Source organism: Bufo bufo, chromosome 6 (assembly GCF_905171765.1).
Source record: "Bufo bufo chromosome 6, aBufBuf1.1, whole genome shotgun sequence".
NCBI lineage: Eukaryota > Metazoa > Chordata > Amphibia > Anura > Bufonidae > Bufo > Bufo bufo.
The window spans coordinates 421,309,852-421,454,030 of record NC_053394.1 but is presented as its reverse complement, the minus strand read 5'-3'; the positions used below and the strand labels follow the sequence as shown (position 1 = coordinate 421,454,030).

Below are 144,179 nucleotides of genomic sequence, written 5' to 3'. Positions count from 1 at the left end.
AGAAAGTGCTATGTATGCAGTCACTTGAAAAAAAAAATTAAAAAATCACCAGCGCCTGAGCTGAGCTTGGAGATAAGATAATTTTGTAAACATTTTCACTTTTTGCTAAATATATTTCATATGCCAAGCATGTGTGCGAGTCTGTGTGTGTTCTGGGACTAATTCTTAAAGCTAGAAATAATATTTTCTTTCAGTTTACTACCAGACAGCTCTCTGACAGAGCCTAGTTTATGGCGGATGTCTTCTCCCAAGTACAATGAGGTCATGTTGGATCACATGGCTAGCTTGTAGAGTCAACTACCAGTTCATCATCATAATTCCGGCACGCCTGACTCAATACCTCAGTGTCCTCTCTAGAGATTGGCTTGCACAGTCCGCAAAGACGTGCCTGCACTCTTGCTGAACATCGCATGGTGCTTTATGTCCTGTGGTGGCTGAGAAAGACCTCAATATACTGAAATATGAGTCATAGATAACTATAGTAGGAAAGAGTCTGTGCCAAACTTCTGGGAAGTATCTGGTTTCTTGGCCCACAATTCGTTTTGACAATGGAGAAAAAAAAAAAAAAAGAAAAGATATCCTGGATGGAAGAGTCAGTGTTAAACAGTTTAGCAAATTTCACAACATTGGGTTTGAGTCATTGATTTAGATTTTTATGTTTCATCTACCAAATATCATCCTAAATATATCTACCGGATGAATACCGTTCTGGTTAGCTTTCGGAGAGTTTCTCTATGTTCTTAGATGCACCAAGCAAACGTGAATAAAGTTTTAGAAGGGGGGGCCTAACAGAGATGATTAATTTGATGCTAAACAAATCAAATTTTTACGTTACAAAATTCTTGAACTTTTGGTTTCTTGTGTCTAATGTCTCTAAGGTCAAATGGATAGCCTGTCTTCAGCAGGACCGCATGCAGATAAGAATAGACATAGTTATGTCAAGGTACAAAAGGAATTAATATACAGTAGTCCTGTTGGAACACCAGATGGACATACCACAGAAGAGTCAATGATAATCCAGTTGGCAAGGTCAGAAGAATTAGGAGCACTTAGGAGTAGTGTTGAGCGAACAGTTCGAGCATAGTTCGGGTCCGTACCGAATTTTGGGGTGTTCGTGACACGGACCCGAACCCGAACTTTTTCGTAAAAGTTCGGGTTCGGGTTCGTCGTTCGGCATGTATTTTGGCGCATTTTGAAAGGCTGCAAAGCAGCCAATCAACATGCATCATACTACTTGCCCTAAGATGCCATCGCAGCCATGCCTACTATTGGCAAGGCTGTGATTGGCCAAGTGCAGCATGTGACTCAGCCTCTTTATAAGCTTGTGCGCACGTCGGGACGTGCTCACTCCCGATGTGAATAGAACAGGGATAGACGCAGCTGATGCTAGGGCGAGAATAGGCAGGGATAATTGAATAACTGGAAGCAAATTTCTCTCCTCCACCTGTGATTCATCTGAACAACTGCAGCTGAGCTGCTTTTTTGATAGGGATTGGCTATTTTTAGAGTGGCCAGAGTGATTTTTCCATCCACATGTACCCGGGCTGACCGCCGGCCGCCATTTTGCGACTTGTAGTGCTGCAGCAGAAGCTGCCACAGTGTGCATTCCAAAGCTCCAAACAAGTCAGACATCTACACCTGGGATTCAGACCAATAGCGATTTAGCAGCACAGTCCAAGGCTATTTTTTTTAAAGGTTGTGCAGACCATTTTGTGGCACATGTTACTGGGCTGATAGGCGGCGGCCATCTTGGGACTAGTGCTGCAGCACAATCTCTCCCAACGTCCATTAATCACTTGTAATAGTGGTCTGTGCCATAGAAATCCTACATCAGGGACTTGGGTGTGCTTGTGTCACCCCTACTAATACCAGTCCACCTGTAATCCATACAGTGAAAAGCCATAAAGTATTCCAGTGAGGGAATTTTTTTTTTATTTAAAAAAGGCCAAGTTAGTTTATCTGGCGTTCAATATACTAGATACAGTTAGGCCTGCGTTTCATACATCTGGAATTAGCAAACTAATGTGCTGGGGTTGGGAAAACATATATGTACCCATACTAGAATCTGTCAAAGAAAGCGGTACTCACATATAACAGTCATTCCATCTGTAATCCATACAGTCAAAAGACTGAAAGTATTCCAGTGAGGGGATTTTTTTTATTTAAAAAAGGCCAAGTTAGTTTATCTGGCGTTCAATATACTAGATACAGTTAGGCCTGCGTTTCATACATCTGGAATTAGCAAACTAATGTGCTGGGGTTGGGAAAACATATATGTACCCATACTAGAATCTGTCAAAGAAAGCGGTACTCACATATAACAGTCATTCCATCTGTAATCCATACAGTCAAAAGACTGAAAGTATTCCAGTGAGGGAATTTTTTTTATTTAAAAAAGGCCAAGTTAGTTTATCTGGCGTTCAATATACTAGATACAGTTAGGCCTGCGTTTCATACATCTGGAATTAGCAAACTAATGTGCTGGGGTTGGGAAAACATATATGTACCCATACTAGAATCTGTCAAAGAAAGCGGTACTCACATATAACAGTCATTCCATCTGTAATCCATACAGTCAAAAGACTGAAAGTATTCCAGTGAGGGAATTTTTTTTTTATTTAAAAAAGGCCAAGTTAGTTTATCTGGCGTTCAATATACTAGATACAGTTAGGCCTGCGTTTCATACATCTGGAATTAGCAAACTAATGTGCTGGGGTTGGGAAAACATATATGTACCCATACTAGAATCTGTCAAAGAAAGCGGTACTCACATATAACAGTCATTCCATCTGTAATCCATACAGTCAAAAGTCAAAGTATTCCAGTGAGGGGATTTTGCTTATAAAAAATAATATATTTCATTGTGGTGCGAGTTGAATCGCAACAATGAAGAAAAATACTATTAAGGGACGAGGACGCGGTCGTGGTGGTGTCCGTGGAGCCTCTGTTGCTGGTAGAGGACGTGGCCGTTCGGCCCCAGGCGCACACAGTAGGGAACGAACTCCCTCAACTAGCCGGCAGAATGTACCGCAATATCTCGTGGGGCACAATGCCGCTCTTAGGATGGTAAGGCCTGAGCAGGTACAGGCATTAATCGATTGGGTGGCCGACAGTGCTTCCAGCACGTTCACCACATGGTCTTCCACCCAGTCTTCTGCGGAAAGCGCACAGGTGGCACCTGAAAACCAAGCCCATCAGTCTGTCACATCACCCCCAAGCATATCAGGGAAACGGTCTGAGCCACAAGTTATGCAGCAGTCTCTTCTTCTGTTTGAAGACTCTGCTTCCAGGGTTTCCCAGGGGCGTCCACCTAGCCCTTCCCCAGTGGAGGAAGACATACCATGCACTGACGCACAACCACTTATGTCTCCAGATGAAGAGGACATGGGAATACCACCACAGCAGAGTCACCGACTCTCTGATGATGACGAAACACAGGTGCCCACTGCCGCGTCTTTTTGCAGTGTGCAGACTGAACAGGAGGAGGTCAGGGAGGGAGACTGGGTGGAAGACGATGCAGAGGACGATGAGGTCTTAGACCCCACATGGACTGAAGGTCGTGGCGATGACTTTCACAGTTCAGAGGAAGAGGTAGTGGTGAGACCGAGACAACAGCGAAGCCAAAGAGGGAGCAGGGGGCCAAAGCAGACGAGCCGCCGCCCCCAGAGTTCGCCTGCTACTGGACATCGCCAACAGGGACCCAGCCCCACAAAGGCAGCTTCAAAGAGTTCCCTGGCATGGCACTTCTTTAAACAATGTCCTACCGACAAGACCCGAGTGACTTGCACGCTCTGCCATCAGAGCCTGAGGCGAGGCATTAACGTTCTGAACCTCAGCACAACCTGCATGACCAGGCATCTACATGCAAAGCATGAATTGCAGTGGGGTACACACCTTAAAAACCAGGCACTCGCTGAGGCTCCCCCTGCTCCCTCTACCGCTGCTGCCTCGGCTTCCGCCTCGAGAGGAATGTTGCCACCTGCCGAGCAGCAAACAGAGGATGTGCCACCGACACCACCACCACCGCCACCGTCAACTAGCGTCTCCACTATATCACACAGCAGCGTTCAGCTCTCAATATCTCAAACCTTAGAGAGGAAGCGCAAATTCCCCCCGAGTCACCCTCGAGCCCTTGGCCTGAACGCCAGCATTTCTAAACTGCTGGCCTTTGAAATGCTGTCATTCCGGCTGGTGGACACAGACAGCTTCAAAAAGCTGATGGCCATGGCTGTCCCGCAGTATGTGGTTCCCAGCCGCCACTACTTCTCCAAGACAGCCGTGCCTTCCCTGCACATGCAAGTGTCCGATAAAATCAAGTGTGCACTGCGCAACGCCATTTGTGGCAAGGTCCACCTAACCACAGATACGTGGACCAGTAAGCACGGCCAGGGACGCTATATCTCACTATCTGCACACTGGATGAATGTAGTGGCGGCTGGGCCCCCGGCGGACAGTTCCTTGGCGCACGTCCTTCCGCCCCCTAGGATCGCAGGGCATCATTCTCTGCCTCCTGTAGCCTCCTCCTCCTACTCGGCTTCCTCCTCCACTGCTTCCACCAGCTCATCCGGTCAGCCACACACCTTCACCACCAACTTCAGCACAGCCCGGGGTAAACGTCAGCAGGCCATTCTGAAACTCATATGTTTGGGGGACAGGCCCCACACCGCACAGGAGTTGTGGCGGGGTATTGAACAACAGACCGACGAGTGGTTTCTGCCGGTGGGCCTCAAGCCAGGCCTGGTGGTATGCGATAATGGGCGAAATCTCGTGGCAGCTCTGGGACTAGCCGGTTTGACGCACATCCCTTGCCTGGCGCATGTGCTGAACTTGGTGGTGCAGAGGTTCATTCACCACTACCCCAACATGTCAGAGCTGCTGCATAAAGTGCGGGCCGTCTGTGCGCGCTTCCGCCGTTCACATCCTGCCGCTGCTCGCCTGTCTGCGCTACAGCGGAACTTCGGCCTTCCCGCTCACCGCCTCATATGCGACGTGCCCACCCGGTGGAACTCCACCTTGCACATGCTGGAGAGACTGTGCGAGCAGCAGCAGGCCATAGTGGAGTTTCAGCTGCAGCACGCTCGCGTCAGTCGTACTGCCGAACAGCACCACTTCACCACCAATGATTGGGCCTCCATGCGAGACCTGTGTGCCCTGCTGCGCTGTTTCGAGTACTCCACCAACATGGCCAGTGGCGATGACACTGTTATCAGCGTTACAATACCACTTCTATGTCTCCTTGAGAAAACACTTAGGGCAATGATGTTAGAGGAGGTGGCCCAGGTGGAGGAGGAGGAGGAGGATGAGGGCTCGTTTCTAACACTTTCGGGCCAGTCTGTTCGAAGTGGCTCAGAGGGAGGTTTGTTTAAGCAGCAGAGGACAGGTTCACAAGTCGCCAGCCAAGGCACTGTACTGGAGGACGAGGAGGATGAGGAGGAGGAGGTGGAGGGGGACGAGGATGACGCAAGTTCACAGCGGGGTGGCAGCCCAGGCCCATCACTGGTGCGTGGCTGGGGGGATACGGTGGACGATGACGATACGCCTCCCACAGAGGACAGCTTGTCCTTACCCATGGGTAGCCTGGCCCACATGAGCGAATATATGCTCCAATGCCTGCGCAACGACAGCAGAGTTGCCCACGTTTTAACGTGTGCAGACTACTGGGTGGCCACCCTGCTGGATCCCCGGTATAAAGACAATGTGCCCACTTTAATTCCTGAACTGGAGCGCGACCGTAAGATGCGCGAGTACAAGCGCACGCTGATAGAGGCGCTCTTGAGAGCATTCCCACATGTCACAGGGGAACAGATGGAAGGTGAAGGCAGAGGAGTGGCAAGAGGTCGCCAACGCAGCTGTGTCACGGCCAGCTCATCTGAGGGCAGGGTTAGCATGGCAGAAATGTGGAAAAGTTTTGTCTCCACGCCACAGCTATCTGCACCGACACCTGATACGGAACGTGTTAGCAGGAGGCAGCATTTCACTAACATGGTTGAACAGTATGTCTGCACACCCCTCCACATCCTGACGGATGGTTCGGCCCCATTCAACTACTGGGTTTCGAAATTGTCCACGTGGCCAGAGTTAGCATGTTATGCCTTGGAGGTGCTTTCCTGCCCGGCGGCCAGCGTTTTATCTGAACGCGTATTCAGCACGGCAGGGGGCGTCATTACTGACAAGCGCAGCCGCCTGTCCACAGCCAACGTGGACAAGCTGACCTTCATAAAGATGAACCAGGCATGGATCCCACAGGACCTGTCCCTCCCTTGTGCAGAGTAGTCCTTATTAACTGCCTAAAACATGTCTTGTTGTGCTACGGGCCACTTCTTTATTTGATACAAATTTTATGAAACCCACAGTTGAATGAAACTCTTCTCTGTCTGGGCGCCGGGGCCTAACCAGATGAAAGTGGCCGGTTAAACTAACGGGTGACATGAAGCCATAACCTCTGCCATGCTACCTCTGTCTTCTGTCTGGGTGCTGAGGCCTAAGTCAAATAAAGCGGTCTTCTGCTGTGCTGGGGGATATGAAGCTAATCTCTGACCTCTCTCCTCTGTCTGGGTCCAAAGGCCTAAATCACTGAAATAGGCCTTCTCCTGTGGTGTGTGATATGATGCCAGAATATGTGCTGTGGGGCCTCTCTCCTCTTCCTGGGTGCAGGGGTCAAATAAACTAAATTGTGGCCTACTCCTGTGGTGGCTGATATGATGCCAGAATATGTGCTGTGGTGCCTCTCTCCTCTTCCTGGGTGCAGGGGTCAAAGTAACTAAATGGTGGCTTCTCCTGTGGTGGCTGATATGATGCCAGAATATGTGCTGTGGGGCCTCTCTCCTCTTCCTGGGTGCAGGGGTCAAAGTAACTCAATGGTGGCTTCTCCTGTGGTGGCTGATATGATGCCAGAATATGTGCTGTGGTGCCTCTCTCCTCTGTCTGGGTCCAAAGGCCTAAATCACTGAAAGAGGCCTTCTCCTGTGGTGTGTGATATGATGCCTGAATATGTGCTGTGGTGCCTCTCTCCTCTTCCTGGGTGCGGGGGTCAAAGTAACTCAATGGTGGCTTCTCCTGTGGTGGCTGATATGATGCCAGAATATGTGCTGTGGGGCCTCTCTCCTCTTCCTGGGTGCAGGGGTCAAAGTAACTCAATGGTGGCTTCTCCTGTGGTGGCTGATATGATGCCAGAATATGTGCTGTGGTGCCTCTCTCCTCTTCCTGGGTGCAGGGGTCAAAGTAACTAAATGGTGGCTTCTCCTGTGGTGGCTGATATGATGCCAGAATATGTGCTGTGGGGCCTCTCTCCTCTTCCTGGGTGCAGGGGTCAAAGTAACTCAATGGTGGCTTCTCCTGTGGTGGTTAGTATGATGCCAGAATATGTGCTGTGGGGCCTCTCTCCTCTTCCTGGGTGCAGGGGTCAAAGTAACTCAATCGTGGCTTCTCCTGTGGTGGCTGATATGATGCCAGAATATGTGCTGTGGTGCCTCTCTCCTCTTCCTGGGTGCAGGGGTCAAAGTAACTAAATGGTGGCTTCTCCTGTGGTGGCTGATATGATGCCAGAATATGTGCTGTGGTGCCTCTCTCCTCTTCCTGGGTGCAGGGGTCAAAGTAACTAAATGGTGGCTTCTCCTGTGGTGGCTGATATGATGCCAGAATATGTGCTGTGGTGCCTCTCTCCTCTTCCTGGGTGCGGGGGTCAAAGTAACTCAATGGTGGCTTCTCCTGTGGTGGCTGATATGATGCCAGAATATGTGCTGTGGGGCCTCTCTCCTCTTCCTGGGTGCAGGGGTCAAAGTAACTCAATGGTGGCTTCTCCTGTGCTGATTGATATAAAGCTGATGGTTGTGCCATCTGACATGGTTGCCAGGGTCTGATTCAATGGGGGCCTACTCCTGTGGTGGGTGATCTAAATGCCTGATTCTCTGCTGTGAAACCTCTCTCCTCCGTCTGGGTGTAGGGGTCAAAGTCTTTCAAAGTCGCCTTCTCCTGTGCTGATTGATATGAAGCTGATGGTTGTGCCATCTGACATGGTTGCCGGGGTCCCATTAAATTGTGGCCTACTCCTGTGGTGGTTGATATGATGCCTGATTCTCTGATGTGGAACCTCTCTCCTCTGTTTGGGTGAAGGGGTCAAAGTAACTAAATGGTGGCTTCTCCTGTGGTGGCTGATATGATGCCAGAATATGTGCTGTGGGGCCTCTCTCCTCTTCCTGGGTGCAGGGGTCAAAGTAACTCAATGGTGGCTTCTCCTGTGGTGGCTGATATGATGCCAGAATATGTGCTGTGGTGCCTCTCTCCTCTTCCTGGGTGCAGGGGTCAAAGTAACTAAATGGTGGCTTCTCCTGTGGTGGTTGATATGATGCCTGATTCTCTGCTGTGAAACCTCTCTCCTCCATCTGGGTGTAGGGGTCAAAGTCTTTCAAAGTCGCCTTCTCCTGTGCTGATTGATATAAAGCTGATGGTTGTGCCATCTGACATGGTTGCCAGGGTCTGATTCAATGGGGGCCTACTCCTGTGGTGGGTGATCTAAATGCCTGATTCTCTGCTGTGAAACCTCTCTCCTCCGTCTGGGTGTAGGGGTCAAAGTCTTTCAAAGTCGCCTTCTCCTGTGCTGATTGATATGAAGCTGATGGTTGTGCCATCTGACATGGTTGCCGGGGTCCCATTAAATTGGGGCCTACTCCTGTGGTGGGTGATCTAAATGCCTGATTCTCTGCTTTGAAACCTCTCTCCTCCGTCCGGGTGTAGGGGTCAAAGTCTGTCAAAGTCGCCTTCTCCTGTGCTGATTGATATAAAGCTTATGCTTGTGCCATCTGACATGGTTGCCGGGGTCTGATTCAATGGTGGCCTACTCCTGTGGTGGGTGATCTAAATGCCTGATTCTCTGCTGTGTAACCTCTCTCCTCCGTCTGGGTGTAGGGGTCAAAGTAACTAAATGGTGGCCTACTCCTGTGGTGGGTGATATGATGCCTGGTTCTCTGCTGTGGGACCTCTCTCCTTTGTCTGGGTGCTGTGGTCAAAATAATAGTAAGTGACCTTCTCCATTGGTGGGTGACTTGAAGCCTGATTCTGTGCTATGGGACCTCACTCCAATTAATATTGTTTAATTTTTATTTATTTTATGTTAACTCATCATTTCCCTATCTACATTTGTTTGCAGGGGATTTAACTACATTTTGCTGCCTTTTGCAGCCCTCTAGCCCTTTCCGGGTGTGTTTTACAGCCTTTTTAGTGCCCAAAAGTTCGGGTCCCCATTGACTTCTATGGGGTTCGGGTTCGGGATGAAGTTCGGGTCGAGTTCGGATCCCGAACCCGAACATTTTTCGAAAGTTCGGCCGAACTCGTCGAACCCGAACATCCAGGTGTTCGCTCAACTCTACTTAGGAGACAATTTTATTATAATTTATAGCATACCATCCAGTTCTATACACCTTTACATAGCACATTGTAACAGTTTGCAGACATTTTGATACAAATTATACATTCGATAGGCGGATACAAGGATGTCTAGGTACATCATGTGGGGCCAGTTTTGGAAAATTGATTGATGGGGCTTTGCTTTCGGTGAGCCTATGATGGCTTGGATGTTTGGAGAATGTTGGATGGAGTGAGGGAGAAAGATCTCGAAGAGAGGGGAGTTGTGAAGGAAGCCTTCATTGGTGTGTTGTCATTGGTAGTATGGAGGTTACGCGTGGAATTAGAGAGGAAATGTAGCATGGGGCAAAATTTCATAGGGCTGTGTAGCTTAAAAGGGTTATCCTATTTTTGAAATTGATGGCATATCACTAGGATCCCACCTTCTATTTTCAGAATGGACCCCCACCCAGAAGTGAAGGAGAGCGCACCGCACAAGTATAGCCACCCTTCATTGACCGCTATGGGGATTTAGAAAAAAGCCGAGCTGGCATACACAATACCTGAATGTCACCATTTGTCTCTCCTGCTTTTAACCCTGCTTGTAGACTACTCTTTACAGCCTTGATCCATATGGTAAATATGCTTCTAGCAAGCTTTAGCATTTTTCTGCTACCTTACTCCGCACATATAACCTGTGTCCCTAGCAGCCAAGAACATTCAGCCTTATGGCAGGCTCTGGTGAAAAACCTAGGGGTAGCCTTGGCTTCCTACTAACTTGACTGGTACAATGAGACTGGTAGCAGTGACTGAGTTTGCTTTAAAATTACTTTCTTACAGTTAACTTATATAAGTAAAATGAATCGAAAATATAGTTCTCTAGCAGATTTTTCGATGCATGTGGAAGTTATTGAACATCTAAGCATTGACAGTCCCTACAGATATTTAAAGGACTGCAAGGAACATGTTGTACTTTTCAGACCGGTTTAGTATGGGATGTTCTTTTTCCTCAAGAACTCTTTAATCATCTGACACAGTGACGGTAAACAAGAATGACAACTTCTTTCGCCAAGACATCGACAAGTGCACTGTGAACCAATGTTACCTGGAGTACAGAGTAAGTAGGTAATGGTTACAAATAGTATAGCATCCAAAAAGTTGATCATTTCTGAACAACTGTGCTCCACCTGCTAATAAGAGGTGAATGCCATAAGTTTTTGTTAGGGGAGTTGTCCTGAAAGAGTGCCACTCTTTCCTGTTAGGATGTCTGTGGTATTACAGCTTTTTTTTTACATTCATACTGAAATATGGGACCAACCCATGGACAAGAGTGGTGCTCTTTCTGAAAAAATAAGACTTTTTTTTCTAATCCTGCAAATGTACACTGAACAAAAATATAAACGCAACACTTTCGGTTTTGCTCCCATTTTGCATGAGCTGAACTCAAAGATCTGAAACATTTTCTACATACACAAAAGACCCATTACTCTCAAATCTGTCAAGGTGCTGATTAGACAGCATGAATATTGCACAGGTGTGCCTTAGACTGCCCACAATAAAAGGCCACTCTGAAATGTGCACAGTTTTGCCTTACTGGGGGGGGGTTCAGAAAACCAGTCAGTATCTGGTGTGGCCACAATTTGCCTCACGCAGTGCAACACATCTCCGTCGCATAGAGTTGATCAAGTTGTTAATTGTGGCCTGTGGAATGTTGTCCACTCCTCTTTAATAGCTGTGTGAAGTTGCAGAATATTGGCAGAAACTGGAACATACTGTCATATACGCAGGCCCAGAGCATCCCAAACATGCTCAATGGGTGACATGTCCGGTGAGTATGCTGGCCATGCTAGAACTGGGATGTTTTCAGCTTCCAGGAATTGGGCCGTGCATTATCATGCTGCAACATGAGGTGATGGTTGTGGATGAATGGCACAACAATGGGCCTCAGGATCGCGTCACGGTATCTCTGTGCATTCAAAATGGCATCAATAAAATGCACCTGTGTTCGTTGTCCATAACATATGCCTGCCCATACCATAACCCCACCACCATCATAGGCCCCTCGATCCACAACGTTGATGTCAGCAAACCGCTCACCCACATGACGCCACACACGCTGTCTGCCATCTGCCCTGAACAGTGAAAACCGGGACTCATCCGTGAACAGAACGCCTCTCCAACGTGCCAGATGCCATCGAATGTAAGCATTTGCCCACTCAAGAGAGGCCGGACTAGGATGAAAGGTAAGGGGAGGCCGGCATGAAAGGTTTTGGTAGGAAGGGCCAGGGCAGGAGTGAGTTAATAGTGGTGGGGAGGAGGTGTTTAGGGAGATAAGGGGGGCGAGATTTAGGTTTCAAAAGGAGGTGGCTGGGGGAGAACCGGCGCCATTTTGTGGAGGAAAAGAACTGGAGAACTTACCAGCACGATGTCCCAAGCGGTGGAGGAGATGCTGCGGCAGCTGAGGGCGGCAGCGGACGCCATGGGACCGGACTGGCTTCAGGAGCAGGTAGCCAGCCTGTTGCAGGGGGGGGCGGAGGGCACAGCAAGCCCGCTGCCAAGCGCAACCCGGCCGCGGCGGGTACGCCCGCCGGCGTGCCTGAGCCCGGATGAAACCCCCAGGGTCCGGCGCCGTGTCAGGAGCCCCTCTGGGGACCCTCCGCGCCAGGGGGTCAGTGTGTAGACTCCCTCCAGGTCCTCCCGGCGCGGGAGGAATCCAATGGTTCGGCGGGGCCCAGTGAGGGGCGGGGTGTCCAGTGCCCCGTCCTCTGCGGCAGGCGGTTTGGTGGCAGGAGCAGGTACTGCAGGCTCCCCCCTCTCGGTCGGGGGAGAGGGCTGCTCGGCGTGGGAGAGGCAGCAGCAGGGGACACGAGGCTGTGCACCAGGAGAGGGGGAGGGTGCACCGGCCTCAGCAGAGTGACGGACAGCATCCAGCTGGTCCTGCCCACGGGGAAGAAAATTACGAATCGGGTTCGGCGCGCAGCGCGTCCAGCGTGGAGGATGCTGGGATGCTTGGGTCAAGCGGGAGGATGACGTCTGTTCCGATGACATCTGGGTCGCAGCGTCAGGATTCCGGAATTTTAGCTGCGGGGTTCATAGCACCCCGGCAGCCAGTTGAGGCGGCATTGGGGGCGTTTCTTGCGCTGGCTCAAGGTGCGGGGATGAGTGGTTTTGGAGGGGGGCAGAAGGAAATTATTGGGGGGTTGGGGCGGTTACTGTGTGGTTTAGCTGGGGTGGAGTCTGGGGGTGGTGTGTCGGGTGCAGCACCCCTGCAAGCATGGGGGTTTGGGCCTGGAGGTAGTGGGGGGACGGGTAGCTCGGGCGTCGGGGCGGGGGGCTCGGTGTCGGTGCAGACGCAGGCGGGCGGCGATGACGACAGGCCACGGTTGGATGATGCGGCGAGGGGGAGGTGTACGTGTGTTTTGAGGGCCCCCTGGGTGCGCATTTGAAGCAGGAGGTCAGGGATAGGATATGGCAGGGAGAATATGTAGATATTTTTTCGCTTCTCCCTTTGGAGCGTTTTAATCTCGACTTAGGTAAACGGTATGGAACGAAGAGGGAGGAAGAGGAAAAGTGGCGTTATAGGCTGATACCGTGCATGTTTGCGAACTGGCTGCAGGCGTTAGCCATATTAGCAAGTGTGATTGGGGAGAAGGAGCTGGACAGCTGTTCGGTGCTTTTCTGTTATTTGGACGCTATAGGGGAGGCGTATAGGGTCTATGGGGGTTCTGGGTGGTTGAGATATGACGAGCAGTTTTGTCAGAGGAAAGAGGTCCGCCATAGCATGCGGTGGGATCATAAAGACATAGGGCTGTGGATGAAAGTGACGGTGCCTGTACGGTACGGGCAGCCCTTCCGGGGGAGCACGGGGGGACTGGTCAATCAGGGTTTGCAACGGCAGCGGCCAAGGGCTTGTGCTTTCTCTTTAAAGGGATTCTGTCACCAGGTTTCACCCCTGTCAGCTAAACATATGCTGATGTTCAGGGCCTCATCAGGATTCCTAATGTAGGCTTCTAAATGTGATCCGTAGCCTTATTTTGCTAAAAAACAGGTTTTACTAACCTGTCACTCAAAGAAATAAGGTGCCCAAGGGGATGTCAAGGGATGCAAGGTGCCGGCCGCACCCACAGCCGTTCGTGCCCAGCGCCGCCTTTCCAGACTTCTGCACCGCCTCCTAATCCTCTGTGCCGCCTCTCGCTCTCCCTCCCTCCTCCTGCTGTAAGATCTCGCGCGTGCACACAGGGCTCTGCCTGATGCGCCCGTGCGGACTTCTCCATTTGGCTTCTTAAAGCGAAGTGCGCATGCGCCGACACTTCGCTCAACCCAGGTATGACCTGCACTCTGGCGCCAGCCTCTCAGAGCCTTAGGAGGCGGTGCAGAAGTCTGGAAAGGCGGCGCTGGGCACGAACGGCTGTGGGTGCGGCCGGCACCTTGCATCCCTTGACATCCCCTTGGGCACCTTATTTCTTTGAGTGACAGGTTAGTAAAACCTGTTTTTTAGCAAAATAAGGCTACGGATCACATTTAGAAGCCCACATTATGAATCCTGATGAGGCCCTGAACATCAGCATATGTTTAGCTGACAGGGGTGAAGCCTGGTGACAGAATCCCTTTAATGAGGGGAGTTGCAAGTTTGGGCCAAAGTGTAAATTCAAGCACGAGTGTTCTTCCTGCGGGGGAGGTCATGGGGCTAGCCGTTGTTTCAGGGGAGCGAAGCAGAGGGGGGGGGAGGCTGGTGCGAAAGGGTCAGACGCGGGTGCGGGTGGGCGTGATAGCGCGGTACCTAGATAGATACCCAGACAGGGGAGCGGCAGAGTTTTTGAGGAAAGGTTTTACAGACGGTTTCAGTATTCCGTCTTGCCCGGGGGAGCAGGTGTTGGGGGTTAGGAAGATTCTGCGTTCGGCTTTAGAGCATATGGAGGTGGTATCAGAGAAACTGGCTAAGGAGGTGGCGTTGGGTAGAATGGATGGGCCTTTTGCTGAGTTACCGTTGGTGAATTTGCAGGTTTCCCCTTTGGGGGTGGTGCCCAAGAAAGAGCCGAACAAGTTTCGGCTCATTCATCACTTATCCTTTCCAAAGGGGGCGTCGGTCAATGAAGGTATTGATCCTGAGCTCTGTTCGGTGGTCTATACCTCCTTTGATGCGGCGGTAGGTTGGGTACGTAAATTGGGGCTGGGGGCCTTATTGGCAAAAATGGACATTGAGGCGGCGTTCCGGTTGTTGCCCGTTAACCCAGATAGTTTACACTTGTTAGGTTGTTTCTGGGATGGCGGGTATTTTGTGGATAGGTGTCTGCCAATGGGGTGCTCGGTGTCCTGTGCATACTTTGAAACATTCAGTTCTTTCCTGGAATGGGTAGTGAAGGATGTCTCGGGGTGTGTGTCGCTTATCCATTACCTTGACGATTTTTTATGCTTAGTTCCGGCAGATTCGCGGGTTTGTTCGTTGTTGTTGTCCACGTTACAGTCTGTTTTTGAGTCATTTGGGGTGCCGTTGGCGGCGGGGAAGACGGTGGGGCCCACGACGGAGTTGAGTTTTCTGGGCATCGTTATTGACACGGTTAGAATGGAGTGTCGGTTGCTGGAGGAAAAGGTACAGGATTTGAGGATGGTGGTGGGGAATGCAGTGAGGGCTCCCAAGATTCGCTTGCGGGACTTGCAATCATTGTTGGGAAAGTTAAATTTCGCCTGTCGGATTATTCCGATGGGGCGCATTTTATGTTGGAGGTTGGCGTCCGCTACAGGGGGGGTGGTTGCCCCGCATCATTTTATTCGCTTGGGTCGCGAGTTGAAGGGGGACTTGGCGGTTTGGGAGAGGTTTTTGAGGGATTTTAATGGTAGGGCATTGGTGTTGGGAGATGCGGTGGATAGTTTCGATTTTGATTTATATTCGGAAGCTGCGGGGGGTGTGGGCTTTGGAGTGTTCTGTAATGGCCAGTGGTGTGCGGGACGGTGGCCCGAGTCTTGGGTGTTGAGGGGTTGGGTTCGGAACGTGGCGTTGCTGGAGTTGTTTCCGATTGTGCTGGCGGTGGTGCTCTGGGGGGATAGGTTCAGCAATAGGAAGGTTCGTTTTCACTGCGACAACCTGGGGGTGGTGCAGGCGATCAATGGGCTGACGGCGTCGTCTCCCCCTGTGGTTAAGTTATTGCAGCATTTAGTGTTACGTTGTTTAGAGATTAGCACTTGGATTGTGGCTGTACATGTGCCGGGTGTTGATAATGGGGTAGCTGACTCTCTTTCTCGTTTACAGTGGGAGCGTTTTCGTCAGCTGGCCCCGGAAGCAGAGGCAGTCGGGCTGGTGTCTCCCGAGTTTCTTTGGGGGCTCTTGGAGGTACAGTAGCAGGGTTGTTGAGGGAGTCTTTGAGCGCTGGAACTTGGATGGCCTACGGTAAGGCATGGAGAGATTGGGAGCGGTGGTGCGCTGAGTTGGGTATGGGCATTGATGAGGGTGAGATTCCGTTGGTATTGTTCTTGGGGAACATGGCAGAGAATGGATGGTCGGTAGCGCAGGTGATTCGGGTTATGGCGGGTTTGGCGTTCGGGTTTAAATTAAGGGGCCTCCAGGATGTTACGGAGACCTTCTTGGTACGACAGGTATTGAAAGGATGTAGAAGGGGTAAGCGAGTGGCTGATCGTAGGTGGCCAGTTTAGTTCGCTTTATTGTTGCGGATTGGTGCGCAGGTGGGTTTGATTTGTAGATCAGTGGGTGAGGTGCGGTTGTTTAGGTTGGCTTTTTCGTTAGCGTTTTTCGTTTGGGTGAACTAGTGTGTCCCAGTGTTCGTAAGGCAGGTAGTTTGTGTGGGGGTGATGTGGACTTGTATGGTGATAGGGTGGTGGTGCGGATCCGCTTATCTAAAACGGATAGGGAGGGTAGAGGCTGTAGCGTGACACTGTTTGAGGTGCCGGGGTGTGTGTTGTGTTCGGTACGCTGCTTAAGAGAATACAGGGAGGGGGTGAGTTTTGAGGAGACGGGACCCCTGCTACGGCACGAGGAAGGGTCATTTCTGTCAGGTTTTCAGTTTGTGGCAGTGTTTAAAAAATGTTTGGGGGCATTAGAAATGGACTTTAGGGATTTTACGGGTCATTCCTTCAGGATTGGGGCGGCAACGGAGGCGGCCAGGTTGGGTTTGAGTGAAGAGGTGATTAAGAAGATAGGGAGGTGGGAATCTTCGCGTTTTAAATCTTATGTTCGTTTGGGTGGTTGGTGATTGGTGGAGCTGTTATTAATCCCCTTTTTGTTGTGTTGCAGGTGCGGTTTTGGTGTGGATTCTTGGGCATTCTTTTGTTTTCTGGGGGGCGCTTCGGGCGGACGTGCGACCACAAGGACGGCAGCTTGGTTTCAGTAGGGATGAAGCGGTGTTACGGTGGCTGGGGTGTAGGGGTATGTTATGGGGGAGCGTGTTAAGGGAAGTGCACCGTTTTGCGAGGTTGGATCGAGCCCCCGATATATTAGTGTTGCATGTAATGGGGTAATGATTTGGGAGTCAAGCCTTGCAGGGAATTGATTAAGGATATAAAGTTCGACCTTCTGAGATTGTGGTCCATGTTTCCGGGTCTGGTAACGGTTTGGTCTGACATAGTAGCCCGTAAGACCTGGAGGGAGGCACGTTCGGTGGAGTGCATTAACAAGGCCAGAGTGAAGGTTAATAGGGCAATTGTGAGGCTTATGGCGCGTAATGGGGCAGTGGCGGTCAGGCACTGATTTGGAGTCGGGGAGTGGAGGATTTTGGAGAGCGGATGGGGTTCATTAGAATGCTGTGGGCATTGATTTGTGGGCCCTGGGTTTGCAGGTTGGAATCGAACGGGCTTTACGTTTGTGGAGGAACGCGCAGGCTTGAAGGAAGTTTTTAGGGTTCAAGCTGCGCGTCGTTGGCGGTGGGAGATCCTAGAAGCTGGTGGTATATGACGGTATTGGAAATGGGAGAGCCTCAATGGTGGGGCTGGACTCTCATAGTTTCAGGCACTTGGTTGGTTCGGAGAGGCGTCCATCAGTTTGTGTCTCCAAGCTGGTGTTTTACGGCTGGAGGCAAGATGGAATTGCCAGGTTGGCTTCTTATGGATGGTAAAATTTTGGGGCTTCTACGATCTTCTCGTCAGGGGTTAATGTTAAGGTTAATGTTATTGTTATTTATGGACGTATTTATTTTAATAATAAAATGGCTGCTGTGGCCGATTTAATCCAAGCAGAGTGTGTGGTGTCTTATTGGGAAGGTATTGGGGGAGGTGAGAGTGTGAGGTTTAAGGGGAGGCCCTGAGTAATTAACCAATAACCTATTCAAGTCGGTTACGACGACGAACTGCAGTAAGGTCCAGATCCCGATGAGGACGACGAGCATGCAGATGAGCTTCCCTGAGACGGTTTCTGACAGTTTGTGCAGAAATTCTTTGGTTATGCAAACCGATTGTTGCTGCAGCTGGCCGGGCGGCTGGTCTCAGACGATCATGGAGGTGAACATGCTGGATGTTGAGGTCCTGGGCTGATGTGGTTACACGTGGTCTGCGGTTGTGAGGCCAGTTGGATGTACTGCCAAATTCTCTGAAACGCCTTTGGAGACGGCTTATGGTAGAGAAATGAACATTCATAGCAAGGGCAACAGCTCTGGTAGACATTCCTGCAGTCAGCATGGCAATTGCACGCTCCCTCAAACATTGCGACCTCTGTGGCATTCTGCTGTGTGAGAAAACTGCACAATTCAGAGTGGCCTTTTATTGTGGGCAGTCTAAGGCACACCTGTGCAATATTCATGCTGTCTAATCAGCACCTTGATATGCCACACCTGTGAGGTGGGATGGATTATCTCGGCAAAGGAGAAATGCTCACTAACACAGATTTAGACAGATTTGTGAACAATATTTGAGAGTGATGGGTCTTTTGTGTATGTAGAAAATTTTTCCGATCTTTGAGTTCAGCTCATGCAAAATGGGAGCAAAACCGAAAGTGTTGCATTTATATTTTTGTTCAGTGTAAATCTACACTATATAGAGAACAGTATTGGGACACGTGTCTTGATCACTGAATTCAGATTTTTTATTGTGCCATTACCACAGGTTTTCTAAATCTAGCCCTGCAGTCTGCCAATACCACAGGTGTATAAAATCCAGCCCCGCTCCATGCAGTTGCCTTTACACACATTTGTGAAAGAATTGGTCATTCTAAAGAGCTCACTGAATTTCAGCATGGTCCTGTAATAGGATGCCACTACTGCCACAAGTCACTACCAGAAATTTCTTCCCTCTGAGATATTCCACCAATATCCGTTATATGTATTATTGCAAAATGTAAGGAAAAACAGCAACTCAGCTATGAAGTGGAGACCAGGTAAAGTTACAGAGCAGGTCACCTAGTGCTAAGGGCCCATTCAGACGGCTGTAGTGCTTTGCGGATCCGCAAAACACGGACACCGGCCATGTGCGTTCCGCAATTTGTGGACCGCACATGGCCGCAACCATAATAGAAAATGCCTATTCTTGTCCGTGATTGCGGATAAGAATAGGACATGTTCTATCTTTTCTGCGGAGCCGCGTTACGGAATAACCGATGCGGACGGCACCCTCTTTTGAGGGCCCATAGAAATGAATGGATCCGCAGACCTTCCGCAAAATTGCGGAACGGATGAGGATCCGTTCATACGGCCGTGTGAATGAGCCCTAAGGAGCATAGTGCATAGTGCATAACAGTCACCAACCCTCTGCTGACTCCATATCTGCAAAGAGCAAACTTCAGACATTAACATCAGCACAAAAACTGTGCTGCATCGGAAACTTCATGGCATGGGTTTCCATGGATGAGCAGCTGCATGTAAGCTTTACATCACCAAGCACAATGCCAAGTGTGAGATGGAGTGGGGTAAAGCATGCCACCACTGGAGCAGTGGAAACGTCTTCTGTGGAGTGACCAATCGTGCTTCTCCATCTCTAGGTCTGATGGACGAGCCTGAGTTTGGTGACTGCCAGGAGAACGTTACGTGCCTGACGGCACTATACCAGCTGTAGAGTTTGGTGGAGGAGAGATAATGTTATGGAGGTGTTTTTTAGGGGTTGGCCTCAACCCCTTAGTTCCAGTGAAGTGAAATCTTAATGCTTCTGGAGACCAATACATTTTGGACAATTGTACATTTTCAGCTTTGTGGGAACAATTTGGGGAAGGCCCTTCTCTGTTCCAACATAACTGTGCCCCAGTGCACAAAGCAAGGTCCATAAATGCATGGTTAGGGGAGTTTGCTGTGGAAGAAGTTAACCAGCCACACAGAGCCCTGACCTCAACCCCATGAAACACCTTTGGGATAAACTAGAATGGAGATTGTGAGCCAGGCCCTCTCATCCAGCACCAGCATCAGTGTCTGACCTCACAAATGATCTTCTGGATGAATGGGCAAAAATTTCCACGGACACACTCCAATCTTATAGAAAGCCTTCCCAGAGGAGCAAAAGGAGGACAACCCCGTACCACTGCCTATAGATTTAGAATGGGAGGTCATAAAAGGTCCTGATGGTGGAATATATAGGTGCCTCAATACTTTTTTCCATATAGTTTTTAAAGCTGGCCATAGACATTAGGTAACAGAATGATTGTTTGGTTGACAGCTAACTCTCATATATATCCATGCTTGGCTCAGCTGAGCATTCATATATAGTGAATGCAGAGAGGGAAGAAAGACATTTTCAGACTCCTATAGCAGAGTCAGGGGGTCATCATACACATCAGATGGTCAAAAAGTCACAGGGTCCATCGGGGATCTTGCTCTATCATTGAGCATGGTCTGCAAACCAGCTCAAACTTCAAATTGTAGGAAACACGTGCAAAACATCTTCATTATTGAGGACAGCATGACAACCTTGTAACCGAGCCTGTACATTGCCGAGCACTTGATGTACCTACCTTCATAAAGAACGATTCTCTAGATAGTTATCACATACCTACCACTCAAGTTTTATTTAGTTCAGCACTGATCTGCTGCCTTGATATAACCTTCTCTCACACGTGATAATGTGCATACATTTCTAGTTTTTCTAGGAAACCGGTTCGCTCTGCTCTATGTACTGAAAGAAAAGCAGGTGGCAATACAACCAACACTTTATCTGTCAATGACTCAGCGCACAATTTTAAGAAATTATCTTAAGTTCAGCTGTTGACACTAATCCAGCACTTTCATGATAAAGTAATGAAATAGAACATAATACATATTATTCATGTGTTTATCTGTTCAGATCTGGAAAGATGGTTCCTCAGTTTAATTTTCTTTTAGTAAGTAGAGCTGAAAAAAGTCCATCGAGTGGACTTTGGGTTCCTAAAGCTGAAGTAGAATCCCTTCCAGGTGATAGAGCCTGGCCAGGGGGAGGACATCACTCTGCTACAATTTTCTCTTCCATTCCTATTGACATTGCAATATGATGTCCTTAATGACCACTCCAAGAGTTAGAAATTTCAGAGCAGCATTTTGGAGATGCTACCACATAGCACTGGCCAGCACCCTTCAATTAAAGAGGAGCTGTCACCTCTCCTGACATGTCTGTTTTAGTAACTACTTGCATAACCCCTGTGATAACAATTCCGGTGCATCTATTCTTATGACTGTATGCAGTGCCATTGCTCTATTATTCCTATTAGCAGTTTATGCATGAATTCTAGTCACTAGTGTAAAGTGAAATATAAATAGACTGTGTGGTGCAAGAAAGTTTTGCATGGGACTAATACTGCAACTGATAAAGGAATGGATCTGTAGAGAGGGGTTGAGCATTCTCAGACCACTTCCAGTTACTAAAGCAAACTGCTGTGGTTGGTGTGCTGTTCCAGTCTAAAAGCATGAGTAGACACCGAGACAGTGGCAAGACAATGGAGGCCCTGCATGAACTTATACTGTCAGTTGCTCTGTGAGCTTATCAGAGACTGTACCATCAACTTCTGTGCCCATGACAGATTTCAACCACCAAGCTGTGCACCATTACTTGTAACCACCAAGCAGAGTGTCCATTAGAGACTGTACTGCCAAACTGTGTCCACCTAAGCCTGCAACTTCCAAGCCATGTGACAATCAGAGAGTGCAACTACCAAGCTGTACGCCCATCATGGACTGCAACTGTCTAGCTGTGTAACCATCAGAGAATGCAGCTACCAAGTTGTGTGCCCAACAGAGAATGCAGCTACCATACGTTGTGCCCATCAGACACTACAACCACTAAGATGTGTTTCATCAGAGACTGCAACTACTAAGCTGTGTGGCTATCGGAGAGTGCAACTAACAAGCTGTGTGGCCATCAGAGACCACAACTACTAAGCTGTGTGTACAACAGAGACTGTAACTACTAGGCTGTGTGCCCATCAGTGAATGCAAGCTGTGGGCCCATCAGAAATAGCAACTTCCAAGCTGTGCGCCAATCAGAGACTGAGACTACCAAACTGTGGGAGATTCAGAGACTGCCACTACCAAGCTCTACACCCAAATGAGACTGTAACCACTAAGCTGTGCAACAATACTTTTCACCACCAATCTGCATGCCCAATTGTGACTATAACCACCCAACCAAGTGCCACTGTTTGTAACCATTGTGTTTGTTACCACAAGAGGAGTAAAGTTCTGTTCCTTTGAAATCTCCTGTCTTCCTCCATTACTCCATCATCCTCAAGTGAGCTACTGTGTCAGGGTCAATAGCCATACATCATAAGCAGAGCCTCTTACAAGCAAGTAGGGTTCTGAGTGACCTACAGACCAGATCAACCCCTCTGTTTGGAGAATTCTTAGGGTTCTTACATAAAGACTCCACCAATGTTATCTTTTAAAATGTCTTTGTGGATAATTTAATGTGGAATTTCCTCGTAATGATTATATCAGATAACATGTTGATAGACATCCATAGTTTCGTGAAGAGTTCCAGGCCAGAAAGAAAATGTCACATCCCACGTATGTCCATCAACGTGTATTTACTTGGCTTAGATACAACATACACATTCTATACTAACCTCATAGACCACCCGGGTGATTTTTCTAGAACCTGTAACAAAAACCTACTATAATCAAAGACATGTACAAATAGCTAACAATTAACTTTTTCCTTTAAATAACATTTTGACACGAGCGATGGCGAGGACCTACCCACCGAGACATGATATTACGTCAAAGGTACGCTCTGTCTCTTTCTCATTTCCTATTGTTTTCTCCCTACCATTAGGCCTTCCTATACGTTCCTATGAGTTATCACAAAGAAAATATTATCACGTGTACTGAGTATAAACACCCAGACCGGCTTAAGAGCAATTTGTGAATAATTGCCAGAAAGCCATGCAACCCTAGGGACATGTAGATGTTTTTCTTACAAAAAATGGATTCCAACCAATCAGACATCCTAGCCAGAGGTGAGGTACATCTACTTGCTCGCTTCATGTAGGCCATCTAGGTATATTGGATTTGTTTGGAATTGTTTCGATAGATTTGAGATTCTCTGTGCCCATAGACATTAGACCAGTGCTTGTAAAACTGGTGAGGCGCCCCACAGTTCTTAATAAGATAGGACATGTCACCAAAAGGCCGTAGATTCAGTAAGAAATTTCCACTGTCCCATGACATGACATTTCTGCCCAGGTAGAAGTATTCTATTACAGCTGGCTTCATCAGGATTCCCCTTAAGGGGCATTAACCTAGGCTTTGTGGTTGGCACTCTCATGAGGTTATTAATGCGAGATCTAAGAACTAATGATATGTACACAACCCTCTTCTGTCATGGATGATGACTGCTGTTGAAGCCCAGGCATGACTACTTTTGACTAGTGAAGCCCAAAAAGAAAAACTTTGATGTTGGTGGAACCTATAGTTTTCACCTGGATGTAATGTAGAGCTAATATGTGATGTGGCGTCAAAATCCTGTATTGTCCTGTATTGTCTTTCAAGAAAAGTACCACCAATGGTGACTGGTAGCCACTCAAACTCAGATCTCAGTGGAAATGGACATGTCCATTCAGCAGTACCAATGGTCAAATGGGTTTCAAGGTTTTCGATTACAGTCGTTAGCTATCTGCCAAACGTCTGCTGGTATCTTACGAGTATTTCATATGATCAATCCTGCTTAAAGGGTTTGTCTTACCATGGGAACATTATCACTTTTATGTTCGTTCAATAGATAGGCCATAAATCTATGACTTTCTAAGGGTCCAGCCACTAGGATCTTAACCATAGTGAAAATAAAAGGTTACTGGTGACCACTAGAGATGAGCGAATCGAAGTTGACGAAGTAGAATTCCATGCGAATTCAGGAAAAATTTTATTTGCACTGAATCCGAATTTCCTCACGCTTCATGGTAACGAATCGCATTTTTTCCTAAAATGGCTACTGCACGTGTGAGGACATGGAGCATAGAACTCTGGGAAGGCGGGATCACCCATAATGCCATGCATGCAGCCAATAAGCAGCCAGCCGACCCTGTGATGTCACAGCCCTATAAATAGCCTTAGCCATCTTGGATTCTGCCATTTTCCAATGTACTTAGTGTAGGGAGAGACATCAGCAGTAGTGTTGAGCGCGAATATTCGAATCGTAAATTTTCATCGTGAATATTGCCACTTTGAGAATTTGCAAATATTTAGAATATAGTGCTATATATTTGTATTTGCGAATAGTGTTGATTGCAAATATTCTAATCGTGAATTTATATCGCGAATATATAACATTGCCGATTTTCTCAATCAAGTAAATAATGACGAGATCACGAATTCTAAAATTTGCGAATTTATGGTGAATATTCGTCCAAAAATTGGCGAAATATCGCAAATTCGAATATTGCCTATGCCGCTCATCAATACAGCAGGCGCTAGGGAAAGTGCGAGGAAAGACTACATTGTGCTAAAAAAAAACATTTACAAGTTCAGGGTAAGATTATTCAAGGTGTAGGGAAAGGATAGGGAGGAATCATTCCACAGCATTTATGTAGAACAGGGTTCAGTAGTGTGGGTTACAGCCTGGGTAATAGGAACATTCCTATTACACCTTACTGCACTGACTGCGGATCCAAATATCCATTATACAGATCTGTAATTCCAGCAAACCGTTCTTGTTATTGGGGTGCAAGTGCTGTTTGATACAGCCATTAACAGGGTTTATTACAAGGAAATATTTCTACGTCTTATTTGCCCTTGTGCGGTGCAGTTATATGTTCTAAAGCATTTTCTGGCTTGTATTAGTGGGAAAAAAGGGCTTATTAGCTGTTGTGTGGTGAAGTGCAAAAATTACAGCCCTTTTTGGCGTGTATTAGTGGCACAATTTTTTTTCTTATTTGCTGTTCAGCGGTGCAGTTGTATGTTCTAAAACCCTTTTTGTTGTGTATTAGTGCAAAAGAAAAATATATTTGCCGTTCAGCGGTGCAGTTATATGTTCTAAAGCCTTTTGTGTCGTGTATAAGTGGAAAAAGATAAGGGCCTATTTGCCATTCAGCGGTGCAGTTATATGTTCTAAAGCCCTTTTTTGCTTGTATTAGTGGCACAAAAGAAGTATTTGCCGTTTGTGTGGTGAATGAGAACATTACAGTCCTTTTTGGCGTGTATTAGTGGAATAAAAGGGCTTATTAGCCGTTGTGTGGTGAAGTGAGAAAATTACAGACTTTTTGGGGTGTTTTAATTTCCTTTTTATTTATGTTTTTGAGCTAACAGTATGTCAGACAGAAAAGTGCCAGGCTCTGCACAGGGGAGTGGCAGAGGCCTAAATGTTTCTGGCGCAGGCACAGGTCGCTGCAGAGTAAGAGGGCGTGGCAGCAGGAGTCGCAGCGAGAGGCCTGAGCTCCCGGTGTCCTCTAGCGGTTGTGTCTTGACCAGCAACCCAGCAGTTCTTGAATGGTTGACTCGGTCATCCCCTTCGTCCCAAGTGACATCAGACACCCCCAGCCAAGAGTCGGTGGGTTTGTCAGACACATCCCTTAGTTGGCATGGCCCGGGAGCAGGCCCTGTGCCCTCACCTGTCCTCAATCTGCCTCTGTCCTTTTCTGTTCCCTCAGCCAGAGAAGTATTATATGCTGTGGGCTCAGCCCCACTATACAGCGAGGACGAGCTACTAGAGGACAGTCAGCAGCTACTGGCCAGCCAAGATGTGGAGAAGACATCCGCCGGTTCCTCCAGTAGGCGGGCAAGTAGTAATAAAGAGCGTGGCATGGGAGCTGGTGACGTGAGCGGTGAGGCTCCAGACTCAGAGACGGTTGAGGAGGACATCAGTGACGTGCAGACAGTACTCGATGATGATGATGTAGCTGATTGCACTTGGGAGCCGGGTGAATTAGGGGCTTCATCATCAGGAGAAGAGGGTGGCAGCTTTCCCATGAGGCAGCGGCGGAGCCAGCGAGTCGCTAGTGTGGCCGGGAGTCAGCAGGGTGGCAGCAGTGGGAGGTCGGTACCCAAACGTGCTCGGGGTAGACCACCTGTTTCGCAGGAGCCTACCTGCCCGGAAAGTAGTGGTGCACGGGGTCACGGAAGCAGCTACGGTAGCAGTCAGTCAGTGCTTAGTGTTGGCGGTAAAATCACCTACTCGGCGGTGTGGCAGTTTTTTGTTAAGCCGCCGGAGGAGGTGAACATGGCCATATGCAGAATCTGTGGGCAGAAGGTGAAGCGTGGCCAGAGTGCACATGTTGGCACGACGGCCCTGCATCAACATATGCAGCGTCACCATAAAGTGGCCTGGGAGAACTGTGGCTCCGATGCAGTGGTCCAGCCTGCTGCAGCAACCGCTGCATCACCCAGTGGCACGCACTCAGTTTAAGGCAGTCAAGGCTCCACCACCTCAGCCGAAGGGAGCTGTCTGTCCTTCCGTTCATCTGCCGGTCCTGATGCTCCTGCTCCTCCTCCTACTCCTCCTCGGCAGTCATTCCATCAGCAATCGATCACCGAAGCAATTGCCAAGAGACAACAGTATGCGTGCACTCATCCAACAGCGCAGAAGCTGAATGTGCTCCTGTCCAAGTTGCTGGTGCTGCAGTCCCTCCCTTTCCAAGTGGTGGACTCTGCACTTTTCAGAGAACTGATGGCTTGTGCTGAGCCGAGGTGGAGAGTCCCAAGCCGTCATTTCTTTGCCAAAAAGGCAGTACCAGCCCTGCACACACATGTAGAAAGGAAAGGTGGGCCAGTCCTTGAGCCTGTCGGTGTCTGCCAAAGTCCATGGCAGCGCTGTGTGGAGCTATAACTACGGTCAGGGATGATACATGTCCTGCACAGCCACACCAGCAACTTGGCCAGGTGACGCCGCTTCCGCCTCCACGGTGTCACGCCGTTGGTCCTGCGACAATGTCCGCCTCTGCCTCCTAATCATCCACCGTGCCCCTTCACAGTGCCCCTCCAGCATACCACATGTGAAGGGCACTGCGGTGTCACGCTGTTCTGCACCTAGTTTGCCTGGGTGAACGGAATCACACAGGGGAGGAACTGCTCCATGTCCTTCATCAAGAAATCAAATCCTGGCTTTCTCCGCGACAACTCAAAATCAGAACCACGGTGACCGACAACGGGAAGAACATGGTGTCGGCGCTGCGTCAAGGCGGGCTGAGCCATGTGCCCTGCATGGCACACGTGTTCAATCTGGTTGTCAAGCGGTTCCTGAAGTCTTCCACCCATCTGCGAGACATCCTAAAAATGGCGACGCCTGTCATCTGCATGTCATACTGACTGACAGTATTGTTTCACTACCACAGCAGACTCCCTATTTGTGTTACTGCAAGGCACAGTGTTCTACACATCTAGAAAGGGTCTCTGCAGCCAGGAAATAGCCGTTTTTAACGTGATTCGTCGCAAATAAATTCGTATCGAACCAAATTTTTTCAAAAAATTCTGCCAACCGGCGGAATGGAATTTTTTTAAGTTTCGCTCATCTCTAGTGACTAAGGTGGACACATGCGCAGCCACTCTTTCTTTTGGATTAAAAAAAAGATGGTTTTCCATGAAAATCTGATATTCCAACCACCTACAGAAGAAAGCTGCTTCAGTTTGTGACTGTTTTGTTGAAATCTTGAGCATAGACGTTTACCTTCCTTACGTAAGAGTAATCATTAATCTGTAGTGATGAATTAACAAGGAGCTTTTATTTAAACATGCTAAGTCAGTAAAGCTTGTGACCTCTCCCTCTTTCTGTTGGCTTAAGGAATACAGTAATTTATAGAAGCCATTAGTACTCAACAGAGTGATTATATTTTGTCACACAGTCACTCAGGCTTCTTGGAAGTGGACAGTCCCGGCTTTCTTGTTTCTTCACTCTGCTTTCGCTATAATGACTCCCGTTTTTCTCTGGGATGACTCCAGTTTTTCTCCTTTCACATATGTGATTTTCTTTCCAGCAGAGGATCTCAAAACTGGAGGAAAACGCCTCCGTTTTGTTCCCATTCATTGTCAACGGGAACAAAACTGAACAAACCGGAATGGAGTGCACCAGAATGCATTCCGTTCTGTTTTTTTGCCTTCTGTGACCGGACACAAAACCGCTGCAAACTACGGTTTTGTGTCCAGTTTGAAAAACATTGGATCCAGCACTAAAAACAATGTAAGGGCTCATGCACACGAACGTATTTTCTTTCCGTGTCCGTTCCGGACCGTATGCAGAACCATTCATTTCAATGGGTCCGCAAAAAAATGGAAGGTACTCCGTGTGCATTCCGTTTCCGTATGTCCGTATTTCCGATCTGCAAAGAAATACGCATTACGGACAAGGATAGTTCTGTTCTATTAGGGGCCAGCTGTTCTGGTCTGCAAAATACGGAATGCACTCGGATGTCATCCATATTTTTTGCGGATCCGTTTTTTGCAGACCGCAAAATACATACGGTCGTGTGCATAGGGCCCAAGTCAGTGGTGCCGGATCCAGGTTTTTTTCGGACAGGACTTACAAAAGTGTTAGTGCCGGATCCGGTTTGTTCATTTTAGATTTAATACAACTGATGCAGCCGGTTGTAATAAATCAAACTGAAGTGTTTTCCTCTGGGTTTTGAGATCCTCTGCTGGATCTCAAAACCAGAAAGAAAAGCGCATATGTAAAAGTAGCTTAAGTTGACCACGGTACCTGTCCCCAGGATGCCTGTAAATATGGCCCCATTCATTGGTAGGTGTAATTTAAAGCTGATGTATTTCGTTTTCTATAAGCAAAGGTGAGTATCTAGCAATTCTTCTACTACTAGTCAAAAATATCTGGTCCCAACAATTGTGCCAACACTACAATAACGTCATGTCATATCCACCAGCCAAGAGCATTTTCAAGTCACAATAAATAGTTGACTACCAAACTGGGATTACTGGGTTAATGAGAAGCGGCAGGAGGATAACGCACAGCAAAATGGATACCGGGGTAAACATTTCCAGGACTATATATATTGTACAAATTTCAGTTTTCAGAACAAAATGGTCATAACAGAAAATCTGGACCACCAAGGATAAAAAAAAGTCAATCTGGATCAACGCTGGAAATGCCATGAATTCCCCACTAGGCCACTAGGGCTATAAAACCCCCTTTCCCACTAGGGCTTGTAGAATACACTGGAGTAACTCTTTACCTTCTGGACAATATTGTTTTTAGATTCAATTTTCACTTTTTCTCTTAGATCCTTGGCCGAGTAAAAGAGGACATAGTGGTCACACTAGACCACAAGGATGTAAAAAAAAAAAAAACGTCATCAAAGACTAAAAATCCCACAAATTCCCCACTGTGCCACTAAGGAGAAACTTTTCCACAGGTAACGGGCTATAAACATCCCCTTTCCCACTAGACCACTAGGGGTCGTAAAAAATATTGCAGTTACTTTATCTTATTCTCAACAGATACACGATTTATCTTTTTTATTCTCTTTACCTTCTGGATATTATTATTATTATTATTATTATTATTATTATTATTATATTATTATTGTTTCTCATATTAGGCAGATTTGTTACTTTCTGGAAAAAACTGACTCAGTCCTATCACAAATTGGATTAATAAGTGAATGAAATGTGGGCAGTAAGATTGCTCAAACCAAAGCCAGCGTGCACACTTCCAGCTATTTTGTGCTCAATGGGTCATTTAGCTAATTGTGAGGTGATGGGACAATAGTTTGATAACAAGACCATTTTCTATATTATTTTTTTATTCCCCCATGTAAAGCCCTGCTAGAGGGCATTACCACTCTTTTTACCCCTCCACTATCCTTAATGGTGTACCCTGTAACATCACGTGTATTCATACCAGGTCCTGCACAATGTGTAAATGTATTTATGATTTGGTAACGGTTTGACATGTAATGTGCCTGGTTCACCAGCAGATGGCAGCACTTCTAGCAGAGCTGTGTTAGATAGAATGAAACCTTTCTTCCATTCTATTCCGCTCTATAGAGAGGGAGGAGTTAGTCAATTAGAGGAGGAGTTCAGAGTATCCCCTGTAAGGGGAAGGAGCAGGCCCTTGTCCCTCTTGGACGAGCCTGCAGGATTTAGTTGAGACCAGCCCCTGTAAAGCGATGGCTGTGTTCTAGCCAGCAGAGCACTGTCTGCTCTGCTGGGCCCAGAGGCCCAAGCTATAAGCCTCAGAAGCCAGGAGGAAAGGTTCCCTGGACAAGATACAGCACATGAGAAAGATAGAGTCATACAAAGAGAGAAGTTACAGCTGAAAGCAGCAAAGGAAAAGTTTCTCTTGAAGCCAGCCAAAATATCAGAGCTGAAAGAGTTCAGACATAGCAGAGCTAAGAGTGTTTGCCTGCCAGAACCTTATGCCAAAGCTTGCTGGCAACTAATATAAAGTTGGAAGATTGTTCCCTGGTGGAAGTTTAGGCCAAGTAAAGCGGTTAACTACTTCAATACTAGTCTGGACTATCACCTATTCATTTCAATTGCACCGCTGCGGACGACTACGCCTGGTTCCAGGATATCCAGGTAGGAGCACCGTGACAAGTGCTAAAGCCACACCTAGAGGGACACAATAGTCAACCCTCACACCACTCTGGCATTCCTACACTGGGTTCCACCTACATAGGATGACCTAGTCCCTCGTTGCTGAAGTGCAACTGGCATCACAAAAAACTTTTAACCCTTATAACACCTCTTAAAGGTAAATTTCACTTATTCCCACTGTTCTGCTAGGAATTAGAAATTCTCCCACTGTTACCAGGGACTAGTAACATCCCCAGTCCCACTGGATCACTAGGGCTCTTAGAACACACTGAAGTAACTTTAATACTTCACTTTTTATTCATTTTACCTTTTAGATTATATTATGTTTTTTATCATCATGTGTAGATTTGTTATTTTCTGTCAAAAAGTAACTCAGAGGCTACAGAGTTTACACTAGACCACTAGTAATAAGAAAATAAAGGTCAAATAGGTCATCAAAGATTAAAAATCCCACTAATTCCCTACTGTGCCACTAGGGATTAGAAACATTACCACTGGTACCAGAGGCTATAAAGCATCCCCATTCCCACTAGACCACTAGGGGTCATAGAAGACATTAGAGTAACTTTGTAACTTCTACTTATTCTCAGCAGATACTCATTTTCTCTTTATTATTCTCTTTACCTTCTAAGATTATTATGATTTTGTTTCTCATCTTATGCAGAGTTGTTCTTTTCTGGTAAAAACTGACTCAGTCTTATCAAAATTAGGATTAGCGGGTGATTGAAATGCGGGCAGAAAGATTACTCAAAGCAAAGCCAGCCAGAGTCAGCACTTCATTTGTTCCCACCAGTTCCATAAATTTAATGCTCAGTTTAGATAATCGTGAGGTGTTGGGGCAAGGGTTTAATAACAAGAAGAAACTTTTTTTACAGTCAGGTTCCTCATACAGTATTAGACTTGTTGCACTTGAGTGGCCACTACTGTTCTGCTCCCCTGCCCCAGTGTTCTGAATCCCAGCGGAGCAGACCCACCTCCCGTTGTCCCCTTCTTCCTAGGGAGCCTGTCTACCAGGGTTCCTTTGTCCCTCCCCACAGCACGCGGCTGGCTTGTCCGCAAGGCCCCTCCGTCTGTACCTGTGCACATGCTCCCTCTGGCTTTTAAAGTTTTGTCACGTGCCAAAATGGCTGACCTTGGGGTACTGTAGGCACCTTCCCCTATAGTTGCCTGAGCAATAGGTTTATAGTTCTCAAGTGTCCTGCTAAGGTGTGATGATATATGCTTGTTTGCCTGTATATCAACTTCTACCTATTTCCTAGATCAGACTCTTTGCTGCCTGACCTGACTACTGCCTGACCTCCACACTGACACTGAGTTGCGCGCCCTGACCTCGGACTGGTATGGGATTACATGTACTCTGACTGTCCAGACCAGTGCCTGACCCTGAATAAGGATTTGCCGGTTCCTTTGGTGCTCCAGATTTGCCTGTTTCTTTGGTGCTCCCCCATGGGTCAGCACTCAACCAAACAGAGAACATACCAGAAGGTAGAGGCCTGATGGTTCCCCTGCAATGAAATTCAGTTACAGGTGTTAAAGGTGAACACCAGGGGACTGCCAGGATAATTCCCTTAAGAGTTGCCCAAAGTCATATCTGTTCGGTTGACAGAGTGGTTCCTTTTCCATTGCGTAACATCCTCTTTGATTACTGGCATAGTAAAAGAGGTCACAGGGTTCACCCTGGACCACCAGGGACAAAAAACAAAAGTCCTACTGGGTCATCAATTATTGTAAATCGAATTTATACTCCACTAGGGATTATCAACATCACCACTGGGCTGCCAGGCACTATAAACATCCCATTACCCACTAGACAACTAGGGGTCGTAGAACACACTAGAGTAGCTTTAACACAAACTTTAAATTTGCAACTGACTTCTCACGAGGTGCACATTTTCTCTTTTTTTTTATTATTTTGGATAATATTATGCAATTTATCATTCTATGCAGTTTTGTTATTTTCAGGTAAAAATTGATGTCTGCAGTAGTCAATCTCAGCTCATTCAAAGCTATACCACACAATTGTTGCGGGAACAGCAAGTAATCAAACTCCATTGTGTCTAATACTACTAAACCATGATTCATCCCACACTACATTATTATTGATTTGTATGGAATGCTTCGTCTGACAGACATTCCTAAGTTCTTTTCATAGTTATATCTGACAGCAAGCTTGGCATGACTGGCACATACTTTAACTCAGTCTAATAAACCTCACTGACTCAGTTATGTTCTGTTATATAACCATCTTCATTTTATGCCTGGATTTTCTGATAAAAAAATACTTGGTAAATTAGAAGCCAAACTAATGACCAAAAGATACTGAATTTATTACCCTAAAAATAGCCCTCACAAAGATATATCGAAGCAAATACCAAAACGTCAGCCAATGACAACCCATATAAGGTTCTCTCTTCTCTTCTGTTTCCTCATGGGTGGGATGAAATTGTGAAGATCCCTCCCCCAAGCTTCAAAAATAACTAACTATAGCCCAGTAATACAGTTGTGTTTTCTATTACAAAGGATGAGCTTGGTCTTCCAGTACTGGGTGGAATGAATACATAGTGTCTTCCACCGGCACAGGAGGATGGGATCTATTTGAACATTTCTTTGAGGATCTCTTTACTACATGTACTCCCCTGAATAGTATTCTTGAAATTCATAACAGTGGCTTCTTCACAACCTGCAATCCTTGACTAAAATAAAACTGAAGATCAAGTATGTAAAACATAAGGAATGCAGCTTGTAAACCGTGTCCATGTCAATGGTTCCAATGTTCCTAGGTGGTGCAAGGACATAGGGGGGGAAGCAAAGTGATAAAATGTCTACAGCTAAGGGCATAACTATAAGGAGTGGCAACCAAAGCCTATGTTACCAGGGTCATTGAGGTAAATAATTTAGTCTTTGGGGACCAGTTTGATTATTTATCACACAATTAGAGCCTTCTGATCCAGATAGAAATATCTCCCTAGGATTAACTATTACATTGTAACAGTTCTGACACCCATTGAAAATGTATAGAGTCTTTGGGACGAGGATTGGGACAATTCTTGTTAACGAACGTTCGTATAAAAGCTCCCATGCAGAGGTTGACAGATCACAAATGTCGGGTGGTGGGATCTTTTATGTGGCACATAGAATCATGTCAGCAGTACATCACTCTATGTAAACAGGGCCATGTGGGCAAGAAGCAATGAATCTGTATGGGGACGAACGATCGTAGTAGGGATTATTCATCCCCATATAGAAAATGAGTGGCAATGATCACGAATGAGTGGTTTGTTCCCATTCACGTGTGCATCAGCCCATGTAAATGGATCCGTACAATCAGGGCCGGAGTGGCCCACCAAAGCACCAGAGGGTGGGTCCTCAGAATCATTACCTCTGGTTGGCCAGAGAGACTTCAGTTTGACGCTATGTACAATGTTCTATGGGAAAAATATGCAAATTAGTCCTACTCCAGAAAAAACACTGTCTCTCTAGTGCCACCTATAGTAATGTAAGTCAATGTCCATCAAAAGAGACTAGGCATATTAGCCAAACTACCCAAAGCATGCTACAAAACATAGAGGGAAAGGTGTACTTAGTGTGGAGATTCATACTATTCTTAGGTGTGTCAAGTTTAAGACGTGCACAGCACCAGCAACAACAGGCTGGCACAGATTTATGCTATAAATTATGGTGTAAACGTTAGTAGACTTATCACATTGACCGCAGCCCCACCTCCTTTCATGAAGCTCCACCCACTTGTTTCAAAAATTGCAAGAAGAAGCAAATTGCACAAAATGTAGCTTTTGCAAGAGTTTGCAAATATTCAACTTTGTACACTAATATTATATACATATATATATATATATATATATATAAATGTGGAGAGAGGCTGTGAGAGCAGCAGCAGTCAGCGTAGAGCACGTTTCCACAGTTAAGTAAACAGAAGGCAGGGAGCATTGCTAAGACACACAATTGGCCACTTTAGAGCTATTTTTCTAATAAAAATGTACAATTTTTACCAATTTAAATATATTACAAAAATGGTCTGATTCACTGCCCCTACACATTACAAAAAAAATATATGACAGCTACACTTTAACCCCTTCACTACCTGCACCATACATGTACGGCGCTGGAGCGATGGGCAAACATGGCGTGTCATGGCCAGCAGGTCTCCACTGTTTCAAACAGCAGAGACCCGAGGCTAATTACCGTAGACGGCAATAATGCAGATCGCTGTAATTTAAGCCTTTAGATGCCATGATCAAGTGAGATTCGTACCAGCATCCTCTGCGGCCAATGAGGATGCTGGTGATTGAATTCAATATGCTGGGTCTCGCAGGTGGCATTCCAACATAAGAAATTAGCAATTCTGAGCAATAAATAGATGTAAAAAATCCATGATTGTTCAGAATTAAAAAATAAAAATTGGATTTTGTAGGCTCAAATACGAGCTTCAAAAGCATAACAAAAAAGTAGAAAAAAATATATAAAAAATATAAAAATTTAAATCACCACCCGTAGAATAAAAAAAATACATAAATAACAAAAAATATAAACATCATGGGTATCACCGCAACCGAAAAACACCCATACTATTAAAATATAAAAATACTTTTCCAAGACGGCGAATGGTGTAAAGGAAAAAAAAAGGGTCAAATTGGCCAATTTACAGCTCAGTAAATATAACTATAAAAAAGTAATGGGGGTCAGAATATGGCGATGTAAAAAAAAAATTTTTTCTCAAAGTTTACATTTATTTTTACACTATTTAGACATAAAATCCTATACATATGTGGTATTGTTGTAATTGTACTGACCCAGACAATGAAGGGTACAGGTCAGTTTTGACGAAAACAGAAAGTCGTGGGAACAAAACTCGTAAAATGGTGCAGGAATTGCATTTTTTTTCCACTTTTTTTTCCCACTACATTGAATGCCATATTAAATGGTGGCATTGGAAAGAAAAAACTAGCAAAAAAAAAAAAAGCCCTCATACAGCTGAGTGAATGGAAAAATAAAAAAGTTATGGCTCAAGGAAGATAGGAAAGAAAAATGAAAATGCAAAAACAAAATCTCTGGTATCCTAAGGGTCAAGTACCAAATGAGAGTTGTAGTACATTCAACAACAATAAAGCATAGTTTTGTTTGTATCCTTTCCTTAGATAGCTAGGTATGGAGGCTGGCAAAGCTGGGAGTTATGGCACTCTTTATACACTATTCTGCTAAAGTTTCTCTCAGTAGAATCTATTGCTGGCAACAGTACTTAGGCAATAATGGCTGTAGTGTCCATTGCGGGATACAGGATTTTGAAGTCACGTCTGGCCAGAACGTGTCCAAATGTGAAAGGTGTCCTAATGGTGTCCCTCACAGCAGAAAAGTTGGAATGGCTGTAGTAGCAGGTTACCTTTCTGACTCCAATGCTTCGTCTTGCAGATTCTAAGTATTCTAGATCTTTCATTGGTCTTACTCCTTTTCTCCTTCTGTAGATTATGCAGAGATCTGTTAGTCTCTGTAGATTTTTTGGTCCTAGGAGGAGTGATCATAGGTCACAGCTTCCTCTCCCCCTGAACTCCAGTCTAGACTCTCCTAAAAGGGCTGGGACCCACCCACACCTAGCCACCTACAAAGGCTGCCCCCCCCCCCCCACACCTAACCTACAAGGGCTAAGCCAGGATTGTTAACCCTGGCTGTGCCTTCCATATCATGCTATGTTAGGTACAATATATGACATACCATTACATAACATCAAACAAGATACCATTTGCAGATACCACCTGCTCTGGGGTACTGCACATTGGACTCCATAGGCTCATGCTTTATGGTAACCCATAGAGAGCTGAAAAATCATTATGCAGAATTATAGCATCTTCCAAGTTATTCAAGAGGGCGAAGTCTGAGTATTCTGATGGCGCATACCTGCTGGAGACATGTGTAATAATTACATACGCCTGGCTCCATGGAACGTGCCTAGGGTTACAAAGAGACACTGTAATGTTACTACTGGATTCCTTGGTGCCAGAAAACGTCTGAGAATTTCCGGTATAGTGTAAGGCCCCTTTCACGCGGGCGAGAATTCTGTGCGGGTACAATGCATGAGGTGAACGCATTGCACCCGCACTGGATCCGGGCCCATTCACTTCAATGTGGCTGTTCACATGAGCGGTGATTTTCACGCATCACTTGTGCGTTGCGTGAAAATCGCAGCATGTTCTATATTCCGCATTTTTCACGCAACGCAGGCCCCATAGAAATGAATGGGGTTGCGTGAAAATCGCAAGCATCCGCAAGCAAGTGCGGATGCAATGCAATTTTTTTTACGCATGGTTGCTAATGAGACAAGGGATGAGTTACCCGGGACCCCATTTACCTTATTATTTTCCATTATAACATGGTTATAATGGAAAATAATAGCATTCTTTAATTCAGAAGTAAAAGGTCCATTGTGGGGTTAAAAAAATAAAATAAAAATGTAACTCACCTCATCCACTTGATAGCGCAGCCAGGCTCTTCTTCTTGCAGGACCTGGCTGGAAAAGGACCTTCGGTGACGTCATTGCGCTCACCACGTGGTGAGCGCGGTGACATCAGCACAGGTCCTGCTGAATGAAGATAGAAGAAGAGCCCGGCTGTGCGATCAAGTGGATGAGGTGAGTTACATTTTTTTTATTTTTAACCCCACAATGGACATTTTACTTAACATTCTGAATTAAAGAATGATATTATTTTCCATTATAACCATGTTATAATGGAAAATAATAAAATATACAGAACACCGATCCCAAACCCGAACTTCAGTGAAGAAGTCTGGGTTCGTCTCTGGGTACCACAGTCAGTTTTTTAACAAGCGCGTGCAAAACGCATTGCACCCGCGCAATAAAAACTGAACATTGGAACGCAATCGCAGTCAAAACAGAACAACCTTCACGACCTTGTGACGGGAACAACAACGTGTCATTGCTGGTATGCTCTAGTTTCGCCTCTTTGTAATGGTTGCTGTAATTACCTGCAGTGATTTTTAACCTGTTCAGGGCACTCGTTACCCACATACTGAGAAAGCCATATGCCCTGAGGGCATGGAAACCACACGGATAGTGACACAGACCAAGGCCTCTTGCACACCAACGTATTCTCTTTCCGTGTCCGTTCCGTTTTTTTTGTGGACTGTATACGGAACCATTAATTTCAATCTGTCCGCAAAAAAAAAACCTAAGGTACTCCATTTGCATTCCATTTCCGCATTTCCGTTCCGCAAAAAAAATAGAACATGCCCTATTATTGTCCGTATTATGGATAAGGATAGGACTGTTCTATTAGGGGCCAGCTGTTCCGTTCCGCAAAATACGGAATGCACGCGGATGTCTTCCGTATTTTTTGCGGTCGTGTGCAAGAGGCCCAAGCCTGAGGACATCGGTAGTGCCAGAGCCTGCATGGTGCATGGTCTTAATAGGAAAAAAATCTGGAACATTTTCTGTGCCACCTGTCTCCATGTTGCAAATCCAATGTGAAAGCAAGTAATTCATACCGACAACGTGTCACACTAGTTCAGCTCAGCTAAATTGGCTGTCTGGTGTCTGCTGCACTTCTCATCCTGCTATACGACACCAGCCCTTAAGTACTGCTGTTCCAGTCATATGGCTGAGTTACAACTGTGTATTTAGCTCCTCTACATCTATGATTACTTCCCTGCTCTGCTACATGAGCGCTACTTACCCAGGCTACTACAAAACCAGCTCTACTGGATAAATGACTTAGAATACCCACACCACCATGTGAGAACATAAGACAAGCTGCTCAAAAACAATCCTCCTCAGCAATAAGCGGCAATCTGTAAATAAAACCTGCCAGTAAGTGTTCCCCAGCAGCACCACCACAAGGGGAAATGAAGCATTACACAATGTCCATTCAAATCAATGAGTTGTCTTTGTAATGCAGGACAGGACAACGTCTCCCCAGCGAGAGATGCTCATTATAACTGCTCTTCACCCTGACCAAGAGATGAGGATCCCAAAAAGATGACCCCCCTCAAATAACCCAGACTGTCCCAGGGTATGTTTTAAACTGCACAATCCCTAAGGCCTCTTTCAGACGGGCGTTGCGGGAAAATGTGCGGGTGCGTTACGGGAACACCCGTGATTTTTCCGCGCGAGTGCAAAACATTGTAATGCGTTTTGCACTCACGTGAGAAAAATCACGCATGTTTGGTACCCAAACCCGAACTTCTTCACAGAAGTTCGGGCTTGGGATCGGTGTTCTGTAGATTGTATTATTTTCCCTTATAACATGGTTATAAGGGAAAATAATAGCATTCTGAATACAGAATGCATAGTAAAATAGCGCTGAAGGGGTTAAAAAAAATAATAATAATTTAACTCACCTTAATCCACTTGATCGCGGAGGCCGGCATCTCCTTCTGTCTCCTTTGCTGAACAGGACCTGTGGTGAGCATTCATTACAGGAAAATGACCTGTGGTGACGTCACTCCGGTCATCACATGATCCATCACCATGGTAAAAGATCATGTGATGGATCATGTGATGACCGGAGTGACGTCACCACAGGTCCTTGACCTGTAATGAATGCTCACCACAGGTCCTGTTCAGCAAAGGAGACAGAAGAAAATGCCGGCCTCCGCGATCAAGTGGATTAAGGTGAGTTACATTTATTTATTTATTTTTTAACCCCTCCAGCGCTATTTTACTATGCATTCTGTATTCAGAATGCTATTATTTTCCCTTATAACCATGTTATAAGGGAAAATAATAATGATCGAGTCTCCATCCCGATCGTCTCCTAGCAACCGTGCGTGAAAATCGCACCGCATCCGCACTTGCTTGCGGATGCTTGCGATTTTCACGCAACCCCATTCACTTCTATGGGGCCTGCGTTACGTGAAAAACGCAGAATATAAAGCATGCTGCGATTTTCACGCAACGCACAAGTGATGCGTGAAAATCACAGCTCATGTGAACAGCCCCATAGAAATGAATGGGTCGGTATTCAGTGCGGGTGCAATGCGTTCAACTCACGCATGGCGTCCGCGCTGAATACTCGCCCGTGTGAAAGGGGCCTTAAGGAAAAAAGGGTCTGATCTTTCCAGAAACAACCAATCTACCATGGGCTGACTACTGCAATACCAGACACAATCCACGGACAAAGGTGGTGCGTTTTTTTTTTTTTTAAATATCATACAATCCTTTCTAAGGAAAATATGTCCACTGTGCTATAAAAAATACAATATAATGATGCCTGATGAAAAGGAGCGGACCCTTTGTAATTTTTATAATGCGCTCGGTCTGACAAAGCTCCTACTCGACTCTACTGACGGCTATCGCAGAGAATCAATAACACTTCCGCAACGTGCCCTCAAATACGGTACAAGTGTGTCAATCCATCACACCAAATACGCCGTCTTCTCGCTGTATCAAGTCGTTCTAGTAATGAGGGTGTTATGTAAAAGATGGAAGAATATGAAAGTGGGTTAAGGGGGCAGATTTAACCGCCCCCACCCCGCGTCTGATGTTATTTATTGTCCATTTGCATAAGGAGATATTGATCTCTTCAACCATCTTGAAAGACGCTGAGGTTCGATCCCATTAATCGTTATTATCTGTTGTTCTAATTAAATACAAAATGTATCAAGTAGTGAAAGTAACAAAAAGTACTGATATCTGGTTAAAGAACACCGCCACTGGTATACAGCGCATCCTCACTACATATGGTTATATAGTATGATAGAAAATACTTCCATCAAGTTCAGCAAAGGGATGTGGATGAAAGAGGACCCGTCCCCTCTCCTGACATGTCTGTTTTAGTAACTATTTGCATCCCCCACGTAATAACAATTCTGGAGCATCTCTTCTTCTGACCTTATGTAGCTTTATTCCTCTATTATTCCTAATAGTAGTTCAGAAATGATTTGCCTGCAGTCTACCTTGAAGGTCCAGTTGGGAGTTTGTCCCTGCACAGTTTGACACAATCCAATCAAAGTTGCCTGTGGTAGACTGTGCAGGGACACCCCCTTACTTTGGAGGCCACAAGTATCTGGACATGGTCCGTCAGGCAAATTTCAATCCAAATACAAACTATACTAGAAGTCAATGGGAGCTGTAGAAGCGAGTTCCCGCCACTATAATAATGCTGACTTCCATCAACAGAGCTACACAGACAGCTGATGGGCCGGGGTGCGGGGTGTCAGACCCCACCGATAAGCTAATGATGCCCTATCCTGAGCATAGGCCATCACTTAAAAAACCATGGACAACTCTTTCACGACCCTGACGTAACAGTACAACAGGGCGCGAGATGTGTATGGATCGGGGTCATCAGCCAATCCGGCCCCATATACAGTGGATGCTAACTGTGTAAGGGTGCATTCACATCAACGTTTAGCTTTCCGTTATTCTGATCCGTCAGAAGAAGAGAGAGAGAGAAAAAAAAACAGGATCCAGTAAAAAAAAAACGGATCCTGTTGCATCAGTTGTCATCCGTTTGAGCCATTCCGTCTAAAATCAGTTTTTTACACGGGAAAAAACTCATGCAGTACTAAAAAAAAAACGGATCTCAGACGGAAATGGCTCAAATGGATGACAACTGATGCAACAGGATCCGTTTTGTTTTACAGGATCCTGTTTTTTTCTCTGTCTCTTTTCTTCTGACAGATCAGAAGAACGAAAAGCTAAACGGTGATGTGAATGCACCCTAATACACCGATCCTGGTTAATGGCATCTGAGAGGTTAGAAAGAAATAGGGGCTCCTTCTACCCTCCGATTGGAGACCCCGCGTTAAAAAAACGGGGCTCCAATCAGCTGCTATGGGAGCCTGGGGCTTTGTGAAGGCTGCCAAGTCTGCCATAGTGAACTGCCTGCAAAGCTGTGCCTGTGGCACATCCTGAAAACAGCCTGTAAAAATGCGATAGACTGCAAAAGTATTTATTGCAGTCTGTCATAAAAGCGATCAAAAGATCACTTGTACAAGTCCCCTAAGGAGACTAAAAATTACAATAAATGTTTTGTTTTTTTAAATATAAAAAAAACACAAAAATATTAAAAATTCTAATCACCTCCTTGCCAATTTTGCATAGAAAAAGAAACTATATAAAAAAAAAAATTGGTATCTATAAATGTACAAACCATTAAAATACAAAAAAATGTATCATGTATGGCAAACACCGCAACAGTAAGGGTCCATTCAAACTACCGTAGTGCTTTGCGGATCCTCATTTGCGGACCGCACATGGCCGTAACCATAGTAGAAAATGCCTATTCTTGTCTGTGAAGCAGCGGAACGGAACCACAGATACGGACAGCACGATGTGCTGTCCGCATCTTTTGCGGCCCTATTGAAATGAATGGGTCCGCACCCATTCCGCGAAATTGCGGAACGGATGCGGACTCATTCATACGGCCGTCTGAATGAGCCCTAATGAAGACAAACATAGCGGATTTGCTATTTTTTTTTTGTCATGTTGCCCCCCCCCCCCTCCTTCAAATATAAGAATAAAAAGGATCAAAAAGTCATATGGTACCAATAAGAACTACAGCTCTACCCAGAAAAAATGTGCACTTACAAGGCTCTGTAGATATAAATAAATAAATAAAAACTTTATGGGTGTCAGAATACGGCATTGCAAAGAAAAAGATTTGAAAAGTTTTACATTTCTGAAAAAGTGGTAAAATAATAATGATAATATAATAACAGAAATTATATCAATTTGGTGTTGCCATAATTTTACTGACCCGCAGAATAAGCTCCTCGTGTTAAGTGTACAATGAATGCTGTAAACACAAACCCAAAAAATCTCACCCGACAAAGAATTTTTTTCCCCATTTTACAATATGAGCTATGGTAAATTAAAGGACACCATTAAAAACATTTAAGTCATCCTGAAAAAATAAGCCCTAGGATTTTCTCTTATTGTCTATTTGAGCATGTGATCATCTGATCGCTTGTCCCACAAACTGCAATAGAATACTACTGAAGTCTATAGGATTTTTACAGGTTGACTATCAGGCCATTCCTCAGGCACAGCTTTGCAGGTAGTAGGCTATGACAGACCGCGGAGCCTTCACATGACCCCCGGCTGTCACAGCAACTAATTGAAGCCAAATGATTTTGCCCACAGATGCTGCGATCGCAATTAGCAGCAGCATCTAAGGGATTAAATGGGTTGTCTCATCTGAGACACTGGTGGCCTATCTCTTGGATATGTCAGAAAGGTACGGGTCTTACCTCTGGGACCTGCAACCATCTCCAGAACAGGCCCCTGAAAGTGAAGGAGAGTTCGAAATATAGCCCAGTGAGCATGGAAGTGTCATGAATGGATAGAGCACTAAGCAAGCAAGGCCACCCCTTCATTCACTTCGACAGGACTGCCAGAGATAGCCGAAATTAATGGAAGGCGGGCGCACATGTGTGGCTGCTTTACGCTCACTTTGGGTGTCCCATTCTGTCGATAGGTGTTGGTCCCACACCTATCTGACATTGCTAGCATATCCTTCCGATATGCCACCAATGTCTCAGATGAGACAATCCCTTTGAATGACTGGGGCTGGAGTCATCACCGATCACAGTCACTGCTGGCGGGTGTCTGCTGTATTACATCCACCATGTATAGCACAAGCTCAGTGTGTGAGCCCGCTCCATACATTCCCTGAATACTAATGCCGTACATGTAGAGAATTACGATATGTGTTAAGGGGTTCAGCTGGGTGACAACCTCTACAAGATTGGTAAGGTCTGTCATCAGATGGTTCCACCTTTGAAAATCTAAGAATCAATGTTTTTGGACAATTTTTTGACTACTGGTTTATAGTTGATTTATTATTAAAATAAAATACTAAGATGTCAAATCTGGTCAATGCCAGTCTGCTCCCGCCTTTCTATGCTTCATTTAAAGCTTTTCGAGAAGGAGTGTCAAGAGAAGGTCAGTGGGCACCAGGGTTGGAAATTTCCTCATCTCTCCTTTCGAGCTGCCTTAATTCAGTAAACTCCTTGGTACTGGCACAAGGTTATCGTCTTTCATTTCGCCTCTAACAGGAAGACTTGGTCTACCACAATAAAATCAAGCCTCTTATTCGCACAATTCCCTCGTCGCATTCCAGCTTTTAAAAAGCAGACAGGTTCACCAACCCAAGGAGGAAAACTTGAACACGAGTTCACCGGGATAGACAAAACAAGGAGATGCTGAGACCAACTGGAGGTCTGACAATTACCTGATAGGAGAGGAGAAGGGGCTCAAATGAATGGAAAACTTCTCATGCTGGCCTTCATAATGCTAATTTCATTTATAAGGGCTCACTTTCCTAAGGTAGGAAAATTAATAGCTGCCAAAAGTAATAAAGCTGGTAGGGATTTTTTTTTCTTCCTTTTCTTCTCTGTCTTTAGAGACAAAATGTATGGAAACCTTAAACCCATGCACAGTTTTTCAGAAGGATATCAGGTTTGTTGAAGAACATGTTCTTAACCCTTTGATAGTCAGGAAGGTCCATGATTTGACGCCCAGTTGATACCCAAATAAGCATTTTTAATTGCTCCCATGGTTAGGTTTACAGATGAGAGAATCGAATCCAACAAAGTGGAATTCGATCTGAATTTCAGGATAAATTCGATTTGCCACGAATTTCCTCATGCTTCGTGGTAGCGAATCAATTTAACCTAAAATAGTGTAAAAAACTATTCAAAAATCCTACTTGCCTCCTCCATTTGCTTGCGACGTGCCAGCCGCCACCATCTTGATTGAAGATCTCGGCCGGAATCCCATGCGTGGTGACGTATGACGTCACTCCGCCGGTCTGCGCGAGATTTCTCGCCAGAACTTCAAGCAAGATGGCGGGGGCCGGACTGTCGCGAGCAAATGGAGGAGGTAAGTAGGATTTAATCTTTTTTTCTGTAAATGCTACACTGCATTTTTATTCTCAGATGCAGCAATCATGTATGAACGCGCCATCTGAGGGGTACAATGGTGGGGAGCAGTGCTATCGCAGCTCCCCGTCATTTCACCCGCTACTTTAAAAAAAATGCGCTTCGCGATGAAGTAATTCCTCACGAAGCAAATTTTTTTGTAAAATTCGACGAAGCAGCCGGATCGAATTTTTGGAAACTTTGCTCATCTCTTGTTGGGTTGAGGGTCCCAGTGACCCATTTACCTGCTCAAAGTTGGGACATTTGACCATGCTGCTCTTCTCTCTTTTACTAGGAAGATGAGAGGCAGAACAAGCACCAGGTCCTCCTGTCTCGGAAAGATGATCTGATGTGGCCGCTGCATGTCCATAATAGTAGTTCCATGATCCATGAACCAGGAAGCTCAGGATAAACAGAGCTATATGTTAAACCAAAATGGAAATCGTCTTTTGCATGATATGTCTGCTTTAAAGGGAGCCTCTCAGATTAAACAGGATGTTTGAGCTGCAGGCAGCATGTTAAAGAGCAGGAGTAGGCAATCAGATTGCTATATCATTTTGTGGGAAAAGATTCAGTAAAACTTGTACTTTATACATTTATATTCCTGCTTATTCTGGGCTGTGAAGTCCAGGAGGCGGTCCTATCAGTGATTGACAGGCTTCTCTCTATGACTGTGCATACACAGATAGCTGTCAATCACTGATAGGACCGCCTCCTGGACTTCACAGCCGAGAATGAGCAGGAATTTAAATGAATAAATTACAAGTTTTACTGAATCTTTTCCCATAAAAATATACATCAATCTGCTCTGCTCCTCCTGTTCTATAACACGCTGCCTGTGGCTAAGGCTACTTTCACACTTGCGGCAGAGTTCTCCGGCAAGCAGTTCCGACGCCGGAACTGCCTGCCGGATCAGGCAATCTGCATGCAAACGGACAGCATTTGTAGACGGATCCGGATGCGGATCCGTCTCAAATATGCATTGCAAGAACGGATCCGTCTCTCTGTTTGTCATACAGACAAACGGATTTGTTTCTATTTTTTTCTTCACATTTTTACCGGTCTGCGCATGCGCAGACTGGAAGGACGGATACGGCATTCCGGTATTTTTAATACCACGAATACATTTAAATGTAAATTAATGCCGGATCCAGCATTCCGGCAACTGATCCGGAATTTTGGACAAAGAGAATACCGCAGTGACTGAACTGAAGACGTCCTGATGCATCCTGAACAGATTTCTCTCCATTCAGAATGCATGGGGATAAAACTGATCAGTTCTTTTCCGGTATAGAGCCCCTAGGACGGAACTCAATGCCGGAAAAGAAAAACGCTAGTGTGAAAGTACCCTAATATTGCAATTTCATGGTGACAGGTTCCCTTTAAATGGTTCCATCACATTGTAAGAAAGTGAAAAAAGTTACTGCAAGCTCATGAAGCAGATGGAAAAAATCTGATTGTGGTTCTATGTTTCTACTACATATGATTTGTGACAGGCGACAACCATCTGTTGCATCGAGAAGGTTTATAAATGTTGTCTAGTATAAGTATGTCTTATATCCAGTCACAATATCTTTCCACATATTACTTCAGGCTCAGTACCCAACATGTAACCATTTTTTTATGTAAAAAACATATAACTACTATAATACTGCCTCCTATGTACAAGAATATAACTACTATAAGGCCTCATGCACATGACCGTTGTGTGCATCCGTGGCCGTTGTGCCGTTTTCCGTATTTTTTTCACGGACCCATTGACTTTCAATGGGTCCGTGGAAAAAAATCGGAAAATGCACCGTTTTGCAGCCGAGACCGTGATCCGTGTATCCTGTCCGTCAAAAAAAACGGTCACGGATCACGGAAAAATTGAACCTGTTTTTGCGGACCGCAAAAAAATACGGTCGTGTGCATGAGGCCTAATACTGCTTCCTATGTACAAGAATATACCTACTATAGTACTGCCTCCTATGTACAAGAATATTACTACTATAATATTTCTCCTATGTACAAGAATATTACTACTATAATACTGCTCCTATGTACAAGAATATAACTACTATAATAATGCTCCTATGTACAAGAATATAACTACTATAATACTGCCTCCTATGTACAAGAATATAACTACTATAATACCGCTCCTATGTACAAGAATATAACTACTATAATACCGCTCCTATGTACAAGAATATAACTACTATAATACTGCTCCTATGTACAAGAATATAACTACTATAATACTGTCTCCTATGTACAAGAATATAACTACTATAATACTGCCTCCTATGTACAAGAATATAACTACTATAATACTGCTCCTATGTACAAGAATATAAGTACTATAATACCGCTACTATGTACAAGAATATAACTACTATAATACTGCTCCTATGTACAAGAATATAACTACTATAATACTGCTCCTATGTACAAGAATATAACTACTATAATACTGCCTTCTATGTACAAGAATATAACTACTATAATACTGCTCCTATGTACAAGAATATGACTACTATAATACTGCTCCTATGTACAAGAATATAACTACTATAATACTGCTCCTATGTACAAGAATATAACTACTATAATACTGCTCCTATGTACAAGAATATAACTACTATAATACTGCTCCTATGTACAAGAATATAACTACTATAATACTGCTCCTATGTACAAGAATATAAGTACTATAATACTGCCTCCTATGTACAATAATATAACTACTATAATACTGCTCCTATGTACAAGAATATAACTACTATAATACTGCCTCCTATGTACAAAAATATAACTACTATAATACTGCTCCTATGTACAAGAGTATAACTACTATAATACTGCCTCCTATGTACAAGAATATAACTACTATAATACTGCTCCTATGTACAAGACTATAACTCCATGTGTCAGCATGTGTATAATGTAGTTGCAGCAACATCCTCCTGATCTTCCTCCATGTTTTCTGTGAACATCTCCTCAGTAATCTTGTTGTGTTCTGCGTGCGGACAGTCCCGGAACGCGTGGCCCTGTCCTAAGCACAGGTTACAGATGACCGGGCCTGTGCACTCGTCCTTTACATGCCCCAACTGTCCACATAATGAGCACTTGGTGCGAGAGCAGCTGTGGGCGAAGTGTCTGCCCCCACATCTATGGCACAGGCGCGGCTGCCCAGGGTAATAACATATCCCTCTCTCAGAGCCCAGGTAGGAGTGCGGCAGATGGCTGGTCACCCCGTTGTGTTGGACGATGACAGTGTAGCCCCCATTCCATATACCCTCCCCATCATAGATTTCTGTTGGTCGGCTTTCTACTATACACTGTCTGTTCAGCCAGAGCTCCAGATCGGCCAGTGCGACCACCTCTGACTGGAAGAGGACAGTGGCCGTGACCACCTGGGGCCTAGACAGCTGGATCACTCTGAGGTGCTCCCAAATCTTGTTCTCTTTAGTATCATTATAAATGCTCCAGAATAAATCCAGACTGTACTGAAGCTTAAAGCTGACATCATAATTCGTGGTGGAGGGAATATGGATCAGAGCGTCCACCTCAGAAGCCTTAAACTTCATGAACTCTTTCAGAAGAACTTTCCCAATGTACAGTCTGGAGGGGATGTTCTCCTCTGGTCCTGTGAACCTGATTCTGACTGCGTTCCTCCTCTGAGGTGGGGGGTTCGCCGGTCTGGAGACATTAGAGAACAGTCTCCTGTACTGAGGTTCTTCAGCAGATGGATCAGCACTCGGCCGCTCCTCAGCTGCAGATAGTCCTGCCTGCACTGTGGAGAGCTGAGGGTCCTGTACAATGTCTGTAACCTCTGCTGCACGCTGTGCAGTTGGTTCAATATGGGGTACATTGTCAAAGTACTGAGCGTGGTCTCACTGACCATATCAGCACATAAAGAGTTTTCTTGCTGCAGCACAAGACTGACACTCGAATTCAATTCATCAGTGCTACAAACAAAGTCCACTGCACTTAACCCCGTGCAGCATTTGCAGAGGTTGATGGCTCAGACCCCAAACATGGTTCACACAAGAGCTGTGATCCTCCAGTCTCTGCACCCCCATATATTATAGGGCTCCTCTGCTTCACAACATTGCAACCAGTCTCATATTCAGTTTCTGTTTTTCTAAGAATTTCTCTCCTTTTCACAACTTCAGCTTTAAATTCTTTTTGTCACTTGCCCAGTTTTGTATTTTAGATATTATACTTGTATCTTCCTCCAGACTCCCCTTCAGTACAGCCAGCTCACGTGTGCAATCATCCAGACACTCACACGTCATCAGCTTTGTTCTAGGATCAGACTCTTTGCTAATTTCATCTCTTAATCTGTGGATCTTCATTTCAAGTTTAAATACATTTTTTCTGGTCATATTTATTTTCAAGTCAGAAACATTGCTGCATTAAGAAGACTCACCAGCCACCATTTCCAAACTCTCCTCTCCATGCTGCAGGCCACACTCCAGGCTCTGGGCTTTCCGTGGATCATCAGCCCAGCTCCCCTCTCCTCCACCTGGGTCAGAAGCCATGCCCCCTCCCTGCAGGGAGCTCAACAGCACACGTCTATCCTCTCCTATGGACAAGAATATAACTACTATAATACTGCCTCCTATGTACAAGAATATAACTACTATAATACTGCTCCTATGTACAAGAATATAACTGCTATAATACTGCCTCCTATGTACAAGAACATAACTACTATAATACTGCTCCTATGTACAAGAATATATCTACTATAATACTGCCTCCTATGTACAAGAATATAACTACTATAATACTGCTCCTATGTACAAGAATATAACTACTATAATACTGCTCCTATGTACAAGAATATAACTGCTATAATACTGCCTCCTATGTACAAGAATATAACTACTATAATACTGCTCCTATGTACAAGAATATAACTACTATAATACTGCCCCTATGTACAAGAATATAACTACTATAATACTGCTCCTATGTACAAGAATATATCTACTATAATACTGCCTCCTATGTACAAGAATATTACTACTATAATACTGCCTCCTATGTACAAGAATATAACTACTATAATACTGTCTCCTATGTACAAGGATATAACTACTATAATACTGCTCCTATGTACAAGAATATAACTACTATAATACTGCTCCTATGTACAAGAATATAACTACTATAATACTGCTCCTATGTACAAGAATAGAACTACTATAATACTGCTCCTATGGACAAGAATATAACTACTATAATACTGCCTCCTATGTACAAGAATATAACTACTATAATACTGCTCCTATGTACAAGAATATAACTACTATAATACTGCTCCTATGTACAAGAATATAACTACTATAATACTGCCTAGTATGTACAAGAATATAACTACTATAATACTGCCTCCTATGTACAAGAATATAACTACTATAATATTGCTCCTATGAACAAGAATAGAACTACTATAATACTGCCTCCTATATACAAGAATATAACTACTATAATACTGCTCCTACGTACAAGAATATAACTACTATAATACTGCTCCTATGTACAAGAATATAACTACTATAATACTGCATCCTATGTACAAGAATATAACTACTATAATACTGCCCCTATGTACAAGAATATAACTACTATAATACTGCTCCTATGTACAAGAATATAACTACTATAATACTGCTCCTATGTACAAGAATATAACTACTATAATACTGCCTCCTATGTACAAGAATATAACTACTATACTACTGCCTCCTATGTACAAGAATATAACTACTATAATACTGCTTCTATGTACAATAATATAACTACTATAATACTGCTCCTATGTACAAGAATATAACTACTATAATACTGCTCCTATGTACACGAATATAACTACTATAATACTGCTCCTATGTACACGAATATAACTACTATAATACTGCTCCTATGTATTAGAATATAACTACTATAATACTGCCTCCTATGTACAAGAATATAACTACTATAATACTGCCTCCTATGTACAAGAATATAACTACTATAATACTGCTCCTATGTACAAGAATATAACTACTATAATACTGCTCCTATGTACAAGAATATAACTACTATAATACTGCATCCTATGTACAAGAATATAACTACTATAATACTGCCCCTATGTACAAGAATATAACTACTATAATACTGCTCCTATGTACAAGAATATAACTACTATAATACTGCTCCTATGTACAAGAATATAACTACTATAATACTGCCTCCTATGTACAAGAATATAACTACTATACTACTGCCTCCTATGTACAAGAATATAACTACTATAATACTGCTCCTATGTACAAGAATATAACTACTATAATACTGCTCCTATGTACAAGAATATAACTACTATAATACTGCTCCTATGTACAAGAATATAAATACTATAATACTGCTTCTATGGACAAGAATATAACTACTATAATACTGCCTCCTATGGACAAGAATATAACTACTATAATACTGCTCCTATGTACAAGAATATAACTACTATAATACTGCTCCTATGTACAAGAATATAACTACTATAATACTGCCTCCTATGTACAAGAATATAACTACTATAATACTGCTACTATGTACAAGAATATAACTACTATAATACTGCTCCTATGTACAAGAATATAACTACTATAATACTGCTCCTATGTACAAGGATATAACTACTATAATACTGCTCCTATGTACAAGAAAATAACTACTATAATACTGCTCCTATGTATAAGAATATAACTACTATAATACTGCCTCCTATGTACTAGAATATAACTACTATAATACTGCTCCTATGGACAAGAATAGAACTACTATAATACTGCTTCCTATGTACAAGAATATAACTACTATAATACTGCTCCTATGTACAAGAATATAACTACTATAATACTGCTCCTGTGTACAAGAATATAACTACTATAATACTGCTCCTATGTACAAGAATATAACTACTATAATACTGCCTCCTATGTACAAGAATATAACTACTATAATACTGCTCCTATGTACAAGAATATAACTACTATAATACTGCTCCTATGTACAAGAATATAACTACTATAATACTGCTCCTTTGTACAAGAATATAACTACTATAATACTGCTCCTATGTACAAGAATATAACTACTATAATACTGCCTCCTATGTACAAGAATATAACTGCTATAATACTGCCTCCTATGTACAAGAATATAACTACTATAATACTGCCTCCTATGTATAAGAATATAACTACTATAATACTGCTTCTATGTACAAGAATATACCTACTATAATACTGCTCCTATGTACAAGAATATAACTACTATAATACTGCCTCCTATGTACAAGAATATAACTACTATAATACTGCTCCTATGTACAAGAATATAACTACTATAATACTGCTCCTATGTACAAGAATATAACTACTATAATACTGCTCTTATGTACAAGAATAGAACTACTATAATACTGTCCTATGTACAAGAATATAACTACTATAATACTGCCTCCTATATACAAGAATATAACTATTATAATACTGCCTCCTATGTTCAAGAATATAACTACTATAATACTGCTCCTATGTACAAGAATATAACTACTATAATACTGCTCCTATGTACAAGAATATAACTACTATAATACTGCTCCTATGTACAAGAATATAACTACTATAATACTGCTCTTATGTACAAGAATATAACTACTATAATACTGCTCCTGTGTACAAGAATATAACTACTATAATACTGCTCCTATGTACAAGAATATAACTACTATAATACTGCTCCTATGTACAAGAATATAACTACTATAATACTGCTCCTATGTACAAGAATATAAGTACTATAATACTGCTCCTATGTACAAGAATATAACTACTATAATACTGCCCCCTATGTACAAGAATATAACTACTATAATACTGCTCCTGTGTAGAAGAATATAACTACTATAATACTGCCTCCTATGTACAAGGATATAACGATTATAATACTGCTCCTATGTGCAAGAATATAACTACTATAATACTGCCTCCTATGTACAAGAATATAACTACTATAATACTGCTCCTATGTACAAGAATATAACTACTATAATACTGCCTCCTATGTACAAGGATATAACTACTATAATACTGCCTCCTATGTACAAGAATATAACTACTATAATACTGCTCCTATGTACAAGAATATAACTACTATAATACTGCTCCTATGTACAAGAATATAACTACTATAATACTGCCTCCTATGTACAAGGATATAACTACTATAATACTGCTCCTATGTACAAGAATATAACTACTATAATACTGCCTCCTATGTACAAGGATATAACTACTATAATACTGCCTCCTATGTACAATAATATTACTACTATAATACTGCTCCTATGTACAAGAATATAACTACTATAATACTGCTCCTATGTACAAGAATATAACTACTATAATACTGCCTCCTATGTACAATAATATAACTACTATAATACTGCCTCCTATGTACAAGAATATAACTACTATAATACTGCTCCTGTGTAGAAGAATATAACTACTATAATACTGCTCCTATGTACAAGAATATAACTACTATAATACTGCCTCCTATGTACAAGAATATAACTACTATAATACTGCTCCTATGTACAAGAATATAACTACTATAATACTGCCTCCTATGTACAAGAATATAAATACTATAATACTGCTCCTATGTACAAGAATATTACTACTATAATACTGCTCCTATGTACAAGAATATAACTACTATAATACTGCTCCTATGTACAAGAATATAACTACTATAATACTGCCTCCTATGTACAATAATATAACTACTATAATACTGCCTCCTATGTACAAGAATATAACTACTATAATACTGCTCCTGTGTAGAAGAATATAACTACTATAATACTGCTCCTATGTACAAGAATATAACTACTATAATACTGCCTCCTATGTACAAGAATATAACTACTATAATACTGCTCCTATGTACAAGAATATAACTACTATAATACTGCCTCCTATGTACAAGAATATAAATACTATAATACTGCTCCTATGTACAAGAATATAACTACTATAATACTGCTCCTATGTACAAGAATATAACTACTATAATACTGCTCCTATGTTTTGCTCATACTATACACCATCCCTCCCCCCAGTAGAACTCTATAGGCGCAAGGATTACTTTGCTACAATCTGTGACTTTTCCCCGCTCACGCAGGGTCCAAAAATAAGGGCGTAGCGTGAGTGGCGAAGAGGGTGGTCCAGCAGGAACATCTCATTTATCATTTTTTGCTAATGTTTTAAGTGTAGAAAATGGTCTAAATCGAAGCCAACAAGGGACGCTGGTCTTAATAAATGACCCCCTATACTTCTCATGCAGCACGCTCACTTTGTGCTTTGCTCAGCACATCTCCTCTTCTGCTGATAGGATGAGATGCCAGAAGCCGGTTTCCTTGGTGAACACTCGAAATGTTCGCATCATTAAAATACGAGAGTTGTGAGTGCGTCATTAACCCATTGTGAACACAAAAGAGGTCTGAATGGTGACGCGGAGCATATACGTAATCTGCATTATCTAAACACATAGCTCTCCAGTAACTGCCCGTCTTTCACTTGTCCTCTGCTAGACGTGATACATTCTGTTCACCTACTTACCGATCCTATCTGTACCTGAAAAAGCTGGGTGCCAACCAATATGATCAGCACTGGATTTCACTGGGGTACTGGTGGCTGCATACTTACCTCCACCAGCAGTTTACATGGAAAGGGCTCTGAGTATTTGCAGCCCCCCGTTGACCTTATTCTTTTCTCCCGCATCCTCAGCTCTTGCGTCCGTCTTCAGCCGATGCTTTGTTCTAATATTACATTTGAGTCATTTCTTATATAAAGAGTCACCGGTGTGGGCAGCTCTAGTGCTTACACAATAAGTGCCCTATTTTTTTAAGTTATTTTTATTAACTTTGAGTGTTCTGCCGCTGCATTTTTTAATAATTTATCCCAGACGGCACCATACACTGTGTAACGCTCATCCTGAGCTTCCTGGTTCATGAATACAATCTTAACGGTACAGTATAAACTGACACACAACCAGAACGGTGACAAAAAAGGGAGCGGCGGAGGAATATACTGTGTATTTATCTGCATGGCCATGTGGATTTTAGTACAATGGCTGCCTCCAATTGACAGAGTATACGAACAATCACATAGTTTCATGTAGAACAGCATCAGGGAAGCCGTTTTAGTGACTAATGTACGATGCAGGATTCCTGCTTTATGACAATAATGCAACACGTGCAGTGTAGACTGACACAAATAGCAGAAGAACATGACAGCTTACTAGTGATGTGCATTAGGGAATTGCATAAATAGACATTCCTTCTATTATTAGAGTTTCTTCTCAGAAAAGTGGCAGGGGCTGCGAATGTAGAGAAGGAAACAGAATGGGAAGAAACGATCGTAGTAACAACTGATCGTCGCCCTTTCACACTGAATCTAGCCATCTAAAAGGTCCTTTAAACAATCACCGATCAACTTGTTACATCGTCAATCAGTGCTTGTTCTTTGCTGTGTGAAAGGACCCTAAGCAGCAACAGACAGAGGTTGTCCTAAACCACCTGTGTCCACCAGTGGCTTCAGGGTTTCCATCGAGGATCGAATTTCCTTGCTGCCGGCAAGATCAGTCGTTAAACACACTGCCACATACAACCGTCGTATATAAAGTCTTCATAAAAGAGTTACTTTGTGTTTATACAACATTGATTAACTTGTACTGATGCTGAGTTAAAGCGAACCTTTCACCAGGATTTCACCTAATAAACTATTACTAGTACCTTATAGATTATGCTCATTCTGTTTAAATGCATTCTTGTCCCGCCTTCCTGGGATGTATATTGATGAAAAAAACGACTTATAAAGTCCTCGTCTCCAGCTCCTGCAGTCACGGTGGAAGTCAAGGGGGTAGCCCTTCCCTCACTCCGGGCTGTACCTCCCCTGCCCTAACCCCTCCTCTAACTAGTGTAACTGACACCCGGCTCAGTCGCCGGGACCGCGCTTGTACTGGCGGCGCATGCGCCGTTGGTCTCAGTAGCAGCGCGATCCCGTCTATCGCGCGACTGAAGCGCGATCCTGTAAGTGAATTGCGCATGCGCCGTCCGTCCCCGATGCCTCCCTGTCTTCTGTTCTTCAGGCGCGCGCCTGAATAGAAGACAGGGAGGCATCGGGGACGGACGGCGCATGCACAATTCACTCACAGGATCGCGCTTCAGTCGCGCGATAGACGGGATCGCGCTGCTACTGAGACCAACGGCGCATGCGCCGCCAGTACAAGCGCGGTCCCGGCGACTGAGCCGGGTGTCAGTTACACTAGTTAGAGGAGGGGTTAGGGCAGGGGAGGTACAGCCCGGAGTGAGGGAAGGGCTACCCCCTTGACTTCCACCGTGACTGCAGGAGCTGGAGACGAGGACTTTATAAGTCGTTTTTTTCATCAATATACATCCCAGGAAAGCGGGACAAGAATGCATTTAAACAGAATGAGCATAATCTATAAGGTACTAGTAATAGTTTATTAGGTGAAATCCTGGTGAAAGGTTCGCTTTAAAGTTTATAATAAACTTCAGAGCTAGATTCATAATTCAGCTGGTTGTTCTTAGAAACAGTCAGCAAGCTTGTTGTCAGACATACTCCTAAAAGCTTAGCTGAGCTCCTCTAACTCAGGGGAAGAGTAAAGAGCTACTTTTTCCACATATAGATTATTGTGTAGCAACTGGTGTACAAGCAAGATACTAAACAAACAGGTAATGGTAGAAGATAGCTGCTCTGAAGTCTGCAGGACTGTGAGTGCAGCTCTGGAGTGTAATAGAGGATATAACTAAATGATTTTCCTATTTCATGACGTAAAGTCATAGTTTTATTAAAGACACGGAGGCGAGTATTGCTATCTCCTTCTTTACTTCCACCAATAGCAGCAAAGGAGAAATTAACATAAACATAACAATAAAGGACCCTCCCCTGACAGATCCTATAATAAGCAGTGTCCTCTTGCATATCTTCCTCTTTCTTTAAATCCACGACACCAAACGCCAAACCATCACCGAACCCGTAACCGAAACTGGAACTGGATCCGAAAACGACGACCATCCTGGTCCGTCCAACTGTAGAACTCAAGCCAACATGGCTAACATCTCAGGAAATCTGGAACAACACGGAATTCCATCTGCCAAGGGGCTTTCAACCTGAAACAGAATAAATAATATAACCAGTGTAAAAATTGGGTAACACTGAGCAATCTCGACCCGATAATGGTCGTACATCAAAGGTCGCTGAAAGACAGAACCATAAATAAACCTTAATGGCAATACATGTCATAAATAACAATAAAAGACAATGTAACAGTCAAAAATATCATCATAACGTCACAAAAACAGGGCGGGCAGTAGAAAACCCAGGGCGGGCAATACTCGCCTCCGTGTCTTTAATAAAACTATGACTTTACGTCATGAAATAGGAAAATCATTTAGTTTTACAGCAAGACACGGAGGCTTCGTATTGCAAGTTCAAAGCTGCTCAATAATAGATGAAAACACATGAGGGGGCGGACGGAAATAAAATTCTGTGAACGTCGTGGCCCTAGACCAGTCAGCCAGACGCAGAATGTCCTCCAAATGAGCCCCCGAAACAGCCAGGGCAGTGGCAGCCGCGCCCCTGGCCGAGTGAGCGGTAAAGACCGCCGTATCAATCCCAGAAAGGGACATGACCCACTTCATCCAACGCGCCAAAGTGGGACTGGTCACCGGGCCAAAGGGATGGCGAATAGAGAGGAAAAGTTGTGGGTTGTCCGCAGAGCGGTGAGTCCGAGTGCGCAACTCATATTCCCGTAAGCAAGCTACAGGACAGAGCGCCGGAGCAGACGGAAAACAGGGATAGGACACAGACCGAATATTGGTCTTGGTGCGCCGCGTGATGTTAAAAGTAACACCCTCGGGGGTAAAGGATCTCGCATCATGATCCAGAGCCCTGACATCAGATACCCTCTTACAGGAAATCAGGCAAAAGAGGGTAAGCAATTTGGCCGATAATTGACGGAGGGAAAGAGCCGCGTTGTCAGGCCAAGCAGAGAGGAAAGAAAGGACCAGGGAAACATCCCACGTAGTGGTGAAACGTGGCCGAGGAGGCCGAGCCAAGCGTGAGCCACGCAATAGGCGTGACACCGAAGGGTGTTGACCAGCAGGAACACCCTCAAATCCCTGATGAGTCGAAGAAATCGCTGAACGGAACAAATTGATGGTCCGGTAAGCTTTTCCTGCTTCAAAGAGAGATGTAAGGAATTGCAACAAATGGGTCACAGATGCCGAAATGGGATCCAGGTCCCGTTCCACGCACCAGCTAACCCAAGATCCCCAAGCTGCCCGGTAAGATTTTCGGGTGCCGGAAGCCCAAGCGTTGTCCAGGAGGCGTCTAGTTGCCTCCGAAATTCCCTCGACCTCTCCTGGAGTCCTGAGATTCGGCACGCTAGAAGTTGAAGGGAGCCTTCGACCAGCAGGGGGTGTGGGGCACCTAGAGGGTCCAGGAGAAGATCCGTCCGAGCCGGCAGGAGGAGAGGTACATCCACTAGGAGTTCCAGGAGGATCGGGTACCAGGCTTGAGACCCCAGAAGGGGATCACCACCACCAATTCCGCCGCCTGACGACGAGTCTGTAGCAGCATCCTCGGAATCATGGCAAACGGTGGAAACGCGTAATGTAGGGCTGAAGACCAATCCTGGAGAAACGCATCCACTGCCTCTGCTTCCGGATCCGGGCGCCAGCTGAAGAACCTGGGCAGGTGAGTATTGAGCCGGGACGCAAAAAGGTCTATGGAGCAAGGACCCCAGATGTCCGAGATTGTGGAGAACATCTCTGGATTCAGCCTCCAGTCGCTGCCGTCCGTGAAGCATCGGGAACTCCGATCCGCTCGGTAGTTGTGAAGACCCGGAAGGTACTCCGCCTGAATCATGATGTCCCTGGACAGACAGTAGGACCAGAACTCCTTCGCCAGCCGGGCTAAGGTGGCCGATTGGGTGCCGCCTAGGTGATTGACATACCTGACCGCCGACACATTGTCCATGCGTAGACGGATGCTTGCGTGAGCTATGCCCTTGGTGAGACTCCTGATGGCAAACGACCCCGCTAGAAGTTCCAGAGCGTTGATGTGAAGATGGGTCTCGGTCTCCGACCATCGACCCCCAGTGGAAATACCCTCGCAGTGGGCACCCCAGCCCTGGAGACTCGCGTCCGACTCCACCGTAAATTCTGGTTGGAATCCGAAGATTGCTCTGCCGTTCCAAGCTTCCAAGTTGCTTACCCACCAACGAAGTTCCTCCCGAGCTTCCTGATCCAGAACCACCACATCTGCAAACGACGCCCCGGCACGAAGGTGGGCGATCTTCAGGCGCTGTAAAGCCCGATAATGGAGCGGAGCGGGGAAGACTGCCTGGATAGAGGAGGCTAGTAGCCCAATGATGCGAGCCAGGTGGCGTAGAGATAGGGAGGAAGTGGAGAGAGCATGTCTCAACTCCTTGCGTATCGTCCGCAACTTCTCTGAAGGAAGACTGAGAGATTCCGCAACAGAGTCCACCGTAATGCCCAGGAACTCCATCCGTCGAGTCGGTGTGAGGCAGGATTTCTCGGGGTTGAGTAGAAAGCCCAGACCCGTCAGAAGATCCGATGTCCACTGGAGATGCTGTAGCAGAGACGACTGACATTGATGCATAATGAGGATGTCGTCCAGATAGATGACTAGACGCACCCCACGACTCCGCAGCCAGGCCATGACTGGGCGCAGAAGCTTGGTGAAGCACCAAGGCGCTGAAGAAAGGCCAAACGGCAGGCAAGTGAAGCGCCACACTTCGCCCCTCCAAAGGAAGCGCAGGAGATCCCTGGATGAGGAGGCAATCGGGACCGTAAGATAGGCATCTTTGAGGTCCAGTTTCACCATCCAGTCCCCCGGAATCAGCAAGTCCCGAAGGAGGTGAATCCCCTCCATCTTGAAGTGGCGATAGCGCACCACAGCATTCAGGGCCCGGAGATTTATCACTGGACGCATTTGTCCACCTTTTTTCTGCACTAGAAAAATGTGGCTGAGAACGCCCCCCGGGGTAGGAGGGGCCCTTTCTATTGCGTCCTTGCGAAAAAGGGAAAACAATTCTACATCCACTAGTTCCCTGTCTGGTATTGCCAGGGGTGGGGGAGAAAGGACGAGATCTGGCGAACCCGTAAGTTCTATGCGGAAACCCTGTATCGTGCTCAGTACCCATGGGTCTGATGTAATGCTGGACCAAACGTGGGAACATAGACGGAGTCTGCCCCCGACACAAGGAGGTAAAGAAGTCCCCACTGGGGAAAGACTTACCGAAAGATTTCCGGAAGTTCGGATTCCCTCTAACGGACCTGGACCGCCATTGGCCGCCTCTGGCCGGGAAGAACGAAGGAGGGTTCCGTTGGTCCTGGAAGGGAGGTCTCTGGTTGAAGGAGCCTCTGCCCGAGCTGCGGGCTTGGTAACTGGAGCGGCCGGACAGACGGCCCCTACTACTGCCGGCCCTGGTGGAGACCCGTCCCTGAAAGACCCTTTTCATGGAGGACTGGGCCTTGTCCAGGGCAGTAAATGCTCCTACATACCTGCTGAGGTCCTTGATGAAGGAATCCCCGAACAGTTGACCCTGAGCATCCTTCCCTGTCTCAGTGAGCGCCAAGTTGGCCAATTTAGGGTCAATTTTAAACAGAATGGCTTTACGCCTTTCAATGGCCAGGGAGGAGTTGGTGCTGCCCGCAATGCAAATGGCTCTCTGAATCCAGCCAGTAAGCTCCTCCGGATCTATCGGAGAGCCGTCCACTCTGGCCGATTCGGCCATCTCAAAGATTTTGGCGAGGGGGCCAAAAATGTCGAGGAGCTTGTCCTGACAACTCTTTATTGCGGAATCTAGTCCCTTACGGGGATTCCAGCCGGTTTTAGCCAAGAACTGTGTCATTTTTTGATCCACAGATGGCGTTTCACAGACCTTGTTGGGGATCAATGGTCTGGGGCATTCCGCACGGAGCTTGCTGCGCGCCTCTTTGCTGAGAGGACGACGCACCCAATGCTCAAGGTAGTCGCTCACATGAGCTACCGGCAGCCACTCCGCCGACCTAGGGTGGTGGAGGGCATCAGGGTCAAATAACGGGTTGCCTGATGGATCTACAAGGGTAGAAGCCGTGTTAGGGGCAGTGGCGGATGCGCCCACGGACCCAGATGTGGAAGGCCTAGGGCCTGAGGTGCCTGGAAACTCAGGTTCCATCTCCAACTCACCATCAGAGTGGTCACTTGCCTCCGCATAAGCCTCCATGTCAGATTCATTATCCGAATCTATGTCATTAGTTTGTGCTCTAGCACATTTCCACGTTCGCGCCCTTTCTGCCTGGCGCGGTAAGGCTCTTTTGCGCGATCTAAGCGCGCTATCATGGGTGGCTTGGATCACACCAATCAAAGTCTCCTGGGCAGGAGGTTCAATGGTAGGCTGCGGGTTAGTGGGTACAGGCAATTGAGTAGAGGGGCCAGGAGCATGGGCAGATAAGGCCTGGGATATGGTCTGTGAGATCATGGAGGACATTGATCCCATGGCCTCAATAATAGCACTGGACACTGAGCGTTGTAGCTCCAGGGCCTGTGCACTCATGGTTGGTAAGCTGGGGTCCCCAGTGGATGGGGGGGGATTAGGTCCAGAGGGAGAGCGGTCAGATGACATGATTCTGAATATTATAATATCTATCTCCTAAAAGCTGAGAACCTAAAGGGGATGCCTGGATAAGGGTCGCTACTAAGGGGTAGAAAGTACAACTAAGAGGGGTTAATCACCCCAAGCGCCGCACTGCAGGAGCCGATCCGGAGCTGGAAGGACTGACCAGCACGGTAGTATGTTCCGAAATCCCGCGAGAGGACGGGCGGGAGCTCCCCAAGATGGCCGCCGAGATCTCGCGAGATCTCGGAGCCGCGGGAAGCAACTGCAAGATGCCGCCGACACCACTACCGCCGGGGACCAGCGGGAAGGAATCGGAGCGGCGACAAGGTAGGGAGGAAAAGAGGGGAGACGCAGAGCGCCCCCAAAGCCAGAAGGGAGCAAATAATGAGAAAGATTCTCAGGGAGAAGCGAGGATGAGGGGGGGGAGACGGCCCCCAGATGGAAGCCGCGATAGGAGCAGGGGAAATACAATTATTCAATAATCAAATGCCCACAAATGAGGGGAAAAAGGGGAACCCTGTCAAAGGGCAGAGCGCTATATATATACTAGACAAGCCTTAATACACCTGGTAAAGACATAATGGCTTCATAATATGTAAAATCACATAATCAAATACAGAAATCACTTAGCTTTGGTGGAGCAGCAAAGAAAGAGGAAGATATGCAAGAGGACACTGCTTATTATAGGATCTGTCAGGGGAGGGTCCTTTATTGTTATGTTTATGTTAATTTCTCCTTTGCTGCTATTGGTGGAAGTAAAGAAGGAGAAAGCAATACGAAGCCTCCGTGTCTTGCTGTAAAACTCAGGATCACTACAGGATATGTATGTACACTGTGACTGCACCAGCAGAATATTGAGTGCAGCTCTGGAGTATAATACAGGATGTAACTCAGGATCAGTACAGGATAAGTAATGTAATGTATGTACACAGTGACTCCACCAGCAGAATAGTGAGTGCAGCTCTGGAGTATAATACAGGAAGTAACTCAGGATCAGTACAGGATAAGTGATATAAATGTATATACACAGTGACTGCACCAGCAGAATAGTGAGTGCAGCTCTGGAGTATAATACAGGATGTAACTCAGGATCAGTAAAGGATAAGTAATGTAATGTATGTACACAGTGACTGCACCAGCAGAATAGTGAGTGCAGCTCTGGAGTATAATAGAGGATATAACTTAGGATCACTACAGAATAAGTAATGCAATTTATGTACACAGTGACTGCACCAGCAGAATAGTGAATGCAGCTCTGGAGTATAATACAGGATGTAACTCAGGATCAGTGCAGAATAATAATGTAATGTATGTACACAGTGACTGCACCAGCAGGATAGTGAGTGCAGCTCTGGAGTATAATACAAGATGTAACTCGGGATCAGTATAGGATAAGTAATGTAATGTATGTACACAGTGACTGCACCAGCAGAATAGTGAGTGCAGCTCTGGAGTATAATAGAGGATATAACTTAGGATCACTACAGAATAAGTAATGTAATTTATGTACACAGTGACTGCACCAGCAGAATAGTGAATGCAGCTCTGGAGTATAATACAGGATGTAACTCAGGATCAGTGCAGAATAATAATGTAATGTATGTACACAGTGACTGCACCAGCAGGATAGTGAGTGCAGCTCTGGAGTATAATACAAGATGTAACTCGGGATCAGTACAGGATAAGTAATGTATGTACACAGTGACTGCACCAGCAGAATAGTGAGTGCAGCTCTGGAGTGTAATACAGGATGTAACTCAGGATCAGTACAGGATAAGTAATGTAATGTATGTACACAGTGACTCCACCAGCAGAATAGTGAGTGCCGCTCTGGAGTATAATACAGGATGTAACTCAGGATCAGTACAGGATAAGTAATGTATGTACACAGTGACTCCAGCAGCAGAATAGTGAGTGCAGCTCTGGAGTATAATACAGGATGTAACTCAGGATCAGTACAGGATAAGTAATGTAATGTATATACACAGTGACTCCACCAGCAGAATAGTGAGTGCAGCTCTGAAGTATAATACAGGATGTAACTCAGGATCAGTACAGGATAAGTAATGTAATGTATGTACACAGTGACTGCACCAGCAGAATAGTGAGTACAGCTCTGGAGTATAATACAGGATGTAACTTAGGATCAGTACAGGATAATAATGTAATATATGTACACAGTGACTCCAGCAGCGGAATAGTGAGTGCAGCTCTGGAGTATAATACAGGATGTAACTCAGGATCAGTGCAGGATAATAATGTAATGTATGTACACAGTGATAGCACCAGCAGAATAGTGAGTACAGCTCTGGAGTATAATACAGGATGTAACTCAGGATCAGTACAGGATAATAATGTAATGTATGTACACAGTGACTCCAGCAGCGGAATAGTGAGTGCAGCTCTGGAGTATAATACAGGATGTAACTCAGGATCAGTGCAGGATAAGTAATGTATTGTATGTACACAGTGACTGCACCAGCAGAATAGTGAGTACAGCTCTGGAGTATAATACAGCATGTAACTCAGGATCAGTACAGGATAAGTAATGTATTGTATGTACACAGTGACTGCACCAGCAGAATAGTGAGTACAGCTCTGGAGTATAATACAGGATGTAACTCAGGATCAGTGCAGGATAATAATGTAATGTATGTACACAGTGATAGCACCAGCAGAATAGTGAGTACAGCTCTGGAGTATAATACAGGATGTAACTCAGGATCAGTACAGGATAATAATGTAATGTATGTACACAGTGACTCCAGCAGCGGAATAGTGAGTGCAGCTCTGGAGTATAATACAAGATGTAACTCGGGATCAGTATAGGATAAGTAATGTAATGTATGTACACAGTGACTGCACCAGCAGAATAGTGAGTGCAGCTCTGGAGTATAATAGAGGATATAACTTAGGATCACTACAGAATAAGTAATGTAATTTATGTACACAGTGACTGCACCAGCAGAATAGTGAATGCAGCTCTGGAGTATAATACAGGATGTAACTCAGGATCAGTGCAGAATAATAATGTAATGTATGTACACAGTGACTGCACCAGCAGGATAGTGAGTGCAGCTCTGGAGTATAATACAAGATGTAACTCGGGATCAGTACAGGATAAGTAATGTATGTACACAGTGACTGCACCAGCAGAATAGTGAGTGCAGCTCTGGAGTGTAATACAGGATGTAACTCAGGATCAGTACAGGATAAGTAATGTAATGTATGTACACAGTGACTCCACCAGCAGAATAGTGAGTGCCGCTCTGGAGTATAATACAGGATGTAACTCAGGATCAGTACAGGATAAGTAATGTATGTACACAGTGACTCCAGCAGCAGAATAGTGAGTGCAGCTCTGGAGTATAATACAGGATGTAACTCAGGATCAGTACAGGATAAGTAATGTAATGTATATACACAGTGACTCCACCAGCAGAATAGTGAGTGCAGCTCTGAAGTATAATACAGGATGTAACTCAGGATCAGTACAGGATAAGTAATGTAATGTATGTACACAGTGACTGCACCAGCAGAATAGTGAGTACAGCTCTGGAGTATAATACAGGATGTAACTTAGGATCAGTACAGGATAATAATGTAATATATGTACACAGTGACTCCAGCAGCGGAATAGTGAGTGCAGCTCTGGAGTATAATACAGGATGTAACTCAGGATCAGTGCAGGATAATAATGTAATGTATGTACACAGTGACTGCACCAGCAGAATAGTGAGTACAGCTCTGGAGTATAATACAGGATGTAACTCAGGATCAGTACAGGATAATAATGTAATGTATGTACACAGTGACTCCAGCAGCGGAATAGTGAGTGCAGCTCTGGAGTATAATACAGGATGTAACTCAGGATCAGTGCAGGATAAGTAATGTATTGTATGTACACAGTGACTGCACCAGCAGAATAGTGAGTACAGCTCTGGAGTATAATACAGCATGTAACTCAGGATCAGTACAGGATAAGTAATGTAATGTATGTACACAGTGACTCCACCAGCAGGATAGTGAGTGCAGCTCTGGAGTATAATACAGCATGTAACTCAGGATCAGTACAGGATAAGTAATGTAATTTATGTACACAGTGACTGCACCAGCAGAATAGTGAGTGCAGCTCTGGAGTATAATACAGGATGTAACTCAGGATCAGTACAGGATAAGTAATGTAATGTATGTACACAGTGACTCCACCAGCAGAATAGTGAGTGCAGCTCTGGAGTATAATACAGGATGTAACTCAGGATCAGTACAGGATAAGTAATGTAATGTATGTACACAGTGACTGCACCAGCAGAATAGTGAGTGCAGCTCTGGAGTAATGAATGTACAAAGTGACCCAGCTTTTTCTATAGAGTTTACTGGGTTGGTTAGCCCCATTCAATTGGAGCACGTCTTCATGCAGACCCATGACAGATGGCGTTAGATTTTTTTCACTTGATATATCAGTGGTGTGCACCTGCCCTGAGGATCTATAGTCATCCCTCTCTACATCTCCATTATAAAACTGCATTGCGTGCGATTCTCTGGTGTACAGTATTGTGTCTCCTTTGTTTCAGTGTTTACTATTAGTTTATGACAAGTGCATTCGGTTGGGTCATATAATAACTCATTGTATGCACTGCAAGGAATGTCCTAGAGCATGCAGCCAGGTCACCTCCGCCTTATCAGGGTCAGATCATTCATCTAGAGTAAATATTTAACCCAATTCCTGATCATTAACTATATTGTTAACTACTCTGAGCCATTCCTGAGGATTCACGAGTGAGGGCTGGAGCTGCCAGAGCCCCTCAAGAAGCCACATCCTTGGCAGGTAAGAGCGAGAGCTGTACACGCCCGGTATCGACTCCCGTAAGGGTCCGATTAACCTTGAAAAGAAGAAATAGTTCTTCCTGCATCCTTGTGGGGGTCAGCTTCTGCTACTGGAATCCTTAGGTTGCCCTCCATGGCCATACGCTTTAGATAGCAGTCCGCCGAATGCTCTTCAGCCAACATCCGACCATAGGCATGCATGTTTGGCTGAGCATGCATGTGCTCTGTATGGAAATAGGGCAATAAGCTGCTGCCAGACTTTTCTTTTTTCTGAAATTTACAACCGCAGTATTTTTCTTTCGCCTCGGATGAAACTCGGGGCACCCCCACACTCACTAGGCGGAAACTACGGCGGTTTTTGCTGGTGTTAATGTTCTTATCACGACTACCTCATAAACCGCAGCCAATCTTCTGACGTGATGAAAGTGCATGGTAAACAGGACGCCATCGCTCACGGTAAGGTCTGCGCTCTTTTGGATGTGTCTCCTAGCGCATCTACCCGCATATCCCTGCAGCGTGCCGAAAGCTTGTCCTCCCCGTGTCTGAGTGACTGTCCAAACAAAGCGTACGCTGGACAAAACCGGGACAGGCTTTCAGTAATGGAATGCAAAGAATGTTTCTGTTCACTGACAACAAGCAGAGGTCTCGAAAATGATCCAGTCCTATCCGACAGGGGGTTACAGCATCAGCCCATTGCTCCATTATGAAGTTGTTACATGGTCACTGTATAGCGGCATTATTTGAGCACTCTATGGCAGTGTCGACTTGCACTGTATGGAGCTGTACTATATGACCTTGAGAACGTGATGATGACCGGTATAGTTATTTGTACACTGTCTGACGGCTGTTAGAAATGAGTATATTAGTGAAAAATGCCCTTTTGTTTTAAAAAAAAAAAAGTAAATAAAACTCACCTCACCCAATTGCACGCGACGGGACATTCGCACATCGCTCCTCATAGGATGCGGAAGGACCTGACGTGCCCGGCGTGGTGATGTCATGGGAGTGTCAGGTCCTTCTGCTCTCAGTGCTGCATTCAGGACTTTTTTTCCGTCTAAAAAAAAAAACGGATCTCAGATGGAAATAGCTCAAACGGATGACAACTTTTTAGGATGCGGAAGGACCTGACGTGCCCGGCGTGGTGATGTCATGGGAGTGTCAGGTCCTTCTGCTCTCAGTGCTGCATTCAGGACTTTTTTTCCGTCTAAAAAAAAAACTGATCTCAGATGGAAATGGCTCAAACGGATGACAACTTTTTAGGATGCGGAAGGACCTGACGTGCCCGGCGTGGTGATGTCATGGGAGTGTCAGGTCCTTCTGCTCTCAGTGCTGCATTCAGGACTTTTTTTTCCATCTAAAAAAAAAACTGATATCAGACGGAAATGGCTCAAACGGATGACAACTTTTTACAGGATCTTGTAAAAAAAACGAATACTGTTGCAACAGGATACGTTTTATTTTAACAGGATCTGACGGATCAGAGGAACGGAAAGCTAAAAGGTGATGCGATCCTTAAAAAACGGATGCAAAAATGGTTGAAAATGGCCAGCGAAAACCGGACAGTGAGTCAGTTTTTCGTGGCCATTTTTACTTTCACCTGTGAACGCAGCCTTATTAAGGGCTATGAAAACCCTGCAGACATGACAGGCTGTAAGCCATTATTACGTTGGCCGGATAGTCGCTCGCTGATCTGGCAGTGTAATACTGCCGCTGATTACCCAATGAACGAGCAAACTCGTTCATCCAGCAACTGGAGTTTTTAAGCATCGTGCTGTCTAATCCCACTCTGCTGCCGGCAAACAACAAGTCAGTATGGGGACAAGCGATGGCATTAGAGATCACTGCTCCCGATACTGTGGAGGAGATCGCTGCGTGTAATAGCTGCGGTCTCCTCCACTAACGTCTTCCTGATCTTTTAATCTAATACAGCAGATGGCCATTTGCACACACAGATCTTTTGTTATACACACCAACCAAACTGGTCAGATAATCTGTTGGTGTGATAGAGCCCTTAGAGAGGAGGAAAGCCATTGTTTGCAGATGGGGTGGTAACAATAAGTCACCCTTCTCACACCATCAGAGGGCAGAGACCTTCCTGGATTATCAGATTATCCAAGGTCATCTGTAACCTAACACGGCACAGCAACCATCAGCATGGCCGGATACAGTCGTACTACAGCAGTCACAGGGGTTACAAACGCCCTAGGACACCGCTAGGCGGTTGTGGGGTACCAACGGGCTTCCAGAGGAGGTCCACTACCTCTGTAAAACAATGTAGGTGCCGCAGTCACTACAGTCTGCAGCATCTAAGGCCTTGGATTGGAGTTCGCTCCGGTCCCCACCATGTCATCCCCGCTGCGCACGTTTACCATCTGTCAGTGCTGTCAGTGTACGGGGGGTAATTGAATTGCAGCATTATTTGCAGTAGATATTGTACGGAGCTCTGATTCCTGTATGGGATGTATATTATGTGACCACCATATGTCAGTATTAGTTGGCATTGCGCATCCCTGCTGCTATGGCACTGTTCTGTATTTTTTTCCGGTGGTCAGCATATGGCAGTGGAAGGGCGGGTTCGCATTGGCGTTACAGAATTCCGTTATAACAGAGTTATTACGGAATCTATTGAAATTTTAGGACGGAAAGAAAAACAGAAACCTTTAAGAGGCATTGTCACGTCGACATGTAACCGTTATTGGGTACCATAGACATTAGGCTACATTCACACGACTGCAGTGTTTTGTGGATCCGAAAAACACGGATACCTGCCCGTGTGCTTTTCGCACATGGCCGCCGCTACCATAGAAAATGCCTATTCTTGTCCGCAGTTGCAGACAAGAATAGGACATGCTCTATCTTTTTTGCGGGGGCCGCGGAAGGGAACCATGCCGTGTGCTGTACGCATCTTTTGCGGCCGCATTGAAATGAATGGGTCCACACAAAATGGTCGTGTGAATGTAGCCTTAGGACGGAGCAAAACAAAATGCCTCTTGAAGGCTTCCGTTTTGCTTTCCGCCCTAAAATTCTGTTATAACTCGGAACGGAATTCCGTAATGCCAATGCGAACCACCCTAATTATGGTATATCCTGGTATTATTTTGGCATCCTGTATAAGACCACCCCACAGGGACCATTTACCTCTAAGGCTACTTTCACACTCGCGTTTTGGGCGGATCCGTCGTGGATCTGCAAAAACAGATCCGTTACAATAATACAACCGCATGCATCCGCCATGAACGAATCCGTTTGCATTATTTGTAACATAGCCAAGACGGAGTCAGAGAAAACGGTTTGGCTCAGTTTCGTCACGCTACAGGCAGCGTTTTGGTGTCCGCCTCCAGTGGGAAGGGAGACGGAACGGAGGCAAACTGATGCTTTCTGAGCGGATCCTTTTCCGTTCAGAATGCATTAGGGCAAAACTGATCCGCTTTGGACCGCTGAGCCCTGAACGGATCTCACAAACGTAAAGCCAAAACGCCGGTGTGAGAGTAGCCTAAGGCAGCCTCTACGTTTGATCCACATGTCCATAGCCAGATGCCAAATCTGTCTCATTGTTCCTGTAGGTCGTCTTTGTAATAATTAAGTCTTCAGGTCAGATTTTCTTGTAGATCCAGATCACTTTGCCTCCATCTTTTTCCTTGTCTTCGACAAGTAAAAAGGAAATCCGTAGTCACTTCGACAAACAAGTTTTACAAAGCGGGGCGGTCTCAAACAAATATTTGCACTCATTCCTATTCATGCCTACCTGGATTCTAAAAACACCTTTGTTGACTTCCTTGAGTTGCAAGGTAGTCAGAAGCCGCGCTGTTCTCCTCTGCGGCTGTACAAGAGGAGGACAGGGAAATTCTGGAGGCTGGTGAACACTTGGGTGAACATCTTGGGTGAGACAGAAGACATCTGGATCTCTATGGCCTAGAGGAGGAACATCCTGTACATGACCTAGGACCTAGTGGTCAGCCTCTGGACTATAAGGTGGGTGATTCTACAGAAGAGGTGAATGGGCAGAGTCCATCTCACAGAGGATTGTCTAGACTGGATACACTGTAACAAGCGGCGAGATGTATCCGGTTCTGTACAGGTTGCAGGTGAGAAGGTTCCATTTCATGGACTGCAAGCAGAGATCTTGAAAGTGGTGATGAATTGAAATGCAGAGCTTATTAGAAAGTTGCAGAGCTTTTCATTACACAATGATCATGTTCTTCAGCCAGGGTCTGCCAACCGTTATGAGCCTTATGTGGTGGGCTCCCTCTACAATCATGATCTCCTATAGTTATGTCAATAAATATTAAAGGGGTTCTCTAGGATTTTGATATTGATGGCCTACCTTCGAGATTAAATTCATTGGTAAATGAATGGTGACCATCGACCTTCTCTGTTTTAGGCCTCATGCACACGACCGTTGTGTGCATCCGTGGCCGTTGTGCCGTTTTCCGTTTTTTTTCGCGGACCCATTGACTTTTAATGGGTCCGTGGAAAAATCGGAAAATGCACCGTTTTGCAGCCGCATCTGTGATCCGTGTTTCCTGTCCGTCAAAAAAATATAACCTGTCCTATTTTTTTGACGGACAACGGTTCACGGACCCATTCAAGTCAATGGGTCCGTGAAAGAAGACGGATGCACACAAGATTGGCATCCGCGTCCGTGATCCGTGGCCGTAGATTACTTTTACACAGACGGATTCGAAGATCCGTCTGCATAAAAGCTTTTTCAGAGATGAGTTTTCACTTCGTGAAAACTCAAATCCGACAGTATATTCTAACACAGAGGCGTTCCCATAGTGATGGGGACGCTTCTAGTTAGAATATACTGAGAACTGTGTACATGACTGCCCCCTGCTGCCTGGCAGCACCCGATCTCTTACAGGGGGCTGTGATCCGCACAATTAACCCCTCAGGTGCTGCACCTGAGGGGTTAATTGTGCATATCATAGCCCCCTATAAGAGATCAGGGGCTGCCAGGCAGCAGGGGGCAGACCCCCCTCCCCCCCTATTGTAATATCATTGGTGGCCAGTGTGCTCCCCCCCGCCCCCCCTATTGTAATATCATTGGTGGCCTCCCCCCCCGCTCCCCCCTCCCCCCCTCCCTCTATTGTAATATCATTGGTGGCCAGTGTGCGGCCTTCCCCCCCCCCCCCCCGATCATTGGTGGCAGCGGAGAGTTCCGATCGGAGTCCCAGTTTAATCGCTCTGGGGCTCCGATCGGTAACCATGGCAACCAGGACGCTACTGCAGGCCTGGTTGCCATGGTTACTTAGCAAAATTACAATATTAGAAGCATCATACTTACCTGCTGGCTGCTGCGCTGTCTGTGACCGGCCGGGAGCTCCTCCTACTGGTAAGTGACAGATCATTAAGCAATGCGCCGCACAGACCTGTCACTTACCAGTAGGAGGAGCTCCCGGCCGGTCACAGACAGCGCAGCAGCCAGCAGGTAAGTATGATGCTTCTAATATTGTAATATTGCTAAGTAACCATGGCAACCAGGCCTGCAGTAGCGTCCTGGTTGCCATGGTTACCGATCGGAGCCGCAGAGCGATTAAACTGGGACTCCGATCGGAACTCTCCGCTGCCAGCAATGATCGGGGGGGGGGGGGGGGGGGGAGAGGGGAGGCCGCACACTGGCCACCAATGATATTCAAACTGGGGAGGGAGGGGGGTCGGCCCCCTGCTGCCTGGCAGCCCCTGTGCGGCACCTGAAGGGTTAATTGTGCTGATCACAGCCCCCTGTAAGAGATCGGGTGCTGCCAGGCAGCAGGGGGCAGTCATGTACACAGTTCGTCGTATATTCTAACTAGAAGCGTCCCCATCACTATGGAAACGCCTTTGTGTTAGAATATACTGTCGGATTTGAGTTTCGATGTAACTCAAATCCGATGGTATATTCTAACATAGAGGCGTTCCCATGGTGATGGGGACGCTTCAAGTTAAAATATACCATTGGATTGGAGAAAACTCCGATCCTATGGTATATTAACTCCTGACTTTACATTGAAAGTCAATGGGGGACGGATCCGTTTGAAATTGCACCATATTGTGTCAACGTCAAACGGATCCGTCCCCATTGACTTGCATTGTAATTCAGGACGGATCCGTTTGGCTCCGCACGGCCAGGCGGACACCAAAAAGACTTTTTTTTCATGTCCGTGGATCCTCCAAAAATCAAGGAAGACCCATGGACGAAAAAACGGTCACGGATCACGGACCAACGGAACCCCGTTTTGCGGACCGTGAAGAAATACGGTCGTGTGCATGAGGCCTTAGAAGAAGAGAGAAGATTAAGGCCCCTTTCACACGGGCGAGTATTCCGCGCGAATGCGATGCGTGAGGTGAACGCATTGCACCCGCACTGAATACCGACCCATTCATTTTTATGGGGCTGTTCACATGAGCGCTGATTTTCATGCATCACTTATGCGTTGTGTGAAAATCGCAGCATGTTCTATATTCTGCGTTTTTCACGCAACGCAGGCCCCATAGAAGTAAATGGGGTTGCGTGAAAATCGCAAGCATCCGCAAGCAAGTGCGGATGCGGTGCGATTTTCACGCATGGTTGCTAGGTGACAGTCTATTCACTGTATTATTTTCCCTTATAACATGGTTATAAGGGAAAATAATAGCATTAACTCACCTTCTCCTCTTGTTCGCGTAGTTCCCGGTCTCTTCTTTACTTCTTAAAAGATGAAAATACCGGCTAGGACCTGTGGTGACGTCAGATCACATGCTCCTATCACATGGTCCATCACCACATCACGTACCATGTGATTGGAGCATGTGATCTGACGTCACCAAAGGTCCTTTAGCCCACAGCTCATCATTAAAGAAGTAAAGAAGAGACCGGGAACTACGCGAATAAGAGGAGAAGGTGAGTTAATTTTTTATTTTTTTTTTAACCCTCAATTGATCACCTACTAAGCATTCTGTATTCAGAATGCTATTATTTTCCCTTATAACCATGTTATAAGGGAAAATAATAACATCTACACAACACCTAACCCAAACCTGAACTTCTGTGAAGAAGTCCGGGTTCGGGTTTGGGTACCAAACATGCGTGATTTTTCTCACGCGAGTGCAAAACGCATTACAATGTTTTGCACTCGCGCGGAAAAATCGCGGGTGTTCCGGCAACGCACCCGCACATTTTCCCGCAGCGCCCGTGTGAAAGAAGCCTAAAGGGGTTTTCTAGGATTTTGATATTGATGGCCCATCCTCAGGATAGGTTATCAATATGAGATCGGTGGGATTCCAACTCCCGGCATCCCCCCGAGCAGCTGTTTGACTCATCAGTATCAGACTGGCGGAGTCCGACTCCTAGCCCCCTAGGTCATCAATTTCACATTGGCGCGGGTCTGACTCCTGGCACCCCTGGTGATCAGCTATATGAAGAGTCCACGGTGCTCTTCGGCCTCTTCCGAGGCCAGTGGCGTCATATTCATCAGTCATGTGGCCTCAAGTGAATGGGGCTGGGCTGCGATACCGAGCATAGCCACTATCCAATGGGCGGCGCTGAACTTGTTTAGCCGCCAGGAGGCCGCGGCGCTCACCAGAGCTCAGTTCCTCAAACACCTGATCAGTGGGGGATGCCGGGAGTTTGACTTCCACCGATCTCATATTGATAACCTTTCCTGCAGATAGTCGATCAATATCAAAATCCCAGAAAGCCCCTTTAATCTTCTCTCTTCTCCTATAACAGAGAAGGTCGATGGTCACCATACATCTACCAATGGGATCTGGTCAGTGGAGGAAATTCATTCACTGAAATCGGAGGTATACCATGCTACAGTAGAGACAACCTAGAGCCGGACCCCCCACCAATCTAGCCTAGTGGATAGGAGATGCTGATGGCTGGAGTACCCCTTTAAGTCTATACTGGAGAAATCTTCTTGCAGTGGTGAATGCTCTGTACCCATGAGCTAATGTGATTCCTTGGGGAGGGGGGGGGGGGGGACGACAACTATTTATTCAGAGCCCCTTTTAATCTCTGACACCCCCCCTTTCTGGAGCTGCATTATGTATAACCTAATCTCACTTGTACCTCTTGAATACGATCCCCGCTTCATCTTTCTGCCAGCTGATGGAATCGCTTTTCTTCAGACGTTGCAGCCGCTCGGGTTGAACACAGGAAAAGTTTGGGCAGATAATTTTTCGCCTCTCGCCTCTTTGATATTTCCATTGCATTGGATGAGGTCCAGCCCGGATGGCGTGGGCGCAGCCTGATAATATTTAGGCTATAACGCGGTATCACTACTGTACATAAAAGGGTGCGCAGATAGTCGGCAGCTCCCTGTGATAACTTGCCCACCCTGGGAACTGCCACCGCGGGATCAAGACTCGGGAAACATTTTGTGCTGCTTAAATTATTACATTTATTTTTTATTTTTTTTTATTTTTGTGGCAAGTTTTCAGTAGCCGGCTGAGCTGTCTTTCCAAGTAGCCAAAGTACATAAAAACATTGGCTCTGGCTAGGGGCGACTAATGGCAATTTCGCACGAGGATCGGGCAATTATCTAGATTAAGTGTTCCTAATTTTAGGGTACTTTCACACTAGCGTTTTTCTTTTCCGACATTGAGTTCCGTCCTAGGGGCTTAGAACTGATCCGTTTTATCCCCATGCATTCTGAATGGAGAGCAATCCGTTCAGGACGCATCAGGACGTCTTCAGTTCAGTCTTTCGGACTTTTCAGGACGGAGATAATACCGCAGCACGCTGCGCTTTTTTGATCTCTGGCCAAAAAAACGGAACACTTGCCTGAATGCCGGAAAATTGCCGCATTGACGGATCCGGATTCCGGTCTGCGCATGCACACGGATGACACCGGAAAAAACGGATGCGGTATTGCAATGCATTTTTCAGACTGATCAGGATCCTGATAAGTCCAAACAAAGTGTCTGTGGATGACTACGGCTGAGTAATTAGGGTGAGGTGCTCTTGGTCTTTGTGACCCACCCAGTCACAGAAAACAGGATCCTAAGTATTAAAAATAAGACCAGGCACTCAAATATGGAATCGGATGAGATATCTATATATTGGAGATTATACTCGGAGCTTTTGGGGAGTATTTAGGGAGTATAATCTCCAATAAATAGATATCTCATCCGATTCCATATTTGAGTGCCTGGTCTTATTTTTAATACTTAGGATCCTGATAAGGGCTCATTCACACGACCGTATGGCTTTTTCAGTGTTTTGCAGTCTGTTTTTCACAGATCCGTTGTTCCGTTTTTTGATTCCGTTGTGTTTCCGTTTTTCCGTTCCGTTTTTCCGTCTGCCATATACAGTATACAGTAATTACATAGAAAAAACTGGGCTGGGCATAACATTTTCAATAGATGGTTCCGCAAAAACGGAACGGATACGGAAGACATACGGATGCATTTCAGTATGTGTTCTGTTTTTTTTGCGGACCCATTGACTTGAATAGAGCCAGAGAACGGGATTTGCGGGCAATAATAGGACATGTTCTATCTTTCAACGGAACGGAAAAACATAAACAGAATGCATAAATTTTTTTTCCGGAACCATTTAAATGAATGGTTCCGTATATGGAACGTAAAAAACAGCCCGTAAACGGAAAAAAAAGAGGCCTAAGGGCTCGTTCACACGACCGTGTGAAGCCCTTGCCAGTATTGCGGACCGCATTTGCGGATCCGCAATACACGGGTCCCGTTCCGTGGCCATTCCACATCACGGAGACGGACCCATTCATTTCAATGGGTCCGCAAATCCGGAGGTGCGGAACGGAACCACGGAACGGAACACTACGGATTGCTTTCTGAGGTTCCGTTCCGTGCTTCCGCACCGCAAAAAGACTTGCTCTATCTTTTTAGTGCTTAGCGGACTGCAATTTGCGGTCCACAGCACGGGCACAGGCTTCACACGGTCATGTGAACAAGCCCTGAGTCTGAAAAATGGCCGATCAGTCAGAAAAAATGACATGCGTTTGCATACAGTTTGCCTGATCAGGCAGGCAGGCAGTTCAGGCAACAGAATTGCCTGCCGGAATCAAACAACGCAAGTGTGAAAGTACCACCAATCGTCAGAGGATCACATCTTCATGCGGCACATAAAATTCCCCGTCACTGCTCTGTGGAAACGGATCTGCTGTGGGTAAATAAAGAATCTGTATGGGGATGAATGATAGCAGTTCTCTCTGCTCTGCACTGATGAGGGGCAATCACCCCGAAACAGCTGTCTGCAGATGAGATGCTGGCTTATTTAATATCCAAGTCATGTCTCAAGGCTTAGTTAAAGAGCTGAACATTGACTTATAGGATCGCTGCCTTACATCTGGTGGCGTTAGAGGCAGAGCTTGTTAAGAGCTCACTTGCATCCCTTCCCTCCCAGAATTCAATGTATGGCCTATAAGTCTCCTCACGCTGATTAAGGTGCTCTCTCCCTAAGGAGATTACAAAATTGTAAAATGCAAAATATGTTTTGTGGTTCAACCCCTTAAAAGAGCATTTGTCAGCAGGCATACTGCCCGTCAGGGTTGATCCTGATGAGTAAAACAATACCGTATTTATGTGTCTCTGTTGCACCATTGTGATATCGAAATGAGGTTTTCGGTGCCCCGAGGGGCGAGCCCAATCCCCTCTGCTCCACTTACAGCCACTCCCCTTGTCCCTGTGATTGACAGGTCCTGTAATCTCACTCCTGTGTCCTGGTCTACACTATTGCCTCATGCGCAGTGCCTCTGCTTTTCCAGCACTGTGCATGCGCTGATGACATCATCCTCCACCCGAACGAAGCCTAGCATCTCTTCTTCCTCACTATATGGCGATATTCTTTAGATACTGTATCACAGTAGTAATATACCAAATAATAAATCGGACAAGTCAAGCTCTGCTACATCACGATGATAATCGCTATGCTGTTGGTAACTTTGACTGTTTGTCTCTTTGTCTAAGTTTTACAAGGTTTCCGAATGACTTTACGACCAGGTTATTGTGGCATGTGACACACGTGTCACCCATAAACAACATTTATCACCTATATTTACTGGTAAAGTGTAAGACAATATAGGAGGTCATTTACTATGCTGAAATATGCGTACATTAGGCGTATTTCAGGAGAAGATATAGCGGCGCGCCGGCGCAACGGTTAAAACGTCAGTCTTCAAAAAAATGTGTCCCTAAATGTATTTTCTCCGACTGCAAGGACCCCCGCCTATCATGAGAATGGGGGTCCCTGAGGCCACTGTATGAATCGAGTGATGCAGGATTGTCCATTCAACATGCATCAGTGCCACAGAAGTGAATAGTGCAGCGGTCACGTGTGTGTACTACCGCGCCTTTTGCTCATTGGACGTAGGGGCCCCTATTCTTGCTGTGGTCCTAGTAGTTGGACCCTCCAGTGGTCGGTCCTACATTTCTCACCTGTCCTGTGGATACTGATGCTGTGTGGGCCAACTTCTTTGAGGTGCCCCTATATGTAAGAGCAAAGTTGGTCAAATCTGCCGATTTTTCCGTGGGACTGGCTGACGACCTTGTGGCCTCCCGACTCTTCCCTAGTGAAAGAGGAATCAGGCATGCTGAATTTCGATGCTGAATCTTTTTTTTTTCCTCTAGGTAGATAATCTGCTGCAGGAGGTGTCTGGAAGCTGCTCTCTCCCCATTGATAACACATGCATGCTCGGTCGAGCCAAGTATGCATGTGCATGTAGGGATCTGGGGGAATCGCTGCTGATGTTGTAAAAGATACCTTTAGCTATTGAATCCGAAACATGAAATTAAAGTAGTGGTTTTAATAAAGAAACAGCAGCGGAGCTTAGGTTCACTATCGTGACAAGTGCGAAAAACAATACAAATGACACCTGAGGAAACACAAAGAATATTACTCAAGATTCAGACAAAAATCTGAGCCGTCCTGCTCTACCAGGTCGTCAGGACTTGTATTCATACTTTTTTCTAGGCATAGCTTCTGGCAAAACTATTGTGACAACCAGCATGGTCCTCCATAAAGCTGGAAGTTGTCACCTAGCTTTCCCAGAAATCTGCCTAGTTAGGGCTCATGCACACGAGCATGTGCCAGCCGGGCCCGACCGTAGGACCGCCGTATGTGGATGCAGGACCTATTTTTGCGGCATACAGGCACAAACAGAGACCGTGGGGGGAGATGGTAATACTTAAAATTCACCAGACAGCCCCACATATTCACAACACCCTAATAAAATCAATCACTGCAGAGTATAGTACTCCCAAAATTGTGTAGGGGGATACGGTTAACACTCATATGCAGTGATGCATGCCAGTGATGAGTGAGACCGGTGAGTGTCCATATGCTGGTAAAGCCCTGTGCCCCGCTCAACGTGTTTCTGTGTGGCTATCACGCCACATTTCATCAGGAGCACCGCTATTTTTAAGAAAGAAGAGGAAAAATCCCTATGGCATGCACGCCATTTGCCTAGTGCAGCAAGCAAATGTGGTGGCTCCCGGTGTAATGGGTGATGGAGTGAAAAAAGTGATGGCTACTTAAACATGGAGGGGCTAAAACTGGAAAAAATAGTGGGTTATTAACGGGTTAAAGTTTTTCAAGAAGAAAAAACAAAAAACCTTTGGGGCAGATTTACAAGTCAAAATGCACCAGAATTCTACCACTGTGAGTGTTTTTTTTTGACAATTTTTGCTCCTGGATCGAAGAGGGTTTGTGACTTGCAGGTGCAGACTGGCCATATAAGCTACAGGGGGGCCACCCCGTCCCTCTTTATTGCCGCCAGACGGGAACATAGCAGTCAGATGCACTTAGCATTATTGCGGGCCACTTCAGGTGCCTTCCTTAATTCAACTGTATTGCCGTCCAATCAGTTGAATACTTTAGCTGGGGCGGTATTTTGTTCTGCACTGTGGTATCTGGTTCTGCTGGGGCGATATTCTGTTCTGCACTGTGGTATTTGGTTCTGCTGGAGCAGTATTCTGTGCTGCACTGTAGTATCTGGTTCCTCTGGGGCAGTATTTTGTTCTGCACTGTGGTATCTGGTTCTGCTGGGGCGATATTCTGTTCTGCACTGTGGTATTTGGTTCTGCTGGAGCAGTATTCTGTGCTGCACTGTAGTATCTGGTTCCTCTGGGGCAGTATTTTGCGCTGCACTGTGGTATCTGGTTCCTCTGGGGCAGTATTTTGCGCTGCACTGTGGTATTTGGTTCTGCTGGGGCAGTATTCTGTGCTCCACTGTGGTATCTGGTTCTGCTGGGGCGGTATTCTGTGCTGCACTGTGGTATCTGGTTCTGCTGGGGCAGTATTCTGTGCTGTACTGTGGTATCTGGTTCCTCTGGGGCAGTATTCTGTGCTGCACTGTGGTATCTGGTTCCGCTGGGGCGGTATTTTGTTCTGCACTGTGGTATCTGGTTCTGCTGGGGCGGTATTTTGTTCTGCACTGTGGTATCTGGTTCTGCTGGGGCGATATTCTGTTCTGCACTGTGGTATTTGGTTCTGCTGGAGCAGTATTCTGTGCTGCACTGTAGTATCTGGTTCCTCTGGGGCAGTATTTTGCGCTGCACTGTGGTATCTGGTTCCTCTGGGGCAGTATTTTGCGCTGCACTGTGGTATTTGGTTCTGCTGGGGCAGTATTCTGTGCTCCACTGTGGTATCTGGTTCTGCTGGGGCGGTATTCTGTGCTGCACTGTGGTATCTGGTTATGCTGGGGCAGTATTCTGTGCTGTACTGTGGTATCTGGTTCCTCTGGGGCAGTATTCTGTGCTGCACTGTGGTATCTGGTTCCGCTGGGGCAGTATTCTGTGCTGCACTGTGGTATCTGGTTCTGCTGGGGCGGTATTCTGTGCTGCACTGTGGTATCTGGTTCTGCTGGGGCAGTATTCTGTGCTGCACTGTGGTATCTGGTTCTGCTGGGGCAGTATTCTGTGCTCACTGTGGTATTTGGTTCTGCTGGGGCAGTATTCTGTGCTGCACTGTGGTATCTGGTTCTGCTGGGGCGGTATTCTGTGCTGCATTGTGGTATCTGGTTCTGCTGGGGCGGTATTCTGTGCTGCACTGTGGTATCTGGTTCTGCTGGGGCGGTATTCTGTGCTGCACTGTGGTATCTGGTTCTGCTGGGGCGGTATTCTGTGCTGCACTGTGGTATCTGGTTCTGCTGGGGCAGTATTCTGTGGTATCTGGTTCTGCTGGGGCGGTATTCTGTGCTGCACTGTGGTATCTGGTTCTGCTGGGGCAGTATTCTGTGCTGCACTGTGGTATCTGGTTCTGCTGGGCGGTATTCTGTGGTATATGGTTCTGCTGGGGCGGTATTCTGTGCTGCACTGTGGTATCTGGTTCTGCTGCGGCAGTATTCTGTGCTGTACTGTGGTATCTGGTTCTGCTGGGGCAGTATTCTGTGCTGCACTGTGGTATTTGGTTCTGCTGGGGCAGTATTCTGTGCTGTACTGTGGTATCTGGTTATGCTGGGGCAGTATTCTGTGCTGTACTGTGGTATCTGGTTCCTCTGGGGCAGTATTCTGTGCTGCACTGTGGTATCTGGTTCCGCTGGGGCAGTATTCTGTGCTGCACTGTGGTATCTGGTTCTGCTGGGGCGGTATTCTGTGCTGCACTGTGGTATCTGGTTCTACTGGGGCAGTATTCTGTGCTGCACTGTGGTATCTGGTTCTGCTGGGGCAGTATTCTGTGCTCACTGTGGTATTTGGTTCTGCTGGGGCAGTATTCTGTGCTGCACTGTGGTATCTGGTTCTGCTGGGGCGGTATTCTGTGCTGCATTGTGGTATCTGGTTCTGCTGGGGCGGTATTCTGTGCTGCACTGTGGTATCTAATTCTGCTGGGGCGGTATTCTGTGCTGCACTGTGGTATCTGGTTCTGCTGGGGCAGTATTCTGTGGTATCTGGTTCTGCTTGGGCGGTATTCTGTGCTGCACTGTGGTATCTGGTTCTGCTGGGGCAGTATTCTGTGCTGCACTGTGGTATCTGGTTCTGCTGGGCGGTATTCTGTGGTATCTGGTTCTGCTGGGGCGGTATTCTGTGCTGCACTGTGGTATCTGGTTCTGCTGGGGCAGTATTCTGTGCTGCACTGTGGGATCTGGTTCTGCTGGGGCAGTATTCTGTGCTGTACTGTGGGATCTGGTTCTGCAGGGGCAGTATTCTGTGCTGTACTGTGGGATCTGGTTCTGCTGGGCGGTATTCTGTGCTGTACTGTGGTATCTGGTTCTGCTGGGGCAGTATTCTGTGCTGCACTGTGGTATCTGGTTCTGCTGGGGCAGTATTCTGTGCTGCACTGTGGTATCTGGTTCTGCTGGGGCAGTATTCTGTGCTGCACTGTGGTATCTGGTTCTGCTGGGGCAGTATTCTGTGCTGCACTGTGGTATCTGGTTCTGCTGGGGCAGTATTCTGTGCTGCACTGTGGTATCTGGTTCTGCTGGGGCAGTATTTTGTGCTGCACTGTGGTATCTGGTTCTGCTGTGGTGGTATATTGTGCTGCACTGTGGTATCTGGTTCTGCTGGGGCAGTATTCTGTGCTGCACTGTGGTATCTGGTTCTGCTGGGGCAGTATTCTGTGCTGTACTGTGGGATCTGGTTCTGCTGGGCAGTATTCTGTGCTGCACTGTGGTATCTGGTTCTGCTGGGGCAGTATTCTGTGCTGCACTGTGGTATTTAGTTCTGCTGGGGCAGTATTCTGTGCTGCACTGTGGGATCTGGTTCTGCTGGGGCAGTATTCTGTGCAGTACTGTGGGATCTGGTTCTGCTGGGGCAGTATTCTGTGCTGCACTGTGGTATCTGGTTCTGCTGGGGCAGTATTTTGTGCTGTACTGTGGTATCTGGTTCTGCTGGGGCAGTATTCTGTGCAGTACTGTGGGATCTGGTTCTGCTGGGGCAGTATTCTGTGCTGCACTGTGGTATCTGGTTCTGCTGGGGCAGTATTCTGTGCTGTACTGTGGTATCTGGTTCTGCTGGGGCAGTATTCTGTGCTGCACTGTGGTATCTGGTTCTGCTGGGGCGGTATATTGTGCTGCACTGTGGTATCTGGTTCTGCTGGGGCAGTATTCTGTGCTGCACTGTGGTATCTGGTTCTGCTGGGGCAGTATACTGTGCTGCACTGTGGTATCTGGTTCTGCTGGGGCGGTATTCTGTGCTGCACTGTAGTATCTGGTTCTGCTGGGGCGGTATATTGTGCTGCACTGTGGTATCTGGTTCTGCTGGGGCGGTATTCTGTGCTGTACTGTGGTATCTGGTTCTGCCGGGGCGGTAAATTGTGCTGCACTGTGGTATCTGGTTCTGCTGGGGCGGTATTCTGTGCTGTACTGTGGTATCTGGTTCTGCTGGAGCGGTATTCTGTGCTGCACTGTGGTATCTGGTTCTGCTGGGGCAGTATTCTGTGCTGTACTGTGGTATCTGGTTCTGCTGGGGCAGTATTCTGTGCTGCACTGTGGTATCTGGTTCTGCTGGGGCAGTATACTGTGCTGCACTGTGGTATCTGGTTCTGCTGGGGCGGTATTCTGTGCTGCACTGTAGTATCTGGTTCTGCTGGGGCGGTATATTGTGCTGCACTGTGGTATCTGGTTCGGCTGGGGCGGTATTCTGTGCTGTACTGTGGTATCTGGTTCTGCTGGGGCGGTATATTGTGCTGCACTGTGGTATCTGGTTCTGCTGGGGCGGTATATTGTGCTGCACTGTGGTATCTGGTTCTGCTGGGGCAGTATTCTGTGCTGTACTGTGGTATCTGGTTCTGCTGGGGCGGTATTCTGTGCTGTACTGTGGTATCTGGTTCTGCTGGGGCGGTATATTGTGCTGCACTGTGGTATCTGGTTCTGCTGGGGCAGTATTCTGTGCTGTACTGTGGGATCTGGTTCTGCTGGGCGGTATTCTGTGCTGCACTGTGGTATCTGGTTCTGCTGGGGCAGTATTCTGTGCTGCACTGTGGTATCTGGTTCTGCTGGGGCAGTATTCTGTGCTGCACTGTGGTATCTGGTTCTGCTGGGGCAGTATTCTGTGCTGCACTGTGGTATCTGGTTCTGCTGGGGCAGTATTCTGTGCTGCACTGTGGTATCTGGTTCTGCTGGGGCAGTATTCTGTGCTGCACTGTGGTATCTGGTTCTGCTGGGGCAGTATTCTGTGCTCACTGTGGTATTTGGTTCTGCTGGGGCAGTATTCTGTGCTGCACTGTGGTATTTGGTTCAGCTGGGGCAGTATTCTGTGCTGCACTGTGGGATCTGGTTCTGCTGGGGCAGTATTCTGTGCAGTACTGTGGGATCTGGTTCTGCTGGGGCAGTATTCTGTGCTGCACTGTGGTATCTGGTTCTGCTGGGGCAGTATTTTGTGCTGTACTGTGGTATCTGGTTCTGCTGGGGCAGTATTCTGTGCTGTACTGTGGTATCTGGTTCTGCTGGGGCAGTATTCTGTGCTGCACTGTGGTATCTGGTTCTGCTTGGGCAGTATTCTGTGCTGCACTGTGGTATCTGGTTCTGCTGGGGCAGTATTCTGTGCTGCACTGTGGTATCTGGTTCTGCTGGGGCGGTATTCTGTGCTGCACTGTGGTATCTGGTTCTGCTGGGCGGTATTCTGTGCTGCACTGTGGTATCTGGTTCTGCTGGGGCAGTATTTTGTGCTGCACTGTGGTATTAGTTTTTGCTGGGGCAGTATTCTGTGCTGTACTGTGGTATCTGGTTCTGCTGGGGCAGTATTCTGTGCTGTACTGTGGTATCTGGTTCTGCTGGGGCAGTATTCTGTGCTGCACTGTGGTATCTGGTTCTGCTGGTGCGGTATATTGTGCTCCACTGTGGTATCTGGTTCTGCTGGGGCAGTATTCTGTGCTGCACTGTGGTATCTGGTTCTGCTGGGGCAGTATACTGTGCTGCACTGTGGTATCTGGTTCTGCTGGGGCGGTATTCTGTGCTGCACTGTAGTATCTGGTTCTGCTGGGGCGGTATATTGTGCTGCACTGTGGTATCTGGTTCGGCTGGGGCGGTATTCTGTGCTGTACTGTGGTATCTGGTTCTGCTGGGGCGGTATATTGTGCTGCACTGTGGTATCTGGTTCTGCTGGGGCGATATTCTGTGCTGTACTGTGGTATCTGGTTCTGCTGGGGCAGTATTCTGTGCTGCACTGTGGTATCTGGTTCTGCTGGGGCAGTATATTGTGCTGCACTGTAGTATCTGGTTCTGCTGGGGCAGTATTCTGTGCTGCACTGTGGTATCTGGTTCTGCTGGGGCGGTATATTGTGCTGCACTGTGGTATCTGGTTCTGCTGGGGCGGTATATTGTGCTGCACTGTGGTATCTGGTTCTGCTGGAGCGGTATTCTGTGCTGCACTGTGGTATCTGGTTCTGCTGGGGCGGTATATTGTGCTGCACTGTGGTATCTGGTTCTGCTGGGGCGGTATATTGTGCTGCACTGTGGTATTTGGTTCTGCTGGGGCGGTATATTGTGCTGCACTGTGGTATCTGGTTCTGCTGGGGCAGTATTCTGTGCTGTACTGTGGTATCTGGTTCTGCTGGGGCAGTATTCTGTGCTGTACTGTGGTATCTGGTTCTGCTGGGGCAGTATTCTGTGCTGTACTGTGGTATCTGGTTCTGCTGGGGCAGTATTCTGTGCTGTACTGTGGTATCTGGTTCTGCTGGGGCAGTATTCTGTGCTGTACTGTGGGATCTGGTTCTGCTGGAGCGGTATTCTGTGCTGCACTGTGGTATCTGGTTCTGCTGGGGCGGTATTCTGTGCTGTACTGTGGTATCTGGTTCTGCTGGGGCGGTATATTGTGCTGCACTGTGGTATCTGGTTCTGCTGGGGCAGTATTCTGTGCTGTACTGTGGTATCTGGTATATTCTGTTTTTTTGCGGATCCGCAATTTGTGGACCGCAAAAAACGGAACGGTCGTGTGCATATAGCCTAATCCAGAGTGGCAAAAATCTGCACCGAGAGTATTGTGCTGCAGGTTTCCTTGCGGAAATGTACAAAGGTCATGAGATTGGAGACGCTCCTATGTGCAGAAGTTCACGCTGCCGCCCTGCCAGGGTAATCCTACCCGTCCTCACAAGCCGCCGTATCGCTGCCCGTGATCACTGCTGCAGGCTGCAGCGCTGGCCTGCTGGAGCCAGAGAAAGGCGCTCTGGGGTTTGCGGTTTTACAGAGGTAAGTCCTTATCGGACTCTTTATCTCTTGTCTTAAATTGAGAAAACACAAAACAATTGACTCTTTAAGTGGATGTGTCAGTGTCGTCTGTAAACACACAGGCGGCAATGCTCGGCTTCAGGTATCACTGCACACTGCGGAAACCTCCTCCAACCAGTCCGATCCTTTCGGCTACATTCAAAGTCATTAAAGGCGTCGTCTCACTGCAGCAAATAGCATTTATCATGTAGAGAAGGTTAATACAAGGCGCTTACTAATGTATTGCGATTGTCCGTATTGCTTCCTTTGCTGGCTGGAATAATTTATCTATGAAAAATGGGCTTTTAGGGGTTTAAATGAAAAAAATGGACTCACCACATCCACTTGCACGCACAGGGACAGTCGCTTCTCACTTAATGTAGTAGGACCTGCATTTCCGGCGTGATGACCTAAACACACTAGGAGCGCATGCTGACATCATCACGCTGGGAACACATGGTGACGTCATCATACTGGGAGTGCATGGTGACGTCATCGTATTGGGAGTGCATGGTGACGCCATCGTATTGGGAGTGCATGGTGACGTCTTCACGTTGGGAGTGCATGGTGACGTCATCATACTGGGAGTGCATGGTGATGTCATCATACTGGGAGTGCATGGTGATGTCATCATACTGGGAGTGCATGGTGACGTCTTCACGTTGGGAGTGCATGGTGACGTCATCATACTGGGAGTGCATGGTGATGTCATCATACTGGGAGTGCATGGTGATGTCATCATACTGGGAGCGCATGGTGACCTCATCATACTGGGAGCGCATGGTGACTTCATCATACTGGGAGCGCATGGTGACGTCTTCACGTTGGGAGTGCATGGTGACGTCATCATACTGGGAGTGCATGGTGACGTCTTCACGTTGGGAGTGCATGGTGACGTCTTCACGTTGGGAGTGCATGGTGACGTCTTCACGTTGGGAGTGCATGGTGACGTCTTCACGTTGGGAGTGCATGGTGACGTCTTCACGTTGGGAGTGCATGGTGACGTCATCATACTGGGAGCGCATGGTGACGTCATTATACTGGGAGCGCATGGTGACGTCATCATACTGGGAGCGCATGGTGACGTCATCATACTGGGAGCGCATGGTGACGTCATCATACTGGGAGCGCATGGTGACATCATCATACTGGGAGCGCATGGTGACATCATCATACTGGGAGCGCATGGTGACTTCATCATACTGGGAGCGCATGGTGACGTCTTCACGCTGGGAGCGCATGGTGACGTCTTCACGTTGGGAGCGCATGGTGACATCTTCACGTTGGGAGTGCATGGTGACGTCATCACGTTGGGAGCGCATGGTGACGTCATCACACTGGGAGCGCATAGTGATGTCATCATACTGGGAGCGCATGGTGACGTCATCATACTGGGAGCGCATGGTGACGTCATCATACTGGGAGCGCATGGTGACTTCATCATACTGGGAGCGCATGGTGACGTCTTCACGCTGGGAGCGCATGGTGACATCTTCACGTTGGGAGTGCATGGTGACGTCATCACGCTGGGAGCGCATAGTGATGTCATCACACTGGGAGCACATAGTGACGTCATCACACTGGAGTGCAGGTCTTTCTGCATCAAGTGAGGAGCGACTGTCCCTGTGCGTAAAGTGAGTCATTAGTTTTTTTACCACAAGCAGAACTGGGGGAGCTAACGGGGGCATAATTAGTACTAGGGGCCACTAATACGAGCATTAGTTATACTGGGGGCCACAAGTGGATGCATTAATAATCCTTTGGGGCACTAATGGGGTCATTATTCACACTGGTGTCACTATGGGTGCCATTATTCACACTGGGGTCACTATGGGTGCCATTATTCACACTGGGGTCACTATGGGTGCCATTATTCACACTGGGGGCACTATGGGGGTCATTATTCATACTGGGGGCTCTATGGAGGCCATTATCCATACTGGGGGGCTCTATGGGGGCCATTATCCATACTGGGGGGCTCTATGGGGGCCATTATTCATACTGGGGGGCTCTATGGGGGCCATTATTCATACTGGGGGCACCATGAGGGTCATTATTCATATTGGGGGGCTCTATGGGGCCATTATTCATACTGGGGCACTATGGGGGCCATTATTCACACTGGGGGCACTATGGGGCCATTATTCATACTAGGGGTCTCTATGGGGGCCATTATTCATACTGGGGGGACATTATGGGCCCATTATTCATACTGGGGGCATTATGGGGGCCATGTGATGTCTAGGGGGTATTATGTGTACTGTGAGGGCACTGCGAGGTTAAAGATGTTTAAAAAAAAGTCAATGCAATTCATCCGTTTTTAATGGCCATTTAAAACGGACGCAATATGGATGCAATAAGGCCATTAAAAACAGACAGTGCGCCCGTGTGAATGTTGCCTTACTGATATATATATATATATAATGCATACATTTGAGAACTGCTGATAAATCAGATCCTAGGGTATAAGAAAAAAAGTCCCCAAAGATTAACTAAGTGTTCTAGTTGGTGATTGCAGCTTGTGTCCAGCAGGGGTCACTATTAAGGCTTCTCTGCATTAAATGTCCAGCAGCCTGTCTTACCAGGGGCAAGCAGCATCTTGCAGTTTTAAATGGCCAGTCTTTAAGGGGTTGTCTGATCGACACAGTCAGACGTCTCCACCTACAAGACAATCAGGAATGATCACAGGGAGTAGTCACAGGCCAGTACTAAACGAATGGTCGTCCTCGTACTGCATGGATTTGCCATATCATGTGCTGTTGTTATACGCTCTTTATTCTGGTGCATAAATGGGGGGCCGCGTCTGGGTAGCAAAAATTTAGAAATTTCTGTATTACTGCCTATTGCTAGTGCTGTGTATTGCATCAGACTCTCAGTAGTGCAGCCTCACGACTCTCACATCTCCACATAGAAACATTTTGCAGACTTTTTTACTCTACTTTTTTATTGTACTGCCGGTGTATGACGTTCAGCTCAGCAGTTATACACCGCTGAATATTACATCATTTTATGGTATTTTTAATACCTTGGATTCAGCTAATTATTTTAGGGCGCTATTCCCTGTCACGAGCAGCACCCGTGGTCCGCGCTTCCTCATGCTTCTGTCATTATGTAATTAGAGGGAAGCCTCGGAATGATCCTGATTAAAGGGCGTGCAGCGACTAGTAAGACCAGAGGCGCGCTTGAGTCAAATGTCTGTCACCTCGCTGTGTTTTTATAGAAATCCTGGATGTAATATGTCGTCTCAGGATTTTCCTGTTTGGTTGCACCATAAGTATTTCTGGTATGGCTGCGCTGTGAAGAATGTCAGCAGTGACTGCGCAGAGGGATCGGTGCCGCCGCCTGTCACCTTTCTGTATAATCTACAATATAAGGGGTCAGGTTGGAAGAAAACATGGGCAGCTTCCCCAGTGCCTCCACCAGGGGTTGACCGGCCATAGACCCCACAGGGAAATTCCCCAGTGGGCAGATGCCTTGGGGGCTCAGGCGGCCCCCCTCATGGCCACCAGCCGTGCACATAACGATCTGACGCTCTCAGCATTAATTAATGTAGGAGCATCAGATGCCTATACATCTGGACAGCGGCCGCAGATTCCATCCGGAATTTAACTGTATCGCCAGGATTGTGACACAACTGAATACTGTTGTGCGCGGCAGTATTCTGTGCTGTACTGTGGTATCTGGTTCTGCTGGGGCAGTATTCTGTGCTGCACTGTGGTATCTGGTTCTGCTGGGGCAGTATTCTGTGCTGCACTGTGGTATCTGGTTCTGCTGGGGCAGTATTCTGTGCTGCACTGTGGTATCTGGTTCTGCTGGGGCAGTATTCTGTGCTGCACTGTGGTATCTGGTTCTGCTGGGGCAGTATTCTGTGCTGCACTGTGGTATCTGGTTCTGCTGGGGCAGTATTCTGTTCTGCACTGTGGTATCTGGTTCTGCTGGGGCAGTATTCTGTGCTGCACTGTGGTATTTGGTTCTGCTGGGGCGGTATTCTGTGCTGCACTGTGGTATCTGGTTCTGCTGGGGCAGTATTCTGTGCTGCACTGTGGTATCTGGTTCTGCTGGGGCAGTATTCTGTGCTGTACTGTGGTATCTGGTTCTGCTGGGGCAGTATTCTGTGCTGTACTGTGGTATCTGGTTCTGCTGGGGCAGTATTCTGTGCTGTACTGTGGTATCTGGTTCTGCTGGGGCAGTATTCTGTGCTGTACTGTGGTATCTGGTTCTGCTGGGGCGGTATTCTGTGCTGTACTGTGGTATCTGGTTCTGCTGGGGCGGTATTCTGTGCTGCACTGTGGTATCTGGTTCTGCTGGGGCGGTATTCTGTGCTGTACTGTGGTATCTGGTTCTGCTGGGGCGGTATTCTGTGCTGTACTGTGGTATCTGGTTCTGCTGGGGCAGTATTCTGTGCTGTACTGTGGTATCTGGTTCTGCTGGGGCAGTATTCTGTGCTGTACTGTGGTATCTGGTTCTGCTGGGGCAGTATTCTGTGCTGTACTGTGGTATCTGTTTCTGCTGGGGCAGTATTCTGTGCTGTACTGTGGTATCTGGTTCTGCTGGGGCAGTATTCTGTGCTGCACTGTGGTATCTGGTTCTGCTGGGGCGGTATTCTGTGCTGTACTGTGGTATCTGGTTCTGCTGGGGCAGTATTCTGTGCTGTACTGTGGTATCTGGTTCTGCTGGGGCAGTATTCTGTGCTGCACTGTGGTATCTGGTTCTGCTGGGGCAGTATTCTGTGCTGTACTGTGGTATCTGGTTCTGCTGGGGCAGTATTCTGTGCTGTACTGTGGTATCTGGTTCTGCTGGGGCGGTATTCTGTGCTGTACTGTGGTATCTGGTTCTGCTGGGGCAGTATTCTGTGCTGTGGTATCTGGTTCTGCTGGGGCGGTATTCTGTGCTGTACTGTGGTATCTGGTTCTGCTGGGGCAGTATTCTGTGCTGTACTGTGGTATCTCGTTCTGCTGGGGCGGTATTCTGTGCTGTACTGTGGTATCTGGTTCTGCTGGGGCAGTATTCTGTGCTGTGGTATCTGGTTCTGCTGGGGCGGTATTCTGTGCTGTACTGTGGTATCTGGTTCTGCTGGGGCAGTATTCTGTGCTGCACTGTGGTATCTGGTTCTGCTGGGGCAGTATTCTGTGCTGCACTGTGGTATCTGGTTCTGCTGGGGCAGTATTCTGTGCTGCACTGTGGTATCTGGTTCTGCTGGGGCGGTATTCTGTGCTGTACTGTGGTATCTGGTTCTGCTGGGGCAGTATTCTGTGCTGTACTGTGGTATCTGTTTCTGCTGGGGCAGTATTCTGTGCTGTACAGTGGTATCTGGTTCTGCTGGGGCAGTATTCTGTGCTGCACTGTGGTATCTGGTTCTGCTGGGGCGGTATTCTGTGCTGTACTGTGGTATCTGGTTCTGCTGGGGCAGTATTCTGTGCTGTACTGTGGTATCTGGTTCTGCTGGGGCAGTATTCTGTGCTGTACTGTGGTATCTGGTTCTGCTGGGGCAGTATTCTGTGCTGTACTGTGGTATCTGGTTCTGCTGGGGCAGCATTCTGTGCTGTACTGTGGTATCTGGTTCTGCTGGGGCAGCATTCTGTGCTGTACTGTGGTATCTGGTTCTGCTGGGGCAGTATTCTGTGCTGTGGTATCTGGTTCTGCTGGGGCGGTATTCTGTGCTGTACTGTGGTATCTGGTTCTGCTGGGGCAGTATTCTGTGCTGCAGTCTGGTATTTGGTTTTGCTGGGGCAGTATTCTGTGCTGTACTGTGGTATCTGGTTCTGCTGGGGCAGTATTCTGTGCTGCACTGTGGTATCTGGTTCTGCTGGGGCAGTATTCTGTGCTGTACTGTGGTATCTGGTTCTGCTGGGGCAGTATTCTGTGCTGCACTGTGGTATCTGGTTCTGCTGGGGCAGTATTCTGTGCTGTACTGTGGTATCTGGTTCTGCTGGGGCAGTATTCTGTGCTGTACTGTGGTATCTGTTTCTGCTGGGGCAGTATTCTGTGCTGTACTGTGGTATCTGGTTCTGCTGGGGCAGTATTCTGTGCTGTACTGTGGTATCTGGTTCGGCTGGGGCAGTATTCTGTGCTGTACTGTGGTATCTGGTTCTGCTGGGGCGGTATTCTGTGCTGTACTGTGGTATCTGGTTCTGCTGGGGCGGTATTCTGTGATGCACTGTGGTATTTGGTTCTGCTGGGGCAGTATTCTGTGCTGCACTGTGGTATTTGGTTCTGCTGGGGCAGTATTCTGTGCTGTACTGTGGTATCTGGTTATGCTGGGGCGGTATTCTGTGCTGTACTGTGGTATCTGGTTCTGCTGGGGCGGTATTCTGTGATGCACTGTGGTATTTGGTTCTGCTGGGGCAGTATTCTGTGCTGCACTGTGGTATTTGGTTCTGCTGGGGCAGTATTCTGTGCTGTACTGTGGTATCTGGTTATGCTGGGGCAGTATTCTGTGCTGTACTGTGGTATTTGGTTATGCTGGGGCAGTATACACTACGTGCAGAATTATTAGGCAAATGAGTATTTTGACCACATCATCCTCTTTATGCATGTTGTCTTACTCCAAGCTGTATAGGCTCGAAAGCCTACCACCAATTAAGCATATTAGGTGATGTGCATCTCTGTAATGAGAAGGGGTGTGGTCTAATGACATTAACACCCTATATCAGGTGTGCATAATTATTAGGCAACTTCCTTTCCTTTGGCAAAATGGGTCAAAAGAAGGACTTGACAGGCTCAGAAAAGTCAAAAATAGTGAGATATCTTGCAGAGGGATGCAGCACTCTTAAAATTGCAAAGCTTCTGAAGCGTGATCATCGAACAATCAAGCGTTTCATTTTAAAATAGTCAACAGGGTCGCAAGAAGCGTGTGGAAAAACCAAGGCGCAAAATAACTGCCCATGAACTGAGAAAAGTCAAGCGTGCAGCTGCCAAGATGCCACTTGCCACCAGTTTGGCCATATTTCAGAGCTGCAACATCACTGGAGTGCCCAAAAGCACAAGGTGTGCAATACTCAGAGACATGGCCAAGGTAAGAAAGGCTGAAGGACGACCACCACTGAACAAGACACACAAGCTGAAACGTCAAGACTGGGCCAAGAAATATCTCAAGACTGATTTTTCTAAGGTTTTATGGACTGATGAAATGAGAGTGAGTCTTGATGGGCCAGATGGATGGGCCCGTGGCTGGATTGGTAAAGGGCAGAGAGCTCCAGTCCGACTCAGACGCCAGCAAGGTGGAGGTGGAGTACTGGTTTGGGCTGGTATCATCAAAGATGAGCTTGTGGGGCCTTTTCGGGTTGAGGATGGAGTCAAGCTCAACTCCCAGTCCTACTGCCAGTTTCTGGAAGACACCTTCTTCAAGCAGTGGTACAGGAAGAAGTCTGCATCCTTCAAGAAAAACATGATTTTCATGCAGGACAATGCTCCATCACACGTGTCCAAGTACTCCACAGCGTGGCTGGCAAGAAAGGGTATAAAAGAAGAAAATCTAATGACATGGCCTCCTTGTTCACCTGATCTGAACCCCTTTGAGAACCTGTGGTCCATCATCAAATGTGAGATTTACAAGGAGGCAAAACAGTACACCTCTCTGAACAGTGTCTGGGAGGCTGTGGTTGCTGCTGCACGCAATGTTGATGGTGAACAGATCAAAACACTGACAGAATCCATGGATGGCAGGCTTTTGAGTGTCCTTGCAAAGAAAGGTGGCTATATTGGTCACTGATTTGTTTTTGTTTTGTTTTTGAATGTCAGAAATGTATATTTGTGAATGTTGAGATGTTATATTGGTTTCACTGGTAAAAATAAATAATTGAAATGGGTATATATTTGTTTTTTGTTAAGTTGCCTAATAATTATGCACAGTAATAGTCACCTGCACACACAGATATCCCCCTAAAATAGCTAAAACTAAAAACAAACTAAAAACTACTTCCAAAAATATTCAGCTTTGATATTGAGTTTTTTGGGTTCATTGAGAACATGGTTGTTGTTCAATAATAAAATTTATCCTCAAAAATACAACTTGCCTAATAATTCTGCACTCCCTGTATTGTGCTGCTCTGTGGTATCTGGTTCTGCTGGGGCGGTATTCTGTGCTGCACTGTGGTATCTGGTTCTGCTGGGGCAGTATTCTGTGCTGCACTGTGGTATCTGGTTCTGCTGGGGCGGTATTCTGTGCTGCACTGTGGTATCTGGTTCTGCTGGGGCGGTATTCTGTGCTGCACTGTGGTATCTGGTTCTGCTGGGGCGGTATTCTGTGCTGCACTGTGGTATCTGGTTCTGCTGGGGCAGTATTCTGTGCTGCACTGTGGTATCTGGTTCTGCTGGGGCAGTATTCTGTGCTGCACTGTGGTATCTGGTTCTGCTGGGGCAGTATTCTGTGCTGTACTGTGGTATTTGGTTCTGCTGTGGCGGTATTCTGTGCTGCACTGTGGTATTTGGTTCTGCTGGGGCAGTATTCTGTGGTATCTGGTTCTGCTGGGGCGGTATTCTGTGCTGCACTGTGGTATCTGGTTCTGCTGGGGCAGTATTCTGTGCTGTACTGTGGTATCTGGTTCTGCTGGGGCAGTATTCTGTGCTGTGGTATCTGGTTCTGCTGGGGCAGTATTCTGTGCTGCACTGTGGTATCTGGTTCTGATGAGGCAGTATTCTGTGCTGTGGTATCTGGTTCTGCTGGGGCAGTATTCTGTGCTGCACTAAAGTATTGATGTCCCTGCCTACTTGTGTAACCCCTCCTTCTGTCAATTTGGACCTGCCTACAACATGGGGCCACTTTTAGGCTTTCTTCCAGGGCCACTCTACATTCCCCCACCCGTGGTACATTTCTACCATGTCTGAACCACAAAGGCATTGTATGGTGCACTATGGAGGTTACTTATTTAAAGTACATCTATATTTAGCGTATTTCTGGTGCAGATTGCGCCAATAAGGTTCTTTGGGCCGCAATCTGCGACTTTTCGCAATATGTGACTTTTCCCTGCTCACGCCAGGTCTTAAAAAGTGGGTGTGGGCTCACTCCTTTACCATTTTCTACCTGTTTGAGGTGTAGAAAATGGTCTAAATCTGGGCTAGATTTAGGAGTGGCGGTGGATCCGCCAAAGTTATCTAGAGGCCGGCGCCTCTACATAACTTCAGCGATCCACCGCCAGTGCAGCGCCTTCAAAATGACCCCCTATATGTATACACTATTTTGCCACTTGACATACAATTTATTTGGACACTATGGGGGACATTTACTGCCGATTTAGACGCCGGTCTTAATTCATGTCCACTGCCGCTTGATGTGCCTAAATTAGGTAGAGGCTGGCACTTTACTGGCGGCCTCCTTCTCCGCCCATGCCACGCCCCCTTTTTTCGGACACTTCAAGAAAGTGGCGTGAGCGGGGAAAAGTTGCAGATTTGACTGCAAATGTCCAAAAAGTGGCGTACTTCCCATAATAAATGACCCCTACGTATAAACGTGATTTGGGCATTATATGTACGCATTATTTGCAAACCATATGTACTCATTATTTATTATACTCCCTTATATAGCACTGACATATTCCGCAACGCTTTACATTTGGCACCACACAGACACATTTTGGCGCTCTCTATGGTACTGTTCTGTGTTGACCGCTTGCTACGAAGGGTACTTTCACACTTGCGGCAGAGGATTCCGACGGGCAGTTCCGTCGCCAGAACTGCCCGCCGGATCCGGCAATACGGACGCAAACGGATGGCATCTGTCAGACGGATCAGGATCCTGATCCGTATGACAAATGCATTGAAATGCCAGATCCGTCTCTCCGGTGTCATCCGGAAAAACACCATTTATTTTTTTTAATTTCACATTTTTTGCGGTCTGAGCATGCGCAGACCGCAATGCTGGATCCGTTTTGCCGGAACACGGGGGGTCTGATCCGGCATTAATTCATTTCAATTTGAAAAAAATGCCGGATCCGGCATTTTGGCAAGTGTTCCGGAATTTTGGACGGAGATAAAACCACAGCATGCTGCGGTATTATCTCCGTCCTGAAAAGTCAAAAAGACTGAACTGAAGACATCCTGATGCGTCCTGAACGGATTTCTCTCCATTCAGAATGCATTAGGATAAAACTGATCAGTTCTTTTCCAGTATTGAGCCCCTAGGACGGAACTCAGTGCCGGAAAAGAAAAACGCAAGTGTGAAAGTGCCCTAAATATGTAGGCATTTAGCTCCGGAGGATTTTTTTTTTACATCTTTTTGGGTGTTACACGATAAGGCCTCATGCACATGACAGTATTTTTTCACGGTCCGCACAACAGGGTTCCGTTGTTCCGTGATCCGTTTCCGTTTTTTTTTCCGTGTGTCTTCCTTGATTTTTGGAGGATCACCAGACATGAAGAGTGAAAAAAAAATCTAAGTTAAGTTTGCCTTGCAAATGATAGGAAAAAAACGGACACGGATCACGGACGCGGATGACAATCTTGCGTGCCTCCGTGTTTTTTCACGGACTTATTGACTTGAATGGGTCCGCGAACTGTTGTCCGTTAAAAAAAAAAAAGGACAGGTCCTACTTTTTTCACGGACTGGAAACACGGATCACGGACGCGGATGACAAACGGTGCATTATCCGAGTTCGGGTCCGCAGAAAATCAGGGAAAACGGAACAACGGACACGGAACCCAACAACGGTCGTGTGCATGAGGCCTAATGTGTAGGATTTCATTGCTGCAGAGAGTGGCCCTTTATTAGGTGACTTGTATGTGGTGTTTTTTCTCTTTATTCTCCTTCCAATCCCTTACCCCCGATGATAACATTTGACCGCCATTTAACGCCATTCGCAATAGACCTCATCATTACGCCTGTTTTTTTGTCCAGTGCATTATTTTCTAGGGGCTCTACATATGTAATTTCTCATTTCACGAGGGCAGCGGGAGCTTGTAAGTGGGATCAAGGCCGATCGTGTGTCCTGTCTACAAATGGAAAAAATGTTTAAATTTACGCTGATCATTACGAGAAAAACATCTCTAAGCTTGTTCAAACTGGATAGAGCGAGCCGACACTATACGAGTGACATGTTCCTCACCACATTAGGCCGGGACCATATGGTAACCGCTCTAAACCGCTCTACATTAATAAACAGGCGGACATCTGTATTCATGACGGACGATGACCAGTTCTGACTGCTTTTCTCAAGAGCTTGTCTCCATTCAAAGTGTCAGAAATCAGGTGTGACTGATACACACCACTGTATCTGCATTGCAGTCCGCGGATCCCCCAAATACGCATGTGGTCCGGGTGCCATCCACATTTTATTTGCTGACCCATTGCTTTCAATGGCCCCGCGGTCCGCATTTTGCGGACATTCATTTACCTTTTTGCAGAACAGACATACGGATGTGGAAAGCACTAAGCGTATCTGTATTTTATGGATCCAAAATAGGCAGACTGCAAAACGGATGCATTCGTGTGCATGGGGCCTAATCCTAATATCCCGCCAGCAGAGGTCTAGGAAGCTGAGCTATGGAAAGCGGTTTGGTGGGGTCTTTTTTGTTGTTGTTACTTTGTTAGGCCTCCTGCACACGAACGTGTGCGCCCCGTGGCCGTGCTGCAAGGCCGCAACGCACGAACACCGACCGCGGGGCAGCCGCAGCGGATCGCGGACCCATTCACTTTAATGGGTCCGCGATCCGCCCGTTCCGCAAAAAGATAGCACATGTCCTATCTTTTTGCGGAACGGAAGTAGGGGACGAAACCCCACGGAAGCACTCCGTAGTGCTCCCGTAGGGTTCCGTGTTCCGCACCATTCCACATCTCCGGATTTGCGGTGCCCGTGTATTGCGGATCCGCAAAACGGCAACAGGACACCTAGGGTCGTGTGCAGGAGGCCTTACTGAAATAAGACGTTACTTTGTTTTTGTACTACGGTAAATTGTTAGGCGGAGTTCACATCACCGTTTAGCTTTCCGTTCTTCTGATTCGTCAAAAGAAGAGGGAGAGAAAAAAAACAGGATCCTGTAAAAAAGAAAACGGATCCTGTTGCATCAGTTGTCATCCGTTTGAGCCATTTCCATTTGATATCCGTTTTTTAGACAGGAAAAAGAGTCCTGCATGAAGTATTTTTGTATTCCGTCTTAAAAAAAACGGATCTCAGACGGAAATGGCTCAAACGGATGACAACTGATGCAACAGGATCTGTTTTTTTTTTACAGGATCCTGTAAAAAAAAAAAAAAGGATCCTATGCATAAGGCCTCATGCGCACCAACGTATTTTCTTTCCGTGTTTCTTTTTGCGGATCGTATACGGGACCATTCATTTCAATGGGTCCGCAAAAAAAACTGAAGTTACTCCGTGTGCATTCCGTTTCCGTATGTCCGTATTTCCGTTCCGCAAAAAAATAGAACATGTCCTATTATTGTCCGCATTACGGACAAGGATAGGACTGTTCTATTAGGGGCCTGCTGGTCCGATCCGCAAAATATGGAATGCACACGGACGTCATCCGTATTTTTTGCGGACCGCAAAATACATACGGCTGTGTGCATGAGGCCTTAGGCTACTTTCACATCTGCGCTTTCCCTTTCTGCTATTGATATCCATCATAGGATCTCAATAGCGGGGGGGGGGGGAACGCTTCCGTTTTGTCCCCATTCATTGTCAATGGCAATGTTAAAGATAACACAACCGGATCCGCTCATAACGGACGCAGACGGTTGTATTTGTCAGTAACGGAAGCGTTTTTGCAGATCCCTGCTGGTGAGAAAGTGCCCTTACTTTGTTTCTGAAATACGTTGCTACTTTGTAAAACGTGTGCCAATCATCGAAATGCCAAGCCAATTGGTGCTCGTTTAAAGGGCCTTTTACCTCAGGCGCCGCAATCGGTCATGCCGATTGTCTATAATGTCGGCGGCATGTCCCCTGGTTAATCAGCGATAAAAGATCCCATCAGCTGACATGCAATCACCTAAGCCATATCTAACCCGAAGGATTGGCGATCCCTATGCTCATCATGGGTGCAGGTCTCAGAGGTGGGAATACCCCATTAATTTATAATTGCTTCTTGTGTATCCCGATTGATATCTCTACGTTTTGCTAAGTATCATGACAGGGTAGCAAATAACCCCATCTCCTTCTGCCAAGTCCAAGCATGCATGTGTGACTTTGGGAAGTCATTGCTAATTTAAGAGTTTCCAAAGAAGATATCGTACTAAGCCTCAAGGGCGATATCCTGATCACACTGACCTCTCTGAGCTCTTCCCATTCCCCAAACGTGGCCATACACGTTAGATAATTGTAGGTTTAAAGGGCATCTGTCAGCAGATTTGTCCCTATGAAACTGGCCGACCTGTGGCATGTGCTCTTGGTCCCATGTTTCTATGTGCCCGCATCGTTGAGAAAAATGATGTTTTAATATATGCAAATGAGCCACTAGGAGCAACGGGGGCGTTGCCGTTACACCCAGAGGCTCTGCTCTCTCTGCAACTGCCACGCCCCATGCACTTTGATTGACAGGACCAGACAGTGTAAAAGTGTCACCTCAGACATTGGTGGCATATGGCTAGGATCTATCACCAGTGTCAGATAGGTGTGGGTCCCACCTCGGAGACCAGCTCCTATTTCCAGAACGGGACCCCCAAAGTGAACAGAGGGCACCCGAGCATGCGAGGCCACTCTCTATTCATTTCTATGAGAGTTCTGAAAATAGCCGAGCGCTGGCTTGACTATTTCCAGCAGCCCCATACAGGTGAATGCAGCAGTGGCTGCGCTCGCCGTTCATTTCCATAGGACTTCTGAAAATATCTGAGCGTGCTCTCTCAGCTATTTTCGGAACTCCCATAGTAATGAATAGGGAGCCCCCGGAACATACGCGGTGCAGGTTCCATATCATATCCTAGCCTTTAAGTGGTTGCAACCAACCTAATCTCTCATACTATATAATGCAAGGAAGAGGAACATCAAGAGGAAACATCAGCCCTGATTCTGCGAACGTACGTAATACAATTAATTTGCTTACAACCCAGTATTTTTGGAAGTTTTTGACAGCAGCACAACTCCACATCTAATTTACGAGCGACATTTAGAAGAATGACTTGCTGCCGTGTCCGTGCCACCACGTTACAAAGAATGCCCTTTGCATGCCCAAGTCGTTGAGGTGGTTCCCAGCTTTTGTCTTTGGCAGGAAACACATCATCCAAAACGTGATTTATACTGGCAAGGAAAAGCCATGGGAGCAGCAAATTCAACGAGTCCTAATTGGACGGGATTGGTTCTCAGGGCCAGTTCTTTTCTGAAGTCTCTCAGACTTAGACTATTGACTTGCCAAAGCATCTGTAATGTGAATCTATTGTAAATAAATTATATTCTAATATGTCAGTAATAATTATCAGCATTCATACAACTTGATTGGAATAATAATTCTGCAGCAGAAAAGCAACAAAAATAGACCACCCTGCCTATATGTCCTGGTAGGGCTTTTGGATGTCATAGATGACCCCCATCAGTTGGTCAGAGAGTGGCTCCTGCTCTGGAGGTCTTGGTACATAAAAAATTTGCCAATGGCCAAGGCTGAGCAATTCAGACCTGTCGTGATCAGATGATTGCCAGGAAGAGGGTTGTCCAATTCTGACCAGAGGTATAACTTGAAGTACCTGATCCCCAAATCTGTAACAGAGTACCCCAACCTACCATGAGCTACTTTTAATACTGGTACCTTTGGGTTTCCTCAGGCACCAGGGGTGACCACTACCTCTGCTCTGTGACATCACTTAAAGGGTACCTGTCAGCAGGAGCAACTCCATTAAACTAAGGATATTGTCTGGTAGGGTTAATCCTGCTGATTAAAATGATACCCATCATGTGAAAATCGGTTGTGGCGTTCCCAAGAAAAAATACTTTTATACTTTGTAAAAAGTAGGGATCCAGCACTCAAAGGGGTGGGGCATAGCCCCGCAGTGCGCATCAGCTTTCCAGTGCTGGCCACACCCCTCAGTACACTGAAGCCCTCATTTGTGTAAAGAAGAAAAGTATTTTTTCTCAGGAACGCCACAACCGATTTTCACAAGACTGGTATCATTTTAATTAGGAGAATAAACCCTACCAGGCAGTACTCTTGTTTTAATAGGGGTTATCTTACTGACAGGTGCTCTTTAAAGTAGGATTCTTAGCTAATAAAAAAGCTGAATGTCAAAACATGACTGACAACTGTCTATTATGAAGCTCTGCTTAAATTAAGGTAAAAGATACTTCAGAAACTGCAGATGTCACTTCCAAAGAAGTCCTTTTGGTGGGATAGAAGCACAAAGATGTTTCCTTCTAACAATTGAAAAAAAGCTGCTCTCACCTGCTCCTTCTCTGCTGTGAGCACGGAAAAAAAAAACGCACCTGGATGCGGGTAACTTGAAGTCCAAATTAAAAGCAAAATCCAACTCAGTCTCGCAGAGGTAAAATCAATACTTTATTGACGGGGTATAAAAATACATCCAGGAAAAACATTCTTATCAAATGCCAGGACCAGAAAATGTTGCTTAATGATCTTACAGATCTCAGGAAACTCCACGCTATATTGTGTTACAAATGTACTCTGGAGGGTTATGTCTGATGATGATACCCGTGCTTCAGTTTGTATCTGTCTCCTCGCAGGGTAAACTAGCAGGTTTCTATCCATGTCTAATGTCTGCTGTACACAACTATCTATATGTTTACGTGAATATCCCCTTTGTGTCAATCTGCTCATAATTTCCCCTTCTTCCTCCATAAAGGAGTTCACATTTGTGCAGTTCCGTCTAGCACGGATCATTTCACCCTTTGGTATATTGTGTACTGTGTGTGGTGGGTGACAAGAGGATCAGTGCAATATAGTGTTGCCTGCCAAGGATTTCCTAAAGGTGGAAGTGTGTATAGTAGCAGTGGCCGAGTTCCCCCTCAGGCGCAAGTCCAAGACGGAAATCTTTAGTGGTTCATGGATAGCATTGACACAAGAATTGAGGTATTGGGCAAAGGGTGGTATGGCCGCCACACCACCAGACCAAATAAACATCAGGTCATCGATGTAGCGGCCATACCACCTAATATGCTCCCAAAAAGATGTTTCCTTGCAATGAAAGCTGGCCCCAGACACCAGAGATATGATGGCTGATCCCAAAGTTTTTGGTGAGGTGCCATGAGAGTGTGATGTCCAGTATATTGTCCTTGAGATTTGTTGGGGGAACCGACTGGACCTTCACCCTAGGAACGTCAAATGTGTCTAGGTTAGAGAAAACAATGTGGAGTAGTGGTCCTATGTTCAGGACCCTCATCTCTTGGCCAAATTAGAAAGCAATTATATCTCTCAATCTGAAGAACCTTGTCTGCATTGAACAGGCAATCCACTGATATCAATGGACACTGTGTAATACTTTATTTCTCCTGTGGGGGTGCTGTAGGGAAATTGAACACTGTTTTACTAGATTACAACTGTCAAGGGACCTTTCTAACAAGGTGGGATTAGAAACTTTTTCATAGGAGTGTCCTCTTAGCTTCTGGTTGGCCAAGTGGCAGTGCACGCCATTTCTATTTAGCACTCTGGTGAGTCTCCTCTTTATTAGGGCACACTGTAGATGCTCAATATGATATCACTTTTCTAGTTTTGGCTTTAGTAGGTAAAATATTGTCTACGTCCATTATCCCATTTGCTCGTGGAGGGGTTAAGTGTGACCGGTGGCTGTTTACAGAAGGATGCCTTAGCTTGTCCATAGTCACCATAGGTCATGTCCAAACAAAATCCATTTCCTCTTCACTTTTCCGCTTTTCTTTAGAAGGCTCCTTGGCTGCTGTTTCCTGAGGATGCTTGGTGACATCTTCACTTTGATTTCCCTGTTATTATAAAACCTCGGCGAGTTGTCCATCTGCTTTCTGTTTTCTCCAGAGCTTCCTGCACCAAGCACTCCATAGACATCACAAACTTCCGAGATTTGTCGGAAGCCCGAGGTTATGAACTCTATTTCTGCAAAGATAATCCCTTGTAGTCATGTTTTCAGCAACCGACTGCAACTTTTGAGGAGGTGAAGTCAGGGCAATCATCTATAAATATCTACCTATTCTTGGTCAGATGTAGTAAACGGCAGTGTCCAAGATTCTAGGAATATGTTGAGGACAACGTTTTTGGAAAAAACTAAATTGCCTTTGATGTTATGACAGGTTACAATATTGGGATGTGTTGGAACTAATTATAAAATCTCAATATAGACTAATATTTTTCAGAGGGGAGAGAGGAGAAGATCCCTTTAAACACCTCTGGTGGTGGCTTATCTCCCACGAGAACAAAAGTATGGGGAGTTGATATTCCACATGCCTGTTCTGTCACTCTTCTAACTCGATCTAGACCCAGGAGCTCCCCACACACATTAGACTGTCTGCTGATTCTGGATTAATGCGTATGGGGAATTTAAAGGGGACTCATCAGCAGTATCAACCCTATTAAACTAGACATACTGTCGGGTAGTGTTGATCCTGCTGATTAAAATTATATCTGTCTTGTGAAAATCGGTTGTGGATTTCCTAAATATAAAGACTTTTATTCTTTATCCAAATGAGGGCTTCAATGTACTAAGGGGCGTGGCCAGCACAGGAAAGCTGAGGTAGACCCCTCCCCTTGATGCACTGAAGCCCTCTTTTGCATAAAGGATAAAAGTATTTTTTTCTTTGGAATTCCGCAACCGATTTTCACAAGACAAGTGTCGTTTTAATCAGCAAGATCGGGCCTACCAGGCAGTATGCTTGGTTTAATAGGGTTAATCATGCTGACAGGTGCTCTTTAAGCTTGTGCCCTGGCTAGAGAGAGACAAATTTGGTGGCCCATCCTGATGCCAATGACAACATTTTGGAAATAGTCTTCCGTGATGTAGTGCCTTCTGCACTTTTAAAGTGCAGCTTTGGATGTGAATGGAGAAGGATTATCGCGTGTACTTTTCTTAATACTGAAATGCAGTTTGTGAGTGAAGTTCTCCCTAAAGGGGTATTCCTATTTTATGAAGTGGGTTAGGATATCATTAGGACATGCCATCACTTTATGATCGGTGCGGGTCTGACCTCTGGGACCCTCACTGATCCTAAGAAAGAAGATGGGAATACCCCTTTAAGGCCCTGTATTCATAATGTGACTATAAAGTAATTCCAGGAATACGCGGAGGTTACACCCATCATTGTACAAAGACTCTACAGTGCGGTAATGCACAGGCGCCTTATTGTATGGTTCACGACCAAAGCAAAATAGGTTATAATTGCTAAAGGTTAAATTAAAATGAGGTGTCAGATAACCGGAAAGATAGCTTGTCTTATCTAATGCTCCGTATAAGAGGGAAAACCTGTTTTAGGCCTTTTTATACGACATGATTAACTCTTTCTTTGCCACTAATGTGCAACCCACTGCGTGAAGAGGGTTGAGCGTGGTGAACATAATGCGAGAGTCAGTAGGTAACATAGTAAAGCCGTGTGGTGTGACACACAATCACGATGGTTATCTCCTGTGCCGCCATATTGTATAACTGAGCATGCCATGATTGGAGGCATGCAGAGGGACAGTATGGATAATAGATTTCTATGGATGTATGTATGTACCTATATTACCGCTTCATGCATGAGCCTTTATAAGGAGACCATTTGTAGTTCAATATATAGCTGTGGGGTCCAGCTCTCATAGAGTAATGCGATATCAATAGGGGATGAAGAAATACAATGGGCCCCTAATATTACGGGGCTCCTACATATAGTAAGAAATAACTGGTCTATATGAGGGCAGCACAATGCCATATGATCGTGATTGCACCATGTTTATAGTACACCCTATCCAAAATGATGTCATCGTATTCAATGTCATGTGATATCATCAGAGTATGTGATGTCATAATATTCAATGTTATGTGATATCATATTTAAAGTCACGTGACGTCATCACATTCCATGTTATATAATGTCATCATATTCAGTATTAAGTGATGTCCTCCTCATATTCAATGTTATGTGATGACATCATATTCAATGTCATGTGATGCTATCATAGTCAATGTCACATGAAGTCATCATATTCAATGTCATATGATGTCATAATATTCAACATCATGTGATGTAATCATATTCGATCTCATTTGATGTCATCATATTCAGCATTATGTGATGTCATCGTATTCAACATCACGTGATGTCATTATATTAATTTGTCATGTGATATCATCAGGGTATGTAATGTCATATGATGTAATCAGAGTCGATCTCACGCGATGTCATCATATACAATGTCTAGTGATGGCATCAGGGTCTACTTGATTGTCTAGGCTAGTTTGACATCTGCAGCAGAGGCTCTGGCAGGCTGTTTAGATAGAGAATACTGCCGCCTGTCTACCGGACCTCATTAACTATGATTGAGTCTGGCAAATATGCCGAGAAACCACTGCATGCTGGGGTTTGTGTCCGGCCCATTCCCGCCATTCTCTGACGGACTCTGCCAGATGTCAAACTAGCCTCAGCATCAGGCTCTCTTTAAATATAGTGTAGTATGGAGGTGCCTTCAGGAAATTCATTGTTGGGCTGCTACCTAAGAATGGCTCTCTATCAAGCTTGTTATGGCCGTCTGGACCCTCTGAGGCTGACGGAGAGCTGCACAAGTTCTCCTGGGCTTGTCTATTAAGGGTGCTGTAGGGCACCTCTTGTTCTAGGAGTTAAGTAAAACATGACAGCTGCACCAGGTCCACGTGATGTCATCAGAAATTTGCCATTCCCAAAGCCTATATACAGAAAAGACTTTCCTGATCCCTGGTGCAGAGTGGGCTGTACAGCAAAAAGTGAAATGCATGCCTCCTCCTAGTGCTATCATGGGCCAGGAGGGCCTGACCTCCATATAAATCAACTACATGGTTCTCCGTGTTCTGTTCACCTGCACGCTTTTATTAGCTTTCACCGCAGACACCAGCCTTGTCTTCTGCAAATGGAAAAAATGACACCAGAATATATAAAGCAAAAGAGCAAAAACAAGACCATGGAACTCATCTCTGAAAAACACAGATCCGTGGAAACATCTGGAAAGTTAAGACAAAGAATGAAAACATTCCTTAACTCGGGACAAAAAAACACGACCTGAAAACAAGCCTATGGGCTGCACGAAGGTGTCTGTCCAAAGTTCAGAGCCTATAATTTCATTCTTGATTGTGATGGATGATGGCTTCTGGAAGCAAAACAAGCTACAACTGGCTGAGGACCGTTTGGAATGGGGAGCTCCTGTCCACGTCCACCAACCTTGGGATTTAGTAAATATCACCTCTGCTTGTCCGACCGATGCTGTCCGAAGGGAAGTATTGAAACACATGGGCTTATTGAAGGTATACGGTTCAAAAGATGGAACGGTTTATACATGTGATTCCCCCCCCCCATAATTTAAGGAGCTGAATAGATAGAATACTGCTCAACACATCACCGATTTAGGTGGATCGCCGTGTGACACTAAGGTCACATCCCCAACAACCTCCGTTGGATCTTCGAGAGATGTTGCTTAAAGCAAATTTCCAGGGGGAAGACATTGTTCTTAAAATGGGGCAGACGGTCATTGGCTGATCGGGTGTCTCCACCTACTTCCTGTGTGCCAATACAGGAACAGGAAGTGGAGAGCGGCGGGGACCTAAGCATCATCAGAACAGCAGCAGCGGGGGAACTGAGAGGTGAGTATGGCTTTTCTTAATGTATATTTTTATATTTTTAACCCACTTAACCCTTAAATGCCAAGCCCATTTTAGCACTAGGGCCCACATGTTTTTTTTTTTATCATCTCATTCTTAAAACCTTTATTTTTCTGCCGATTTAGCTGTATGAGGACTTGTTTTTTCAGAATGAGTGGTGTGTTTTGTTGACACCATTTTGGGGTACATATAACATATTAGTTATTACGCCATTGTTTTTTCCCCACTTTATATTTACAATACTCATTGTGCGGCGTAACTGGCCCGTTACTTTCATTCTACGGGTCAGCACCAAACTTTGGTAGTTTTACGTGTTCTTTGCTACTTTTGCACAATAAGGACACATCTCACACACAAATCATAGGTTTTTGTATGTCGCGGAGTCATACCGTATTCATTTTTCCACCAGTGTAGTCATATGAGGGCTTGTTTTTTGCTGGACAATGTGTAGTTGTCATTGATATGATTTTGGGCTACATGGGACTTATTGATTAACATTTATTATTTTGGGGGGGATCGAATTGAAAAATAACAATTCTGTGGGTAATTTTTTTGTTTGTTTAGAGATTGCTAACCGGGCAGTTTAAATAATGTTATCTTTATTAGACAGGGTTATGGCAAGTGCGGCGATACCATATAGGTGGGCCTTAGTGATTTTGTCCGTTGCCACTACACTGCTGGTATCTGGTCACTTTCTGGATACATTGCTGGGACACTCTTCTGTTTGGAGGTGTGACTGACATGAGCTAATCTGCATATCTCTTTCCCATGAAGCCTTGCCTGAAAATAAGTCTTCATACACCAGCTTAGTCTCTTTAATGAGAACCAGTACCTCCTCGACTACACAGCATATGCCATCAGTCTTGGTCATAGAAGTAGAACTGCCGAAAAATTTGCTTGGCCTGCAGTGATCACCACTAACTCCTCCAATAACATTCAAGTTAATATCTAAGGAACAGATTCCTTAAAAATCTAGCATTGACTTACAGCATAGCTACCTTACATCTGGGGGCATTAGAGGCTCCGCTTTCTTTTCTTTTTGGAAAGAAAGATAATTTGCATATCTTTTTCCCAGAAGACCATTGCCTGGCCTATAAGACTTCTCAAGCCTACTAGACGCTCTCCATAAGGAGAAACAGTACCCCCAGAATTAAAACGATATGGAGACTAACATACTTCCCTATGAGCAATTTCCTCCATAGACATATATGCCACAAATGTCTGATAGATGTGGGTCTCACCTCTGGGGCTTTAACCCCTGTTCTCCACCTGGTGAGATGTATGTGGAGGTGTCATGCATGTACTCTGGTCTCTCCATTCAGTTTTATGGCAGCTACCACAACCCCTCTCGTTCTGGCTAAGGCTACTTTCACACTGGCGTTTTGGCTTTCCGTTCGTGAGATCCGTTCAGGGCTCTCACAAGCCGTCGAAAACCCATCAGTTTTGCCCTAAAGCATTCTGAATGGATAAGGATCCGCTCAGAATGCATCAGTTTTCCTCCGTTCTGTCACCATTCCGCTCTGCAGGCGGACACCAAAACTCTGCCTGCAGCGTGACGAAACTGAGCCAAACGGATCCGTCCTGACACACAATGTAAGTCAATGGGGACGGATCCGTTTTCACTGACGCAATCTGGAACAATAGAAAACGGATCCGTCCTCCATTGACTTTCAATGGTGTTCAAGATGGATCCGTCTTGGCTATGTTAAGGATGCAGACAGTTGTATTATCCATGACTGATCCTCTCCAAACGCGAGTGTGAAAGTAGCCTAAGGGTGCAGGTCCCAGTGGTAGGATGTGCATATCACAGATGCTTCATGGTAGGACGTACGGCCATCAGGAACCTTTATAAGAATCTCTTCCAGGAATCTGGTTCATGATATCATGGCCACCTCTGGAGCAATCACCCTAGTTACTAGCAGGGCATGCACCACTCCTTGCATAACATACAATATTTGTCACATGACCATGCAGTAATAGTGGTAGTCACCCAGCTTTCCCAGCAGCGGATATAACTAAGAAGCTTCCCATCATAAAAATGGGATGTGTGTCAGTCCACCGACCTTTCCACTCTCTGTGAGAGATCTAGACGCCTGCTGTTTTCATTATTTTTGTACATCCCCTTTAAGACCTAGCTTGTAAGAGGAACTCAGCCGTGCTGGGAAATGTTTCCTCTTTTCTGATGGTCAGCAAATGTCGAAATGAGATGTGTGACTACAGTACAGCAGGGGTGGCGGTGGCACCACCCAAGCTTGGCAGCAATGACAACACATGGGAAAGTTTCCTAAGAACAACCACACCTGTGACTGGGACAACAATCCCTATCATTTCAAGACAGCCTGATTACAATGACTTACGGTGGTTTCCAGAGGCTTAAACACTTCCAGATGATCTGCAGGGCTGCGGCTTGTGAAGAGACAGAAGGAAAATCACGCGGAGCCCATAGTCAGGTAGGAGAGAACATAATGAAGCTGGTGCTCTCTGTTGGCAGCCGCTGTCTGCAACTTTGTATCTGATTGTAGCTCTTTTTATACGTCCTCGAGATGTCCTCGTTATTAGAAAGCGGATCCAGCTCTTGATATCTGTTCCTGGGGAAAGCTGGGTGACTACTAAGATAGCTTCCAACTTAACTGGAACAGTGCGCCCCCCCCCCCAACAAAGCTTAAAGGGGAGTTCCACTTGTAGCTAAAGAAAATAAAAGGACATGTTTTAATGGAGTGCGAAAGTCACCGTCCATTGGGCAGGGATTGACATGTTTTATTTCTATAGCGCCGACGTTTACCGCAACGTTGTACTCTGGATGTAAACAGAAGGTCGGGCCGTGTTCACACAAGGCAATTTACTTATAGCAGGGATCAGCAACCTTCAGCACTCCAGCTGGTGTGAAACTACCACTCCCAGCACGCACACTTGCTTGGCCGTTCTCAGCTCTCCCATAGAAGTGAATGGAGCATGCTGGGAGTTGTAGTTTCACAACAGCTGGAGTTCCGGAGGTTGCTGACCCCTGACTAATAGGGTGCTGTCCAGTATTTTATAACCACAGCCTAATGCACGATGTAACTTTCTCATAAAGTTTGTTTTTGATCGCTTTATACTTGTCAAGACCTCTGCTTGCTGTCAGTAAAAAGTAGCATTCTTATTTAAATACACAGTGAGATACCAGGGCGTAGAGATAGAGGGTCCAGATACAGAAACGGCACCTGAGCCCTGGTGCCCAAATATCACTATCCCAATAAGGAGGCGCAACATTTTTCCCTTAAAGGGGTTACCTGAAAACAGATTTTAGTTAGCGCCGGGAGAGTGTTTAACATGAAGAATCTGCTGCTCCATTTGAGCACTGAGGTTCCCATCCCCAGTGGACCGGAAATACTACCTGCACAATTCGCTGGCCTCAGCGTTGACGTATCCCTGAGCAGCCGGAGACCAAAGCCATTTATTTTTTTATTTTTTCCCCCCATCTTCCATCAATGTGGCTGTGCGAGGTCTTGTTTTATGCAGAAGAATTTATATTTTTTTCCAGAGCAGTTTAAGAGTCATTATTACCATGCAATTTAGATAATTTTTTAATAGAATTTTTTGGCATGTTTCTTTTGTATATTTTTTACATTGTTCAGTTGATACATAAATTATCCAGGTGAACATATAATATGCCCAGGTTTTTTTTTTTTTATAATACATGTATTTTATATTAAATGCTCACTTTTTTTTTCTTACATTTACTATTTTTAATCCCATTAAAGGGCATCTGTAAACAGAATCAACCCTATTAAATTAGGCATACGGTCATGTGGGGTTGATCCAGTTGATTAAAATGATACCTGTCCTGTGAAAATCAGTTGCAGCGTTCCTGAGATAAAATACTTTTATTTTTTAAGAAAAGGAGAGATCGAATGCAACAAGGGGTGTGGCCAGCACTGGAAATCTGAGGAGTGCGGCTCCTCCCCTCGGTGCGCTGAAGCCATCCTTTGCATTTAGAATGAAAGGGACTTTTCTCAGGAACGCTGCAATCGATTTTAACAAGACAGGTATCATTTTAATCAGCAGGAGCAACTCTATCAGACAGCATGTCTGATTTAATGGGGTTGATCCTGCTGGTAATTGACCTTTAACAGATTGCTATTTTAAAACTTTGCTTTAAAGTTATAATGTATTATTATACTCCTATGTGCTGTATTATATCCTGGCAACACAAATGTGTCCTAAAAGCAGGATTACTGAACAGACAACCCTGAGGTCCTTTCTGAGTCTTCAAGGCTGACTGTGGATGGGTCCCCCAGTCTCTGATTGCATCACTGGGAAACCGTGTTTACTGACCGAAGATCATGTCAGGGACCACACCAATCAAATGGTTAAACTACTAGGATTAGAGCTTAGTAACAGCTCATTTTTATAATGGTAGTGCTCAGGGAAGCTCTCATAGCCCTCTTCTACAGTGATGCCAAAAGTCCCCCCTTCAAACCCAGTGGACAGTGATTAAAGGGGCTGTATCATCTCAGACATTGGGGGCATACTGCTGGGATATGCTCCCAATGTCTCATGGGTGCGGGTCCCAACTCTAGGACCTGCACCTATCTTTAGAATGGAGCCCGCTAAATGAAGGTGGGCGCACCACGCATGCATAGCCGCCCTCTATTTATCTCTATGGGAGTGGCGAAAATAGCCGAGCTCTATGTCCGTCAGCCCCATAGAAGTGAATGGAGTGGTGGCCGCGCTTGCGTTCCATGGGACTCGGCTATTTTTGGCGCTCCCATAGAGATGAATGTGCGGTCTGCCCTCCTTCACTTTGAGGGCTTCATTCTAAAGATAGGTGCAGGTCCCAGAGTTGGGATGTGCACCTATCAGACATATGCGCCCAATGTCTGAGATGATACAACCCCATTATGGAGTTAAATGGGACAGTCTGAAAACAGCTATGCAGGGACACCCCCCCCCCCCAACTGGTAACACCCAGCTGTACCTTTTTAAGGTGCCCACACCACTTCAATAGGTGTTGGCCAAAATCTCTCCCAACTTGGCAGGTTTGGCTGACGATAGCCTAATGTGTATGGAGGCCTTTAGGACCCCCCCCCCATCCATGTTAATAAGATGGATATCTGCCCACCTATTGCCTCCCTGCCTTGCTTTTTCATCTAGCATTGCCAGAACGACAGCAAACGTGTTCAGCGTTCCAGCCAACATGACGGGTTTCACAAATCCCCCCACCAATGGTTCAAACCCCCCCACCAACGGTTCAGGCACGGACCCTCCTCATCGCAGTCTTTGGGGTTGCTCCAGTCCCTGACTACATAAACGAACTCCCGTGCAGTATGGCCATCACGTCAGATTACAGACAAATACAATTACAGATGCTTGTAGATGTGATTACCCGGGACGGGCTGTACTCTACCGAGATATGCCGTGGACTTTACACTTTGGCAGAAATATCTGTTTACAAGCTGTAATGTAGCCGTGACAATGCTTTGTTGTATGCTTCCCCTAAAGTATACACAAATAGGGTGTCCTAAAAGAGGGGTCCCCACAATTAGACCCCCCATTAGCTCTAGTGGAGAGCGGTTGTACCCCTTGTTTTCAATAGGAGCCATGTAACACTACATTTCCCCCCACAGCAATATGGACGCACCTCCAGCTTCTAGCACCAGGTTCGTATTTGGGTTACTCTGGCTTCCCCCAAAGTATACACAATTAGGGTGTCCTAAAAGAGGGATCCCCGCAATCAGACCCCCCCCATTAACTCTAGTGGGGAGCGGCTGTACCCCTTGACTTCAATAGGAGCCGTTTAACACTACATTTCCACCACAGCAACATGGACGCACCTTCAGCTTCTAGCACCTGGCCCCAGGGTTGGACTTGGGTTCCTCGGGCCCACCAGAGGAAATTATTATCAGGACCCCCATATCATCATCATAACATCTAATTGATTAAAAAAAATTGGGGCCGACTATGGTATCAGAACCTGACCCTCCGGAGGATCCTCTGGTACTCTGGTGGGCCAGTCTGACACTGCCTGGACCCCTTGGTAAAACTCAGATCCTGGCAGTACCCCGGTCAGTAGCATCTGTGTCACGTAGGTAGCTAAAAAGAGGGAGGAGTATCTCAAAAAATAGGGGCACACTATGGTATCAGAACCAGGATCCTCTGGTACTCTGGTGGGCCAGTCTGACACTGCCTGGACCCCTTGGTAAAACTCTGATCCTGGCAGTACCCCGGTCAGTAGCATCTGTGTCACGTAGGGAGCTAAAAAGAGGGAGGAGTATCTCAAAAAATAGGGGCACACTATGGTATCAGAACCAGGATCCTCTGGTACTCTGGTGGGCCAGTCTGACACTGCCTGGACCCCTTGGTAAAACTCTGATCCTGGCAGTACCCCGGTCAGTAGCATCTGTGTCACGTAGGTAGCTAAAAAGAGGGAGGAGTATCTCAAAAAATAGGGGCACACTATGGTATCAGAACCAGGATCCTCTGGTACTCTGGTGGGCCAGTCTAACACTGCCTGGACCCCATGGTAAAACTCTGATCCTGGCAGTACCACGTTCAGTAGCGTCTTCATCACGTAGGTAGCTAAAAAGAGGTCGGGGTATCTCAGTGCAGACAAGTCCGCCCTGCACACATGCCAGAGGCGTGCCTGACAGCATTCCACTGACAGACACAATGCACTGCCATACAGAATTATAGAAGAAATCCAAATCACTGGTGGGACTGAAAACAAAAGTAAAAAAAAAATACAGTAAAAACAATAATTAAAAAATAAGAAAAGCTACTGAATCCACTTCTGGCTTAAGCTCTAAAAACTGCATCAAAAATAGTTGTAACCACCCTTAGACTAATGTCACACCAGAAGGGTTTGGCGGTTCCTGTTTGCTGACACTTTTGTGGCATTATTTAGCGCTTTTTTTTTTTAAAACACGCACAACAGCAACTCTGTTCCATAAAACAATTCCGCTGCCTAATTACATCCACGTGATGTGGTGCCACTGGAGGAACAGCCAATACACAATGTCACCAGGACTTCAGTATGAAGAGCAAGAAATACCCGTTTGTCAGGGAAGGCCGAGCTCTTAATGTAATTCATTGTTATAGATTGCCAAGTAGATAGTGAAACATTCTGCCACTAAATGCATACAATATACTCAGTTCTTACATGTACAACTACGCATAGTCACTGCATACTTACCACACACGCTCCTGTATGACCACATATATACATGGTCACTATATACACACACTCCTGTCTGACCACACATATACATGGTCACTATATACACACACTCCTGTATGACCTCACATACACTCAGCTAAAGAATTATTAGGAACACCTGTTCTATTTCTCATGAATGCAATTATCTAATCAACCAATCACATGGCAGTTGCTTCAATGCAGTTAGGGGGGTGGTCCTGGTCAAGACAATCTCCTGAACTCCAAACTGAATGTCAGAATGGGAAAGAAAGGTGATTTAAGAAATTTTGAGCGTGGCATGGTTGTTGGTGCCAGACGGGCCGGTCTGAGTATTTCACAATCTGCTCAGTTACTGGGATTTTCACGCACAACCATTTCTAGGGTTTACAAAGAATGGTGTGAAAAGGGAAAAACATCCAGTATGCGGCAGTCCTGTGGGCAAAAATGCCTTGTGGATGCTAGAGGTCAGAGGAGAATGGGCCGACTGATTCAAGCTGATAGAAGAGCAACGTTGACTGAAATAACCACTCGTTACAACCGAGGTCTGCAGCAAAGCATTTGTGAAGCCACAACACACACAACCTTGAGGCGGATGGGCTACAACAGCAGAAGACCCCACCGGGTACCACTCATCTCCACTACAAATAGGAAAAAGAGGCTACAATTTGCACGAGCTCACCAAAATTGGACTGTTGAAGACTGGAAAAATGGTTTCTTGAACATGACAATGAGTTCACTGTACTAAAATAGCCCCCACAGTCACCAGATCTCAACCCAATAGAGCATCTTTGGGATGTGGTGGAACGGGAGCTTCGTGCCCTGGATGTGCATCCCTCAAATCTCCATCAACTGCAAGATGCTATCCTATCAATATGGGCCAACATTTCTAAAGAATGCTATCAGCACCTTGTTGAATCAATGCCACGTAGAATTAAGGCAGTTCTGAAGGCAAAAGGGGGTCCAACACCGTATTAGTATGGTGTTCCTAATAATTCTTTAGGTGAGTGTATATACATGGCCACTATATACACACACTCCTGTATGACCTCACACATATACATGGCCACTATATACACACACTCCTGTATGACCACATATATACATGGTCACTATATACACACACTCCTGTATGACCTCACATATACATGGCCACTATATACACACACTCCTGTATGACCTCACACATATACATGGCCACTATATACACACACTCCTGTATGACCACATATATACATGGTCACTATATACACACACTCCTGTATGACCTCACATATACATGGCCACTATATACACACACTTCTGTATGACCTCACATATACATGGTCACTATATACACACACTCCTGTATGACCACACATATACTGTACATGCTCACTATATACAATCATTGGTAAATAATATGTATGCTCACTACAAACACACACACTCCTGTATGACCACACATATACATGGTCACTATATTCATTCTTAAATATGTATGTTCACTATAACCATGCAGTTGCATACATGGTCACAAAATCCAGGCATGTTGCGTATGTATTCACTAAATAAAATAGGTACGGTGTGTAGGGAACCTTTTTGCAAAACTGCCCCATTTTGGAAGCATTTTTGCACAAATTATAGCAGATAAATGTGACTATAGAGATCATGAAGGGAATAAACAAGGCTAACAGTCCCACCAGCCTACGGCTCCATAGCAACATTGGCAGCAACTCCTTCAAAGGACAGAGGTATGAACATGTCATAGAGTAAGGGTCCTCTCTAAGGCCTCAGGCACACGAGCGTTTCGTTTTTTGCGGTCCGCAAAAAACGGAAGCCGCTCGTGTGCCTTCTGCAATTTGCGGAACAGAACGGGCGGCCCATTGTCGGGTGAACAGCCTGCCGGATCTGTACTGCCGCTAGTGACCGTGGTACCCCGGACTACCGCTCCATCCCCATTGACTATAATGGGGGCGGGGGCGGAGTTCCGGCAGAGGCACGGCGAGAGGCTGCCGGAATAAAACTACGACATGTCCGACATTTATAACGGCAGCCTCTCGCCGGGCGCTGCCATGCCCCCGCCGGAACTACACGCCGCCCCCATTATAGTAAATGGGGACGGAGCGGCAGTCCAGGGGCACACGGTCACTAACGGCAGGAGGGATCCGACAGGCTGTTCACCCGACGGAACAGCTTGCCGGAGGTCTGTGCCGCTAGTGTGAAAGTAGCCTTACACATGCACCAATGCAAAGTGAACAAATGATCGTAATTATGATCATTCTTCCCCCCATTTACCTTGAATATTGACGGCAGCACGTCCCCTATTTTTACAGGCCGACAAACGAACATTTTAGGTGCCGCTTGAAGAAAGTGATCGAACAAACTTGTTCAATCCTTGGCAGTGTAAAAGGGCTCTAAGGGGCTGTAACCCTCCAATGAGTGCAGCTACCCCCACCAGCCACAGTGAATGTCAAATTCTTTGAATGCTGTCCTCACGTGTTTTGTAGCAGATGGGTTAGTTGGACGTCTGCTGAACGGTACTATTACGTGCTAAGCTGGTGGAATCTCGGTATACATCTAGGAAAAATCAGAAGACACAAATAATCGTCTGAACTATAGACTGCTGGTGCTTATTATAGCGCCAACCTTCTGCACTTCCATGGCGTTTTTTATGGAGTCTGGATTCAATTAGAGGAATTAAATGTCATTGTGTTTGTTTCTCTAAGATATTTGAGTGCAAATTGCTGCCTCGTTGCATGACTTTTAAGTTTGTGCAAGTGTCTGCCGCTCCGTGCTATTTACGTCTCCAGCCCATTATTGAGGATTGTTGGAATTCACAAGCGCGCAACCTTCCCACTTTACATGTGCTTAATGGGAAATGTTTTGTTTAAGAGTACATAGGAGCAGTATTATAGTAGTTATATTCTTGTATATAGGAGCAGTATTATAGTAGTTATATTCTTGTACATAGGAGCAGTATTATAGTAGTTATATTCTTGTACATAGGAGGGAGTATTATAGTAGTTATATTCTTGTACATAGGAGGCAGTATTATAGTAGTTATATTCTTGTACATAGGAGCAGTATTATAGTAGTTATATTCTTGTATATAGGAGCAGTATTATAGTAGTTATATTCTTGTACATAGGAGCAGTATTATAGTAGTTATATTCTTGTACATAGGAGCAGTATTATAGTAGTTATATTCTTGTACATAGGAGCAGTATTATAGTAGTTATATTCTTGTACATAGGAGCAGTATTATAGTAGTTATATTCTTGTATATAGGAGCAGTATTATAGTAGTTATATTCTTGTAAATAGGAGCAGTATTATAGTAGTTATATTCTTGTACATAGGAGCAGTATTATAGTAGTTATATTCTTGTATATAGGAGCAGTATTATAGTAGTTATATTCTTGTACATAGGAGCAGTATTATAGTAGTTATATTCTTGTACATAGGAGCAGTATTATAGTAGTTATATTCTTGTACATAGGAGCAGTATTATAGTAGTTATATTCTTGTACATAGGAGCAGTATTATAGTAGTTATATTCTTGTATATAGGAGCAGTATTATAGTAGTTATATTCTTGTACATAGGAGCAGTATTATAGTAGTTATATTCTTGTACATAGCAGTATTATAGTAGTTATATTCCTGTACATAGGAGGCAGTATTATATTAGTTATATTCTTGTACACAGGAAGCAGTATTATAATAGTTATATTCTTGTACATAGGAGCAGTATTATAGTAGTTATATTCTTGTACATAGGAGCAGTATTATAGTAGTTATATTCTTGTACATAGGAGCAGTATTATAGTAGTTATATTCTTGTATATAGGAGCAGTATTATAGTAGTTATATTCTTGTAAATAGGAGCAGTATTATAGTAGTTATATTCTTGTACATAGGAGCAGTATTATAGTAGTTATATTCTTGTACATAGGAGCAGTATTATAGTAGTTATATTCTTGTACATAGGAGCAGTATTATAGTAGTTATATTCTTGTACATAGGAGGCAGTATTATAGTAGTTATATTCTTGTACACAGGAGGCAGTATTATAGTAGTTATATTCTTGTACATAGGAGCAGTATTATAGTAGTTATATTCTTGTACATGGGAGGCAGTATTATAGTAGTTATATTATTGTACATAGGAGGCAGTATTATAGTAGTTATATTCTTGTACATAGTAGCAGTATTATAGTAGTTATATTCTTGTACATAGGAGCAGTATTATAGTAGTTATATTCTTGTACATAGGAGCAGTATTATAGTAGTTATATTCTTGTAAATAGGAGCAGTATTATAGTAGCTATATTCTTGTACATAGGAGCAGTATTATAGTAGTTATATTTTTGTACATAGGAGGCAGTATTATAGTAGTTATATTCTTGTACATAGGAGCAGTATTATAGTAGTTATATTCTTGTACATAGGAGCAGTATTATAGTAGTTATATTCTTGTACATAGGAGCAGTATTATAGTAGTTATATTCTTGTACACAGGAAGCAGTATTATAGTAGTTATATTCTTGTACATAGGAGCAGTATTATAGTAGTTATATTCTTGTACATAGGAGCAGTATTATAGTAGTTATATTCTTGTACATAGGAGCAGTATTATAATAGTTATATTCTTGTACATAGGAGGCAGTATTATAGTAGTTATATTCTTGTACATAGGAGGCAGTATTATAGTAGTTATATTCTTGTACATAGGAGGCAGTGTTATAGTAGTTATATTCTTGTACATAGGAGGCAGTGTTATAATAGTTATATTCTTGTACATAGGAGGTAGTATTATAGTAGTTACAGTCAGGTCCATAAATATTATATTAGGACATGGACACAATTCTAAAATTTTTGGCACTATACACCACCACAATGGATTTGAAATGAAACGAACTAGATGGGCTTTAACTGCGGACTGTCAGCTTTAATTTGAGGATATTTACATCCAAATCAGGTGAACGGTGTAGGAATTACAACAGTTTGCATATGTGCCTCCCACTTGTTAAGGAACCAAAAGTAATGGGACAGAATAATAATCATAAATCAAACTTTCACTTTTTAATACTTGGTTGCAAATCCTTTGCAGTCAATTACAGCCTGAAGTCTGGAACGCATAGACATCACCAGACGCTGGGTTTCATCCCTGGTGATGCTCTGTCAGGCCTCTACTGCAACTGTCTTCAGTTCCTGCTTGTTCTTGGGGCATTTTCCCTTCAGTTTTGTCTTCAGCAAGTGAAATGCATGCTCAATCGGATTCAGGTCAGGTGATTGACTTGGCCATTGCAGAACATTCCACTTCTTTCCCTTAAAAAACTCTTTGGTTGCTTTTGCAGTATGCTTTGGGTCATTGTCCATCTGCACTGTGAAGCGCCGTCCAATGAGTTCTGAAGCATTTGGCTGAATATGAGCAGATAATATTGCCCGAAACACTTAAGAATTCATCCTGCTGCTTTTGTCAGCAGTCACATCATCAATAAATACAAGAGAACCAGTTCCATTGGCAGCCATACATGCCCACGCCATGACACTACCACCATCATGCTTCACTGATGAGGTGGTATGCTTAGGATCATGAGTAGAGTTGAGCGAACACCTGGATGTTCGGGTTCGAGAAGTTCGGCCGAACTTCCCGGAAATGTTCGGGTTCGGGATCCGAACCCGATCCGAACTTCGTCCCGAACCCGAACCCCATTGAAGTCAATGGGGACCCGAACTTTTCGGCACTAAAAAGGCTGTAAAACAGCCCAGGAAAGAGCTAGAGGGCTGCAAAAGGCAGCAACATGTAGGTAAATCCCCTGCAAACAAATGTGGATAGGGAAATGAATTAAAATAAAAATAAAAATAAAAATAAATGACCCAATATCAATTGGACAGAGGTCCCATAGCAGAGAATCTGGTTTCACGTCAGCAGAGAATCAGTCTCTTCATGCCATAGCAAAGAATCTGGCTTCATGTCAGCACAGAATCAGTCTATTCATGCCATAGCAGAGAATCTGGCTTCATGTCAGCACAGAATCTGTCTTCATGTCATAGCAGAGAATCAGGCTTCACGTCACCCACCACTGGAACAGGCCACTGTCACACATTTAGGCCCCGGCACCCAGACAGAGGAGAGCGGTCCCGTAACAGAGAATCTGGCCTTATGTCAGTGCAGAATCTGTCTTCATGTCATAGCAGAGAATCAAGCTTCACGTCACCCACCACTGGAACAGGCCACTGTCACACATTTAGGCCCAGGCACCCAGTCAGAGGAGAGAGGTCCCGTAACAGAGAATCTGGCTTGATGTCAGCACAGAATCTGTCTTCATGTCATAGCAGAGAATCAGGCTTCACGTCACCCACCACTGGAACAGGCCACTGTCACACATTTAGGCCCCGGCACCCAGACAGAGGAGAGAGGTCCCGTAACAGAGAATCTGGCCTTATGTCAGCGCAGAATCTGTCTTCATGTCATAGCAGAGAATCAGGCTTCACGTCAGCCACCACTGGAACAGGCCACTGTCACACATTCAGGCCCAGGCACCCAGGCAGAGGAGAGAGGTCCCGTAACAGAGAATCTGGCCTTATGTCAGCGCAGAATCAGTCTTCATGTCATAGCAGAGAATCAGGCTTCACGTCACCCACCACTGGAACAGGCCACTGTCACACATTTAGGCCCCGGCACCCAGACAGAGGAGAGCGGTCCCGTAACAGAGAATCTGGCCTTATGTCAGCGCAGAATCTGTATTCATGTCATAGCAGAGAATCAGGCTTCACGTCACCCACCACTGGAACAGGCCACTGTCACACATTTAGGCCCAGGCACCCAGGCAGAGGAGAGAGGTCCCGTAACAGAGAATCTGGCCTTATGTCAGCACAGAATCTGTCTTCATGTCATAGCAGAGAATCAGGCTTCACGTCACCCACCACTGGAACAAGCCACTGTCACATATTTAGGCCCCGGCACCCAGACAGAGGAGAGAGGTCCCGTAACAGAGAATCTGGCCTTATGTCAGCGCAGAATCTGTATTCATGTCATAGCAGAGAATCAGGCTTCACGTCACCCACCACTGGAACAGGCCACTGTCACATATTTAGGCCCAGGCAGAGGAGAGAGGTCCCGTAACAGAGAATCTGGCCTTATGTCAGCGCAGAATCTGTATTCATGTCATAGCAGAGAATCAGGCTTCACGTCACCCACCACTGGAACAGGCCACTGTCACACATTTAGGCCCAGGTACCCAGGCAGAGGAGAGAGGTCCCGTAACAGAGAATCTGGCCTTATGTCAGCGCAGAATCTGTCTTCATGTCATAGCAGAGAATCAGGCTTCACGTCACCCACCACTGGAACAGGCCACTGTCACACATTTAGGCCCCGGCACCCAGACAGAGGAGAGGTTCATTCAACTTTGGGTTGCCCCGCAATATAATGGTAAAATGAAATTAAAAATAGTATTGAATGAGGAAGTGCCCTGGAGTAGAATAATATATTGTTAAGGGGAGGTAGTTAATATCTAATCTGCACAAGGGATGGACAGGTCCTGTGGGATCCATGCCTGGTTCATTTTTATGAACGTCAGCTTGTCCACATTGGCTGTAGACAGGCGGCTGCGTTTGTCTGTAATGACGCCCCCTGCCGTGCTGAATACACGTTCAGACAAAACGCTGGCCGCCGGGCAGGCCAGCACCTCCAAGGCATAAAAGGCTAGCTCTGGCCACGTGGACAATTTGGAGACCCAGAAGTTGAATGGGGCCGAACCATCAGTCAGTACGTGGAGGGGTGTGCACAGGTACTGTTCCACCATGTTAGTGAAATGTTGCCTCCTGCTAACACGTTCCGTATCAGGTGGTGGTGCACTTAGCTGTGGCGTGGTGACAAAACTTTTCCACATCTCTTCCATGCTAACCCTGCCCTCAGAGGAGCTGGCCGTGACACAGCTGCGTTGGCGACCTCTTGCTCCTCCTCTGCCTTCGCCTTGGGCTTCCACTGGTTCCCCTGTGACATTTGGGAATGCTCTCAGTAGCGCGTCTACCAACGTGCGTTTGTACTCGCGCATCTTCCTATCACGCTCCTGTGTAGGAAGTAAGGTGGGCACATTGTCTTTGTACCGGGGATCCAGCAGGGTGGCAACCCAGTAGTCCGCACACGTTAAAATGTGGGCAACTCTGCTGTCGTTGCGCAGGCACTGCAGCATGTAGTCGCTCATGTGTGCCAGGCTGCCCAGAGGTAAGGACAAGCTGTCCTCTGTGGGAGGCGTATCGTCATCGTCCTGTGTTTCCCCCCAGCCACGCACCAGTGATGGGCCCGAGCTGCTTTGGGTGCCACCCCGCTGTGAACATGCTTCATCCTCATCCTCCTCCACCTCCTCCTCATCCTCGTCCTCCTCGTCCTCCAGTAGTGGGCCCTGTCTGGCCACATTTGTACCTGGCCTCTGGTGTTGCAAAAAACCTCCCTCTGAGTCACTTTGAAGAGACTGGCCTGAAAGTGCTAAAAATGACCCCTCTTCCTCCTCTTCCTCCTGGGCCACCTCCTCTTCCATCATCGCCCTAAGTGTTTTCTCAAGGAGACATAGAAGTGGTATTGTAACGCTGATAACGGCGTCATCGCCACTGGCCATGTTGGTGGAGTACTCGAAACAGCGCAACAGGGCACACAGGTCTCGCATGGAGGCCCAGTCATTGGTGGTGAAGTGTGTCTGATCCGCAGTGCGACTGACCCGTGCGTGCTGCAGCTGAAACTCCACTATGGCCTGCTGCTGCTCGCACAGTCTGTCCAGCATGTGCAAGGTGGAGTTCCACCTGGTGGGCACGTCGCATATGAGGCGGTGAGCGGGAAGGCCGAAGTTACGCTGTAGCGCAGACAGGCGAGCAGCGGCAGGGTGTGAACGCCGGAAGCGCGAACAGACGGCCCGCACTTTATGCAGCAGCTCAGACATGTCGGGGTAGTTGCGAATGAACTTCTGCACCACCAAATTCAGCACATGCGCCAGGCAAGGGATGTGCGTCAAACCGGCTAGTCCCAGAGCTGCAACGAGATTTCGCCCATTATCGCACACCACCAGGCCGGGCTTGAGGCTCACCGGCAGCAACCACTCGTCGGTCTGTTGTTCTATACCCCGCCACAACTCCTGTGCGGTGTGGGGCCTGTCCCCCAAACATATGAGTTTCAGAATGGCCTGCTGACGTTTACCCCGGGCTGTGCTGAAGTTGGTGGTGAAGGTGTGTGGCTGACTGGATGAGCAGGTGGAAGAAGAGGAGGAGGAAGCTGAGTAGGAGGAGGAGGAGACAGGAGGCAAAGAATGTTGCCCTGCGATCCTTGGCGGCGGAAGGACGTGCGCCAAACAGCTCTCCGCCTGGGGCCCAGCCGCCACTACATTTACCCAGTGTGCAGTTAGGGAGATATAGCGTCCCTGGCCGTGCTTACTGGTCCACGTATCTGTGGTTAGGTGGACCTTGCCACAGATGGCGTTGCGCAGTGCACACTTGATTTTATCGGACACTTGGTTGTGCAGGGAAGGCACGGCTCTCTTGGAGAAGTAGTGGCGGCTGGGAACAACATACTGTGGGACAGCAAGTGACATGAGCTGTTTGAAGCTGTGTGTGTCCACCAGCCTAAATGACAGCATTTCATAGGCCAGTAGTTTAGAAATGCTGGCATTCAGGGCCAGGGATCGAGGGTGGCTAGGTGGGAATTTACGCTTTCTCTCAAATGTTTGTGAGATGGAGAGCTGAACGCTGCCGTGTGACATGGTTGAGATGCTTGGTGACGCAGGTGGTGGTGTTGGTGGTACATCGCATGTTTGCTGGGCGGCAGGTGCCAACGTTCCTCCAGAGGCAGGGGAAGAGGCCGAGGCGGCGGCAGCAGCAGCAGAAGAGGCCGAGGCAGCAGCAGAAGAGGCCGAGGCGGCAGCAGCAGAAGGGGCAGCAGGGGGAGCCTGAGTGACTTCCTTGTTTATAAGGTGTTTACTCCACTGCAGTTCATGCTTTGCATGCAGGTGCATGGTCATGCAGGTTGTGCTAAGGTTCAGAACGTTAATGCCTCGCTTCAGGCTCTGATGGCACAGTGTGCAAACCACACGGGTCTTGTCGTCAGCACATTGTTTGAAGAAGTGCCATGCCAGGGAACTCCTTGAAGCTGCCTTTGGGGTGCTCGGTCCCAGATGGCGGCGGTCAGTAGCAGACGAAGTCTCTTGGCGGCGGGTGTTCTGATTTTGCCCACTGCTCCCTCTTTTGCTACGCTGTTGGCTCGGTCTCACCACTGCCTCTTCCTCCGAACTGTGAAAGTCAGTGGCACGACCTTCATTCCATGTGGGGTCTAGGACCTCATCGTCCCCTGCATCGTCTTCCACCCAGTCTTGACCCCTGACCTCCTGTTCAGTCTGCACACTGCAGAAAGACGCAGCAGTTGGAACCTGTGTTTCGTCATCATCAGAGACGTGCTGAGGTGGTATTCCCATGTCCTCATCATCAGGAAAAATAAGTGGTTGTGCGTTAGTGCATTCTATCTCTTCCACCCCTGGGGAAGGGCTAGGTGGATGCCCTTGGGAAACCCTGGCAGCAGAGTCTTCAAACAGCATAGGTTTAATCACAGAATGACACTTCTATCAGCACGCTAGCGTGTGTCTTAGGTTTTTCTGAATCACCCTATCAATACCTTCAATGTAAGATTTTCTTTTTGGGATAGATTTCAAGTAGGCCTCAAATACCACAAACTAGTTATTTTCAGAATGGCAAATTTGGGAATGCTTTTTCAACCCAGAACAAAAAGTCTGCTTTTACGGTCACTACAAATAACTTGACCAGCTAAAACTGTGCAGATTTGGTTGAATAGAGATGTGAGACCTGTTTTTTTTTTTTGCGCTGTGTGACAGTTATAGGTTTAATCACAGAATGACACTTCTATCAGCACGCTAGCGTGTGTCTTAGGTTTTTCTGAATCACACTATCAATACCTTCAATGTAAGATTTTATTTTTGGGATAGATTTCAAGTAGGCCTCAAATACCACAAACTAGTTATTTTCAGAATGGCAAATTTGGGAATGCTTTTTCAACCCAGAACAAAAAGTCTGCTTTTACGGTCACTACAAATAACTTGACCAGCTAAAACTGTGCAGATTTGGTTGAATAGAGATGTCAGGTCTATTTTTTAGGCGCTGGGTGACAGGCTCAACTTGCCCCTGATGTAATATATGGCCAAAAAATAACCACACTGTTGATGGTTAAATGCACTTGGGTGACACAGGCTCAGCCTGCACCAGATGTAGTATACGGCCAAAAAATAACCACACTGTTGATGGTTAAATGCACTTCTTTGACACAGGCTCAGCCTGCAGCTAATGTAGTATATGGCCAAAAAATAACCAGACTGTTGATGGTTAAATGCACTTGGGTGACACAGGCTCAGCCTGCAGCTGATGTAGTATATGGCCAAAAAATAACCAGACTGTTGATGGTTAAATGCACTTCGGTGACACAGGCTCAGCCTGCAGCTGATGTAGGATATAGCACAAAATAACCACACTATCGATGGTTAAATACACTTGGTGATAGCTCGTGCTGGCGCACCACAAGTCACAAAATGGCCGCCGATCACCCCAGAAAAAAAGTGATCTAAAAACGCTCTGGGCAGCCTCAAAAAAGTGAGCAAGTCAATAATAGCACTTCAATGATCCACAGCTGCAGATCGATCACAGAATGAAGTCTTTTGGAGGAGTTAATCTGCCTAATCTCGCCCTAACGTCGCAGCTGCAACCTCTCCCTATACTGATCATAGCAGAGTGACGTGCGGCGCTACGTGACTCCAGCTTATATAGAGGCTGGGTCACATGCTGCACTGGCCAATCACAGCCATGCCAATAGTAGGCATGGCTGTGATGGCCTCTTGGGCCAAGTAGTATGACGCTTGTTGATTGGCTGCTTTGCAGCCTTTCAAAAAGCGCCAAGAAAGCGCCGAACCCGAACCCGGACTTTTACGAAAATGTTCGGGTCCGTGTCACGGACACCCCAAAATTCGGTACGAACCCGAACTATACAGTTCGGGTTCGCTCATCCCTAATCATGAGCAGTTCCTTTCCTTCTCCATACTCTTCTCTTCCCATCACTCTGGTACAAGTTGATCTTGGTCTCATCTGTCCATAGGATGTTGTTCCAGAACTGTGAAGGCTTTTTTAGATGTCGTTTGGCAAACTCTAATCTGGCCTTCCTGTTTTTGAGGCTCACCAATGGTTTACATCTTGTGGTGAACCCTCTGTATTCACTCTGGTGAAGTCTTCTCTTGATTGTTGACTTTGACACACATACACCTACCTCCTGGAGAGAGTTCTTGATCTGGCCAACTGTTGTGAAGGGTGTTTTCTTCACCAGGGAAAGAATTCTTCGGTCATCCACCACAGTTGTTTTCCGTGGTCTTCCTGGTATTTTGGTGTTGCTGAGCTCACCGGTGCGTTCCTTCTTTTTAAGAATGTTCCAAACAGTTGTTTTGGCCACTCCTAATGTGTTTGCTATCTCTCTGATGGGTTTGTGTTGTTTTTCATCCTAATGATGACTTGCTTCACTGATAGTGACAGCTCTTTGGATCTCATCTTGAGAGTTGACAGCAACAGATTCCAAATGCAAATAGCAGACTGGAAATGAACTCTGGACCTTTTATCTGCTCATTGTAATTGGGATAATGAGGGAATAATACACACCTGGCTATGGAACAGCTGAGAAGCCAATTGTCCCATTACTTTTGGTCCCTTAACAAGTGGGAGGCACATATGCAAACTGTTGTAATTCCTGCACCGTTCATCTGATTTGGATGTAAATACCCTCAAATTAAAGCTGACAGTCTGCAGGTAAAGCACATCTTGTTCATTTCAAATCCATTGTGGTGGTGTATAGAGCCAAAAATGTTAGACTTGTGTCGATGTCCCAATATTTATGGACCAGACTGTATATTCTTGTACATAGGAGCAGTATTATAATAGTTATATTCTTGTACGTAGGAGTTTTATAGTAGTTATATTCTTGTACAAAGGGGCAGTATTATAGTAGTCATATTCTTGTACATAGGAGGCAGTATTATAGCAGTTATATTCTTGTACATAGGAGCAGTATTATAGTAGTTATATTCTTGTACATAGGGGCAGTATTATAGTAGTTATATTCTTGTACATAGAAGGCAGTAATATAGTAGTTATATTCTTGTACATAGGAGCAGTATTATAGTAGTTATATTCTTGTACATAGGAGCAGTATTATAGTAGTTATATTCTTGTACATAGTGGCAGTATTATAGTAGTTATATTCTTATATATAGGAGCAGTATTATAGTAGTTATATTCTTATAAATAGGAAGCAGTATTATAGTAGTTATATTCTTGTACATAGGAGCAGTATTATAGTAGTTATATTCTTGTACATAGGAGGCAGTATTATAGTAGTTATATCCTTGTACATAGGAGCAGTATTATAATCGTTATATCCTTGTACATAGGAGCAGTATAATAGTAGTTATATTCTTGTAAATAGGAGCAGTATTATAGTAGTTAAATTCTTGTACATAGGAGCAGTATTATAGTAGTTATATTATTGTACATAGGAGCAGTATTATAGTAGTTATATTCTTGTACATAGGAGGCAGTATTATAGTAGTTATATTCTTGTACATAGGAGCAGTATTATAGTAGTTATATACCTGTATATAGGAGGCAGTATTATAGTAGTTATATTCCTGTACATAGGAGGCAGTATTATTGTAGTTATATTCTTGTACATAGGAGCAGTATTATAGTAGTTATATTCCTGTACATAGGAGGCAGTATTATTGTAGTTATATTCTTGTACATACGAGCAGTATTATAGTAGTTATATTCTTGTACAAAGGAGCAGTATTATAGTAGTTATATTCTTGTACATAGGAGCAGTATTATAGTAGTTATATCCTTGTACATAGGAGCAGTATTATAATCGTTATATCCTTGTACATAGGAGCAGTATTATAGTAGTTATATCCTTGTACATAGGAGCAGTATTATAATCGTTATATTCTTGTACATAGGAGCAGTATTATAGTAGTTATATCCTTGTACATAGGTGGCAGTATTATAGTAGTTATATTCTTGTACATAGGAGCAGTATTATAGTAGTTATATTCTTGTACATAGGAGCAGTATTATAGTAGTTATATCCTTGTACATAGGAGCAGTATTATAATCGTTATATCCTTGTACATAGGAGCAGTATTATAGTAGTTATATCCTTGTACATAGGAGCAGTATTATAATCGTTATATTCTTGTACATAGGAGCAGTATTATAGTAGTTATATCCTTGTACATAGGTGGCAGTATTATAGTAGTTATATTCTTGTACATAGGAGCAGTATTATAGTAGTTATATTCTTGTACATAGGAGCAGTATTATAGTAGTTATATTCCTGTACATAGGAGGCAGTATTATTGTAGTTATATTCTTGTACATACGAGCAGTATTATAGTAGTTATATCCTTGTACATAGGAGGCAGTATTATAGTAGTTATATTCTTGTACAAAGGAGCAGTATTATAGTAGTTATATTCTTGTACATAGGAGCAGTATTATAGTAGTTATATTCTTGTACATATGAGCAGTATTATAGTAGTTATATCTTGTACATAGGAGCAGTATTTATATCCTGTACATAGGAGGCAGTATTATTGTAGTTATATTCTTGTACATACGAGCAGTATTATAGTAGTTATATTCTTGTACAAAGGAGCAGTATTATAGTAGTTATATTCTTGTACATAGGAGCAGTATTATAGTAGTTATATCCTTGTACATAGGAGCAGTATTATAATCGTTATATTCTTGTACATAGGAGCAGTATTATAGTAGTTATATCCTTGTACATAGGTGGCAGTATTATAGTAGTTATATTCTTGTACATAGGAGCAGTATTATAGTAGTTATATTCTTGTACATAGGAGCAGTATTATAGTAGTTATATCCTTGTACATAGGAGCAGTATTATAATCGTTATATCCTTGTACATAGGAGCAGTATTATAGTAGTTATATCCTTGTACATAGGAGCAGTATTATAATCGTTATATTCTTGTACATAGGAGCAGTATTATAGTAGTTATATCCTTGTACATAGGAGCAGTATTATAGTAGTTATATCCTTGTACATAGGAGCAGTATTATAATCGTTATATTCTTGTACATAGGAGCAGTATTATAGTAGTTATATCCTTGTACATAGGTGGCAGTATTATAGTAGTTATATTCTTGTACATAGGAGCAGTATTATAGTAGTTATATTCTTGTACATAGGAGCAGTATTATAGTAGTTATATCCTTGTACATAGGAGCAGTATTATAATCGTTATATCCTTGTACATAGGAGCAGTATTATAGTAGTTATATCCTTGTACATAGGAGCAGTATTATAATCGTTATATTCTTGTACATAGGAGCAGTATTATAGTAGTTATATTCCTTGTACATAGGTGGCAGTATTATAGTAGTTATATTCTTGTACATAGGAGCAGTATTATAGTAGTTATATTCTTGTACATAGGAGCAGTATTATAGTAGTTATATTCCTGTACATAGGAGGCAGTATTATAGTAGTTATATTCTTGTACATACGAGCAGTATTATAGTAGTTATATCCTTGTACATAGGAGGCAGTATTATAGTAGTTATATTCTTGTACAAAGGAGCAGTATTATAGTAGTTATATTCTTGTACATAGGAGCAGTATTATAGTAGTTATATTCTTGTACATATGAGCAGTATTATAGTAGTTATATCCTTGTACATAGGAGCAGTATTATAATCGTTATATCCTTGTACATAGGAGCAGTATTATAGTAGTTATATCCTTGTACATAGGAGCAGTATTATAATCGTTATATTCTTGTACATAGGAGCAGTATTATAGTAGTTATATCCTTGTACATAGGAGCAGTATTATAGTAGTTATATTCTTGTACATAGGAGCAGTATTATAGTAGTTATATTCCTGTACATAGGAGGCAGTATTATTGTAGTTATATTCTTGTACATACGAGCAGTATTATAGTAGTTATATTCTTGTACAAAGGAGCAGTATTATAGTAGTTATATTCTTGTACATAGGAGCAGTATTATAGTAGTTATATCCTTGTACATAGGAGCAGTATTATAATCGTTATATTCTTGTACATAGGAGCAGTATTATAGTAGTTATATCCTTGTACATAGGTGGCAGTATTATAGTAGTTATATTCTTGTACATAGGAGCAGTATTATAGTAGTTATATTCTTGTACATAGGAGCAGTATTATAGTAGTTATATCCTTGTACATAGGAGCAGTATTATAATCGTTATATCCTTGTACATAGGAGCAGTATTATAGTAGTTATATCCTTGTACATAGGAGCAGTATTATAATCGTTATATTCTTGTACATAGGAGCAGTATTATAATCGTTATATCCTTGTACATAGGAGCAGTATTATAGTAGTTATATCCTTGTACATAGGAGCAGTATTATAATCGTTATATTCTTGTACATAGGAGCAGTATTATAGTAGTTATATCCTTGTACATAGGTGGCAGTATTATAGTAGTTATATTCTTGTACATAGGAGCAGTATTATAGTAGTTATATTCTTGTACATAGGAGCAGTATTATAGTAGTTATATCCTTGTACATAGGAGCAGTATTATAATCGTTATATCCTTGTACATAGGAGCAGTATTATAGTAGTTATATCCTTGTACATAGGAGCAGTATTATAATCGTTATATTCTTGTACATAGGAGCAGTATTATAGTAGTTATATCCTTGTACATAGGTGGCAGTATTATAGTAGTTATATTCTTGTACATAGGAGCAGTATTATAGTAGTTATATTCTTGTACATAGGAGCAGTATTATAGTAGTTATATTCCTGTACATAGGAGGCAGTATTATTGTAGTTATATTCTTGTACATACGAGCAGTATTATAGTAGTTATATCCTTGTACATAGGAGGCAGTATTATAGTAGTTATATTCTTGTACAAAGGAGCAGTATTATAGTAGTTATATTCTTGTACATAGGAGCAGTATTATAGTAGTTATATTCTTGTACATATGAGCAGTATTATAGTAGTTATATCCTTGTACATAGGAGCAGTATTATAATCGTTATATCCTTGTACATAGGAGCAGTATTATAGTAGTTATATCCTTGTACATAGGAGCAGTATTATAATCGTTATATTCTTGTACATAGGAGCAGTATTATAGTAGTTATATCCTTGTACATAGGAGCAGTATTATAGTAGTTATATTCTTGTACATAGGAGCAGTATTATAGTAGTTATATTCCTGTACATAGGAGGCAGTATTATTGTAGTTATATTCTTGTACATACGAGCAGTATTATAGTAGTTATATTCTTGTACAAAGGAGCAGTATTATAGTAGTTATATTCTTGTACATAGGAGCAGTATTATAGTAGTTATATCCTTGTACATAGGAGCAGTATTATAATCGTTATATTCTTGTACATAGGAGCAGTATTATAGTAGTTATATCCTTGTACATAGGTGGCAGTATTATAGTAGTTATATTCTTGTACATAGGAGCAGTATTATAGTAGTTATATTCTTGTACATAGGAGCAGTATTATAGTAGTTATATCCTTGTACATAGGAGCAGTATTATAATCGTTATATCCTTGTACATAGGAGCAGTATTATAGTAGTTATATCCTTGTACATAGGAGCAGTATTATAATCGTTATATTCTTGTACATAGGAGCAGTATTATAGTAGTTATATCCTTGTACATAGGTGGCAGTATTATAGTAGTTATATTCTTGTACATAGGAGTAGTATTATAGTAGTTATATTCCTGTACATAGGAGGCAGTATTATTGTAGTTATATTCTTGTACATACGAGCAGTATTATAGTAGTTATATCCTTGTACATAGGAGCAGTATTATAGTAGTTATATCCTTGTACATAGGAGCAGTATTATAGTAGTTATATCCTTGTACATAGGAGCAGTATTATAATCGTTATATCCTTGTACATAGGAGCAGTATTATAGTAGTTATATTCTTGTACATAGGAGCAGTATTATAGTAGTTATATTCTTGTACATCGGAGGCAGTATTATAGTAGTTATATTTTTGTACACAAGAGGCAGTAATATAGAAGTTTGAGTCCTGAACATGAGGGAGGTATTATATTAGTAATAGCTTTGTCTATAGGAGGCAGGATTATAGTGCCATAGGGCGCAGTACTATATTATTTATTGTATTATCTATAGGAGGCTCTATTAGGTTATTTATTGTATTATATAGGAAGCAGTATTGTAGGCATCGTTATTCTATCCATAGGTTGCAGTGTTATCATATTTATATTTCAGTTAGTTTATATTCTTTCCTAAATCTACATTTATTCATACATGAATCCTCTGGAGCACAGTCAGACTTTTATTTATGACCTGAGGTATTCTGTATGGACACAGAGGTGGGTACTGTGTATGAGATCATATGAAATGTCAACTATCAAGATAAAACAGCTGCCGTTCAAAAAAAATGAAAGTTATGAAGAAAAAAAAAATGTATCCAGATCTCTTTATGTCGTCTTGGGTTGTGAAAGCTATCTGTTCTGAAGAATAATTTGCTGGTATATTTAGCGCTGTCCCCGGCTGCGCTGTGCAGCTGCACTTTTTGTGTGATTGTGACAATTAGGAGAATGTTCCCGGTATCATCTGCTGTTTTGTGAGTCTTGTTGAGACATGAAAACTTCATCATGCAAGAACCAAAAGAACTTATTTTTTTCTTATTTCAGGAAAGTGGTGTTACAGCATTTTTATAAACTGACACAATAGATGTAAAAATGTTCCCTCTGTAATTTAGAGCAGAATCAACCGGTAGCTTCTGATTTAAGTGGATTTTATTCCCTGATGTTTGTGGTTCTTTCTAAAATAACTATTGTTTGAAGCAGTGAACGTGAAAACAATTAAAACCAGGAGCGTGTTTTCCATTTGAAACCTCGTTGCTGTTGCTTTAGTTTTTTCATGTTGGTTGTAAACTTCTGCTTTCATTAAAACTGGCTTAAGAAAAAAAAAAGGAACAAACATGGTGTAACATTCACTTTTCTGGGTTAAAGGGGAAAACAGACTTAAAGGCAGAATTATTATCTATGAGAGACAAAGCAATCCATTGCGCAAGAAAAGTCTGCTTCGACTTTTAGCTGGTGGCCCCATTCATATTCAAGTCCATGGGTGAAGGTTGGGGTGGGACAAGTTCTGTGGATGCCTATAGGTGGTGTAGGATGGCGTAAAGGACCGTCGTTGACGGAAGGTATGTGTCACCGAGGTTCCTGGCCTCGGTGGAGTAAGAGCCAGTTTTCATGTGTCAGTAGCAGTTGCTGTTTGACACCTTGCTATTTAATATAGCTGTAATAGCTGATCCAGGACGGCTCTTACTAGGAGTAGTCAAAGTGCTGGGTGGGTGACTACTCCCCACATTCCAGGCCGGGTCTTGACTGGCCTATAAAAAAAAAAACAGCCAGCAGTGTCAGCTGGGTGTGATTACCTCTCTGACAGAGGAGCTCTGGCAATCGCTGGATTGGGATCTGAGCCGTGTGCTAGGCTGGAGGCCTGAGTTTGGGAGGTCTGCTCTGTCCTGAGCAATGCCGATCGGGTGTGAACTAACACCTAGGATAACAGGTGACTCTTTCCTGAATGAACTGTCTAGGTGTGAACGAACACCAACTGCAAATGGACTGTCGTACTGTTTTGTTGCCATAAGTGTGAATAAAATACTGAAGTTTTTGAGTTACAAACTGGTCTTTGCCTCTATACTGCGTACGCTTGTCTACCAGAGTGAATTCCCACAGTGGCCATACACACTGGACGAAACCAAACCATACGATTTTGATGGGGTGTTCATCTCATCTAATGTGTATCAGAGTGCACCAAATTTCAACAGCAGATGTGGGGTGGGGGGGGGGGAAACAGGACACTTTTCATGCTGGACATGGCCGATCCTTTGCTATCAAAGAGAGATGTCACCTCCAGAGGCATTAAGCCGTGGTTTATTACCCTCTCCCAGATGAAAACACATGCACACCTGGCCAAATTAGGCATGTATAGGCAAGTGAAGCTCAGGAAGAGTAGCAGATGGCTCATTCAGCAGCTATCTAAGGTGTATGGCCACCTTAAAGGGCTGTTGGCATCTGGGAAACTTATGGCATATCAATGGAATATGCCACGAATGTGCAATAGGTGCCGGTCCCACCTCTGAGATCCGCTTCTATCTCAAAATGGGTCCCAGAAGTAAATGGAGAGCACCCTCCATTCACTGCTATGTGCCAGCATGGCTATTTTCTGAAGTCGCATCACACTGAATGGAGAGGAAGCCGTGCTTACTCTCTGTTCACTGCAGGGCCTCGTTCTAGAGACAGCGGTTCCCTAATGTGGGCATGTCTTACTGATATGCTATAAATGTCCCTGATGGCAATACCACTATATGGCAAAGGTTTTAGTATGTCCTCCTACCCTAGATCCCTAAACTTCTGAATGATAGTTGTCAGATGGACAATCATCAATTTAATTGGCCATCTTCATCCTTTCCTGACATTTCCTTGACCACTCTAGCTTGTATCTGTGTGACAGGCACCATATCCTCACCAATGCACCTGCAATGATAAAATAAAGAAATTTGAAGACTTACTTTTATTTTAAACCCATAAATTGTACCCGTTCCTCTCAATGGTGCCCAGAATAGCCCCTGTCCTTGCTACCACTCAGAGGGGTTTTACGTTTGGTTTCACTGACTTCCCCTTTACAAAAGTTGTCAATGCTGCCATGTATCTTTCTCCAGGCTTGGTCTTCGAAGAGAATCCTTCAAGACATAACAATACTCTCCAAGTATTTCCAGAAAAAGGACAATCACTCTTGTCCTGTAGAACTATTAATTCTCAGCCAAATACTATTTAAAAGTCCACAAAGCTTGGAGCACTTTCTCTATTAGATAGGACGTGGACACGTTATGTCTTAGTTTATGTCGTCATGGGCAGCGCATTCTGTAGTGTTCACAGTCAAGAGGCATTTGTAGACTCCTATTTTCTCATAGCCTACTGGGCCACTGAAGACTGCCATCAGTGAACAAAACTTAGCTAAGTTGTAAAAAATTTACCAGGTGGTGAAAAGTAGTCATACGTCATAGGATAAATATGAAAAAGTAGATGAAATTCACTAATTCTTATGAAATAATTTATTTTTCAGGAGTGAAGACTGAATTTACTATTGTGTGACGATTCACCTCGACCACCAAGATGAGTCAAGCTACAGATACCTGGAAACTGGTCAACGTAAAAGAGCACAGCTGGTACCAGCAAAGCTTAGTCTATCAGAAGAAATCCTTCCAACACCGGTTTATGCAAAAAGATGGCAGCTGCAATGTCTATTTCAAGAGCATCATTGGCGAGTGGGAGAGTTACGTTGTGGACATCTTCACCACGTTGGTCGATATCAAGTGGCGTCACATGTTGATTATATTTTCCTTATCATACATTTTAACATGGCTCTTGTTCGGGTTTATCTTCTGGATCATCGCTTTGCAACACGGAGATCTCAGTGACATGGACATAACCCCTTGTGTTGACAATGTCCACACATTCGCGGGAGCATTTCTGTTCTCCCTCGAGACGCAGACGACTATTGGCTATGGTAGCCGTTGCGTTACTGAGGAATGCTCTTTAGCAATACTGCTGGTCACTCTGCAATCCGTTTTCAGCTGCATCATTGACACATTTATTATAGGTGCTGCTATGGCCAAGATGGCCACGGCCCGGAAAAGGGCTCAGACTGTACGTTTCAGCTACTTTGCTCTTGTCGGCATGCGGGATGAAAAACTGTGCCTTATGTGGCGGATTGGTGACTTCCGTTCAAAACATGTAGTTGAGGGTAATGTGAGGGCCCAACTATTACGCTATTATGAAGACCATGAGAAAGGGATTGTCATGGAATACAAAGATCTCAAACTAGTCAATGATCAAATCATACTGGTCACGCCAGTTACTGTTGTCCATGTTATTGACCAAGATAGTCCTTTATATGCTCTAGATCGTAAAGCGGTGGCTGCAGCCAGATTTGAGATCTTGGTTACATTTGTCTACACAGGGGACTCTACTGGAACATCCCATCAGTCTAGAACGTCCTACTTGCCCCGGGAAATCCTTTGGGGCTTCCGATTCAACAACATCTTAGAGGCAAAGAAAAAATATTATAAAGTGGATTGTGAGCAGTTTGAGGAAATGACTGAATACTATGCCCCGTTCTGCAGCGCAAAGCAGCTGGACATCAATAACATGCCCGCAAGTCCGTCCACTACCTCCATGTCTAACGGTGTATCTAGAATGCGACCTCCTAGATCCATAGCTAATGTCTTGTCCACCGTTGAGATCACCAACTCAATGAACAACTTCTTGCCCAATGCTTCATCTACCACCTCGCTGTCCAAAGACTTACTCAACATCGCATATCCACGTTCCATGCCCAATGGCTTGTCCAGCATGTCCCAAAGCGTTACCACAGTGTCATCGTTAGATACTACAGATAGCAACTATGAAAACGACGCAGAGCACAACCCAACTTCCCAAGACCTGGAAGAAAGTTCTTACCAAAAAATATTTAAGACTTTGAGCAAAATGTCATTAGAATCCTAAATGAAGAGGCTCATTCATGACGTTGTAGTAACACTTAGCTTTCTTAACCTCGGATAGTTACCAACTGCTGCCTGTGCCTCAGATAGACACACCCAGGTCATGTAAAACGTAGGTTCTTCTTTATAGATGAGACATACCAACTATATTAGCCATTAAGACTTTGCAGTATTCAAAAAAATCTTCCATTCATCCCATGGAAATGGTAGGTGAGGTCAAGTGTTTATGAAGGAAGCATTTAAAGAGACTAATATGAGATACCTTCAGAGGCACATAGAGTAGATGATGATGATGGACCTCTTTGTATAGAGGTATTGGTGATGAGCAGCATCTGTCAGTGACAACTCATGTCATTATGTTGTCTTTAGCATATACTGTACAGAAGCGGAACACCCATAGGAGTTCACTGGGAGACTGAAATCACACAAGCTTTTATTGTCAAAGGACAATCACGACCATCAAGGACCGCATTCAGAGGGGTGCAATGTGACCACGTATTATTGAACTTGATAGATTTATGTATTTTTTCAACTATATTAACTATGTAACTATTATGGCCACAAGACTCACAGTGGTTCAAGTGATCTTAAAGGGGTTGATTCATCTCGCCCTTTGGTGGCATATCATTAGCACATACACCAATGTCCGATAGGTGTGGGTCCCTCCCCTGGGACCTTTACCTATTTCTACAGCATGGCCTTTAAAGTGAAGGAGAGCGCACTGCCCATGCATGACATGTTGTCCATTCACTTCAGCTGAGCGAGAGTGCTCAGTTATTTCCATTCACCAGTGCTCAGCTATTCTCGGTACTCCCATATAAGAGAATAAAGGTTGGCCGTGCTTGTGCGGTGCGCCCTCGATCACTTTGGAACACATTCTGGAGATAGGAATGGGTTTCAGAGGTGGGATCCGCACTTATGGGACATTGGTGCCACCAAAATGTGAGATGGGCCAAACCTTTAACTTACCCAGAGAACTATATAGCGACCTAAGTTCAGCTAACTAGAATAATGGGTAGTCCAGATCCTGCTAAAAATGAAGCTACAATAGAGCTGTCTGAATGCAGCCATATACTACATATATCCCGCTTTTCTCTTGTTTCGCCTGGGGTGAGGTCGGTGAAACAACAAGGCAACAACTAAAAATGTCCTTTCCGATGAGATAGTAAATCTACTATAACCTGTCACTGGTTTAGGGGGCCATGAAACACAAAGACTGTTATGATATATAGCTGGGATTAAGGGTCCCAAACATGCCCCTAGCAAACTCGCCCATCCCAGCAAAGAAAAGTAAATGAAAATCAAATTTATCTGGAGAAGAGTCCATGACTCTTCTCCAGCAGCATCGGGCACATGCGAACTGTGCTGTACAAGGTATAACTATCTCACCTTGCATGTGCCCGATGGGCAGTGCATATCCAGTGAAGAAAGGTGCGCGGTCCTCGGCTTCATCTCCGTAGTACGCATACGTCCGATGCTGCTGGAGAAGAGTCCCAGACTCTTTTTCCTCGAGGTTTGATTTCCAATTACTATAACAGCACTCTGGTTTAGTGGCACCGTAAAAAAAAGTGACTGTTTGCTTTTAATGGATGCCAGCTACTGGGTGACAACCACGCTAGAATCCATTCTTGGTGCCTGCGGCGGTTGTCACAGATGATAAATTTATCATATATCGTGTGGATAAGGTGATAAATGCTTTTTGCTGGATAACTCCTTAGGACTCCATGACCATTTGCCTTGTGTTATATCAGGTAAAAATTCTGTGGAGCCTGTTGGGGGAAAGGAGGTCTCTACAGTGTGAGGAGCTCACCCTACAGCTCCTCATATCTGAGCTTCCTGGAGTATGAGATAGAAGACAGACGGATACCAGGTTAAACGCCAAATTGCAGAGCAGAGAAGCGTGCTGCATAAGGTTTTATCCTATGTGACTTGTCTGCAGTATGCTCCTGAGCTCCCTCTAGTGGTGGCTGCAGGCACCTATGCAGAGGATTTCGAGCTCTGTTTCAAAAGAGCTTAGCTCCAATTCAGCACAGAATATTATTTCTAAAAGGACATGTTGTTCAAAGGTTGACATTCAGATTTTGGATATTCTTCCAGAAAGGAATATGGGATGTTCTTTGGAAGTTTTGGACTCCATCCCAAGTGCACACATCTATATATACAGTACAGACCAAAAGTTTGGACACACCTTCTCATTCCAAGAGTTTTCTTTATTTTCATGACTATGAAAATTGTAGATTCACACTGAAGGCATCAAAACTATGAATTAACACATGTGGAATTATATACATAACAAACAAGTGTGAAACAACTGAAAATATGTCATATTCTAGGTTCTTCAAAGTAGCCACCTTTTGCTTTGATTACTGCTTTGCACACTCTTGGCATTCTCTTGATGAGCTTCAAGAGGTAGTCCCCTGAAATGGTTTTCACTTCACAGGTGTGCCCTGTCAGGTTTAATAAGTGGGATTTCTTGCCTTATAAATGGGGTTGGGACCATCAGTTGCGTTGAGGAGAAGTCAGGTGGATACACAGCTGATAGTCCTACTGAATAGACTGTTAGAATTTGTATTATGGCAAGAAAAAAGCAGCTAAGTAAAGAAAAACGAGTGGCCATCATTACTTTAAGAAATGAAGGTCAGTCAGTCAGCCGAAAAATTGGGAAAACTTTGAAAGTAAGGGCTATTTGACCATGAAGGAGAGTGATGGGGTGCTGCGCCAGATGACCTGGCCTCCACAGTCACTGGACCTGAACCCAATCGAGATGGTTTGGGGTGAGCTGGACCGCAGAGTGAAGGCAAAAGGGCCAACAAGTGCTAAGCATCTCTGGGAACTCCTTCAAGACTGTTGGAAGACCATTTCAGGGAACTACCTCTTGAAGCTCATCAAGAGAATGCCAAGAGTGTGCAAAGCAGTAATCAAAGCAAAAGGTGGCTACTTTGAAGAACCTAGAATATGACATATTTTCAGTTGTTTCACACTTGTTTGTTATGTATATAATTCCACGTGTGTTAATTCATAGTTTTGATGCCTTCATAGTCATGAAAATAAAGAAAACTCTTTGAATGAGAAGGTGTGTCCAAACTTTTGGTCTGTACTGTATATATATATATATATATATATAAATTATGGAGATCTACGGATCCATACAAAGTAAACAGAGTGGTCTTTCCACTTCTTTTCACTGTACGAACACAATAAAGATTAAGAGCACATCACAATTTACTTCTGGTGGATTATTTGATGGGTTATGACCATATATCACCTGCAGGAACAAATCACCTTGGTGCAGCTGGTCATTCCAAGCAAGAAGCCTGGGAAGAAAGGAGAGTCTTCCATTTAGCACCCTAGCAGTAGTTTTGCCCTGGTTTACTGACTGCTGGTTTATCATAAGCCCCTCACGTGTTTGTAGTCCTTTCACATTAATGGTCATTCATTCAGTACAAGAAGGGATTCCCAAGCTAGAGGGATACCACGGCTGATATTCATTCACCCCTTCTATACCACTGGCTCCTGAAACCCCATGTTAATAGACTGCTGGTCAACCAGACATTCCAGCTGCCATAGAAAAAAAATAGTATTACTACACATCTAATCATACGTGTAATACCTGCCCAGATTTAGCCCACACGTTTAGGCTCATAAAGAGGTCTTCAAAGAGAGGAATTCCCTTTCTGGCATCCATATGTCCTAATAGGTCATAAGACAAAGTATCTAATTGTATAAAGAAAACTTTGAAGCTTTTTAATACGCTATGCATTTCAATTTGTCACCAAATTGGAAACATTCATTGCTTACATTCAGATGGTAAGAACTCATCCTGACCTTATTCTGCTGCCAGTCTTGGTGCAATGAATTAGTGTGAACATGATCTTGAAAACGGTGAGAAATTGAAGCCTACATTATATATGATACATTTAATTATCTAATGACTGAGCACGACCATGCAGAATATTCTTCAGAGCTGGTGAGGAGACATCCAAAGGAGATATTTAACTCATCAAAACAGAAGTCTCCCAAAGGTAAGGAAGAGTAAGACACAGGTGCAGGCTTTAATCCTACGGAGGTGAATAATCATAGCTCACCTCCGCTCAGCAGAATACGATGTGCGATGATGGACATATCCATACAGATCTGGTGTGAGGCATTAGGTCAGTAGCCGCAGGGTATAGTTTAGTCTAGAAGACATTGCCTCTCTAGGAAAGTGGGGTCATACAAGGTAAAGCCTGCATTTACCAGAAAATCTGCTAAATACCATCTGATGCACGTCAAGAGGTTGCGATGGAAATGATTCCCCGAACTTATTTACAAGAAAGCTCCAAATAAAAGGTTCTTCTGTGGTCTTCACTTCATGCTATAAAGATAGAATACAAACTCTTAGATCAGATGTTTATCTTTGGAAATATGGACATTACATTATCTGTTACATACCCCAGAGCTGTACTCACTATTCTGCTGGTGGAGTCACTGTGTATATACATTACTTATCCTGTACTGATCCTGAGTTACATCCTGTATTATACTCCAGAGCTGCACTCACTATTCTGCTGGTGCAGTCACTGTGTACATACATTACATTACTTATCCTGTACTGACCCTGAGTTACATCCTGTATTATACTCCAGAGCTGCACTCACTATTCTGCTGGTGCAGTCACTGTGTACATACATTACATTACTTATCCTGTACTGACCCTGAGTTACATCCTGTATTATACTCCAGAGCTGCACTCACTATTCTGCTGGTGCAGTCACTGTGTACATACATTACATTACTTATCCTGTATTGATCCTGAGTTACATCCTGTATTATACTCCAGAGCTGCACTCACTATTCTGCTGGTGTAGTCACTGTGTACATACATAACATTACTTATTCTGTACTGATCCTGAGTTACATCCTGTATTATACTCCAGAGCTGCACTCACTATTCTGCTGGTGGAGTCACTGTGTACATACATTACATTACTTATCCTGTACTGATCCTGAGTTACATCCTGTATTATACTCCAGAGCTGCACTCACTATTCTGCTGGTGGAGTCACTATGTACATACATTACATTACTTATCCTGTGCTGGTCCTGAGTTACATCCTGTACTATACTCCAGAGCTGCAATCTCTATTCTGCCTGTGGAGTTACTGTGTACATACATTACTTATCCTGTACTGATCCTGAGTTACATCCTGTATTATACTCCAGAGCTGCACTCACTATTCTGCTGGTGGAGTCACTATGTACATACATTACATTACTTATCCTGTGCTGATCCTGAGTTACATCCTGTACTATACTCCAGAGCTGCAATCTCTATTCTGCCTGTGGAGTTACTGTGTACATACGTTACTTATCCTGCACTGATCCTGAGTTACATCCTGTATTATCCTCCTGAGCTGCACTCACTATTCTGCTGGTGCAGTCACTGTGTACATACATTACATTACTTATCCTGTACTGATCCTGAGTTACATCCTGTATTATACTCCAGAGCTGCACTCTCTATTCTGCTGGTGCAGTCACTGTGTACATACATTACAATGCTTATCTTTTACTGATCCTGAGTTACATCTTGTATTATACTCCAAAGCTGCACTCACTATTCTGCTCGTGGAGTCACTGTGTACATACATTACATTACTTATCCTGCACTGATCCTGAGTTACATCTTGTATTATACTCCAGAGCTGCACTCACTATTCTGCTGCTGGCGTCACTGAGTATGTACATTACATTACTTATCCTTTGCTGGTTCTGAGTTATATTCTGTATTATATGTACTCCATAGCTGTACTCATTATCCTGCTTGCTACTATTGGTAACAAGCAACAAGCTTGTAATTGGACACAACTGAACAGCTAGCATGGTATGGGTAGGACCTATAATAACACCTTATATCTGGTTGTGGCAAGATGTGACCATGCATGACGCGAGCAGCTACCGTGTGCCAAATTAAAAGATCTTGTAGTAGACTTGTGTCAACTTTGTACGTCTATCAGACCATGGGAATCGGAGATGCAGGACCTATTCTTTCATTTTTGTCCAAAATAATCAAATATTTGACGCAGTTTAAGCTGGGAGTGGCAGGGTGTGGAGCTTTCATGGAAGGTTCTGATCAATGGCTGGATATTTGAAGGTTGCACTACTGCCTTCTCTGTTTGGTTCCTACATCTACCTAGCTTAATATACATGGTTCCTGGTTCTCCATTAAACAGAGGACCGGAGAGTGGTGTTTACTAATGTTTCAAAGCCAAGTACCCCTGCTCAAATCCAGACTATTAGAAGACTATAAGAACCTGACCACCTAGGTTGTCAGTGGGTTAACAGCAGGTCCAATCTCATTGATGGCTTCACGATTAGACAGCAACGTCTTTGTTTCTTTGAATTTCATTTCTCGAGAGCCTTGCCGTCTTGATACTGGAAAGGGAAAATATGTCAGCTAGCGTGACTGAGCTTTGGAAAGAACTGTTCTGGAAAAGCTTGTGAAACTTTAGGCCAATCGTAGACCTGGAAGGAAACTTCTTAATGTCCCTGCAGAGAAAATAAGGCAAGAACTTGTACCAATAATCTATTTGCTAATGTGGGAGGTAAGATTAGAAAGAGTGAAGAAGTAGATTGCACCTGCTGCTGATTTAACTCTGTCAGGATCGTGGTTGGAAGGACAAAGTTCTGTCAGCTGTTTATACTGCAACGCCCAATAGCTGTCTGAAAATGAAAGTCGTCCTCGAGTGACTTGACTTGAACTGTCTGTGCACCAGACGTGTGCAGGAGATATCCACCACAAGGCCTTTGCACTGATGTTTCCTCAGTAGAGGAAACGGAGGCTTAACCCTCTGTAGGAAAGGAGCATGTCAATAAAACATGTCTACACCACATGGGCAAAAGTATGTGGTCACCTCTTACCTCTATAGTTATTGGTTGAATGCCTTGTAGGTTAACTATGAGAATCTTGCCAAAATAGTGGTAGTTTTCTGGGGAAGGCGATACGGTTCGGACTGGAAATGTAGGGCAGTATTGTTTAGGGCACAGGTACTCACAGATTACTCACCTACAGTACCGAAGCCTCTCAAGAAACAGTGTAATGGTCGCGTACACACACACACAGGGGGGAGGGAAGTGACCACTGCGCTCCACCCTTACCCCTGGCCCTGCCTACTTGCCTCGCGAGTCCTAATGACAGGGGATAACTGGACGGCAATCCCTAGATTGGACTAAGTGCAGGGATGACAGACAGACAAACAACAGAACGAGAACGGACCGAGTCAATACCAGGAAAGCTACAAAGTACAAATGAAGCAAGCAGAGAATCGTCAGGAGAAGCCGGGGTCATAAATACCAGGAGAGTCGTGTAGTACCAAAGGAGTCAGCAGAGGATCGTCAGGAGGAGGCCGGGGTCAGAATACCAGGAGAGCAGCAAAGTACACAAGGAGCAGGCAGAGGATCGTCAGGAATTCAGCAGGAGGTAAGTACGCCAGGAAAGACAAAACCACAGGTGGAACCTAAATTAACAGGCAACCTGTGGCCAGCAGGCTGCCTGTATTTATAGTGGGGAGTGAGGGTCATGTGACGTGGCCAGCGTCACATGATCAACAGACCAACCAGTCGAGTACCGAGTGATCAGCTCAGCGCTCAAGGCAGACTTAGGAGCAGGGAGCCACCCAGCTAGTAAAGCCACCCTGGGAACGAGGTCAAACACAGATCCTCGCTCCCGAAGCTAAGCAGCAGGTCTGCGGCTAATGGGGGACCGAGTGCACCTTCGGAACCCCGTTACAGTACCCCCCCCCTTTTACGAGGGGCCACCGGACCCAAGACTTCAGGCGATGGCCTTTCAGGGTGTTCTAAATGAATTTTTCAAACAAGTCAAGGAGCATGAACCTCCCTGGCAGGTACCCAAGATCTCTCTTCAGGTCCATACCCCTTCCAGTGAATCAGGTACTGTAAGGAATTACGCACCTTCCTGAAATCCACTATTTTAGACACCACATACTCGACAGCATCATTAACAAGAACCGGCGGAGGCGAGGCTTTCGATGGTACGACCGGTTCAAAATATTTTTTAAGTAGAGATTTATGGAACACATTATGAATGTGGAATGACTCGGGCAGCTCCAGCCTAAATGATACCGGGTTAATCACCTCCGTGAACCTTTATGGTCCAATAAAACGAGGAGCAAACTTTTTAGAATCTACCTTAAGAGAGAGATTCTTGGAGGACAACCATACCTTATCCCCAACCTGAAAATTCACCCCCCTTGAAGGTCTCCTATCGGCCTTGAGTTTCTGAGAACTTTGAGCCTTTTCTAAGTTCGATTGAACCCGGGCCCAAACTGTGCACAGTTCAGAGGAGAGCCTATCCGCCTCAGGGTTAGAGGAGGAGACGGATGACCCAGAATGAAAACGGGGATGGAAACCATGGTTACAAAAGAAAGGTGAAACCCCAGCAGAAGAATTGACACGGTTATTCAAAGCAAATTCAGCCAATGGAAGAAATTTCACCCATAATTGCTGGTCATCAGCAACATACAACCTCAAGAATTGTTCCACAGACTGATTAAGGCATTCAGTCTGCCCATTACTTTCAGGGTGGTAGGCAGAGGAAAAAGACAATGAAATTTTACATTTTTGACAGAAGGCCCTCCAGAATTTGGACACAAACTGCACACCCCTGTCAGAAACAATATTTTCCGGGATATTATGCAATCAAACAATTTCTTTCACAAAAATAGACGCCAGAGTTTTGGCATTCGGGAGTTTAGACAATAGACGCCAGAGTTTTGGCATTCGGGAGTTTAGACAGGGGAATGAAATGGACCATCTTGCTAAACCTATCGACCACTACCCAAACTACAGTCTTACCCTCCGCCGGCGGTAGGTCAGTTATAAAGTCCATCGAGATATGGGACCAGGGTCTACTGGGAATGAGT

The 144,179-nt window shown here is 45.1% G+C and overlaps 2 protein-coding genes and 1 long non-coding RNA gene across 6 annotated transcripts; 1 reads left to right on the top strand and 2 right to left on the bottom strand.

The window, feature by feature from the left end:
* Nucleotides 1-47,005: 47,005 nt before the first annotated feature.
* On the bottom strand, nucleotides 47,006-48,622 carry LOC121005805 (zinc finger CCHC domain-containing protein 3-like). Its single transcript, XM_040438568.1, has 2 exons — nucleotides 48,511-48,622; nucleotides 47,006-47,871 (listed from the first exon to the last, which is right to left on the bottom strand). Exons 1-2 carry the CDS (start codon nucleotides 48,620-48,622, stop codon nucleotides 47,006-47,008), a joined length of 978 nt encoding a protein of 325 aa, XP_040294502.1.
* A 16,918-nt stretch (nucleotides 48,623-65,540) lies between these two features.
* Nucleotides 65,541-137,301, top strand: KCNJ16 (potassium inwardly rectifying channel subfamily J member 16). 4 transcript variants are annotated; one of them, XM_040435087.1, is made up of 2 exons: nucleotides 65,541-65,685; nucleotides 133,821-137,301. In XM_040435087.1, exon 2 carries the CDS (start codon nucleotides 133,871-133,873, stop codon nucleotides 135,260-135,262), a length of 1,392 nt encoding a protein of 463 aa, XP_040291021.1. In that variant the 5' UTR covers nucleotides 65,541-65,685; nucleotides 133,821-133,870; the 3' UTR covers nucleotides 135,263-137,301. The 4 variants fall into 4 exon arrangements, with proteins under 4 accessions (XP_040291021.1, XP_040291022.1, XP_040291023.1 ...); XM_040435088.1 differs by lacking the exon at nucleotides 65,541-65,685 and adding an exon at nucleotides 69,490-69,656; XM_040435089.1 differs by lacking the exon at nucleotides 65,541-65,685 and adding an exon at nucleotides 84,720-84,742.
* On the bottom strand, nucleotides 136,777-137,451 carry LOC121003334. The gene is made up of 2 exons (XR_005779464.1): nucleotides 137,290-137,451; nucleotides 136,777-137,235 (listed from the first exon to the last, which is right to left on the bottom strand). It is a non-coding gene; the product is annotated as an uncharacterized LOC121003334 (long non-coding RNA).
* Between the last annotated feature and the right edge of the window lie 6,728 nt (nucleotides 137,452-144,179).

Coding starts and splice junctions, on each gene's coding strand:
- KCNJ16 (XM_040435087.1), top strand. CDS start 133,871: ATGAGTCAAGCTACAGATACCTGGAAACTGGTCAACGTAAAAGAGCAC.
- LOC121005805 (XM_040438568.1), bottom strand. CDS start 48,622: ATGGCTTCTGACCCAGGTGGAGGAGAGGGGAGCTGGGCTGATGATCCA. Junction 47,872..48,510: donor GAGTTTGGAAATGGTGGCTG/GTGAGTCTTCTT, acceptor AGCTCTCCACAG/TGCAGGCAGGACTATCTGCA.